At 42.9% G+C, this 144,179-nt stretch overlaps 2 long non-coding RNA genes across 2 annotated transcripts; one reads left to right on the top strand and one right to left on the bottom strand.

Annotated features, from left to right (window-relative positions):
- Positions 1-36,819: 36,819 nt before the first annotated feature.
- LOC132391056 (uncharacterized) lies at positions 36,820-43,792 on the bottom strand. The gene is made up of 3 exons (XR_009511076.1): positions 43,651-43,792; positions 39,439-39,558; positions 36,820-39,310 (listed from the first exon to the last, which is right to left on the bottom strand). It is a non-coding gene; the product is annotated as an uncharacterized LOC132391056 (long non-coding RNA).
- A 6,916-nt stretch (positions 43,793-50,708) lies between these two features.
- LOC132390716 (uncharacterized) lies at positions 50,709-131,086 on the top strand. The gene is made up of 8 exons (XR_009510987.1): positions 50,709-51,123; positions 54,548-54,689; positions 58,999-59,536; positions 116,016-116,181; positions 117,653-117,830; positions 118,756-118,853; positions 130,643-130,741; positions 130,845-131,086. It is a non-coding gene; the product is annotated as an uncharacterized LOC132390716 (long non-coding RNA).
- The last annotated feature ends 13,093 nt before the right edge of the window (positions 131,087-144,179 follow it).

The raw sequence follows: 144,179 nt of genomic DNA, 5'->3' as shown, positions 1-144,179 counted from the left end.
CCTAGCACATATTTACATTGTGTTGGTTGTTAACACCAGGGCTCTCTAAGGTAGAGAATTTCAAAAATGCTTCCTCCTCTCACCTGTAACTGGAAAACTCCTTATTCACAGACAGATAATTCAAGACTGTTGACAGAAACAAGCCCTCCGCATAAAGTCTATAAAGAGCTTTGTGTTTTAAAAATGTCATCTCATTTCCTTCTAAACACCAAAGTGTTTCAAAGACATACATCTTCTACAAAGACTTTTACAAAGCTCTATTTTGTAGTTGAATTGCTCAGGAACAGCTGTAACGTGGAATGTACAGGACAGGCTAACACCGACGGGGGTTCGATTCCTGCTGCTGTCTGTAATGAGTTTCTACGTTCTCTTTGTCCCGCGTGAGTTTACTCTAAGCATGGTGACATTTGCGGGTTGCCTCAGCTCAATCCTCAGACTATGTTCGACATTGACAATATCTCCTGACATCCCAAGGACCTTCCACCATCTACATAAAATAGGTCAGGTGGCAGGGTGGAGATACATCCCTTCCAAAGGATGTGTAAAGCGCTCCTTCCCTCCGCTATCCTGCAGGTCATCCTCGGGCAAGGTGTAGCACCTGCTTAGCCCCACAAGCAGAGTCACATAAAGCCACGGGAGCAGGTGGTGGATGGTCATATGAGCTTATGACAAGTCTTGGTTATGTGACCACTGTTGTCAGGCAGACAATCTCTGAAGAGTATTGATAATGTCTGGGATCATCTGTCTTGGAAAGATACTGCCCAGGAGAAGGCAATGGCAAGCCACTTCTGCAGAGAAAATTTGCCAAGAACAATCATGGTCGTGGAAGGACCATGATTGCCCATGTTATATGACACAGCACATGACGAACGAACAAACATAAAACAGGAGTGCAATGCAATATGCTCCCTGTGCTGGGATTTACAGTATCAACAGCTCTCAAGAAGTTTGGTAACATCCACTTGAATGCTTCCCATCAAGCACCCCAGATGTCCATTCCTTTCCATCAGTATACAATGGCTTCTCTGTGCACTAAACACTATTATTCACCCAGAATAGTCCAATGGTGTATCAGTTCTTTGAGGTTGTTGTTACTGGGGGTGTTAATAGGGACACGTTCCCACTACCTATTAAATGGTCCCAATGGCATGCATCTCAAATAGCCTCTGACAACCAAGTCCAGCTCTTGACCTACACGTGTGGCTTAGCTACTAGAAGGGGCAAAGGTGGGTTACTGGCACCTTAAAACCAATTGTTTCAGACAGATGGGGCTTGTCAGTCATAGTTGGTAGCTCATCTAGGAGAAGGAAAAGTCTGATCTCAAACTTCATTCCCATTCCCATTCCAACATGTCAGTCCCTGGTCTCCTCTACTGTTGTGATGAGGTCACACTGAGGTTGGAGGAGCAACACCTTATACCCCATCTGGGTAGCCTCCAACCTGATAGCATGAACATCGATTACTTGATCTTCCAGTAATTAACCCCTCACCCCCACTTCACCACTCCCCATTCTTGTGTGCCTCTCTCACCTTACCTCCTTACTTCCCTCTGGTGTCCCCCCCTTCCTTTTCTACCATGGTCTTTTATCCTCACCTATCGGATTTTCCCTTCTCCAGTTCTTTATCTTTCTCACCAATCAACTTCCCAGCACTTTACTTCATCCCTTCCCCCACCCCTGGTTTCACCTATCGCCTCTCATCTTGTACTTCTTCCTCCCTTCCCCTCACCTTGCTCTGACCTCATCTTTTTTATCCAGCCCTGATGAAGGCTCAAAACATTGACTGTTTCCACAGATACTGCCTGGCCTCCTGAGTTCCTCCAGCATTTTATTTGTGTTGCTTTGATTTCCAGCATCTGCAGATGTTCTTGTGTTTCTCAAACATCTGCTGCCTTGCACCTATACCAACTCATGGGGAAGGCTTCAAGAGTAAACCCCAAGGGAAAAATCCAGAGCTGGAGTCCCTAAGGCAGTGCTACACTGAGTTCAATCCTTACTGGCAACTTCTGCAACGCTGTTGGTTCCAAACTATGTCATTCTCTGTTGTTCCTGTGGGTTCATCAAATGCATGGAGAAGGGGAACTTGCTGCTTGGGCAACAGCTTTTTCTCCATATTGTATTGCCCAAGCTTGTACATCTAGACAGCTAGGACGCAACATCTATGGTTGACCCTGACCAACGGAGTCTTCACCATGTCCCTATCCACAACCCGTACCACCATGAAGGTCAAGGGCAGCAGGGCACAAAACAATATCTGCTCCATCATGAGCACAAACCCTTCAACATCAACAACATCTTCAAAAAATAGTACCTCAAGAAGGCCTGATGAAGAGTTTCACCCCAAAAACTCAACTGTTTCTTCCTCTCTATAGATGTTGCTTGACCTGCACAGTTCCTCGAGAATTTTGTGGTGTTACCTCAAGGCATCCATTATTAAGGGCCCTCACCATCTAGGATGTGCTGACTTTTCATTATTATCATCAGGGCACAGGTACAGGAGCCTGAAGGCACACATTGAAAGTTTTACAGACAGCTTCTTTCCCACTGCCATCAGATTTCTATATGGTCCGTGAATTCATGAACGCTACCTCTTTTACACCATTTATTTTTCATTTATGGTAACTTTATAGTACATTTTTAATGAATTGCAATGTACTGCAGCCACAAAATAAACAGCAAATTTCGCAACATATGTCAGTGATAATAAACCTAATTCTGAATCTGATAATCCTCTCTGAGTGACATGATGCCTTCCCATTGCTGAGTCGAAATCCAGGCACACTCTTCCCAGCAGCACTGCGGGAGCACCATCACCACGTGAACCAAAACAGTTGATGACTGTGCGGAGATTGGAGGAGTATGGACGTGTGCAGGCAGAAGGAGCTATCATATCTGCTTCCAGATGCCTACCATTCTGTGCAAATAAAAACCTCAGTTGAAAGGCATTCATTAGCTGCAATCATTTGATACAGGGTGTATGGTGTCTGAGACTAAGGAAGCAGGGCAGCAGATAAATTAGTCATTCGAATCCATTGAGGCTCACTTCATTAGGGTTAGTAAACTGATATCAGTGAGAGTATCAGATGTCTGCAATGGACACAGATACTTGCACACAGTTGAAAGGAGATGTCGAACAAATCAAACAAAATACGCAGCCAATGCCAAGAACAACTCACATATGGAAGAAAATGCCTCAGTATAAAAATATCCAGCCTCAGTAAAACCCCCAACACAATATGAAGAATCATCCTAAAATCAGAAATGGTTGGGTTAACTGAAGGTGAATTCAGTAATTAGCGATAAAATGTAGATTTGTTTGAAAAGATTCTAACGTTCAAAGTAAATTTATTATCAAGGCCCGTATATGTCAGCACATACTACCCTGAGATTCATTTTCTTTTGGGCATTCACAGTAGATGAAGAATCAGAGGGTGAAGGGTGTCTGGAGTGAGTTGCCAGCACACGTGGAGCATATAAGGTTGATTCAATGTTAAGAGAATTTTGGATAGGTACATGGATGGTAAGGGTATGGAGGGCTATGGCTCGCAGTGCAGGTCGATTGGAGTAGGCAGTTTAAATGGTTCAGCACGGACTAGATAGGCTGAATGGCCTGTTTTTGTGATGTACTTCTCCATTACTCTATGACACACAGAAACACAACAAAATCATTGAAATCTACACAACCTGCCATTAAAATTAATCTATTAGCACAAGGTTGCTGCAGTAAATGTTTGGGATATTTATTCTTTTGGATTGGAGTAATTCATAAGCTGGTTTCTCTCTTCTCCCTTTTGCCTTTGGCATTTAGGGCAGCAATGAAGGTCCTCTATTTCTGGTAGTGCCCACTGCTTCCTCCATCAGGTCGGTAGCTCCCTTTTGGTTTTCACTACTGTCAGTCCCAGATGAAGACTCAGGAGTACTGTCACACTCATGATTGTAGACTTCAGGAGAGGGAAGCTACAGAAAGTTGTAAAATTTATCAGCTCCATCTTGGGCACAAGCCTCTGTAGTATCCAAGACAGCTTCAAGGAATGGTGCCTCAGAAAGGCGGCATCCATCACCCATGACATGCCCTCTTCTCGTTGGTACCATCAGGAAGGAGGTACAAAAATCTGAATGCACACACTCCTCCTCCTTCCCCTCTGCCATCTGATTCCTAAATGGACATTGAACCCATGAATGCTACCTCAATTTTTAAATTATTTCTGTTTTTGCAATATTTAATCTATAATATTTAATATACATGTCTACACTTACTGTAATGGATTTACTTATTTTTCTATATTATCATATTTTGCATTGAACTGCTGCTGCTAAGTTAACAAATTTCATGACACATGCCGGTGATAATAAACCTGATTCTGATACTGTAACGCTTGCTCCTTCATTGATTCTGTTTGTATTACTACTATTCTACAGGTTTGCTGATTATGTCTGCAGGTAAAAGAATCTCAGGGTTGTACGTGGTGACATGTATGTGCTCTGGTAATAGATTTAAATTTACTGTATGCTCAAATGTAGGGTTCTTCACTGCTGTTTTCATAACAATTTTGTTTTACCTGTCGGGGTTGTTGGCCCTGAACTGAACCCCTGAACCTGGAGAACTCTTTGACCTATCTGGCATGGATGACCCTACCAAAAATCTAAGCAAAAAGCCCTGACTCCTGTCAACGGTGAGAGAGGGTCTCATTGAACTCCCATCAAAGAGAAGATTTAAATCTCTTCAGAGTAAATATACCTTGAAAGGATTTCACAGCAAAGGAGCAAATCATAATCATAAGAGATTCTGCAGACGCTGGAAATCCGGGGCAGCACGCAAAATGCTGGAGAGAGTCAGGAAGTCAGGCGGCATCGATAGAGGGGAATAAACTGTAGACTTCTCAGGTCACGACTCTGCACACCCACTGACTTTTAAGAAAATAAGGAACTGCGTTGAGAGAGAGGAACAAGTCGGCTGTAATCCTTGCACTTTGAGTGACTTGATATACCATTTCCTCCTTCAGATTTTAAGTGATTGCATTAACAATTTTTCTGATTAAGCAACATAATGTAGTGGTGTGCTACACGCAGCGCTAAAATAACATCACAGAGTTGGTAAACTGCAATTAAAGATGATTTTATTCGAACTTCACAGCCTTGCTTTAAAGCCTCCCTCATCCCGCCCTCCTCGGGTGCGGATGCTCTAAGGGACGCGTACTCACAAACCCCTGCAGGCTTTTCCCCTTTGTTGCGGACCTGGCCTTTGTGCCTGCGCGCTGGCTATTTGTGAGCCGGTTCGAGTGCGCTAGGAAGTGGGTCACCACATAACCCCGCCCCAGAACCGGTGATACACCCCCCAATGTCCACAGTCTGGGCTGGACCCTGTTTGGGAGGTTGGCCTCTGTGCCTAGGTGCCGGAAACTCGACCGGTTGCGCCAGGTCCACATGGGCCGGTTTGAGTCGGTCCACTGTGAAAACCTCCTCTCTCCCCCCAATGTCCAGTACGAACATGGACCCGTTGTTCCTGAGCACCATAAACGGCCCCTCGTAGGGCCGTTGCAGCAGTGGCCGATGCCCGCCCCTTCGTACAAACACAAACTTACAGTTCTGCAGGTCTTTGGGTACGCAGGTCAGGTTCTGCCCATGCTGCGAAGTGGGTATGGGGGCCAGGTTGCCGAGCCTCTCGCGTAGTCTGCCCAGAACTGCTGCGGGTTCTTCGTCGTGCCCCCTTGGGGCTGGTATGAACTCCCCCGGGATGACCAGGGGTGTGCTGTACACCAACTCGGCCGATGAGGTGTGCAGATCGTCTTTAGATGCCGTGCGGACGCCGAGTAGGACCCAGGGAAGCTCGTCCGCCCAGTTGGCTTCTCGCAGGCTGACTTCATGAGAGCTGACTTCAGGTGACGGTGGAAACGCTCCACTAGGCCGTTCGATTGTGGGTGGTAGGCAGTAGTGTGGTGCAGCTGTGTCCCCAAAAGGCTGGCCATAGCTGACCACAGGCTGGAGGTGAACTGGGCGCCTCTGTCGGAGGTAACGTGGGCCGGTACACCAAAGCGGGACACCCATGTGGTGATCAGTGCCCGGGCGCAAGATTCGGAGGTGGTGTCGGTGAGCGGGATTGCCACTGGCCATCTTGTGAACCGGTCCACGATAGTCAGGAGGTGCCGTGCTCTGCGCGACACTGGCAGGGGGCCCACGATATCCACATGAATGTGGTCGAAATGCCGGTGGGTGGGGTGGAACTGTTGCGGCAGAGCTTTGGTGTGCTGCTGCACCTTGGCCGTCTGGCAGTGCATGCATGTTTTGGCCCATTCACTGACCTGCTTGCGGAGTCCGTGCCAAACAAACCTGCTAGAGACAATCCGGATGGTTGTCCAGATGGACGGGTGCACCAAGTTATGAATGGAGACGAAAACACGTCGCCGCCACGGTGCCGGGACGATGGGACGGGGCTGGCCGGTGGTGACGTCACAGAGTAGGGTCCTCTCACCTGGGCCTACAGGGAGGTCCTGGAGCTGCAAACCAGAGACTGAGGTACTGTAACTAGGGATCTCCTCGTCTGCCTGCTGCGCCTCTGCCAGCGCCTCAAAGTCTACCCCTTGGGAAAGAGCATGAATGTTAGGGCGAGAGAGCGCGTCCGCCACGACATTTTCCTTACCCGAGACGTGCCGGACATCCGTCGTGTATTCAGAGATGTAGGACAGATGGCGTTGCTGGCGGGACAACCAGGGATCGGACACCTTCGTGAACGTAAAGGTAAGCGGTTTGTGGTCCGTGAACGCGGTGAAGGGCCTACCTTCTAAGAAGTACCTGAAATGCCGGATTGCCAGGTATAGCACCAACAGTTCCTGGTCGAAAGCACTGTATTTGAGCTCGGGTGGCCGCAGGTGTTTGCTAAAAAACGCCAGGGGTTGCCAGCAACCCGCGATGAGTTGCTCCAGTACCCCACCGACTGCCGTGTTGGATGCATTCCACCTTCTTAGCATTCCACAGCAAGTCCGCCCGGGCTGCCACCTTCCGGGGGTCGCTGAAATCCGCGTCAGACAGCAGCAGGTGTATGTCCTCGGGCAGCTGCTCCAGGAATGCCTGCTCAAACATGAGGCAGGGTGTGTGTCCACCGGCCAGAGACACCATCTCATTCATTAAAGTGGATGGAGGTCTGTCTCCCAAGCCATCCAGGTGCAGTAAACGGGCAGCTTGCTCGCGCCATGAGAGTCCGACAGTCCTTATGAGCAGGGCTTTGAATTCTGTGTACTTGCCATCCACTGGGGGAGACTGTACGAACTCCTCAACCTGGGCTGCTGTGTCCTGGTCGAGGGAGCTCACCATGTAGTAGAAACATGTGTCCTCTGAGGTTATCTGCCGAACGTGGAATTGGGCTTCTGCTTGCTGGAACCATAGGTGAGGTCGCAGCGTCCAGAAGCTTGGCAGCTTCAACGAAACCGCATGAACAGATGTGGCGTCGGTCATCTCCGGTCCAAAAATCATTTGGACCGTCGGGGTCACCAATTGTAGCGGTGTGCTACACGCAGCGCTAAAATAATGACACGGAGTCAGTAAATTGCAATTAAAGATGATTTTATTCGAACTTCACAGCCTTGCTTTAAAGCCTCCCTCATCCCGCCCTCCCCGGGCGCGGATGCTGTAAGGGACACATACTCACAAACCCCCGCAGGTTTTTTCCATTTGTTGCGGACCTGGCCTTTGTGCCTGCGCGCTGGCTATTTGTGAGCCGGTTCGAGTGCGCTAGGAAGTGGGTCGCCACAATAATATATATCCATTTTATTTTTATTTTGAAGGAGACTTTGCAAACAATAACCTTTAAGTTAACAGGGATACATCCAGTAATGAACATGGTCATTTAATTTGACTCCGCCTCCTTGTCATGAACATAAGACCGTAAAATCATAAGACATAGGAGCAGAATAAGGCCACTTAGCCCATCGAATCTGGTCTGCCATTCAAGCTTTCCTTCCAAGTGCAATAAGCACATACAGCAGTTCATCTCTGTGTGACAGGAGAACACAATCATTGTACAATAGTCTCTGTTTTATTATTTTGTACTGTATTATTGCATATATTATTATTCTGTACTTTATTATTAGTTAAGTCTGCACCCTGCTAAGTGTGTCTTTAAATGTTGCTGCTGTGATGAAAGAATTTCCCACTCGAGAGCAATAAAGTACTTATTATTATTTTATTATTATTAGTACTTACTTTCATTCTCCACCCCATTCTCCTGCCTTCTGCGCATAATCTTTGACACTCTTACTGATCAATAACCTAAGCAACCTCTGCTTTAAATATACCCAATGTCCTGGACTCCACAGCATTTGTGGCAAAGAATTCCACAGATTCACCATCCTCTGGCTAAAGAAATTCCTTCACATCGCTGTACAAAAGGGACATCCTTCTATTCTGAGGCTGTGCCCTCTGATCCTAGACTTCCCTGCTATAGGAAACATCTTCCCCACATCCACTTTATCTAGGCCTTTCAATATTCGGTAGGTCACAGTGAGATCTGTGTCACCTGTTGCACCCATCCAAGAGCGGTGATGCTGGAGGTTGTGTGGAATGTTTTCCAAACTGGATTGGAAGCTGAAATCTCCCACAGGTGTCACTCTGCAGTGTTCACTCAGTTGAAAACAAGCTGAACTGCATTTGTCTTGCTCTTGCTGAAAATATCCATGGACTCAGGGATTGGGCGATATAATTTTTTTGTGTGACCGTATATTTACCGTTATCTTATATATGTCATATATCCCCTGTGCTGTTTATGTTGGCACTGTATTTTGCACCTTGACCCCAGAGGAATGCTGTTTTGGTTGGCTATATTCATGGTATCACCTATGGTTAAACTTAAACTTGAAGCTTGATTTGGGATCATTCCTGCCACTGCCTGCAAGGAGTCTGTACGTTTTCCTCGTGACTATGTGGATATCCTCCGGGTGCTCCAGTTTTCTCCCACAGTCCAAAGACGTACCAGTTGGTTGGTTTATAGGCCATTGTAAACTGTTCCGTGATTAGGCTAGGATTAAGTCAGGGGACTGCTGAGTGGCATGCTCGAAGGCCCGGAAGTGCATGTTCCATGCTGTATGTCAATAAGTAAATCATTCTTGGCATGGTATTAAGAACCTAGCAATTTTTGAGCAACACACACAAAATGTTGGCAGAACCGAGATCAGGTGGCATCTATAGAAATAGATAAACAGCCAACGTTTTGGGTCAAGGCCCTTCATCAGGATTTTTGAGAATATTGATATTGTCTTACACATTATTTAAAATGAAAACCTTTGGAGATGCTGGAACTACACAGCACTTCAATCAGTGTGTGTTGTGTAAAACAAGCTGTGTGTTTTCGTCAGTTTTGCACTCGTTGTCATCTGGACCTCTGACAATCTAGATAGAGTGGACAGCTAGTGCTTTTATCCCAGGGTGGCAATAACCAATACCAGGGACACCAATTTAAGGTGAGTGCAGGAAAGCTTATACATCTCAATAATAAAGACATTGATTGAATTATTGTAAAGACTTACTGGAATTATGAGCTATATGTAGGAGGGAATGCAATGTGGCAACAGAAGGTGTTTCTGCTGCACAAAAACATGTACCTGGATTTGATCCTAGCCTCGAGTGCCGGCTGTGTAGGGTTTACAATGTCCTCCCTGCAACTGCATAGGTTCTCTGGTTGCTCTGGTTTCCTTCTACGTTCCAAAGAGGTGTTGTTTGATTGGTTAGAACTGGTCATAGTGAATTATCCTCAGTTTACACAAAGTGCACTGCAAATACTGTGGTCAAATCAAGACGCACAAAAAAGCTGGATGAACTCAGCAGGTCGGGAGCATCCCCAGTTTAGTTGGGAGCAGTTGGCAGACATGTTAGAGAGGTTTCAGGGAAGTAGCTGGCAGAATGCTCAACGAGCTGGCATAGACTTGACAGGATGAATGGCCTTGGTTGCTCGAAAATTAAAATATAAATAGCTAACGTTGCACAACAATGGTTCACTGATGACACAACTCAAGATGGCAATGAGGGGACTTACAGCGGTGAGAAAGATCAGCTGGTTGAGTGCTGTGCAACAACAACCTCACACAGTGTCAGCAAGACCAGGGAATTGATTGTGGAGTTCAGGAAGAGGAAGCTGAGGGAACACACACCAGTCCTCTTTGAGAGGTTGGCAGTGGAGAGGATGAACAGTTTCATGTCACTGGTCATCAGTATTTCAGAGAATATATCCTGGGAACAAGATATTGAAGCAATCGTGACTATAATTCATCAGTAGTTTGAGGAGATTTATTATATCGCCAAAGACTGGCAAATTTCTACAGATGTACTGTGGAGAGCATTTTGACTGGTCGCAACACCTTCTGGTTTGGAGGCTCCAATGTACACAATCAGAATGAGCTGTGCAGGGTGTAAATTCACCCAGCTCCATCATGGGCACTAACCTCCGCACCACTGAGGACATTTTTCACAGGCAGTACCTCAGGAAACGCATGCAAAATGCTGCAGGAACTCAACAGGCCAGGCAGCGTCTACGGAGGAGAGTACAGTTGACGTTTCGGGGCTGAAACCCTTCATTAGAACTGGAGAAAAAATGCTGAGGAATCAGAGTAAGGAGGTGGACAGAGGGGAGGAAGAAATTGGGAGGGGGGAGGGGATAGGTGAAACTGGGAGGGGGGAGGGGTGAAGTAAACAGCTGGGAAGTTGGTTGGTGAATGAGATACAGGGCTGGAGAAGGGGGAATCTGATGGCGAGGACAGAAGGCCGTGGAAGAAGGAAAAGGAGGGAGGAGAACCAAAGGGAGGTGACGAACAGGTAAGGAGATAAGGTGAGAGAGGGGAATGGGGAATGGTGAAGTGGGGGGCAGGGGACATTACCGAAAGTCCGTGTTCCTGCCATCAGGTTGGAGGCTACCCTGACAGAATATAAAATGTCACTGCTCCAACCTGAGTGTGGCCTCATCACAACAGTAGAGGAGGCCATGGACTGACATATCGGAATCAGAATGGGAATGCTTTCTGTCCTCACCTATCAAAAGTCTTCTGTCTGTTTCCTCCAGGTGTTCTGGTTTACTCCCATATTCCCAAGGTGCATAAATTAGGACAGGGGTTCCCAGCCTAGGGTCCACGGACCCCTCGGTTAATGGTAATGCTCCAAGACATAGAAAAGTTGGGATCTCCTGTATTAGCAGGTCAATTGGTTACATGGATATAACTGGGTGGTGTGGGTACATTAGGCTGGAAGGGCTTGTTAGCTTACCATATTTCTGAATAAAAAACTTTTAAAAAATTGCTTTTTAATGTATTGTCTTGTAATGCTACTGAAAACAACAAATTCCATGATATACTGTACGAAAGTGATATGAAACCTGCTTCTCAACTGGATGATGGTATTTCGACGCTGCAGAAATTTTGTGGGAACTCAGTGCACACTTTATGCTATTTGGCTCAAATCTGGGATAAAATGTAATAGTTTGTCTTTCACAGAACAAGGTTCCTGCTGGTGCAGAACGCTGTGGTGCATAGTTCTGCTTTCTGGGCAAAGTTCTTGGAATTCTGTACTGCATTGTTATCCAAGCTCCAGAGAAACATGAGCTCACAAAGAGCTGGGAGAGTAATTTTAGAAAAAAATCATGCTTTCCCGTCAGCCTCCAACTGAAACTATTAACTCAAGTCTTTCTGGGAAACTTTTTGGCTGTATTCTCCTATTAACAGTATCTACATTGTATTTAAAAGTTCAAAATCTGAAGTACAATTATTATCAAAGTGTGGGCACATACAGCTTCGAGATTCATCTCCTTACTGGCAGCCAGAAAACAAGAAATCCAAAAAGAAACCCTAAAAAAAATGACAAACAACAAACATCTTTTCAAATTCACAAGTGTTTTGAATCATAATTAATGTTTGTAGCTATTTGAGGCATGTGTAATCAGACTTAACTCTGTGCCTGTTGGAGCAAAGACCAATTAGTAACTGTTTCACCATGCCTTTGTCAAAGCTTTTCCAACTAAATTCCACATGGATGTATCACACACAGTTCACTATTACTGCTGATACTATTCATTATTCAACACCGTTACACAAATCTTTGTTTCAAAGCAAACACGTTTAGTAAAACTGGATAACGGGTGTTATCTGTCATGCGAATATTTGACCTTTATTTCAATGGGGGAGAAAAAGGTTATCATTAAAGTAATAAACACAAGAAATTCTGCAGATGCTAGAAATCCAGAGTAATACAAAATGCCAGGATAAGGGAGAATGTCACTCCTATTGTATCTGCTCTGTATTGGCTTTCTCTATCTTTTAGAATTGATTTTAAAGTTCACTTACTTGTTTTTAAAGCTCCCAGTGGTCTGGGAACTGAGTACATCACAGAGTCACTTTTGTTTTATAATCCTGCTCGAGCTCTCAGCAGGCCCATTAAATTTAAACAATCTCCCTCAAAAGAAAATTGACATGTCAGTTTTTTCTAACTGTGCTCCTAAACTGTGGAACTTAATACCTTAAACTATAAGGGATACAGATTCAGTTGGCATTTTAAAAGGCCAGCTCAAAACTTATTTATTTCACTTTTAACTAACTTTTTTTTGTCTTTTAATTTAATGTCTGTTCTTTATCTCATTGTAAAGCATTTTGACTTATATTGCTTGTATGAAAAGTGCCCTATGTAAAAGTTATTATTATCATTTATAGAGAGGAATAATTAGTTATCATTTCTGGCCAAGACCCTTCATCAAGGTGGTGAAATGCTTTTAGTTGTTAGAAAGTACTGGATAAGAAGCTTTGTGGATATCAGTTGGTGTAAGTAAGAATGACATTAGTAAACTCAGAATCAGAATCATATTTATTATTACTAACATATGTCATGAAATTTGTGGCTTTGTGGCAGTGCAATACACAAAATATTACTATAAGTTGCAATTAAAAAAATAAAATAAATAAATCTCACAATAGAGGAACGGCGAGCGTTCATGGACCATTCAGAAATCTGATGGTGGAGGGGAAGAAGCTGTTCCTAAAACTTTGACTATGCATCTTCGGGCTCCTGTACCTCCTCCTTGATTGTAGTGACGAGAAGAAAGCATGCTGTAGATGATAAGAGACCTTAATAATGGATGCCACCTTCTTGAAGAACCAACTTAGAACTTCCCAGTGGTCAAACATTTTAATTCTAATAGCCAATCCTGTTCTTACATGTCAGTTCATGGCCTCCTCTTGTGCCAAGGTGAGGCCGCCCTTACAGTGGAGGAGCAACTCCTTATAGTCCATTTGGATAGCCATCAACCTGGTGGCATGAAAATTGATTTTTCCTTCTGGCAAAAATAAATTTCCCTCCTCCTCCCCTCTTCTTCTATTCTCCACTCTGACCTCTTCGTTCTTCTCATGTTGGTTCCCTCCTCCTTCCCTTTCTCCTATGGTCCACATTTCTCTCCTATCAGATTCCTCCTTCTCCACCTCTTTACATTTCCCTCTCACCTGGCTTCACCTATCACCTTCTAGCAATCCTCACTCCCCCCCCTCCTTTTTTATTCTGTGTCTTTCCTCTTGCTTTCCAATCCTGATGAAGGCCTTTGGCTAGAAATGTTGAACATTTATTCATTTCCATAGATGCTGCCTGACCTGCTGAGTTCCTCAAACATTTTGTGTGTGTGACCTTTGAAGATGTCTTGATGGTATTGAGGATTGTACCTGTGATGCAGCTGCCTGAGTCTACAGCCTTTTATTTATTTTTTGATCCTGTGCATTGGAGCCTCCATATCAGGCAGTAATGCAACCAGTCAGAATGGTCTCCACAGTACATCTGCAGAAATTTGCATGAGTCATTGGCGACATACCAAATCTCCTCAAGCTCCTAATGAACAGTAGACACTGGTGTGCCTTCTTCATGATTGCATCAATATGTTGGGTCCAGGATAGATCCTCTAAGACGGTGGCACCCAGAAACTTGAAAATGCTCACCCTTTCTGCAGCTTATCCCTCAATGAGCACTGGCCAGAGTTCTCTTGATTTTCCCTTCATGAAGCTCCTCTTCACGTATGAGTGCAAGATCGACACCACTCAACTAGCTGATCTACTTCACTCCTGTGTGTCTTCTTGGTGCTATATGAGATTCTGCCAAATAAATGGTGTTCTTGATGCTTGTTGTACATTTTACATGACCACGGTTTTGTTTACTTTGGGTGTCACTTTAAAATGCCTGGATGAGACGGGACTATGATGAGAGTATGACAAGCTGTGACAGACTGCTGGGACTTTCAGAGAAGAAAGAAAGTGAGAGAGAGAGTTAAGACTCCGGATTGTTACAGTAATGGGTAAAGTCTGATACTTTCCCATGCCCAAAGGATTGAATTGATTAATGGCAGTCAGTGCGGGTTGGATGTGTGACTGTCACTTCATATGATCCATAAGTGGATTTTGTTGGAGTATTCTGTGGTGACCACTTTTGTTAACCCTTACCTGGATCCGGGTATGTTATGCGGTAACCACTTGTGCGAAGGGATATTTCATTACTGTCACCCTTGCGATATTTCTACATGGATTTCGGAACGACTCGACGGATATGATCTTTGGCGACTGTTAGTTCATTTTCCCAGCGTGGAACGTATGAAATTCTTTGTATCGCCTCCTCTCTACATTTTAACATGGATTAACCAATCCCTTCCCTCACTTATTCCATGGATTACTGGACCTTTCTAGTTTGCCATCTTAAGACTTTAAGAACTGTTCCTAAGCTTGACAGTTTGGGAGCCACACACATGCATAACACTGTTAAATTCTCTTTTTTTCATTTAATTTTCTATATTATGAGTAGATACTAATAAAGATAGTGGTTTTAACATTAAAACCTGACTCAATTTGTGATCTATTGCTGCTGGTACGTAACATACAAAAAGAAATCTCAAAGCTTGATTCCCACTTTCACCGTTCAGGTAAAATTATTTAAATTGTTCCTGGAGATAACATTTTGACATTCGTGCTTTTAGTCACCCTCTTCCAAGCTTGCTATTTAAAGATTGACAGAAACTTTCCACAGATAATGCAGCATCAGTAGAGAGAGAAGTCAGTCTTAATGCACCACGTGGATGGTTTTACAACGTAACTGGGAATAACTGAAGATACCACGGGTTTAATCGGTGGGATGGGGAGGTAGAGGTTGTGAATTAAAGGGAACTGTGACAGAAAGGAAAACAACAGAAGTTATTTATTTAAACAGATATTGATGCATTGAATCAGAATTGGAATCAGGGTTATTATCACTAGTATACAGTATATCATGAAATTTGTTGTTTTGCTGCCCCGGAACATTGAAATACATAGTAATAAAAGATATTTAAGAAACTAAGCAGGAAGAGCAAAACAGAGGGAACAATACTGAGGAAGCATTCATGTAGTGAAAGAGGATGGCGAATGGATCTTAAGGAAGCTGAGAAAGGGCTGGGAAGTGTAAACTGGAGCAGCAGAGTGGCATCTGAAATTGTTGAACAATACCGCAATATGCCTTGTCAAAAGATAGAGAGCAGTTAGAAGTTCAACGAAAATTTATTCTTGAAGTAAATATATGCTGCCATATACAACCCTGAGGTTCAGTTTCCTGTTGGCATTCACAGTGGACTACAATAGAATCAATGAGAAACTACAGATATACAAAGACTGACAAACAACTAACGTGAAAAAGAAGAGAAATTGTGCAAATGCAATAATACTGAGAACATGAGTCTGTAGGTTGTGGAATCAATTCAGAGTTGAGGTGAGTAAAATTATCCACGCTGGTTCAGGAGAATGATAGTTGAAGGTTTGAAGACTTCCTCAGAATTTTTACCTCTTTTTTTGCACCAGTTATTTAATTTATTTTTATATATACTTATTATTGTAAATTCTAGCTGTTATTAATACACATTGCAATATTCCTCCCCCGAGAAAGGAAAACAAAATCAATGCTTTAGTTGGTTGACCTTATATCAGAAAAGAGATAAAGTCCTTGAGCTCTCTCCACATTGATCAGACATAGAGATCAGTGAGTGGGCATCAAAGTAATAAATAAATCTATTACTCTCTTACATTAACTATTTGAGGAAGTATTGATTATGACGTTTAAAACATAATCTGTTAGGAAGAAATATTAGAGATAAATAACTTCAATGACCTTTCGGACACTAAGTGAATGAAATAAGAAGCACCTGAAATTCCTTTCAGAACATAGAACAGTGTAGCACAGCACGGACCCTTCAGCCCATGATGTTGTGCCAATCCTTTAACCTGTCCTATCTACATTCTTCCTTTGAGTAGGAGATGACCTGATGTGGAAGATTTAGAGAGGGTGGAGGGGACATTCAGAGGGATGGAGCCTGGATTACAGAGTATATCTTATGAGGCAAGGTTGAGCGAGCTGGGGCTTTTCACTTTGGAATGAAGTAGGATGAGAGGAGACGGGATAGAGGTGTGTAAGATGATAAGAGGCATAGACAGAGTGGATAGCCAGAGACTTTTCCCCAGAGTGGCAGTAGAAAATATGAGAGCCGGGAAGTGGGTGGTGGGGGGGGGGGGGGGAGCAGGGGTAAGTTCTTTACACAGAGAGTGGTGGGTGCATAGAACACCCTGTCAGAGGTGGTGGTAGGTTGGATACATTAGGGATGTTTAAGAAACTCTTGGACGGACAAAAGAAAATGGAGGGCTAAGTGGGAGAGAAGGTTTAGATTGCACTTAGAGTAGGTTATAAGATCGGCATAACATTGCGGACTGAATTTGCCTGTAATGTGCTGTACTGTTCTATGTTCTGTGTTCCATGCTGTATGCTCTGTACTTCTGAACGCTTCCTGATGTTTGTAGTTAGTGTCTATCATTCGCCTCAGCCAACCTCAAACTCTCCCTTTGTCACACCTCCCAGAGATACCTCCTTTCAATTAGGAGTTCAACCCATCAGCTTACGGAAATAAACCAGCAGAAAGCAGCACAGAGCAATTTCATGCCTCATTGATATTCAACAGAGAGAACATAGCATTCTTTTGCCAGCAAGTGAACTCTGATGTAAGTAAGCATCTATCTATCCTCTAATGAGAACCAAGCATTGCCTCGTCAGCCTGATGCGTCAAGCATGGCGACACATTATATAAATAGCCGCTGTGGCTGAAGGATGAAGTGGTGGACTCTTTTAGAAATGTAGCACTTGAAACCAAAGTATAGGACAGTAACCGCCTGTGATCAGAATATCATTTCCCTGCAGTTCTCTTTAGATGCAGGCTCTCAGATTTCACGAAATGTTCCTCAAAGTCCTGTGCTTAATCCATAAAAAGTTAAAATACAGTGACCATAACCATTTATTTCTGTCTAAAAATAATGCATGAATTTCACTCCCTTTTCGGGAATCTGCAGCTTACGTTCTACATATTATTTGCTTTTTTTTTAATCATCTGCGCGACTTGTCCTCTTTTGCACATTGGATGTTTGTCAGCATTTGTTATGGCCTGGTATGGAAATACCAATTCCTTTGAATGAAAAATCCTACAAAAGGTAGTGGATTATGTCCAGTTTATCACAGACTGAAGCCCTCCCAACCACTGAGCACATCTACATGAAAGACTGTAGTGGGAAAGCAGCATATAACCATATAACAATTACAGCACAGAAACAGGCCATCTCGGCCCTTCTAGTCAGTGCCGAACGCTTACTCTCACCTAGTCCCACCGACCTGCACTCAGCCCATAACCCTCCATTCCTTTCCTGCCCATATACCTATCCAATTTATTTTTAAATGACAATATCGAACCTGCCTCTACCACTTCTACTGGAAGCTCATTCCACACAGCTACCACTCTCTGAGTAAAGCAGTTCCCCCTCGTGTTACCCCTAAACTTTTGCCCCTTAACTCTTAACTCATGTCCTCTTGTTTGAACATCCCCTGCTCTCAATGGAAAAAGCTTATCCATGTCAACTCTATCTATCCCCCTCACAATTTTAAATGTGCTCTTTTCACACTGCTGTCAACAAGTAGAAAGTACAAGAACCTTAGGACTCACACGATCAGGTTCAAGAACAACTTCTACCCCTCAACCGTCAGGTTCTTGAACAAAAGGAGATAACTGCACTCACTTGACACATCATTGAAATGTCCGACAACCAATGATCTCTCTTCAAGGACTCTTATCTCATTGTCTTATGTTATTTATTGCTATTTATTTATATTTGCACAATTTTTTGGAGAAGACGAATACCGGTTGTATTGTACATACATACCTTGACAATCAAATGAACCTTTGAACCTTTGAATGTTTGAAACTTCCGCACTCTAGTTGATCTTTCATTAATCCTGCTATAGTTATTATATACCAGATTTATAACAGATTTGCCGAGTGTCCCCGCAGGAAAATGATTCTCAGGGTTGTACAAATACGTGCTTTACAATGTGTCTTTTCTCGTGGATTTCATTGTATTTCTCTGTTTTCCTGTGGGTGCTTGTAAGAAAATTAATCTCAAGGATGTGTACGGTATACATACTTCTGATGATAATTTACTTTGAAGTTTGAATTTGCTCATATCTGGAAGGGTAAAATCAGAATCAGTTTTATCATCATGAGTTCCTCTTGTCCTTACCTACCACCCCATGAGCCTTCACATCCAATGCATCATCCTCCGCAAATTCCACCATCTCCAAAGGGATCCTACCACCAAACATATTTTTACCTTTCCCTTCTATCTACTTTCCTCTGGGATCAATCTCTCCAAGATTCCCTTGTCCATTCATCCCTCCTTTCTAATCTCCTTCCCAGCACATATGCCTGCCAAAGAACTACACCTGCCCATTCACCTCCTCCCTTACCTCCATTCAGGGCCCCAGACAGTCCTTCAGGTGAGACAACACTTCCTCTGTGAATCTGCTGAGGTCCTTTATTGTGCCTTGTGCTCTTGAATCTGCCTCCTTTACATTGGTGAGATCTGTTGTAAATTGGTGGGCCACTTCGTTGAGCACCTCCACTCCATCTGTCAAAAGCAGAATTTCCTGGTCGCCAAACATTTTAATTTCGATTCCTGTTCCCATTCTAACATGTCGGTCCATGATCCCCTCTTGTGCCAAGTTGAGGTCACCCTCAGGATGGAGGACCAATGTCTTATATTCTGTTTGGGTAGCTTCCAACCTGATGGCATAAATATTGATTTCTCCTTCCAGCAAAAAAAAAATCCTTCCCTCTCCCCTGATATTCTATTCCCCACTCTGGCTTCTTCTCTTTTCCCCTGCCCATCTTCTCCTGCTGGATCCTCTCCTCCCTCCCTTTCCCCTATGGTCTACTCTCCTCTCCTATCAGATTCTTCCTCTCCAGCCCTTTGTCTTTCCTACCCAACTAGCTTCAACTATCACCTTCTAACTGTCCTCTTTCCCCTCTCCCCCCCTTTCTATTCCGTCATCTTCCCCCTTCCTTTCTGGTCCTGAAGAAGGGTCTCGGCCCAAACATAAACTGTCCTCCAGCATTTTGTGTGTGTTACTTTATCATAAATTGTTGTTTTTTGGTGTAGTTTAGAGCAAGACATTAAAAATTACTATAGATTCCAAATAGGCAAAATATGAATAATGAGATAGTATTCATTGGTTTTCTTGTCCCTTTAGAACAGAAATTAGGAGGAATTTCTTTAGCCAGAGGATAGAGATGGCAATGGGAAACAAGTCATCAAGTCATTGGGAATATTTAAAGTTGATGAGTAAGTGCATGGGAGGGATAGTAAATCAGCCATGATGGAATGGTGCAGCGGACTTGACGGGCCAAATAGTCTAATTCAGCTCCTATGTCTTATGGTCCTTTGAGCTGATAGACCGTGCAAGCGGGTGACAGCAATACTGACGAAATACCACTTTTGGTTCCTTATAACTTCATCCAAACTTACAACTTCATTGCCAGTCTGACTTCATTGTTGCCATTGTCTCTGTATAATTTTTCATAAATTTCTATTCTACTACTTTATTTTTATGTGAATGGCTGTAAGAAAATGAAGGAAGTACGTGGTAACATGTATGTACTTCAATAATAAAGTTTACTTTGATGTTGAGTATTTAAATTGGACAAAGAAGTTCCAAAGTCAAATTTTGCAGTGGAGGACAGCGACAAAGTTGAATAGAGAAGGCGAGAGAGAGAAGGGGTTTCTCATGAAAGGTGAATAACCTGAACCAGGGAACCAGATAAGGCCATGGTGAAACACCTGATGACTGCAGCATGTTCAGAGCTTCTCAGCACTGCAGCACAAGCCCACTACTGAACCCATTCCACTACTGCACTCACTAGCAAGCTGCTAAACTCTGGTTAGTTTGGTTTACCACACTCTGCTATCGCGGACGCCCTGTACAATTATACCATCACTTCTGATCTGGACGGTGTGAATCTGCCCCCAGTACTGTACAATATTATGGTAATTCTTGCACTACCACCTTATCCGTGTGAACTTGGGAATCTTGTCATCTTTGATTTGTAAATCTTGTACATCTTATTTTTAAGGTAACTTATTTTTTGATGTCACATGGAAGAGATGTTTGGACAGGTACGTAGATGAGAGAGGTATAGGATATAGTCCAGGTGCAGGTAGATGAGACTAGGCATAAAACTAGGCTGACATGGACTGGATGGGCTTCCCCAGATGTAGGTTGACTCATTATAGGCTGAGGGGAACAATGATCTCATATTACGCTCTTTGGAGCAGCGCAGTTGTCTTAGCCTATTATTGAAAGTGCTGCTCTGTCCAGCCGAGCTTGCACGCAGAGGGTGAGAAACATCGTCTAGAAAATCCAGGATTTTCCAAAGGGTCCTTTTTTCCAGCACAGCCTCCAGAGTGTCCAGATTGACTCCTATAACAGAGCCAAATTTCTAATTAGTTTACTGAGCCTGTTGGCATCACCCATGTTGATGCCATTGCCCCAGCACACCACCACATAGAAGATTGTACTGGCGACAACAGACTGGTAGAACATGTGAAGGGGAGGCCTGGGTACTCCAAAGGACCTCAGTCTCCTCAGGAAGTAGAGGCGACTCTGGCCCTTCTTGTGTTGGTGCTCCATTCAAGTCTGTCATCCAGGTGCACCCCCGGTACTTGTAGGTCCTCACCACATCCACATCTTCTCCATCAATAGTAAAAGGAGCGGTGTAGGATTAATCTTCCTTAAGTCCTTCACCATCTCTTTTGTCTTACTGATGTTGAGCTGCAGATGATTCAGCATGCAGCATTTGACAAAGTCCTGTACTAGGACCCTGTATTCATCCTCTTAACCTCCCTTTATACACCAAATATTGCTGAATCATCAGAGAGTTTCTGCAGATGACATGACTCAGTGATGTATCTAAAGTCTGAGGCATACAGGGTAAACAGGAAGGGAGCGAATACAGTCTCCTATGCTGCTTATAGCCATGTCTGACACACAGCTCCAAAGCCTCATAAACTGAGGTAATGGTCAGGCAGTCCATTATCCAGGATGCAATGGAAGTGCCAGCCTGGGCTGAATGGAGCTTTTTCCCTCAGTAAGGTATTGAAGGCACTTGAGAAATAAAAAAAAACACAATCCTCACTGTGCTGCGCTGCTTATCCAAATGGGAGTAGGATCTGTTCAGCAGATAAATGACAGCATCGTTGACTCCAGTGTGCCCCTGGTTGGAAAACTGCAGGGGATCGAGGGCTGATCTGACAAGGGGTTGGAGAAGAGCCAACACCAGCCTCTCTTGGGTCTTCATGATGTTTGAAGTTAGGGTCACTGGACGGTCGTCATTCAGGATTTTTGGTCGGCTATTCTTAGGTACTGAAACCACTCATGATGTTTTCCACCCAGCTGGGACCCAGAACATAGATGAGAAGAAATCTCTGTGAAATCTGTGGAATTCATTGTCACAGATGGCTGTGAATGCCAAGCCATTGGGGATATATAAAGGTGAGGTTGACAGCTACTTGATTAGTAAGGGTGTCAAAGGTTACAGGGAGACGACAGAAAAATGGGGTTGAGAGGGATAAAAAAATCAGTCATGATGGAATGGCAGAACAGACTCGTTGGGCCAAATGGCCTAATTCTGCTCCTATATTTCATGTTGTCCAGTGAAATCCCATCATGGCAGCTGTCAAAATTCAGACAACTAAATAAATATGTAATTCAAAACAAAATTATTGAGAACAATAGAGTCATTGAGAAGTACAAAATAGAAACAGGCATTTTAGTTCATCGAGTCATGGTCAAAACCATTTAAACTGCCTACTCCCATCGACCTGCACTGGGACCACAGCACTCCATACCCGTAATACCCATGTACGTGGCCAAACTTTTCTTAAACATTGAAATCGAGCTCGTATGCACCACTTCTGCTCTCCATGCTCTCATGACACGCTGAGTGAGGAAGCTTCCCTTTATATTCCCCTTAAACATTTCACCTTTCACTCTTATCCTATGATCTCTGCTTGTAGTCCCACCCAACCTCAGTGGAAAAGCCTCCTTGCATTTACCCAATTTATACCCCTCAAAATTTTTCATACCACTATCAAGTCTCCTCTCAGTCTTCTACATTCTAAAGAAAACAGTTCTAACCTATTTAATCTTTCCTTATAGCTTAGGTCCTCCAGACCTGGCAACATCCTCGAAAGCTTCCCCTGTATTCTTTAAACCTTGTTTCCAGCCTTCTTGTAGGTCGTTGGCCAAAACAGAGCACAATACTCCAAATTAGGCCCCACCAATGTCTTATACGACTTCAACATAACATCCTATCTCCTGTACTCAACGCATTGATTTATGAAGGCCAATGTGCCAAAGGCTTTCTTTATGACCCTCTTCACCTATGACGCAACTTTATGAACCTGTATTCCCGGATCCCTTGTTCTACTACACTCCCTAGTGCCCCACACTTCACTGTGCAAGATCTACCCTGGTTGGTCCTACAGAATTGCAAAACCTCACACCTATCTGCATTAAATTCCATCTGCCATTTTTCCAGCTGATGCAGGGCCCTGTGCAAGCCTTGATAGCCGTCCTCATCATCTACTGCACCCTTTATCTTGGTTATCCACAAACTTGCTGATTCAGTTAACCACATTATCATCCAGATCATTGGCATTGATAACAAACAGCAAAGGACACACCACCAATCCCTGCGGCACACCAGTATTCACAGACTCCAGTCAGAGAGGAAACCCTCTACAGCCAATCTCTGGCTTCTCCCGCAAAGTCAATGCGTAATCCAGTTTAATACCTCATACTGAATGCCAAGTGACTGAACCTTCCATGTGGGACCTTGTCAAATGCCTTAATAAAGTCATCTACTGCCTTGCCTTCATCCACTTTTTTGGTAACTTCCTTGAAGAGCTCTGTAAAATTGGTTAGACATGACCTACCATCCAAAAAGGCATGCTGACAATCTTCATTCAGTCCATGTCTATCCAAACACTTATATATATATATATATATATATATATATATATATATACATATATCCAGTCCCTCAGAATACCTTCTAATAACTGATTTCAGATATACTGGCCAATAATTTCCTGGTTTATGTTTAGAGCCTTTTTTAAACAGCGGAAGAACATTGGCTATTCTCCAATCCTCAGGTACCTCCCCTGTCCCTAAGTATGATTTAAATATCTCAGCTAGGGCCCCAGGATTTTTTGAACTTGCCTCTTGTAGAGTCTGAGGGAACACCCAGTCAGGCCCTATGGATTTATCTACCCTGATTTGCCTCAGGGTAGCAAACACCTCCTCCTCTGTAATCTGTACAGGTCCATGATATTGATCCCTCTTTGCCTCACTTCTATAGACTCTGTGTCCATCCCCTGTGTAAAATACACATGCAAGGTAATCATTTAAGATTTCCCTCAACTCTTTTGGCTCCATTCTGGTCTTCCAGAGGACCAATTTTGTCCCTTGCAATACTTTATCTCTTAGCATATCTGTAGAGTCCCTTAGGATTCTCTTTCACCTTGTCTGCTAGAGCAACTTCATGGCTTCTTTTAGCCCTCCTGATTTCTTTCTTAAGTGTTCTCTTGGATTTCTTATACTCCATAAGCACTCCAGTTCTTCTTGCCTGACTATACCTGCTCTGCATCTCCTTTTTTTCTCTGAGCCAGGGCTTTAATATCACTTGAAAACCTAGGCTCCCTACACTTGTTAACTTTACCTTTTATTCTTACAGACACATACAAGCTTTGCACTCTCAAACTTTCAATTTTGAAGGCCTACTACTTACCAAATACACCTTTGCCAGAAAACAGCCTGTCTCAATCAACAATTGCCAGATCATTTCTGATACCATTAAAATTGGCCTTTCTCAACCCACAGATCAGTTTTGTATACATACTTTAAAACTAATGGCGTCGTGGTCACTGGATGCAAGCTGTTCACCCACACAAACTTCAGTCGCTTGCTCTGTCTCATTCCCCTGATAGCAGATCCAGTATCAGACACTATCTCATAGGACTGCTATGTACTGATGAAGGAAACTTTCCTGAACACTTAGACAAACTCTACCCCATCTAGTCATTTTACAGTAGGGGATTCCCAGTCAATATTGGAAAGTTAAAAGCACCTACTATAACAAATTTATATTTCGTGTAACAGTCTGCAATCTCCCTAGAAATTTTTCCTCTAATTCCCAAGGACTGCTTGGTGGTCTGTAATATAGACCCATTAATATGGTCATACCTTTCTTATTTCTCAGATCCACCATAACTTGTCGAGTTCTCCAGTCTGCTCTGATAGAGCGTTACCATGATATCTTCCTTGACTAGTAACATCACCCCTCCTCCTTTAATCCTTCCCCCTCTGTCACGTCTGAAACAACAGAACCCAGAATAATGAGCTGCCAGTCCTGCCCCTCCTGCAGCCAAGTCTCACTAATGGCTAGAACTTCATAATTCCAGGTGCTGATCCATGCCCTGAGCTCATGCACCTTTCCTGCAAACCTCTTGCATTGAAATGTACGCAGCTCAGGACTGCAGTCGCACCATGCTCAATCTTTTGATTCCTGATTATTGGATGAATGTCAGCTGGAAACTGTAGATCTCAGAATCCGCAGCAACAAACAGTCTGCTGGAGGAGCTCAGCAGGTTGTGCAGCATCTGTAGGAGGAAAGGAATTGGCAACGATTCAGGGCAAAACCCCACAGCGGGTCAGGCAAAGAAAAGTCCTGATGCAGCATGTGTGGCTGTAGTAGTGAAACTTGCTGAGAATGTGGTCAAGGAGGCAGAGAATAGCAGGATCAGGATCAAGGATTATGTATCAAGGATCAATTTTATTCACCCCATACATTTACATGTATTAGGAATTTGCTGTGGTGAGTTGGTGTCTCTTGCAAAACACCTTTCAACATTTCTAAAGAACAAAGGATTATTTGAAATAAAGTTAGAAGTACAGATATGGAAAAATATGTACAAAGATGTATATAAATACCAGCATGTATTGACAATGTAAACAGCATTATGAAAAGTGTAAACACGAGTGATTCTGCAGACACTGGAAATTCAAAGTAACACACATGAAATGCTGGAGGAACTCAGCAGGTCAGGCAGCATCTATGGAAATGAATAAACAGTTGACGTTTCTTGCCACGACCGTTATTAAGAGTCCTGAAGAAGGGGTCTCAGCCTGAAACATCGAATGGCCAGTCCTGAAGAAGGGTCTTCGGCTGTTTCTTCATTTCCGTAGATGATGCCTGACCTGCTGAGTTCCTCCATCATTTTGTGCATGTTATTATAAACAGTGGTACAGTGCAGTGTACTGACTGAGGTAATTGACAGGGGGGAGTCGGGAGGTTTCAAACTAGAATGGATGATCAGATTAATTTCTAAGATAGTTTGAAGTTTTTGTTTTTAATAGACTTGTAGCACTTTCCAGAAGGGAGCTTTTGGAAAAGACTGTTTGCAGGGTGGGTGGTTTTTGCAATGGTATTTCCGGCCTGCTTCTTTGTCCTGGACATGTACAAGTCTGGCAGTGATGGTAGACTGCAGCCAGTGACCTTTTCTGCTGACTTGACAGCTCTCTGTAGTTTTCATACATTGTGAGAGGGAGTTGCACCACATCAGACAGTTATGACAGTGAGAGAACTCCCATCAGGAGAGAAGGAAAGCTTTGAGGAGACTTTGCAATGGACTTTAAATGGAGACACGAGACAGAACATAGAACAGTAGAGCACAGGAATGGGCCCTTTAGTTCCACAAGGTTGTGCCAAACCAATTAAATTAGTAATCAAATGGTTAACTAACTACATATTGCTCATATCCTTCCATTTTATTCACATTCATCTGCCTATCTAAACATCTCTTAAAAGTCTCCAATATTTCTGCCTCTAACACATCCCAGGCACCCACAGATCTCTGTGTAAAAAAATTGCCCCTTACATCTCCTTTGAAATTACCCTTTCTCACCTTAAATGCATGCCCTTTGGTTTTAGATATTTCAACTCCTGGAAAAAGATATTCTCTTTCTATTCTACCTTTGCTTCTCAGAACCTTCTAAAACTTCTGTCTGATCTACCCCCAGCCTCCGCTGCTCTAAAGAAGACAATCCAAGTTTTCCCAGCCTCTCCTGATAGCACACACCCTCTAATCCAGGCAACATCCTGGTAAACCTCCTCTGCACCTTTCCAAAGCCTTAACATTTTTCCTATAATGGGGTGACCAGAACTGTATGCAATACTCCGGATGTAGCCTGACTAGAGATCTAGAAAGATGCAACATATCTTCCTGACTTTTGATCTTGATGCCTTGACTAATAAAGACAAGCATGCCATACACCTTCTTAACCACCTTATCAACCTGTGTAGCCACTTTCCGGGAGCTATGAACTTGGACCCCAAGATCCCTCTTCTCATCAACACTATTAAGGATCCTGCACTTAACAGTGTACTGTGTTTTTGTATTTGATGTAACCAAGGTAGAACTCTTCACATTTGGCCAGGTAAAGTCCATCTGCCATTTCTCCTCCCATATCCACAACTAATCTATATCCCGTTGTATTCTTTTCCAATCTACTCTGCTATCCACAACACAACCAATCTTCATATCATCCGCAAACTTACTAACCCACTCATCTACATTTTTATCCAGTTCTTTTATATACATTACCAACAGCAGAGGTCCCAGCACAGATACCTACTGAACACCACTAATTATAGACCTCCAGAAAAATGAGTTCCTTTGACCACTACCCTCTGTCTTCTATGGGCAAGCCAGTTCTGAATCAAAAGGCTAATTCAGCATGGATCCCATGCATCTTAATCCTCTGGATAAGCCTCCCACGGGGGACCTTGACAAACGCCTTACTAAAATCCAGGCAAACAACATCCCCAACTCTAACTTCATCAGTCACCCTCATCACCTTGTCTAAAATCTCAATCAAATTAGTAAGACATGACTTGCCTCACACAGTTTTTCATTTGCACATAAATCCTATTCCTAAGAATTCTCTCCAGAAACTTCCCTACCACTGACCTGAGATTCATCAGTCTATAGTTTCTAGGATCATCCTTGGTTCCCTTTTTGAATAATGGAACAACATTACCTACTCACCAGTCCTCCAGGACCTCAGCTGTGGCTAGAGAGGACATGATGATATTGGACAAGGTCCTGGCAATTTCTTCTCTTTCCTCTCTCAATAACCTGGGGTATTTTCCATCAGTCTCTGGGGTCTTATCCACCTTAATGCTCTTTAATATTACCTCCTGCTTTACCTTAAAATGCCCCAGCATATCAATATGCTCTGCAATGATCTCCCTATCTTCCACATCCTTGTCCTTGGTAAATACTGACATGACATACACTTTAATGACTTCACCAACATCCAAGCAAATGTTCCTCCCTTTATCCTTGACTGATCCTACCCTCACCTCCAGTTATCCTCATGCTCTTAATAAAATGCCTTGGGATTCTCTTTAATCCTGCTTACCAAGGACTTTTCATGCTTTCTAGCTTTCTCAAATCTCTTCTTGAATTCTTTTCTGGCTTCTTCATAATCCCTCTGCTTGATCCTAGCTTCTTTAGCTTTACATACTTCTCCTTTTTTTCTTCTTGCTGAAATTCATCACATCTCATAAAATCCAAGGTTCTCTTACCTTGCCATCCTTGTTCTTCCTTCTGACTAGAACATACCTGTCCTGTACCCTGCGCAGTTGGTCTTTCAACAACCTCCATGTCAGATGCACAGAACAGCACAGAAGCATGCCTTTTGGCCCATCTAGTCCATGCTGATCTGATCTTATGTCTAGTCCTATCTACCCTCACCCAGACCATGTCGCTCCAAACTCCCCTCATCTATGTACCCATCCAAACTTCTTTTAAGTGTTATAATTGAACCTGCATATGCCCCTTCCACTGGCAGCTTGTTTAGATTTCCTATAAACATTTCAACTTTCACTCCACAAGGTCTGTACAATCAGAGAATAAAGTGCTAATATATTTAAACTTTCCCTGTAACTTGGGTCCTCAAATCCCAGTAACATCCTTGTAAATTTTTTCCACTCTCTTTCCGCAAAGGGTTTTGGCCCACAGATGCTGCTAAGTTCTGCCAGCAGACTGTTTGCTGTTGCGTCATATTTATGAAGAAAATCCGCTTCAAAAACAAATAATATTGGAAGCACAGAGAATCAGAATCAAAGTTCAAATTTCAAAATAAATTTATTATCAAAGTACATATATGGCACCATATGCAACATCTGATTCATTTGCTTGCAGACATAACCAATAAATTTGTAGAGTATAACTATAACTATAAAAGAATCAATGAACGACCGCACCAACTTGGGCGTTCAACCAGAGAGCAGAAGACAACAAACTGTGCAAATACAAAAAGAAGAAATAATAATAATAAATAAATAATCTATAAATATCGAGAACATGAGACGAAGAGACCTTGAAAGTGAGTCCATAGGTTGTGGGAACAGTTCAGTGATGGGGCAAGTGAAGTTGAGTGAAGTTATCCCCTTTGGTTCAAGAGCCTGATGGTTGAGGGGTAGTGACTGCTCCTGAACCTAGTGATGTGAGTCCTGAGGCCCCAGTACCTTCTACCTTCAGCAGTGAGAAGAGAGCATGTCCTGGGATGATGGTGAATCAAATATATGCTAATATTACTGATATATACTGTGAAATTTGTCGTTTGGCAGCAGTGCTACTGTGCAATACATAAAAATGCTATAAATTACAATAAGAAATACATACAGTATTTAAAAAAAAATTAAACTGATTAAGTGCTGCAAAAAGAGGGCAAAAACAGTGAGGTAGTGTTCATGGATTCACCATCTGCTCAGAAATCTGACGGCGAAGGGAAAGAAGCTATACCTAAAATGTGTCTTCAGGCTTCTGTACCTCATCCCAGATGGTAGTATTGAGAAGACAGCAGGTCCTGAAAGATGGATGCTGCCCTTTCTGAGGCACCAACTTTTGAAGGTGCCCACGATGGAGATGGCAGAGTTTGCAACTTCCTGCAGCCTTTTCCGATTCTGTGCGGTGGCCTCTCAAACCAGATGTTAATGCATCCTGTTAGAATGCTCTCCACCGAACAGCTGTAGGCAGCAGGTCAGGCTACATCCGAGGAATGACCGAGCTAACGTTTCAGGTCATCGTATCTTGGGTCTGGAAAATCAGGCTTTCTCACCTTGTCTGGCTTTACTATAACTCCCCAGATCCTTTCAAATTGGGCTAAGCCACAGTTCAGCTGAAGGGGTGATGAGGCATTAAATAATACGGCCCACAGGAATTCTGTGGAGTTCTCTGCCACAGAAAACAGTTGAGGCCAGTTCATTGGCTATATTTAAGAGGGAGTTAGATATGGCCCTTGTGGCTAAAGGGATCAGGGGTGTGGAGATAAAGCAGGTACAGGGTTCTGAGTTGGATGATCAGCCATGATCATACTGAATGGTGGTGCAGGCTTGAGGGGCTGAATGGCCTACTCCTGCACCTATTTTCTATGTTTCTATGTTTCTACATCCTGAGACCAAATTGAAAGGAAACATATGGAAAAATATACTAGTTAGCACCCAAGTGGAAGACTTTCTTCATTTGTTTGGGGCGAAAGCAAAAAAAGTAAATATTAGTGCCTGGTTAACACTCTCAGCTTTTATTATCTCTCTCGTTCTACTGCCCGTTACACCACTGACACTTAGGGTGGCAACGAAGGTCCTCCATCTCTGGCGGTGATCAGGGCTTCCTTCATCGTGTCAGTAGCTGAGTTTTCACTACTGTCAGTCGTGCAAGTTCCAGGTGGAGACTCAGGAATACAGTCGCACTCGGATGTAGAAGTATTCTTCATTGCTGTTTTCTTAAAAGTTTTTTGTTTTACCAGTCAGCCCTGAGCCATGGATGAGAGGTGGACCATTCTTAGTCTGGACTCTACCCTTTGACCTGTTTGGCTTGGGTCACCCTATCAAAAGCCAAAGCATAAAGGCCCAACTCCAGCCAACGTAGCTCTCTGGGTCATTAAGACATGCAAGCTTTGCTTTGCTTGAGTTATTTAAATAATTAACATGAGGTTCACTATTCAACCCCTGCTTTCATACTAGAAAGCAAGTGCCCTTCATTTGTCCTTCTTCACCTCATTAGATTTGAACTGCAAGCACAATAAAACTTGCCTTTGGCAACACCCATTGTGAACTCATTGACTTCCGCAAACAAAAGAAAATCAGCAGGTCATGCAATATCTATGGAAAGAAGTTAACAGTTGACATTTCAGTCTGAGACCCTCCTTCAGGTTCAGCCCAAAACTCTTTTCCATAAATGCTGCCTGGTCTGAGTTCCTCCAGCATTCTACGGGTGTTGCTTGGATTTCCAGCATCTGCAGATTTTCTGTTTGTTTGTGGAAGTCAATGAGTTCACAATGTGTGTTGCCAAAGGCCAGTTTTATTGTGCTTGCTGTTCAAATCCAATGAGGTGAAGAATGACAGATGAAGGGCAGTTGCTTTCTAGTATGAGCTAATTTGTTATTTTCCGAGCTGCAATAATCAAGTGTGAGTTGAGTTAGACCGCAAATGTTACCCACCAAATAGTACGGCTTTTCACTTCTATACAGTGGTACAGCTGGATTTGTTTTGCTCATAGGTTGTGAGTGTCACTGGTAAGACCGGCATTTCTTGCCCTTCCCCGAGTGCTCCTAAATTCAGGTTCAAGTTTAATTATTATTCAACTATGCATTAATACAGCCAAGTGAAACAGCATTCCCCCAGTGACAAGGTGCAAATCAAACACTGCACGAGGCACATACATACCTCATTCAAGAGAGCAAGCAAACATACAGACAAGCAAGCTGCTGAGAAGATGGCAGGGTGACAATTCTTTGATGAGCAGCTTTCTTGATGGAATAGTGATGGCAATGAGCCATGTTCTTGAATGGCTTCACTTGGTTGTATGGCAGCTTCATTGGAGTGCCTCTTATAAAAAAGATCAAACGCTGTGGTGGTCCTGCAGCTCTGAATGGTCAGATGTGCAAGAATCTCACCATAACTGTTCAAGTTTCAAAGTTCGACGTTCAAAGTGAATTTGTTCTCAGTGTATGTGCATGGCACCATGTACTCCCATGAGATTCATTTTCTTGTGTGCACTCACAGTAGACACAAAGAAACACAACAGAAGTTCTGCACTCAGGCAAAGGCAGGAAAATGACCAATGTGCAAACATTCCAAACTGTACAAATACAAAAAGAAAAACAAATAATGCTAGCATATAAATAGGTTGTGGAATCAGTGTTGGGCTGAATGAAGTACTGATAAATAAATCTTTTCCACTGTAAAATTTTGTAGTCTTGCAGCATTTAAATAATGATTTGTTTTTCTATTCTTCCTTCCAAACTCCATAACCTCACACATAAGGGCTACACAAAGCACTGTGGAGGCTAAGTCATTGGGTATACTTAAAGCAGGGGTTGATAGGTTCTTGATTTGCAAGGGGAGAAGCCAAGAGAATGGGGTTAAAAGCGATAATAAATCAGCCATGATAGAATGGCGAGGCAGACTCAATGGGCTGAATGGCCTGATTCTGCTCCTAGGTCTTATGGTGTTAGATTCTAAGGTGTTTTACCACCACCTTTCCAAACAGAAAGGTGTGAAATTATGCAGTATCAATAAATAATAAATATGAACAAAAACTGAAAACAATCATTGAAAATTGTGTTACAGCACCATATCAGAACAATCAGTGTCAGGATGTTTAACCAACTTTATGATCAAAAACATAATCAATAACAACATGGGTGACATGGTAGCATAGTGGCTAGTATAATGCTTTACAATACCAGCGATCCAGGCTCAATTCCCACTGCTTGTCTGTAAGGAATTTTTGCTTTCTCCCCGTGACTGTGTGGGTGCACTTTGGATCCCTTGGTTTCCTCGCACGGTCCTAAGACATACCGGTTGGTAGGTTAATTGTTCATCGTAAATTGAGCTAGGTTCAAATCGGGGGTTGCGGGGTAGCGCGGCTCAAAAGCCAAAAGGCCTATTCCATACTGTTTCTCAATAAATGATAATCACTGAACATTAGACCTTCCCTGTTCAGCTCAACAATATTGACTTTGAGCAGCTTGAAGTTAAAAATAGCACACTACTGGTAACAAATCCTGTTCATTCATTGCTCCTGGGCTCCCTGACCTGCATTGGCTCCATTTCAGCAAAGCCGCACCTTAAAGATTTACATCTTTATAGTAAGATTGCTCGGTCCTTACTTCTTGATTTTCAGTACTTTGAGAACTCTATGTTCTTCATAGTTTCAGTACGCCGGATTTTAATCATTCTGTCTTTGGCAGCTATCCCTGCCTCTAACGTTTTCTGCCACCCTCTCGCTCTAAGGCATTTATTCAGTTTTATCTTTTTAGCCACCTATTTTCAGATTTCATAGGCACACAGAAAATGCTGGCCACTCAGTTGCCACTTTATTAGGTACACCTGTACACCCGCTCGTTAGTGCAAATATCTAATCAGTCAATCACGTGGCAGCAACTCAATGCATAAAAGTATGCAGACGTGGTCAAGAGGTTCAATTGGTGTTTAGACCAAATATTAGAATGGGGAAGAACTGTGATTGAAGTGACTTTGCCCGCGACATGATTGTTGATGCTATATGGGGTGGTTTGAGTATCTCAGAAACTGCTGATCTTCTGGAGTTTACAGAGAATTGTATGAAAAAAAAATCAAAAAAAAAATCAGATGAGCAGCAGTTCTATGGGGGAAAATGCCCTGTTAATGAGAGAGGTCAGCGGTGAATCTCCAGACTGGTTCAAGCTGACAACAAGGCCACAGTGACTCAAATTCACTTTTGATTTTGACTGTTGTGTAGATAAGCAGGCATTTTTGTTTGTTAAGGTGCTGAATAGTGATTATCGTGTTAATTATTTAAATAACTCAAGCAAAGCAGTGCATTAAAGCTCATTAATAGAATCTTAAAAACTCCATATCAGAATAAATGCCTGTACTGCTTGGACAGTTGTTCTATCGTTCTAGCAGCCACACTAGTGGGCTAATCATTCAAGTAATTGTGATAAATCCAATGTGGTGAACTACATATACCTATCTGGACAAGCCCCCTGCTGACTGCTACTGTGGCTCCTCCCACAGACCCCGGTATAAAGGCGATCAAGGCCTGAGCCCGACCTCTCAGTCTCCAGGATGTAGTATGGTGGTCAACCACTGCTTGTTCCTTCTTCCAGTCAATAAAAGCCGATATCTCGCCTTTAAGTCTTAGAGTGAGTTATTGATGGTGCATCATCCAATTAAATATATACACTCAGTGGCCAGTTTAGTAGGTAAACCCATTTACCTGTTTGTTTATGCAAATATCTAATCAGCCAATCATGTGGCAGTAACAATGCATGAAGACATGGTTAAGAGATTCAGATGTTGCTCAGATCAAACATCAGAAAATGGAAGAAATGTGATCGAAGCGACTTTGACTGTGGAATGATTGTTGGGTCCAGACTGAGTAGTTTGAGTATCTCAGAGACTGCTGATCTCCTGTGATTTTCATAAACAACAGTCTAGAGTTACAGAGAATTGTGTTAAAAACAAAAAAAAAATACAGTGAGTGGCAGTTCTGTGGATGAAAATGCCTTGTACAGGAGGTGCTTAATAAAGTGGCCACTGAGTGTGGTTCCAACATAGTTAACATTAAAAGCTATAATTCACTTGTTCCACTTCCAGTTTGGGAACATCATTTGGTGCTGGCAATGTTCGGTGATCACTGTACAGAATCTCTCTGTTCAGGCTGGCTTGAGCTTCCAATTGCCTGTCACTCTAATTCTTTTATTCTCTCATGAGGTCACTCGGCTTTTTGAATCTATGCTGTTTCTGAGACCAATTCCATGAGTCCCGTTCCTCACAGGGGTATAAGATGATGAAAGGTATTGATCGTGTGGATAGGCAGAGGCTTTTTCCCAGGGCTGAAATGGCTAACATGAGAGGGCATAGTTTTAAGTTGCTTGGAAGTAGGCACAGAGGAGATGTCAGGGGTAAATTTTTTATACAGAGAATGTTGAGTACGTGGAATGGACTGCTGGCATTGGTGGTGGAGGTGGTTACAATAGGGTCTTCGAAGAGACTCCTGGATATGTACATTGAGCTTAGAAAAATAGATGGCTACGGGTAACCCTGTAATTTCTAAAGCAAGTACATGTTCAGCAGAGCCTTGTGGCTGAAGGGCCTGTATTGTGCAGTAGGCCTCCTATGTGTCCCATATTTCCTTGTTATGTAATATTTCACGATTCCCATCAACTATCCCTGATCTGATGATCCTGAACAACAACTGAGCATCTTGACCATGGCTGCATTCTTTAACACACTGAGTTGCTGTCACACGATTGGCTGATTAGGTGAATTCCTATGTTATGCAAAAATTCTATTTAATGCCTCCTTAAACGCGTTCAGTGGCTGCTTTATTAGGCACCTTCTGTACCTGTTATAGTGGCCACTGTGTGTACGTTCACTATCTTCTGCTGCTGTGGCCCATCCACTTCAAGGTTCAACGTGTTGTATATTCAGAGATGCTCTTCTGCACCCCACTGCTGTAGCGCATGACTGTTGGAGTTACTATCACCTTCCTGTCAGCATGAACGGGTCTGGCCATTCTCCTCTGACATCCCTCACTAAAAGGCATTTTTGCCTACAGGCCACTCACTAGATTTTTTTTTTACCATTCTCTGTAAACTCTGCTGAATATGTGCAGTTTCTGAGATAATCAAACCACCCCATCTGGCACCAACGATCATTCTGTGGTCACAGTCACTTAGAACACATTCCTTCTCCATCCTGATGTTCGCTCTGAACAACAACTACAGCTAAACCACTTAAAGATTCAACCTGCTGTGCGTTCAGAGATGCTCATCTGCACACCACTGTTGTAACGTGTGACTATTTGAGTTGCTGTCACCTTTCTGTCAGCTTAAACTGATACAGCCATCTTTGCACGTGCGTGTACCCTTAACACCTGGTGGAGCCAGGGCGCCAATCTTTTTGGTGATAGGCATCGTACAGCGTGTCTTGGGCATCTGAAACCTGGCGGAGCCCATCCTGCTCCAGATATTGTTTTTTATGAGATCGAGTTGCTAGCTCGACACTCAAACCAAGCATGAATGGGGAGCGTGCAAGGGATTCAAACTTGGGACCTCTCGCCCCAAAGTCCAGCGCTGATGCCACTATGCCACCAGTCAGTTTCCTTTGACCACCATCAGCAACAAGGCAATTTACTCAATGAACTGCTGCTTACTGATACTTTATTTTTGTTTTTTGATCCATTCTCTATAAATTCTAGAGACTGCTGTGCATTAAAATCCCAATTTTAAGAGATCCAATTTTCTGAGACAGTCTATCCACCCCACCTGGCACCAACAGTCATTCCATTGTCAAAGCCACTTAGATCACATTTCTTCCCCATTCTGATGTTTGAACAAAAACTGAACCTCTCAACCATGTCTTTCAGAGTTGCTGACACTTAATTGGCTGATTAGATACTTGCATTAACAAGCAGGTGAATAGGTGTAGCTCATAAAGTGGCCATTGAGTGTCTATGAACAATTTGGATGTGTATTTTGGAACCATGATCAACAAGTTCTCAGATGAAACAAAGATTGGCGGAATCATTGATAGAGGGTAGAGTAGTTGAACTGGGTGACTTTGATGCATGGATGAAATAGGCAGGACATTTACAGCACCAATGATTGTAGGTTTGGGGTTCAATTCCTCCCGCTGTCTATAAGGAGTTTGTACGTTCTCTCCGTGACTGCATGGGTTTCATATGGGTGCTCCAGTTTCCACCACATTTCAAAGATGTATAGGTTAGGGTTAGTAAGTTGTGGGCATGTAAGCATGCCAACACTTGTGGGCTGTTTCCAGCACACCCTTAGGTAGTGTTGATTGTTAACACAAACAACACATTTCACTGTATGTTTCGATGAGCATGTGATACATAAACTAATCTGAATGGCATGCTTGCCTTTATAACAAGAGGAATTGAGTATAGGAGTAAAGAGGCCCTTCTGCAGCTGTACAGGGCCCTGGTGAGACCCCACCTGGAGTATTGTGTGCAGTTTTGGTCTCCAAATTTGAGGAAGGACATTCTTACTATTGAGGGAGTTCAGCATAGGTTTACAGGTTAATTCCCGAAATGGCGGGGCTGTCATACGTTGAAAGATTGGAGCGACTGGGCTTGATACACTGGAATTTAGAAGGATGAGAGGGGATCTGATTGAAACGTATAAGATTATTAAAGGATTGAACACGCTGGAGGCAGGAAGCATATTCCTGCTGATGGGTGAGTCCAGAACTAGAGGCCACAGTTTAAGAATAAGTTTAAGAATCATTTTGAACAGAAATGCAGAAAAACCTTTTCTGCATATGTGGATATGTGGAATGCTCTGCCCCAGAAGGCAGTGGAGGCCAAGTCTCTGGATGCATTCAAGAGAGAGTTAGATAGAGCTCTTATAGATAATGGGGTCAAGGAATATGGGGAGAGGGCAGGAATGGAGTACTGATTGTGTATGATCAGCCACGATCACAGTGAATGGCGATGCTGGTTAGAAGGGCCGAATGGCCTACTCCTGCACCTGCTGTCTATTGTCTACTGAATCTGAATTGGTATTTGAAAGTGCTGAAACATGTGATCAATACCAAGGGTTACATTCTAGTCTGTGTGGATTTGGTGGGATGAATAGCTTGTTTCAAAGATTCAAAGTACATTAATTATCAAAGTATGTATACAGAATACAGCTCTGAATTGAACTGACTTTTTATTACTTACATCCTTCATATACACAGGGAGTAATAACTTTGTTACCTCTCTGTCGAAATGTGCAATGTGCAATATGCAATTTATAGTAATCTATAATAAATCGTATGTACAACCGGACAGTCAATATAACAAAGAAATACAGTTGTGTCAGTGTGAATTAATCAGTCTGACGGCCTGGTGGAAGAAGCTGTCCTGGAGCCTGTTGGTCTTGGCTTTTATGCTGCCGTACCATTTCCCGGATGGTAGCATTTGGACGAGTTTGTGGTTGGGGTGACTCGGGTCCCCAATAATCCTTTGGGGCTCTTTTTACACACTTGTGTTTGTAAATGTCCGGATTAGTGGGAAGTTCACATCTACAGATGCGCTGGGCTGTCCGCACTGCTCTCTGCAGAGTCCTGTGATTGAGGGAAGTACAGTTCCCATACCAGGCAGTGATGCAGCCAGTCAGAATGCTCTCAGTTGTGTCCCTGTAGAAAGTTTTTAGAATTTGGGGTCCATACAAAACTTCTTCAACTTTTCTGAGATGAAAGAGGTGCCGTTGTGCCTTTTTCACCACACAGCCAGTGTGTACAGACCACCTGAGGTCCTCGGTGACATTTATGCTGAGGAACTTAAAGCTGTTCACCCTCTCAACCTCAGATCCGTTAATGTCAATAGGGGTTAGTCTGTCTCCATTCCTCCTGTAATCCACAACCAGCCCCTTTGTTTTTGTGACATTGAGGGAGAGGTTGTTTTCTTGACACCACTGTGTCAGGGTGATGATTTCCTCTCTGTAGGCAGCCTCATTATTTGAGATTAGGCCAATTAGTATAATGTCATCAGCAAATTTAATTAGCAGATTGGAGCTGTGGGTGGCGACACAGTCATGGGTATACAGAGAATAAAGGAGGGGGTTTAGGACACAGCCCCGAGGGGCACCTGTGTTGAGGGTCAGAGGGGCATGGGTGAGGGAGCCCACTCTTACACCTGCCGGTGATCTGACAGGAAGTCCAGGATCCAGCTATTCAGGGCAGGGTGAAGGCCGAGGTCTCTGAGCTTCTTGTTGAGCCTGGAGGGAATTATGGTGTTGAATGCTGAACTGTAGTCCAAGAACAGCATTCTCACATAAGCATCCACCTTCTCCAGATGTGTAAGGACAGTGTGTAGAGCTGTGGCTATTGCGTCATCTGTCGATCTGTTGTGTCAGTAGGCAAATTACAGGTGGTCCAGTGTGCATGGTAGCACACTGCAGACGTAGTCCTTGTCCAGCCTCACAAAGCATTTGCTCATTATTGAGGTGAATGCAACAGGACACAAGTTATACAGACATACTATCTTGGTCTTTTTGAGTACAGGAACAAAGGTGGATGATTTGAAACAAGAGGGCACACTACACTGGGAGAGGGAGAGATTAAAAAGCTCTATAAACATACCTGCCAGTTGTGCTGTGCACATCCTGAGTACTCACCCTGGGATGCCGTCTGGACCTGCAGCCTTGTGACTGTCCACTCATTGGAAACACCTGCGTACTTCGGCCTCAGAGATAACCGTCTTTTCAGGAGCTCAGTATTGGCAAAATTGAATTGAGTGTAAAAAGATTTAGCTCATCTGGGAGAGAAGCAGCGATGTTGGAGACTCCATTGCTTTTAGCTTTGAAGTCTGTGATGGTGTGCAGACCTTGCCATAAGCGATGTGTGTTGTTGGTGTAGAGTTGTGTCTGAATCTTGTCCCTGTATTGTTGCCTTGATGGCTTTGCACAGATCGTAGCTGCATTTCTTGAGCTCCTGCTGGTCACTGGCAATGTAAGCTCTGTGTTGCGCAGTAAGTGCTGCTCGCACGGAACTGTTGGTCCAGGGTTTCTGGTTTGGATAGACCCTGACCGATTTCTGCGGGACAACATCCTTGATGCACTTCCAGATGAAACTCGTGACCCCATCTGTGAACTCGAGACATCCTCATCGTGGAAGACACTCCAGTTGATGTCATCAAAGACCGATTGGTTGGATCAGCAGTGGAATTTTAAATTGTGGCTGCCTCTTGTTTCAGCTGCTGCCGGTACCTCGGCAGCAGCAAGAGGGAGGAGTGGCCCGATTTTCCAAATGGTGGGTGAAGGAGCGCTTTGCAAGTGTTCTGTTTTCGAAAATTCATCTTCGGAAAAGAAACACAATGGAATCATTCAAGAAAACCTCAAACACCCAACTTGCAAAAAAAAAGAACAAATTGTGCAAGTGTCAAAAAAACTGAGTGAACAACACATAAAATATCAAACATCAAACCTGGGGTCCAGTAGTGTTCAGTTTAGTTCAGCTCAGTACTACGCTGCTAGTGCAGTGCAGGCTGCAGGACCACTCTTCACTGAAGTGCCTCAGACCACGTCAACCACGTTGATCAAACTGCTAAATATAGCAAAAAAAATTGTAACCAGAATCCAGGAAAACAAACAACATGAACCTCAAAGTCCTTCAGAATGAGTCCACAGCTTCGCTGCTCAGTCCTGACAACATGGATCCCAAGACTCTGCATTTTTCTCCAACAGCAGCCTAGTGATAGGGAAGGGAAGACCGGCCAAGCACGGGCAGATGGTGCTGACTTCAACTTCGCTCATGCCTCAATCGGAGAGGAGCACACTCCACTCCAAACCTTAACAAACTCCCACAGAGACAACAAAGCAGCAGATCGCTCAACCAGCCGGAAAACACACCATCAAAATGAAAATCACAGTTTCCAATCATATGCAGCTTAGTAGTAGACAGATTTAAACTAGAGTTGCAGGGGGATGGAAATCAGAGTACCAGAACAGATATTGGAGAGGTTGTGGAGACAGACGTTGGGAGATCACAGACAAAGTCAGGAATCAAAAGATTGAGCATGGTGCAACTAATGTTTTGATTGTATATTTCATTGCAAGAACTATCGTAGGAAAGATGGATGATATCAGGACATGGATCAACATCTGGATTTATGACATTGTAACAATTAGTAAGACTTGGTTGCACGAGAGGCAAGACTGGCAGCACAGTATATTGGAATTCTATTGTTTCAGTTGTGACAGAGCGGGAAAGACTAAAGGAGGAAGGGTTGAGTTACTAGTCAGGGAGAAAAAAATTGTAGGGAGATTGCAGACTGTTGCAAGAAGCACAAGGTTGTTGTAGTAGGTGATTTTAACTTTCCACGTATTGACTGGGAATCCCATACTGTAAAAGGACTAGATGGAATAGATTTTGTCAAATTGTGAAATAATGGTGGGGAGGGGGCAAGGAGATGGCAGATGAACTAAGTGAGTATTTTACATCAGTCTTCCACTGCTAGTGGAAGACACTAGCAGTGTGCCAGATGTTGAAGGGTGTGAGGGAAGAGAAATGATTTCAGTTACTATTACAAGGAAGAAGATGTTCAAAAAGCAGAAAGACCTAATGGTACTTAAGTCACCCAGATCAGGCAAACTGCAGCTTAGGGTTTTGAAAGAGATAGCAGTAGAGATTGTGGAGGCATTGGTAAGGATCTTTCAAAAATCATTGGACTCTGGCCTGATGCCAGAGGACTGGAAAACCGCAAATGTCACTCCACTCTTTAAGAAAGGAGGGAGTAACAGAAAGGAAATTATAGACCAGTTAGCCTGACCTCAGTGGTTGAGAAGATGTTGGGGTCAATTGTTAAGGATGAGGTTACGGAGTACTTGGTGACACAGAACAAGATAGGACAAAGTCAACATGGTTTCCTTAAGAGAAAATCTTGTCTAATGAACCTGTTGGAATTCTTTGAGGAGATTACAAGTAGGATAGATAACTGGATGCAGTGCATGTTGTATACTTTGACTTTCAGAAGGCCTTTGACAAGGTGCCACACATGAGGCTGCTTACCAAGTTAAGAGCCCATGGTATTACAGGGAAATTACTGGCATGGTTAGAGCATTGGCTGATTGGTAGGAGGCAGTGAGTGGGAATAAAAGGATCCTGTTCTGGTTGGCTGCCAGTGACTAGTGGTGTTCCACAGGGCCGGTGTTGGGACCGCTTTTTTTATGCAGTATATCAAAGATTTAGATGATGGAATAGATGGTTTGATTGCCAAGTTTGCAGATGATACGAAAATTGGTGGAAGAGCAGGTAGTGTTGAGGAAACAGGTAGGATGCAGAAGGACTTAGAGAGATTAGGAGAATGGGCAAGAAAGTGGCAAATGAAATACAATGTTGGAAATGCATAGTCATTCACTTTGGTAGAATAAATAAATGTGCGGACTATTTTCTAAACAGGGAGAAAGTCCAACTATCTGAGATGGAAAGAGACTTGGGAGTGCTTGTGCAGAACAACCTAACGGTTAACTTGCAGGTTGAGTCAGTAGTGAGGAAGAAAAATGCAATGTTAGCGTTCATTTCAAGAGGTCTAGAATACAAGAGCAAGGATGTGATGCTGAAGCTTTATAAGGCACTGGTGAGGCCTCACCTTGAATATTGGGAACAGTTTTGGGCTCCTCATCTAATAAAAGATGTTCTGGCATTGGAGAGGGTTCAGAGGAGGTTCACAAGGATGATTCCGGGAATGAAAGGTTATCATATGAGGAACATTTGATGGCTCTGGGTCTGTACTCACTGGAATTTAGAAGGATAAGGGGGGATCTCATTGAAACCTTTCGAATGTTGAAAAGCCTAGACGGAGTAGGTGTGAAAAGGATGTTTCCCATGGTGCGTAGTCTAGTACAAAGGGGATAGAGGGGTGTCCATTTAAAATAGAGACGCAGAGAAATTTCTTTAGCCAGATGGTGGTGAATTTGTGAAATTTATTACCACATGCAGCTGTGGAGGCCAGGTCACTGGCTGTATTTAAGGCAGAAATTGATAAGTTCTTGATTGGACATGGCATCAAAGGTTATGAGGAGAAGGCCAGGGAATGAGGTTGAGGAGGGGTGATTGATATGTTCATGGCCTAGGGTAGAAGAAGTCAATTTTAGAAAACCTAGCACATTTATTTTTCAACATAGTCCCCTCTTACATTTACACATTTAGCTCAGTGGTTAGCATACGGATCTTGGACCTCCAGAAAGTGTCCACAGATGGGTGATTGATAAGTTTGTGGCCTAAGGTAGAAGGAGATGAGTTATACAGCTCTAGTTATATGCACATGCAGTTCAACTCTGAGTGATTATGCAGAAAGTTTGAAGTTAATAACATCGCTTTCTACCTTAGGCCACCCCTGATGAGTTATCAACTTCAAACTTTGTGTAATCACTCAAAGAGTTGAACTGCATGTGCATATAAGGAGAGCTGTATAACTCATCTCCTTCTACCTTAGGCAACAAACTTATCACTCACCCCTGCTGTGGACACTTCCTGGAGGTCCAAGATCTGTATGCTCCACGATTGCTGGACTAAGTGTGTAAATGTAGGAGGGGACTATGTTGAAAAATAAATGTGCTAGGTTTTCTAAAATGGACTCCTTCTACCTTAGGCCACAAACTTATCAATCCCCGTCGTAAAAAGGATTAGCCATGATTGAATGGCGGAACAGACTTGATGGGCCAACTGGCCTAATTCTGTTCCTATGTCTTATGGTCTAAACCTTTGGGATATGACTGGAAACCCGGAGCACCTGGAGGAAACTCACACATCTGGAGAGAGAACTCATAGAGAGGACTGGAGGTGAAGACTGAACCTGAGTAACTGAAGATACGAGGCTGAGGCATTGCCTGTGAAGGGTGGCCAGAAGAGCTTTACCAGGATGCTGCCTGGTCCAGAGGGTATCTGCTACCAGGAGAGGTTGGACAAGCCTGGGTTGTTTTCATGGAACATCAGTGCCTGATTAGGGAACTAGATAGAGTTTTGTAAGATTATCAGAGGCATAGACAGAGTAGGCAGCTGGCATCTTCTCCTTTGGGCTAAAATATCTAATACTAGATGACAGGTATTTAAATTGTGGGGATTAAGTTCAAAGACGATATGCAGGGCAAGTTTGTTTTTTTTTATGTAGTGTGATGGGTGTCTGGAATGTGCTGCCGGGCATGGTAGTGGAGGCAAATACAATAAGAGACACATCGATGTGTAGAGAATTGAGAGATGTTGGCATTTTATAGGAAAAAGTGATGTTTAGTTAAATTAGTTCAGCACAGCATTGTGAACTTTTCTCCTTACCTGTCTATCACCATCCTCTGGAGCCCTTCTTCCTTCCCTTTCTCCCACGGTCCACCCTCCTCTCCTATCAGATTCCTTCTTCTCCAGCTGTTTTGCCTTTTCCACCTATCATCGCCCAGCCTCTTTCTTCATTCTCCTTTCCGCACCCGCTTGGCATCATTTATCGCCTGCCAGCTTGTATTCCTTCCCCCCCCCCCCCCCCCACCTTCTTATTCTGGTATCTTCCCCCTTCCTTTCCAGTCCTGAAGAAGGATTGTGGCCCAAAACGTCGAATGTTTATCTCCCACCTGCTGAGTTTCTTCAGTATATTGTGTGTATTATGTTCCAAGTTACACATTATATGTTCTTTGACAGCGTCAGCAATACCTTGCATTTGCTGTAGTATCTGTTGGTCTCTCTAAGTTTGGCACAGGCATCTCTGCAGCATCAAATGTCCATACGTAAACAGGCCAGCCTTTGCGTTTCCATGCAGCCATTGCAATGCCTGTGGTAAGTAATACCGAGTGTGGTCTCAGGTTTCACAGCCTGAGGTAATATCAGCCTGTTTGCTTTAACATTACAACCAGTAAGCTCTGCTCTATGGGGCATGACCAAAGAAAGTCAGCAGGTTCCACACCAGCCAAACCTTGCCTGGCAAAATGACAAGATTCAAAATTGCTTAATGTCATTTCCTCTACGTAAGTGTGAAGGAAAACGAAATAATTATTACTCGGAATCTGATGCAGCACAAGAAAAACACAGTAAGATAATGAGAACTATAATAAAAAATATCACAATAAATCTAAATACATAAGATAGTTCATACACATAGATTGAATATATGTCCATAGGCTCTACATATGGTAGCTGATAGGAATGGTGGTGGAGGGTGTGGAGGGGTGGGATAGTTGGTGGAGGTGTTGATCAGCCTTACTGCTTAGGAAAGGAACTGATTTTGTGTCTGGTTGTCCTAGTGTGGATGATTTGTAGCCTGCTCCCTGATGGGAGTGGGACACACAGTCCATGAGCAGGGACAGTGAGATCCTTCGAGATGGTGGTGGGATTGCTGTACGGTGGGGTTTAAACTAGAGTTGCAGGAGATGGGAATAGTGTGTTTAAAGAGCCAGCATTTGGGGCTGAGTCCTGATGAAGGGTCTCAGGGAAACGTCAGTTCTTTATTCCTCTCCATAGATGCTGCCCAACCTGCTGAGTCCCTCCAGCATTTTCTTAGGAACTTAGCAGGTTACTCTCTTGGCCAGGTTAATATGTAGGCAGCTGAATGAGCAGGAATGAAGCCTGTAATGGTACTGGTATTGGTGAATTATTGTTACATGTAAAAAGATACGGTGAAAAGATTGTATATTGTTTATAACGATCAAATCATTATGCAGTGCATTGAGGTAAGTAAGGTCAAGCAGTTTCAATGCAGAATAAAATGTAATAGCTACTGAAGAAAATACAATGCAAGTAAATAATCATAATGCTTTGAATTGTTCGGCCAAGAGTCTACTTTACTGTTCAGGAGTCTGATAACGATGAGATAGAAGGATAGAAGCTGTCCTTGAACCTGGTTTATGCACTTTTGGACGTGTATGAGAGACAGGAGAAGAGAGAATATCTGTAGTGGGTGGGTCTTGACATCAAATGGAAATTATCTTCGGTCTTTTGATTGGCCAAGATACCTGACATGGAAAGACTGCTGGATGAGGAGGGATTAGGTCAATTAGATTTATTCAAAAATTCTGAGAGGACTGGCCAGACCTGAAGTGAGGAAGAGTTTTCTCCTGGCCAGATGTTTAGAATGGTGGGGGAGAGGGGTGGTCACAACCTTAGGTTATAGGGCAAGAGATATAGGACTGAGATGAGGAGATAGTTCTTCATTTTCTTCTAGCGGAAGCCAGCATTTGAAGTTGGAGTGAGGGGGAAAGAGTACAAGCTGGCAGGTCCCATCGTATAAATGTAATTGCAAAGAAAGTACAACAGTGCCTCTACTTCCCTATGAGTCTGCAGAGATTCAGCATGACATCAAAAACTTTGGCAAACTCCTGAAGATGTGCAGTGGAAAGTGTATTGACTGGCTGCATTATGGACTGGAATGGGAGCACCAATGCTGTTGAACGGAAAATCCTACAAAAGTTAATGGATTCGGCTCAGTACACCACTGGTAAAGTCCTCTCAACCGCTGAGCACATCAACATGAAATACTGTTGTAGGAAAGCAGCACACATCAAAGATATTCACCACCCAGGCCATGCCCTCTTTGCAGTGCTGCCATCAGATAGAAGGTACAGGTGCCTCAGGACTCACATCACCAGGTTCACGAACAGTTACTACCCCTCAACCATCAGGCTCTTGAATAAAAGAGGGTAACTACACTCATTCTATTGAGATGTTCCCACAAGCAATGATCTCACTTTAAGGACTCTTTATCTTGTTATTTCATGCTCTCGCTATTTATTTATTTTTGCATTTGCACAGTTTGTTGTCTTCTATGCTCATTCTTTTATTGATCATGTTTACAGTTACTGTTCTATAGACTAGCTGAGTATGTCCACAGGAAAAATCATCTCTGGGTTGTATGTGGTGACATGTATCTGATAACAAATGATACTTCGAGCTTTGATGGGAGTAGTTTAAATTGGCATCATGGTTGCCATGGGCATCATGGGCTAGTGCGTCATTTCCTTTGTGGTGCTGCTCTGTGATCTAACCTAGGGTAGGACTCATAGAGTCACAGTCATTATAGGACAGAAAGAGGCCCTTCGGTCCATCTGGTCAATGCCATCTTGATTCTCTGCCTAGTCACAGCTACCTGCACCTAGACCATAGCCCTCCATACCACTCTCATCAGTATACTTATCCAAACTTCTCTTAAGTATTACAATTAAATGCCCATCTACCACTTCTGCTGGCAGCTTGTTCCACACTCACACTGTGTTCATTCTGAGTGAAGTGGTCCCCGTTAAATACACTCAATATACCTGTACTCCTGGTCGTTAATGCAAATACCTAATCAGCCAATCGAACAGCTGCAAGCAGCCATGGCTCAACGTGTTCAGCTGTTGTTCAGACCAAACATTCAACTTGGGGAAGAAATGTGATCTAAATGACTTTGACCATGGAATGATTGTTGTTGGTACCAGATGGGTTGGTTTGACTATCTCAGAAACTGCTGATCTCCTCGGTTTTTCACGCTCAACGGTCTCTAGAGTTTATAGAGAATGGTGTGAAAAACAAAATTACTAGTGAGAGGCAGTTTTGTAGGGGAAAACACCTTGTTAGTGTGAGAGGTCAGATGAGAATGGCCCAGAAAGCTTAAACTGACAAGAAGGAGACAATAACTCAAGTCAAGTCACTTCTATTGTCATTTCGACCATAACTGCTGGCACAGTACATAGTAAAAATGAGAAAATGTTTTTCAGGACCATGGTGTTACATGACACAGTACAAAAAATAGACTGAACGACGTTAAAAAAAAACAACACAGAGAAAGCTACACAGGACTGCATAAAGTGCACAAAAACAGTGCAGGCATTACAATAAATAATAAACAGGACAACAGGGCAAGGTGTCAGTCCAGGCTTCAGGTTTTGAAACTCAATAACAACTTGCTACAACAGTGGTGTGCAGAGGAATATCTCTGAACACATAACACGTCAAACCTTGAAGTGGGTGGGCTACCGCAGCAGAAAACCATGGACATACACTCAGAAGCCACTTTTGGTTGACACAGGAGGTTAGCGTGTAGGGTTGTTTGCTGAGCCTGGTGGTTAGATCGCAAACATTTCATCACTAGTCATGATCTCACCTCGACTGGTAACAAAATGTTTGCAACCCAACCCCCAGGTTCAGCGAAAAACCCGACAACCCGAGCTACCAATCTTCCCTTTCATTTCAAGGTAAAGGAGGAACCTGATAAAGTGACATCTGACCAGATGTGCCTATCTTTGGGATCTATTTACACAGAGCTGGACTCACTAGTTTACTGCCGTGCATTGTCATTCATTCTTTCTATGAGCTAGTATTCCGAGTGACATTGTTGTCAAGGAAAGCTGGGTGTGCCAATTTTACCTTTCACTGATTAGGTTCACTTGTAAAAGGTACTTTTGTTAATCTCTGTTTACAGAAGTAGCTAATCTGGGATGCATCCAATATCACCATGAGGTGAAAGATGAGAACTTTCCTGCTTGTTGAACGTTGCGTTTGAATGCTCAGAAGGTCAGGCCGGGACATGGGTTTTATCTTAATCTTGGGTGCTACTTCGTATGAATATGGGGATTTCCATTAGCTGCTCTGATCTTTTACTGCACCTGAACAATATAGTGAATGTTGATTAGCCACTGTAATTCATCCCTTGGAGCAACTTAATTGGAGCAATTTGAAAATAAAGCATTGAAGGTGCTTTGATGGATGTGTTTGAGGAAAAATAAAGTTGTAGGGCTATAGGGAAGTAAGTCAGAAAACGGGGGTGGTGAGCGAGCAGTAAACACAGCCCAATCCATCGCATGAGCCAATTTGCCACCCATCGGCTCCATCTACATTCTGGTGTCTCAGCCTAATCAAGGACTTCTCCCACCCCAGTTACTCTCTCTTTCCCCATTTCCCATCAAACAGAAGATACAAACGTTTGAGAGCAAGTACCACCAGGCTCAAGGACAGCTTCTATCCTGCTGTTATGTAGAATGTAGCACAGTACAGACCTTTTAATCTACTCAAAGGTCAATCAAGTGCTCCACTCCCACATAACTTTCTATTTTTCTTTCATTCATGTACCTATATAAGAGTCTCTTAAATGCCCTGAATGTATCTACCTCTACCATTGCCTCTCTCTCCATTCCACGCACCCACCATTCTCTTTCTAAAAAACCTACCACTGACGTCCACTTCCCGCCCCCCCCCCCCCATAATTTCCTGCATCATCTTAAAATGATGCCTCCTCATTTGGCCATTTCCACCTTGGGATAATGTCTCTGACTGTCCACTCTACCTATGCCCCTTATCACCAAATACCTTTGTACATCACTATCAAGTTACCTCTCAACCTCTTCCGCTTTAAAGAGAAAAGCCTGAGCTTACACAACCTAGACTCATAATGCATGATCTCTAATCCAGGCAGTATCCTGGTAAATCCCTGCACCCTTTCCAAGGCCTCGACATCCTTCCTATTATAAGACAGCTGGATTTGAACACAATAGTGTTAGTATGTCTAACTAGTGTTTACAGAGCTGCAATAACTTTGCCTCCAAGTGGACCACGACCTTGTCATGGGGTTTGGAGGCATGCAAGTATCAATGACCCAGAGAGCTATGTTGGCTGGATTCAGGGCCCTATGCTATGGCTCTTGGTAGGGACACCCATGCCAAACAGGTCAAAGGGTAGAGGCCAGACTAAGAGTGGTCCACCGGTCCTCCAGGTTCAGGGATTTAGCCCTGATTGGTCAAAAATAGATCTCCCAATCTATCTCATTGAGGGCCTTGCAATTTATTTGTTCACCTCTGCTGCACGTTCTCTGTAACTGCATCACTAGATTCTGCATTTTGACTTTCTTTGAACTGCCTTAGTGACTTTATGTCTGGAATGATCTCTCTGGATGGCATACAAGCAAAAGCCTTCTATTTTATTTTGTCACGTGTGACAGTAATGAACTGATGAAGTATGGCCTAGCATATTGTGGGAAGCTGTGAAGAATTTTCAGTGGCTTTGAAAGAGATACTTTCATGAGTGAGGTACCAGAAGACTAAAGGTTGGCTAACAGAACATAGAAGATTACAGCACAGTACAGGCCCTTTGGCCCATACTGTTGTGCCGAACTTTCAACCTACTCTAGGATCCAAGTGCCTATCTAGGACTTTCTTAAAAGGTCCTAATGTTCCTGGATCTACCATCAGACCTGCCAGGGCGTTCCATGAACTCACTACTCTGTGTGTGAAAAAAAACTTACCTTTAACATCCCTCTATACTTTTCTCCAATCTTCTTAAAATTATGCCCTCTTGTATTTCTGCCCTAGAAAAAAGTCTCTGGCTTTCCACTTAATCAATGCCTCTAATCATTTTGTACACCTCTATCCTCTCATCCTCCTTCACTCCAAAGAGAAAAGTCCTAGCTCGCTCGACCTATCCTCAATAAGACATACCCTCTAGTCCAGGCAGTATCCTAGTAAATCTACTCTGTACCCTCCCTAAAGCTTCGATATCCTTCCTATAATGAGACTAAAATTATTAATTAATTAATTGCCCACTTCGCTGCTGGTGTTTAGGGCACCAATGAAGGTCCGCCATCTCTGTCTGTCCTTGGGAACGTAGAAGGAATCTTCATTGCTGTTTCCGTAACAGTTTTTTCTTGACCATCAGGGTTGTTAGCCCTGAGTTGAGCCCTAAACCTGGAAGACTGGTTGACCATTCTTAGTCTGGCCTCTACCCTTTGACTGTTTGGGCATGGGTAACCCTATCAAGAGCCAGCATAGCTCTCCAGGTCATTGAAGCACACGAGCTTTCAAACCCAACAACAAGCTCATTGTTCTCTTGGAGGGAAACTAAAATATTGTGCCTTTATTTGACTGCAAGGGCAAGACATGGAAGTTCAGGCCAAGATGTATTAACTGGTACATCTTTGGCCTGTGGGAGGAAACCCATTCATTCCATAAGGAGGACATACAGACTCCATTCAGAGAACACCAGGATGGAACTCTGAACTCTGATATCCTGAGGTGTAATAGCATCACATTAACTACTGTAGCACAGTAGTTACTACTGCATCACATTACTACTGTAGCATTATTGTAGCATCCATCACTAAGGACATTCACCACTCAGGCCATGCCCTCTTCTCATTGCAAACACCAGGAAAGAGGCACAGGAACCTGACGACACACACTCAACATTTTAGTAACAGCTGCTTCCCCTTTGCCATGTCATTATTCCTCTTTACCACTATTTATTTACATACATATTTTTATTGCAACTTATAATTTTTTTTATGTCTTCCATTGTACTGCTGCTACCTTTCAACAAATTTAACAATGTACTGTTTGTCAATGATAATGGTACTGGTTCTGTTGTAAGAATGAGAAAAAGATAGAGAACAAGGGACAGAGAGGGACAGAACAAATGGCCTAATTCTGAACCTACGTCTTATGGTCTTATGACTGGAAGGTAATGGGTGAAGCCAGGTGCATGGGGTAGGAGAGGTGAAGTGAGAAGCTGGGAGGAGATAGGTGGAAAGATGGATGGCTGAAGAAGAAAGAATCTGATAGGAAATGAGAGTGGACTATGGGGCAAAGAGAAGGAAGTGGAGAACCGGAAGGAGGTGATAGGTAGGTATGAGAAATGAAGGGGTGAGACGGGAGTGTTACGTACCCGTGGGTATCTTGTACCTGTCATGTGACCATAATGCAATTGAGGCTGTACTGGAGATGAGGTAATGGTCTTGTGATGGGGGAGTGACGTCATTTTCCCGCCAGTGAGAGGTCATGTGATAGTTTTTTTCAACAGGGTATAAAAGGAGAACCCCTCCCTGTGACGCAGGGCAGTCAGTGGATGACTTCACAAGTGATTCCACATTGCTGCATATTCCAATGTTATGACTCAGGTTTATTTTAAAGTGGAGCTTTATTTTCTGCCTTAAGTTTCAAAGGTTATTGCCGGCAGTTTTGCTATATTACTGCCAGTAAAGTCAGTGGAGAGTGAAGATTTGTCGGAGTTTGGACACACTGAAGGATTTGGAAAGTTAATGTTGACGGTGAAACAGAGTCGACCTTTGTTTAATCTTCGCATGAGGAAGTAGTAACTTGTGTCCATGATAATTCCTGCTTTGCCAAAAAAAAGAACACTGAGTTGGATATAAAGTTTCGCCAAAGAAAGGTCAGTGCCTTTTAAGCTGTTTATTTCCTTCAATTGTAAATCCTCCTGGAAAAGCATACTGCAGCTGGGATCAGCAGTAATGCGACAAAAGAGAATTTAACACCTTTCAAGAAGTCTCTCCTTTTAACTGACTGTGTAAAACTTTGGACCTTCACATTACTACTTTAAGAACTGTTTTCGCATTACCGCTTTAAGAACTGTTCAAGCTGCTGCACAGCAGCTGACTTCTGGTTAGGTTAGTCATTTGTTTACTTTCGGGTTTTTTTTTTTAGCATGTTTAATAAATATTTATTTGTTATAAAAAACCTGCCTCAATTATATATTCATTGTTGCTGATTTGTGACAAATGGGGGCTTGTCTGGGATGTGAATCCATTTTTGAGTTTAAAGGCTTGTTTAATTTTTGATCGTTGTTTTGGAAAAGGGAAAGACTCGACTTTTTTTGATTGGCTTGTGAGAGGTATTCAGCAACAATGGATATTGATGAATTCCTGGCTTCGCCAAACATACAGTTATTAGCAAAGATGAGAAAGGGTGAGGTATTGGAGATTGCTGGCAGGTTGGAACTTAAAGATATTTTGAAAGGTGCAATAAAGCCTGTAATTCAAAGAAAAATCGTGGAACATTTTGTAGAGTTGGGTGTGTTTGATGTATCAATTTTAGATCAGTTTTCTGTGAGTAAAGCTGCGACTCAGTTACAGTAGGAACGAGTAGCACTAGAAAAGCTGAAAATAGAGGCTGCATTAAAACCGAAGGAATTAGAAGCTCACTTGGAACTAAGTCAATTAGAAGCTGAAAATAAAAAGAGGGAATTTGAACTTAAGATGGCGGAATTAAGATCTGGGAATCAGTCTCCTGGTTCTAGAAACCGTTTGTTGTTAGTCAGGAAATTAAATTGGTCCCTCCATTTAGTGAAACAGAAGTAGAAAAATATTTCCAACATTTTGAAACGATTGCTTTGATTTCAGAGTGGCCGAAAGAGAAATGGTCAGTGTTGTTGCAGAGTGTAATTAAAGGAAAAGCACAACAGGTTTATACAGCTTTAACTGCTGAGCAAGCACTTGATCATGATATTGTGAAGCAGCAGATATTGAGTTGGTCCCAGAAGCTTATAGAGAAAGATTCAGAAAATTTCAGAAATCTGGGGAGAAAACGTATGTGGGATTTGCCTACGATAAAGCTGTGTGTTTTGAGAGATGGGTTTCCTCTAAAAATGTAAATGGGGACTATAATAAATTGAAACAGCTGATTTTAATGGAATTTAAAGGAAACATCCCTGATGAGATAAGGACATACTTAAATGAGAGAGACACTGCTACATTGCAGGACCCTGCTAAATTAGCTGATGAGTATTCAGATTCAGATTCAGTTTATTGTCATTTAGAAACCACAAATGCAATGCAGTTAAAAATGAGACAACGTTCCCCCAGAATGATATCACAAAAGCATATGACAAAACAGACTACACCAGAAAATCCACGTAATGTTTGGCAATTCCCAATCCAGAGTCCGGAGAGGCCGCTGCGTATTAATATTGAACAACCATTTTAGCGCGTTCCCCGGAAAGGAGCTCCAAATCCACCAGACAAAAACAAGACCAAAAACTAAAGCTACAAGACCTGCACAAAACCATATAATTACAACATATAGTTACAACAGTGCAAACAATAGCATAATTGATAAAAAAAAAAGCTATGGGCACAGTGAAAATAGTCCAAGATGTTAAAGGACTATAAGTTCAAAAGAAATCACCACAGTTTCCACAAGTCCCCAGGGTCCCGACAGACTCGCCATCCCATGCCGGCAGCAGAAGGGAATACCCCCGCTATGGACTTCCAAGGCACCGCCTGACTCAACCTCGCAGACGCAGCACACAATGGAAGCTCCATTGAGAATGCTTTAATTCATAAGAATAAATTTTCTCAGGGTAGAATTTTTAAAAGGAAAAATAACATAGTGAATCAAAGTAAATCAGAAATTAAATCAGAAGTTAATGAGAAAGGAAGAAGGTAAACCTGTGAAGAAAAGACAATTTGGTCCCATTTGTAATTATTCTAAGAAACCTGGTCACATAATAGCTAACTGTTTCCGATTGAAAAAGAAAGAGAAGGAAGCAGTCCCAGATGCTTGTGTGCAACTTACTGGAACACCTGTAAAATTACAGGGTTCAATAAACACAAATGAGGTTTTGTTAGAGTCTGACCACGTTAAATAGGGATATGATCTTTTTATAACTGAAGGGTTTGTATCTTTGAAAGAAGGATCTACTCCGGTGTCAATAAAAATTCTTAGGGATACAGGAACTTCTCAACCATGGATGTTAAACAGTGTGTTAAAGTTTAACGAAGAGTCTGATACTGGTGAGGTAAATGATATACAAGGTGTTGGGAGTGCCTTTATGCCTGTACATCTGCATAGAGTAAATTTAACGTCAGGGTCAGTTATAGGACTTGTTAAAGTAGGACTACAGCCTAGCTTACCTGTGAAGGATATTTCTTTATTATTAGGTAATGACTTGGCAGGTGGACAAGTTTTTCCTGAAGTGCATTTGACAGTAGAGTCAGAGGAACCACAAATGTATTCTAACACAGATTCTTCACAGTTGTGACGAGAGCTATAGCTAAAAAGATTGATGCATAGAATGCAGTTGTTACTTATGGCTGTTCAATTCAGGATTCGAGTTTTGAGGATGTGTCAGAGACTTTCTTACCTTCATTGTTTAATCAAGATTCTTGGAGTAAGTCTGACCATAAAGATCTATCTCTGTCTCGGAAGGAGATGATAGCAGAGCAGAGTAGATACCCTGAGATTATAAAATTAAGAGAACAAGCTCTACCAGATAGTGAAATTGATAATGTGCCAGTAGGATATTATTTTGAAAAAGGAGTGTTGATGAGGAAGTGGAGATCGCCTACAATTCCTGCAAGTGATGAATGGAATATTATTTACCAGGAGTTGTCTCTAAAGTTTATCGAAATGAGATTTTAACTTTAGCTCATAATGTGACCTTAGGTGGACATCAAGGGGTAAGGAAAACTGTGGAAAAGATTTTAAAACATTTTTACTGGCCTGGTTTAAGAAAAGATGTGGCGATGTTTTGTAGAATGTGCCATACTTGTCAAATTGTAGGTAAACCAAATCAAGTTACACCAGTGGCTCCATTACAACCTATTCCAGCATTTGGTGAACCGTTTTCTAAAATTATTATAGATTGTGTAGGTCCATTACCAAAGACAAAAACTGGTTATCAGTACTTGTTGACTATCATGTACACTGCGTCTAGGTTTCCAGAGGCAGTACCACTTAGGAATATAACAGCTAAAACTGTAACAAAGGCGCTTATAAAATTCTTCACTTATTTTGGGTTACCTAAGGAAATACAATCTGATCAAGGCAGTAATTTTATGTCTGGATTGTTTCAACAGATAGTTTATAAATTGGGAGCTAAGCAAATCACTTCAGCTGCATACCATCCGGAATCGCAAGGTGCCTTGGAGAGGTTTCATTCTACCCTCAAGAATATGATTTGGACATATTGTGTGGAAAACGAAAGTGATTGGGATGACGGTATAAACTTACTTCTATTTGCAGTAAGGGAATAGGTACAAGAATCCTTAGGTTTCAGTCCATTTGAACTTGTATTTGGGCATAGAGTTAGAGGAACTTCAGCCTTATTAAAAGAACAATGGAATAATAAAGAGGTATTAATTTGTTAGACTATGTTGTGAAATTCAAGGACCGATTATATAAAGCTGTAGCTTAGCCAGGGAAAATTAATAATTGGTTCAGGAGAAAATGAAAGTCTGGTATGATAAAGAAACTGGGATGAGGACATTTAAACCTGGAGATAAGGTGCTGGTTCTTTTCCCAGTGTAAACAAATCCTTTACAAGCTAGATTTCATCGTCCTTACAAAATTGTGTCTAAATGAATGATGTGGATTACGTGATAAGAACTCCAGATCATAGAAGGCCAACACAACTTCACCATATAAATATGATAAAGCCATATTGTGAGAAACAGTCCGCTACTATGACTGTTGTGGTCAATGATAATGAGTTTAATCTCATTAGAGACATAATGGATAATTCATTTGTAACTCATTCTAAACCCTACATTATTTCTGCCAGATTACCAAACTCAACAATTTTGGAAAATATTGATGAGAAATTAGCACATTTACAGTCAGAGCAGAAACAGCAGATGAAACAATTAATTTTCAAATATAAAGATTTGTTTCCAGATGTTCCTAGAAGAACCACAGTAGCTTCACATGGTGTAGGTGTTGGAGATGCCAAGCCCATTAAACAACATTCATATAGGATGAACATGGAAAAATGTGGACTTGCTGAGAAAGAAATTAAATATATGCTAGAGAATAATATTATTTGACCTTCTAACTCAAATTGGAGTTCACCTTGTGTTATGGTGCCAAAATCAGATGGTAGTAATAGGTTTTGTATGGACTATAGGAAGGCGAACGCTGTGACAAAAACAGATGCATATCCAATTCCTAGAGTAGATGATTGTGTAGATAAAGTTGGAAAAGCAAAGTTCCTTACAAAGATTGACTTATTGAAAGGGGATTGGTGTGTTCCATTAACGGAGAGGTAGAGAGATTTCTGCATTTGAACATAGAACATAGAATAGTACAGCACATTACAGGCCCTTCGGCCCACAATGTTGTGCTGACCCTCAAACCCTGCCTCCCATATAACCCCCCACCTTAAATTCCTCCAAATACCTGCCTAGTAGTCTCTTAAACTTCACTAGTATATCTCCTTCCACCACTGACTCAGGCAATGCATTCCACGCACCAACCACTCTCTGAGTGAAAAACCTTCCTCTAATATCCCCCTTGAACTTCCCTCCGCTTACCTTAAAGCCATGTCCCCTGGTACTGAGCAGTGGTGCCCTGGGGACGAGGCACTGGCTGTCCACTCTGTCTATTCCTCTTAATATCTTGTACACCTGTATCATGTCTCCTCTCATCCTCCTTCTCTCCGAAGAGTAAAGCCCTAGCTCCCTTAATCTCTGATCATAATCCATACTCTCTAAACCAGGCAGCATCCTGGTAAATCTCCTCTGTACCCTTTCCAATGCTTCCACATCCTTCCTATAGTGAGGCGACCAGAACTGGACACAGTACTCCAAGTGTGGCCTAACTAGAGTTTTATAGAGCTGCATCATTACATCACATCTCTTAAACTCTATCCCTCGACTTATGAAAGCTAACACCCCATAAGCTTTCTTAACTACCCTATCTACCTGTGAGGCAACTTTCAGGGATCTGTGGACATGTACCCCCAGATCCCTCTGCTCCTCCACACTACCAAGTATTCTGCCATTTACTTAGTACTCTGCCTTGGAGTTTGTCCTTCCAAAGTGTACCACCTCACACTTCTCCGGGTTGAATTCCATCTGCCACTTCTCAGCCCACTTCTGCATCCTATCAAGGTATCTCTGCAATCTTTGACAATCCTCTGCATTATCTACAACACCAATCTTTGTGTCGTCTGCAAACTTGCCAACCCACCCTTCTATACCCCACATCCAAGTCGTTAATAAAAATCACAAAAATTGGAGGTCCCTGAACAGATCCTTGTGGGACATCACTACTCACAACCCTCCAATCCGAATGTATTCCCTCCACCACGACCCTCCGCTTTCTGCAGGCAAGCCAATTCTGAATCCACCTGGCCAAACTTCCCTGGATCCCATGCCTTCTGACTTTTTGAATAAGCCTACCGTGTGGAACCTTGTCAAAAGCCTTACTAAAATCCATGTAGATCACATCTACTGCACTACCCTCATCTATATGCCTGGTCACTTCCTCAAAGAACTCTATCAGGCTTGTTAGGCATGATCTGCCCTTCACAAAGCCATGCTGACTGTCCCTGATCAGACCATGATTCTCTAAATGACCATAGATCCTATCTCTAAGAATCTTTTCCAACAGCTTTCCCACCACATACATAAGGCTCGCTGGCCTATAATTACCTGGACTATTCTTACTACCTTTTTTGAACAAGAGGGCAACATTCACCTCCCTCCAGTCCTCCAGTACCATTCCCGTTGACAACGGGGACATAAAGATCCTAGCCAGAGGTTCAGCAATTTCGTCCCTTGCCTCGAGGAGCAGCCTGGGGAATATTCCATCAGGCTCCGGGGACTTGCAACTCCATCTGGGCTATATGAATATAATGTTCTTCCATTTGGGATGAAGAATGCCCCAGGTACTTTCCAGAGGATGATTAACTCTGTGATTCAGCGATTAAAAGATACTGATGCTTATATTGACGATTTAGTTCCAGGAAATAATACGTGGGAAACACTCATTGCTGCTGTGGAGAAATTGCTTGAAAGGCTTTCAAAAGCTTACTTAACTATTAATTTAGCTAAAAGTGAATTTGGGCATGCCACTGTAACTTACCTTGGTTATGTAATGGGTCACGGTAAGGTAGCTCCTGTTCAGGAAAAAGTTCGGGCAAATTTAGAGATTCCCACTCCAACTGGGAAAAAAAACTCTCAGAAGATTCTTGGGAATGGTAGTGTAACACCTACCCAACAGGCTGGTATATGTCTAGCGGAAAAGGAGATCCAGCCACTCACCAACCCCACCTCCCGTACACGCAGGTGCTGTGAGAATCAAGTTTATGCCGCGCGCACACACACCATATCAAACTCACACCGGATATTGTTATGGAATACACTTTAAAGATTTCACTAAAACTAAAAGAGTACTATGCAATACAATATATATGAAGGAAAAGAAAATAAAGTAAAAGATGCCAACTTACCGAAGTTCAGTCAGTTTCGTGGACATCGTTGGAACTCAACCATCGAACCATTCGACCCCTCATCACTTTCCTCTGACCTCCACGTCCTCGCACCTGGGACCACCATTTTGATTAACATAAACAGTACATAGTACAGTAGGATATTACCAAAAATGTTGTAAGAATTTTGCTAATGTTGCCCTGTGGCGACCCATTTCCTGGCACATCCGAACCGACTCACAATTAGATAGCCTACGGGGGTTTGCGAGCACAGAGCTTTGGAGCCTCTGCGCCATGGGGGGCAGGTTGAGGGAGGCTTAAAAGTGAGGCTGAAGATTTCGAATAAAGTTTTTTTCCTTCGACTGCAGTTACCGACTCCGTGTCGTAATTTTAGCGCTGCGTGTAGCACACCGCTACAGCCCTTCCATTAACTAACCTCTTGAAGAAGAATGAGAAGTTTGTGTGGACAGTGCCTTGTCAAGAAGCATTTGAGAAATTGAAAACTATGATATGTCAACACCCTGTGCTCAAGGCACATGACTTTGAAAAACCTTTTTCATTAGCTGTAGATGCTAGCGATGAGGCTGCAGGAGCAGTATTATGGCAAAGGAATGAGGGTGATGAGGTTGATTATCCTGTAGCTTACTTTTCTAAGAAATTTAATAAGCACCAAAGAAATTATTTGACAATAGAGAAGGAATTGTTATCTCTTGTGTTAGCCTTAGAACATTTTGACGTGTATGTCGGTACAACTCAAAAACCACTTATGGTCTACACTGACCATAATCCGTTAGTGTTTCTGAGTAAGATGAAAAACATAAAAAGAAGGCTATTAAACTGGAATTTAATTTTACAAGAGTACAATATTTTAAGAATTCATATTAAAGGTAAAGATAATGTGATTGCTGATTGTCTATCTTGATGTTGAATGTACTATGTAATTTTTTTTATGGAGTGATATTTTAACATTTGTAACACTCCTGTGTACTAATCTGTAAGTTGATGTATGATAATACTATGTATACTGTGTATGTTGTAAATTTTATACATTTCTTTTTTTTCTCTTGTAAATAATTATTAAAATTTTGTTCTTGGCAGACCAAATTTTTTTTTTTGGAAGGAGGTGTTATGTACCCGTGGATATCTTGTACCTGTCACATGACTGAGATGCAATTGAGGCTGTACTGGAGATGAGGTAATGGTCTTGTGACGGGGGAGTGACGTCATTTTCCCGCCCGTGAGAGGTCATGTGATAGTTTTTTTCAACAGGGTATAAAAGGAGAACCCCTCCCTCTGACACAGGGCAGTCGGATGATTTCACAAGTGATTCCACATTGCTACATATTCCGATGTTATGACCCAGGTTTATTTTAAAATGGAGCTTTATTTTCTTCCTTCAGTCTCAAAGGTTATTGCTGGCAGTTTCACTATATTACTGCCAGTAAAGTCAGTGGAGAGTGAAGATTCGTTGGAGTTCGGACATACTGAAGGATTTGGAAAGTTAATGTCAACGGTGAAACAGATTCGACCTTTGTTTAATCTTTGCACTAGGAAGTAGTAACTTGTGTCCGTGATAATTCCTGCTTTGCCAAAAAAAAGGAGCAGTGAGTTGGATACAAAGTTTCACCAAAGAAAGGTCAGTGCCTTTTAAGCTGTTTATTTCCTTCGATCGTAAATCCTCCTGGAAAAGCATACTGCAGCTGGGATCAGCAGTAATGCGACAAAAAAGAATTTAACACCTTTCAAGAAGTCTCTCCTTTTAACTGACTGTGTAAAACTTTGGACCTTCGCATTACCACTTTAAGAACTGTTTTCGCATTACCACTTTAAGAACTGTTTTCGCATTACCGCTTTAAGAACTGTTCAAGCTGCTGCACAGCAGCTGACTTCTGGTTAGGTTAGTCGTTTGTTTACTTTTGGGTTTTTTTTAGCATGTCTAATAAATATTTATTTGTTATAAAAACCTGCCTCAATTATATATTCATTGTTGCTGATTTGCGACAGGAACCAGAATGTGGAATGGAAAAAGAGAGAAGGTGGAGGGGGATAAATGACCAGAATTTGGAGAAATCAATGTTCATGCTGTCAGGTTGGAGGCTACTCAGACAAAGTACCTGAAACTGGCCTCATCATGAGAATGGAGGAGGCCATGGACTGACATGTTGGAATGGGAATGGGGAGTGGAATTCAAACAGCTGGCCACTGTGAAATCCTCCCCGTTGTAGGTCTAGCAAACGTGCTCAACAAAGCGGTCCCCCAATCTACATTGGGCCTAACCAAAGTAGAGGAGGCTGGGCTGGGAACACTGCATACAGTAGGTGACTCTGACAGACATGCAGGAGAGCGTTGCCTCTCCTGGAAGCGCTGTTGAGGGCCCTGAGCAGTGGTGAGGGAGGAGGTGAAGCGGCAGGTTTTGCAAGCAGGTGTTACTTGTACGCTTGCCAGGATGGTGATCAGTGGACAAATGAATCACAAAGAGAGCGATTTCTGTGGAAAGCAGAGATTGAATCAGAATCAGGTTTAATATCATCGACATATATTGTGAAATGTATTGTCCTTATGCCAGCTGTACACTGCAATACATAATAATGGAAAAAAATGAAGTAAATTACATTTATATGTAATAGTTCAATTAAATAGGTGGTGCAAAACAGATATTAAAAATCCACTGTGGTATTGTTCATGGGTTTGTTGTCCATTCAGAAACTGGATTATAGAGGGGAAGATGCCGTTCTGGAATCAGTGAATGTGTGCCTTCAGGCTTCTGCACCTCCTTCCTGATGGTAGCAATGAGAACGAGGCATGATCTGGGTCATGGGGGTCCTTAATGAAGGATGCTGCCTTTTTGAGGCATCGCTCCTTGCAGATGTGCTGGATGCTAGTGCCCATGATGGAGCTGACTGAGGCTGTGGCTTCTTTGGACCCTGTGCAGTAGCCCCACCCGTGCCAGATGTGATCTTGCCATTTAGTCAGAATGCTCTCCATGGTACATCTGTAGAACTTTGCGAGTGTCTTTGGTGACATACCAAAACTCCTCAAACTCCTAACAAAACTCCAAAATCCCACTGGGGGGATGGGGGAACGTAAAGAAATGTTTACCTTGCAACAGAGTAAAGCTTCATAAGCTTTAGTCATGATGTCTTGAAGTCTGGTAGCATTGAACCAAAATCAGAAGACAGGCACAGATATGTTGCATCTTGTACCATTCAGGCTTGTCATACACACACAGACGCAGCCAGAAATGTTTTGATAGGTAGGTTCCACCCTTTCCCAGACAATGACTAATCTTTTGCAGATGTTCAGTGTTGTCTTTCCTGCTGACTTCCAGTAAATGGCCAACTTCTCTCTGTTTGCATAACTATAGCTTGATCTATTGCTTTAGGCTGCAAGTGTCCTGGGTAACCGGGTTAACACTGTACTGCATGTTGCTGGGAACTCTAACACTATGGATCATTCCAAGTATTACACAAGGGATGGGTGTGCTAGGAACAGATATTCTTCCATAGACCAAACTCTTACTTATTTACTGCCCATTACACCTTTGCTGTTTAGGGCAGCAATGAAGGTCTTCCATCTCTGGTGGTGTTCAGAGCTTCCGTCATCACGTCTGTACCTTCTTGGATTTCACTATAGTCAGCCATACAAGTCCTGGGTGGAGACTCAAGAATATTCAGACTCAGAATCTCAGATAGAGATGAGGGGGCATACAGGAGTGGGTTATGCCAGCTAGTCGAGTGGTGTTGCAGTAACGACCTGGCACTCAGCATCAGTAAGACGAAAGAGCTGATTGTGGAGCTCAGGAAGGGTAAGATGAGGGAACACAAACAAATCCTCACAGAGGAATCAGAAGTGGAGAGAGTGAGCAATTTCAAGTTCCTGGGTGTCAAGATCTCTGAGGATCTAACCTGGTCCCAACATATCGGTGCAGTTAGAAGGCAAGACAGTGGCTTATATTTCATAAGGAGTTGGAAGAGATTTGGTTTTTCAACCAAACACTCAAAAATTTATACAGAACTACAGTGGAAATCATTCTGACAGGCTGCATCATTGTCTGGTATGCTAGGGCTACTGCACAGGACTGAAAGAAACTAGAGAAAGTTGTAAAATTAGTCAGCTCCACCTTGGGTACGAGTCTCCATAGTACCTGAGAGATCTTCAAGGAGCGGTACCTCAGAAAGGCAACATTCACTATTAAGTCGTTGGACCTCTCACATACAGGTGTATTTTTACCACAATCAATTGAAACACCTTGACTGCACACAGGTGATCTCCATTTAACTAGTTAAGTGTCTTCTAAAACCAATTGGCTGCACCAGTGATGATTTAGTGTGTCATATTAAAGGGGGTGAATACCTGCTCCATCAATTATTTTGTGTTTTATGTAAGTAATTTGGATCACTTTGTAGAGATCTTTTTTCACTTTGGCACAAGAGTCTTTTTCTGTTGATTAGTGTCAAAAAAGCCAAATTAAATCCATTGTGATTCAAACACGAGGAAATCTGCAGATGCTGGAAATTCAAACAACACACACAAAATGCCGGTGGAACACAGCAGGTCAGGCAGCATCTATAGGAAGAAGCACTGTCGATATTTTGGGCCGAGACCCTTCGGCAGGACTGGACAGAGGGTCTCGGCCCGAAACGTCGACGGTGCTTCTCCTCATAGATGCTGCCTGACCTGCTGTGTTCCACCACCATTGTGATTCAATGTTGTTAAACAGTAAAACATGAAACTTCTGGGTGGGGGGGGGGGGGGTAATACTTTTTACAGGCAACGTATACTTAAAACTAGCTCAGACTCGACTAAAAAACAAGATATCCAGTGATAAAAAATAACCCATAAAATAAGTATCTTCATTGCTGCAGAGAAAACTGCAGAATTTGCTTTGCTATGATTTTATTGAAAAATTAAATGAGCATGGTGCAGATGTGTGGCTGTTTTTCACTCCATTACCAGAACAATTCCTTTCCAAGCAGCACAGCCCTTTAGAATCACAAATATCAGCACTGTATATGGATGGGCTGTGTTTTCTCTGTAATATCTGTAGCAATTTAATGGTGCTATATAAATGCAAGCTGTTACTTTTGGCAAAAAGAAACTTGTCCGATGAATCCTACTTTTGCAAACGGCCTTTAGAGTCAAAAGGAGGCCAATAAAATTATACACATTGTTTCCAGACTATTAATTGTTAATATCGAGAGCCTAACACTGTGCTGAAAGCCCATGTAATTCACATTTCTTTATGTTGAGAGCAGGCGCGTGTTAGTTTAAAGACCTGTTAGTGCAACATAAAGATTATTCCCCCTTCACTGCAATCTGTACAATAAACAGCAGTTTCAGAACTATTAAAATCCGATGTTTCTGCCTTGTATTCGATGGGTGGAAATACTACAACAGCTCTAAGTTCAAAGCAGTCAACAACAAATCAGTCAAAAAAATCGATGCATGTCAGGCAGAAATGGCTTTTTAATGATTGTGAAGTTGCAAGCTGATAAAAAAAACTGCTTTGCATGCCCGGAACTCATTGAATCGTTTGCATCCATGTAAAGGCAGAGGCATTTATCTCACGCCTCAGCTCGTGGAAAATGGCCTTTAAATTGTCCGAAACACTCACAAACTGCCGGAGGAACTCAGCAGGTTGGGCAGCATTAATCGAGAGGAATAAGTGGTCACTATTTTTGGACGCGACCCCTCATCAGGATTGAAGATAAAGTCCATAAGATCATAAGACATAGGAGCAGAAATAGGTCATTCAGCCCATCAAGCCTGGTCCACCATTTCATCATGGCTGATGCATTGTCCCTCTGAACACAATTCTCCTGGCTTCTCCCCTTTAGCTTTGACTCTCCCACCATAATGAAGCATTTTCTCCAAAACCACTCTACCTACCTTTCAATATTCAATAGGTTTCAATGAGATTCCCTGCCATTTTTCTAAATGCCAGCTAGTACACGCTGAAAGCCATCAAACGCTCCTCATATGTTAACCCTTTCATTCTTGTGAATCTACTCTGGACCGTCTCCAATGCCAGCACATCTTTTTTTAGATAAGGGGCCCAAAACTGCTCTCAATATACCAAATACAGTCTGACTAATACCCTATACAGCATCAGTAATTACATCTTGCTTTTATATTCTAATCCTCTCTAAATAAATGCTAACGTTGCATGCAGAGTTTCTGTGGGATATTTTTGCTGGAGCATTATTATTAGTCATGGGTCTTCCTGGTTTGGGCAACACTGAATCATCTATGGAGCAAATAGACATGAAAGTGCCTGCAGGTGCTGGAAATCCAGAGTAACACACACAAAATGCTGGAGGAGCCCAGCAGGCCAGGTAGAATCTATGAAGAGGAAGAAGCAGTTCACATTTCAGGCTGAGACCCTTCATCAGGACCCACATATAACATTAAAAAAAAAGTTGTCCACATGGTGTGGATGTCACTGCATTCTCTTACTTAATGTATAAACGCAGAGTCAGAGAGTTATAGAAGTAGGCCTTCTGGCCCATCTTGCCCATGCCAACAAAGATGTCTATCCCAGCTATGTCCACTTACCTGCATTTGATCCATATCCCTCTAAGCCTCTGCTATCCATATCTTTGTAATTGCACCCACCTCAAGACTCTTCCTTTGGCACTAAACATGCACCACCCTGCTGGAACATAGAACATAGAACAGTACAGCATGGGAATGGGCCCTTTGGCCCAGGAGGTGATGAATTAATACTGTACTTAATTAAACTAATTCCTTCTGCCTGCACAATGTTATTTTCCTTCCATTTTCTGCACAGTTGTGTACCTGAGAGCCTCTTAAACACTGTTCCATTTGCCTCCACCACCATATCTGGCACACCCACCAACTTCTCTGTATAAAACCCCATATCTCTGAACTTACCCTCCTCACCTTAATTGCATGGCTCTGGTATTAGTGGGAGGAGAGGAAGGAGTACAAGATGCTTCTTTACACTCTTCCCCCCCCCCCAACCGACCTTCTCATTCCTGCTTCTGCCACCATCTTTTCCAGTCCTGGTGAAGAGTTTGTTTGCCCCCGTAGTTGCTGCCTGACTTTCTGAATTCTGCCAACATTCTGTATGTGTTGGTCAAGCTATCCGGCACCTGCAGAATCTCATGTCTATATCATACTATCGACAGGATGCACTGCAGTGACTTAGCAAGACATCTCAGACAGCATTGAATTGAATTGAATTGACTTTATTTCTTACATCCTTCACATTCATGAGGAGTAAAAATCTTTACGTTACATCACCGTCTGAATGTGTAATGTGCAATCATAGAAATAACAGTCAATCTAACATAGAGTACATGCAAATCAGAGTGAGTTCATCAGTCTGATGGCCTGGTGGAAGAAGCTGTCCCGGAGCCTGTTGGTTCTGGCTTTCATGCTGTGGTACTGTTTCCCAGATGGGAGCAGCTGGAATAGATTGTGGTTGAGGTTCCAGAATGAGGGGTAACAGTTTAAGGATAAAGGGGAAGCCTTTTAGGACCGAGATGAAGAAAAACTTCTTCACACAGAGAGTGGTGAATCTGTGGAATTCTCTGCCACAGGAAACAGTTGAGGCCGGTTCATTGGCTATATTTAAGAGGAAGTTAGATATGGCCCTTGTGGCTAAAGGGATCGGGGGTATGGAGAGAAAGCAGGTACAGGGTTCTGAGTTGGATGATCAGCCATGATCATACTGAATGGCGGTGCAGGCTTGAAGGGCCGAATGGCCTACTCCTGAACCTATTTTCTATGTTTCTATGTTCCTATGTGACTCAGGTCCCCAATGATTCTATGGGCCCTTTATACACACCTGTCCTTATAAATGTCCTGAATTGTGGGAAGTTCACAATTACAGATACATCGGGCTGTCTGCACCACTCTCTGCAGAGGCCTGTGATTAAGGGAAGTACAGTTTCATATCAGGCAGTGACGCAACTGGTCAGGATGCTCTCAATTGTGCCAAAAGCCACCATCTCTACCAGCTAGAAGGGCAAGGAAATTAAAACATAGGGCTACCAGCACCTTGAAGAGTCCCTCAAAGCCACACATTATCCCTCCTTCTTCACTGATGGTGTGTCTAAGTCTTTCAGCAGGTCAGGCAGCATCTATGGAGAGGAATAAAAAACTGATATTTCTCTGAGATCCTTCATCAGGACCCAGCCCCAGATGGTGACTCTTTATTCTTCTTCAGAAGATTCTGAACATAGCCACCCACCTTCCTGGTCTCACCTATCACCTGCCAGCTTGTACTTCTTCCCCTCCCCCACCTTCTTATTCTGGCCTCTTCCCCTTCTTTTCCCGTCCTGATGAAAGACCTCGGCCCAAAATGTCGACTGTTCCTCTTTCCCATAGATGCTGCCTGGCCCGCTGGGTTCCTCCGGCATTTTGTGTGCATTGCTTGGATTTCCAGCATCTGCAGATTTTCCCTTTCAGGTTTATTTCCTCCACCTACCACTGTTAGCCTCATCATCACTTGCTGATCACTTTCCTTAGTGGAAGAGCTGCGGCAGTACTTGAGAGAATTCAAGAGTTGAATAGTTCAATAGTTCCATTTAACATTAGAGAACGTATACGACGTACAACCTGGAATTCTTGCCCTTCACAGACATCCGCAAAAACAGAAGTGTGCTCCAAAGAAGGAGTGACGTTAAAAATTGGTAGAACCTCAAAGCCCTCCCACTCCCCCCACTCATGCTCAAGCGACAGTAAAGCAACGACACTCCCCTCCCCAACTTACTTCAGCAAAAAGCATCAGAAACCTCCACCCACCAGCAAGCAACAGCAAAGACCCCAAGAAAGACCTTGACCTGCTGAGCCAAAAAAACTAATTGTTCATCCGACAGTTTGGCATACCTCAGGCTCTTGTGGTTGAGTCTGTAATATTTCGGTAATATTTGACTAATTTTGTAAATATTTTGCTGATTAAGCATAACTTGTTTAAATAATTCACTATAGGTTATGTGTAAAAATAAGTAAACTGCATACGTCATGACGGTACTATGTGGTAAGAGCGTGCCTCGCTTAAAGAATAGAGTTAGATTTGCATTGCCCACTCTCTTGTTTTTCTTCCAATAAGTTTAATGTTTTGGAGTTATAAAACACAACAGTTGTAGATGGTGATTAAGCTGGGGTTAAATAGGTGGGTTGTTGGGTGGTGTGGCTCATTAGGACAGAAAGGCCCTTTCAGTACAGTGTCTCTAAGTAAATAAATAATGGTAGTAATGTGGTTAGCACAATGCTATGCAGTACCAGTAACGCAGGCTCAATCTCCACCGCTGCTGTAAGGGGTTTGTACGTTCTCTCTGTGAAAGCATGGCTTTCCTTTGGATGCTCCAGTTTTCTCCCACAGTCTAAAGACGTACTGGTTGATAGGTTAATTGGGTATTGTACATTGTCCCATGATTAGGCTAGGATTAAATCAGGGGATTGATGGTTGGCCCAGCTCAAAGAGCTAAATAAATAAATAGATAGATAGATAGATAGATAGACAGACAGACAGACAGACAGACTGATAGATAAATAATTAAATAGACAAACTGACAAACAAACATATAAATAAATAGAGTAACACACGCAAATGCTGGAGGAACTCAGCAGGCCAGGCAACATCTATGGAAAAGAGTGCAGTCGACATTTCAGGTCGAGACCCTTCAGCAGGGTCTGGCCTGCTGAGTTTCTCCATCATTTTGTGTGCGTTGCTTGGATTTCCAGCATCTGCAGATTTTCTCTTGTTAATAAATAAATAGATCTGCGTCAGTTCAAGAAGGCAGCTCACCACCACCTTCTCAAGTGCAACTAAATAGTGGTTCAGTCTATGAAGCCCACATTCTTTGAGTGAATATAAAAAAAGGCTGTACTCAGGTAGATTGAATACACTGGGTATGATTAATGGGAATGAGCCTGTTTCTAAGCATCCATAGCTAAGTGCCCAAGGGATCAATTCCCTCAACAGTTACTGATGGTAATAATTACTGCTGTTTTCAGGAAAGGCTCCCTGTAACAATCCAAGTGTCAAAGGGAGTCATAGGGTTGAACAGAAGACAAACAGGCATACATGCTCAAAATTGACCCTACATAGCCATTACACATATCAATACTAGTCCCATTTCAAAGTCAAAATAAATTATGCACTCACTTTCGGGGTCTCTGCAGCTCATGTTCTATGTGTTATCTGTTTACCTTTTTTTTTAACTATTTGCGCGATTTTTTCCTGCTTGGCAGTCTTTATCGTGTGTATTTTTTTGTGAATTCTATAATGTTTCTTCGTTTTGTCAGCGACTGCAAGAAGATGAATCTGATGGTTGTCTTTGATACACATGCTGTAATGAGCTCTTCAGTCCTGTACGGGGTGCTGGACAGTGTTGGGCTCTTGAATTGGTTAATTGTTGTTTAACGAGAGTTGTTAATCGCCTTGCGTTCCTTGTGGTTTTCTCGAGCGACGTGCTCTTCGTAATGCAGTCTCTTGTGCTTTCTGTTGAAGCTTGTTAAGTTTATTTTGATAGGCTTGGGGATTCTGTGTTACTGGCATTATTTAAGTGGACACCTGATGAACGCTAATCACGGGATTCTAGTTTTGAGAATGTTACTTCTTGTGGTGTCACTCAGCTGAGCCACTGATGTTCTGTTGGAATTGTTATGAATAAATTCTTGTTGCTGTGTTTACATTGGAGTCTTGTCGTTCCTCCGCACTTTGGCTCCACAATTACCAATGCACATCATGACACACACATTGATAATAAATTTGAACTTAAACTTTGACCTTTGAAATTTATTATCAAAGTACATACATATATGCTGAGATTCAGTATTCTACCCTGAGATTCATTTTCTTTCAGGAATTCATGAAAAAATTATAAACAAACACTGACAAATAACCAATGTGAAAAGTAGACAATTTATATGAATACAAAATAACAAGTGATAATGAGAACATGAGTTGTAGAGTCCTTGATGGTGAGTCTGTAAATTGTGGAATCAGTTCAGAATTGAGGTGAGTGAAGGTTCAGGAGCCTGATGTTTGTTGGGTAATAATTGTTCCCTAACCTGGTAATAAGAGACCTGAGGCTCCCATACCTCCTACCCAATGGAAGTCATGAGAAAAAAGCATGGTCTAGATGGTCATTTTCCTAGGTGATGCTTTAAGCTGCAAGAAGGAAATATCATGGGAGTGAAGAGGAATGGCAGTGGATTAAAAAGTAATAGGAAAGCAATATGAAGAGCCAATAACATAATGTTTGCTTTTTAACTTGTGTTGTATGTACATCTTATTATTTGTTAATTTATTTGTGGTAATTATTACTTCATAGATGGCAGAGTGAAAATTCCTTCCCTCCACTAACTTGCAGGTCACCCTTGGGCAATGTGTAGCACCTGCTTAGCCCTCAGATCTGGGTTACGTGAAGCCATAGGTGTTGTGATACTCATTTAACCGTGCCAGCTTTCGACGCTCTAACTCTCCAGAATGTGGATAGCTGGTGCAGCCCCTTTAAGGATTCAGGACCGTCCTGCTAATTGGCTACCATGTTTTGGTGCCAGGATTTTAGTATTTAAAGAGCACCTGAACAGAGGTTCAGTGCTCAATCGTAAGTTCCAGTGCTCAATCGTAAGCTCCAGTGCTCAATCGTAAGCTCCAGTGCTCAATCGTAAGCTCCAGTGCTCAATCGTAAGCTCCAGTGCTCAATCGTAAGCTCAACTTGGGTTAACATCTAGTATCTTGTTTAGTGCTGAGTTCTAATTTCACTCTTGTACCATGACTCGACCCTAGCCTCGGATACTCTAGCTCTTGGATCTTAACCAACCTCGTCAAGGACTCTCTTCACAATGGGAACAGGTGGCAAATGGTCCTACGAGCAGCCGGTGCACACCACAAGCCCTGGTTATGTGACCACTGATGCCAGGTAGACAACCTCTGAAGAGTAATGGCTGGGATCACCCGTCTTGTAAAGCCACTCCCAGAAGAAGCCAACGGCAAACTACTTCTGTAGAAAAAATTTCTATTAGTCACAGGACTATGATTGCTCATGTCATATCACATGACACGTAATGATGATGATGAATATTACTTTATGTGTTAGATGTATGAGTTGTATGTGTTGTGCATTTTGGTCCAGAGGAATAATGTTTCTTTTGTTCGTATACATGTATATGGTTGAATATCAGTAAACTGAACTTATAATTTCAACCTTCTGTGAATACTCTTTGGGGTTGTTAGCATCTGTGCAGAGAAAAACAAGGCTTTCATGTCGATGTCCTGTTATCAGAACATTCATGCCAACCACACAACTCAAAATTAGAACTTAATTGGTTGGAGTTACACTAGACCCTTGGACACAAATGAGCGTTACTGTGTTAAATTTGTAGCCCACAGACTATTTTAGAAGTTAACTCAATTTTTATCTCTCATGGATATAAAAAAATTGAAATAAATTCTGCCTGAGTAATGGTGTGGAAATCCACCTCCAGCCTTCTTTCGCATATCACTGAGATAATTTTGAATAAAAATTGCTAGTTAGTAAGGACAGAGTTTCCCTGCTGTAGTTAATTGAATGGTTCTGGGCCATTGCATGCATACTCATAAGCACCAACCAAGCTCAAACCACAGCAGTATAATCACAGCTAAAAATAACTGCTTAGTAAATTTGGCTCTCTGAAATTTTAGCATGTCAAAGCCTATTTTTGGGGGAAGATAAAGCATTTAATTAACAGTTTTAATGAAGGCTCTTTTTATTTTTACTTCAGCGATACAGAGAGGAATAAGCCCTGTGGCCCTTCAGGCAACTCTAAACAACCCTGTTTAACTCTAACCTAATCATGGCACAATTTACAATGACCAAATAGCCTACCTGGTTCTCTTTCAACTGTGGGAGAAAACCGGAGCATCCAGGGAGAGCACACAAATTCCACAGGGAGGACTCGTTACGGATGGTGCTGAAATTGAACTCTGAATTACGGTGCCCCAAGCGGTTATAGTGTTGTGCTAACTGCTACACCATCGTTCAATGCATTCATTGGACTACTTAATTCAAATTATTGTATTGGACAACAAAACTTTTTGGTCATGGAGGTAAAAGAAAAAAAATATATAGTTAATAATGTTTCTGGGAAATTTTTTGGAAGAAATGCAAAAAGAATTATTGATCAGTGTCCAGAGTTACTTGTGCCAGCAGGGGATTAATGGTGAAAATATTTAGGAGGCAGGAAGAGGCAAAGAGGCATAGGCATAATATACATACTGATTAAGAATCCTTAAGATGCTGTAAAGAGATTAGAGACGACAACGAGTTGTGGGTATATAGAGAGGTTTGATTTGCTGTTACAAGCAAGAGACAATATGCAGATGCTGGAAGTCCAAGCAGCATAGACAAAATGCTAGAGGTACTCAGCAGGCCAGGCAGCATCTATCAAAAAAAGTATAGTCAACGTTTCAGGTCGAACCCTTTCCAACTGTACTTTTTTTCCGTAGATGCTGCCTGGCCTGCTGAGTTCCTCTTGCATTTTCTGCTTGTTTTGTTGTTGTTGCTTTGTTTCTCGTTGCATTCTGCATTGTTCTGCTGAGCATTGTGGGAATGCAATGTTGGTGTTGGCATGTGTGGTGATACTTGTTGGCTGCCCCCAGCACAGCCTTGGCTTGTTAATACAAATGGCGCATTTCACTGTGTTTTGATGTACCTGGGATAAACAAATGAATCTGATAAGATCAGTTTTATTTAGGTTTGAGGCAGAGCTTAGGCATTTGGAGAATGAACACATGCTGGGATAGTTCTCACTGGGATCGAGAGGGCTGATGCGAAATGAGGTGCGATATGGAAAATACGACCAGGTTTTCATAATGTCAGCAGGAGGATTTGCTGCCTCAGTTGAGTTAGTAACTAAAGGCCATGGGTGTAAAGAGCTACAGAACTTGGGGCCAAGCAGTTTCCAAGGTATAGGTAAATCTAAACAGGGTGGTGATGCCCACCTACTGGGTCTTTTAGCTTGTTGTATGTGTTCTCTTCACACAAGGCCATGCTCTCTTCTCATGGCTGCCATCAGGAAGAAGCGACAGGAGCTTCAGGACTCACACCACAGGGGTTAGAAACAATTATCACCCCTCAACCATCAGGTTCTTGAGCCAGTGGGGGATAACTTCACTCACCCCATCACTGAACTGTTCCTGCAACCTCTGAACTCACTTTCAATGACTCTTCATCTCATGTGCTTGATATTTATTGCTTATTTATTTCTTCTTAAATTTACTTAGAACTTTGAACTTTTGAAGATATGAGGCAAGTTCCAAAGAATTACAGCATAGATGTAAGCTTTTCAGTCCAGTCATACAGGCCAACCAAGATGCCCATCTTCGCTAGTTCCATTGGCCAAGTTTGGTCCATATCCCTCTTAATCTTTTGTATCCATTTGCCTGCCTAACTTTCTCTTAAATGATGCTATGGTACTGGCTTCATCCACTATCTCTGGCAACTCGATTCTAATATGCCCTTGAATTTCCTTTGAATCTTTCCCCTCTCTCCTCGAACCTATGCCCGCTAGTGATATCTGAGAAGGACTGTTCACTCACCCGATCTTTGTCCCTCATAATTTGATACACCTTTATAAGATTAATAGTTTCATTTGCATCAAAAGACTTGAAAAGAGCATATTGAAAATGTCAGGGTGTCGGGGCTGGAGGAGGGAGACAGGCCATTGTTCATGTCACTGCTCTGTGGCGTTTACGTATCTCCGCACGGGCTGAGGCAGTGACCTGCAATTAATGTGCTCCTGGATCGGCGGCAGTGATGAATGGCTTTGCGTCCGTGACTCAAAGTCTGTGAACTTTAGTCTGTGAACTTTAGTTCTGAATGATGTTTGCAAACGTCTGGCGTTTGCACAATTAACCTACTAACTGGCACATTTTTGGACTGTCTGAGGAAACCCTGGGGAAAACCCGCTTGTTCCAGGGAAGGGCATACAATCTGCTTACAAAACTCACTGGAATTCAACTCCAATCTTCTGGCCTTGATACTTATTGCTTACTTACTTATTACTATTATTTCTTCTTTTTGTATTTGCACAGTTTGTTGTCTTCTGCACTCTGGTTGAACGCCCAAGTTGGACAGCCTTTCATTGATTCTGTTATAGTGATTATTCTGTAGAGTTACTGAGTATGTCCACAGGAATTTGAATCTCAGGGTTGCATATAGTGACATATATTTTGATAATAAAATTTACTTTAAACTTTGAACTTTATCTCTGACAATCCAAAATATAATAGCAGTGTGTCATAAGGGGACAGGAGGCTGGATGCAAGCGCAGGACCCAGGCACCGAAGTACTAGAGGCAGGATGGGAACAACTAAATGATAGACAAGATGTGGTGACCATGATGTGTGTGAGGAATGTGATGTCCAAGGTGATTCTGGAGTTCTGGGAGAGTCTTAGAGCTCAGGCAAGGCAGGATCCCAGTGTTCACTGGGTGGGCCACATAACTCCTAGGCAGGGCCCAGACCTCCGAGGCAGGAACACAGGGGCCTGAGCAGGTCTCAGGGCACCTGGGTAGGTTGCAGGGCACAACCCATCAGCATCAATGGATGGAAAGGGGCAGAGTCCCCCACCAGCAGTCCAGCCAGGCTTGCCCAACAGAGGCAAGGGATAGGAAGGGAACTAGGTCCAGGGTGACTGCCAGACTTACTCAAAGGACTCATCTTTAACAAGGGGAACTCCAAGCCAGGGCAACCAGAGGAACAGGAGAGGCAGGACAAATCCAACTCCACTCAGTCCCAGAGCCCCCTGTATACACCTCCAGCCGAAGGGCATCAGATGCGCCTCCTTGAGCCCCAACAAGCCACGATAATCCACAGGTGTGACTAATTGGGCTCAAGGGTGTAAGGAGGGACGGCTACAAGACCCGGAGTCCGGAGACCGTGGACCAGATCAAGACCTGGAATGCAGGCTGCGGACTGGACCATAACATAGTGTGCTAACTGCTATGCCCTGTTCTATGTTCTATCAGTGGTTAGTGAATTATTTCGTTTTCTGTGTCTGTGTCCTCAATTAACTATGATACTTCCTGAACTCAGCTGTGTTTCAGTTACTGGGGTTACTGTAGTTTTTGACTGAGTATCTTGGCATGACAGAGACTCTGTGTCACTCTTTCTCCGACGTGGCTATTGCACAGATCAATCCTTTTCACCAGAAGAATCTTAAGAATTTATGTTATTGTTGAGAACTGAACATCTGCTGGTGTGAGGGGAATAGATGAATTTATTAAGATTCATATATTCTTTGCAAACAGTTCCAAAATAAATCACGCAAGGCCCCATGAGATCGGTGGAGGCTGCATTCTGCAGAGCGATGCCCAGCTGTGTAAACACGATTCATCTCTGCTGCCCACATTCCCACTCAATAAAATTATTTCGGGTTCCTCAGTACTTCTAGCGCCTTGGGAGGAGCACACAAAATGCTGGAGCAACTCAGCATCGATAGAGAGGAATGGGCAATCCAAGTTTTGGGTTGAGACCCTTTCTTTGGATTGAAAGATAGAGAGGAGGTAGTTGCTGTAAGAAGGAAGGAGTGGATAGTGTAGAAGGTTGTCGTAGGTTACAATGGGACATTGATAGGATGCCGAGCTTGGCTGAGAAATGGCAGATGAGTTCAATCCAGAAAAATGTGAAATGCTTCAGTTTGGAAGGTCAAACTTGTATGCGGAGTACAGAGTGAATGGCAGGATTCTTAGCGGTGTGGACAAACAGTGGGGTTGATTATTGCACTCCTGTCATTCTCTCTTCTCTTCCCCTTCCATTGAGCAGAAGGCACAAAAGCTTCAAAACACATGCCATCAAGCTTAAGGATAGCTTCTATCCTGCTATGCTAAGTCTCTTCAATGGACATCTTCAAAGTTCAAAGTAAACACGTTGTTACCAAAGTACAGATATATCACTACATACAACTTTGAGATTCATTTTCTTTTGGGCATAGTCATCAAATCTATAGAATAGTAACTATAACAGGATCAATCAAGGTGCAGAAGATGACAAACTGCAAATGCAAATACAAATGCAAATAAATAGCAATAAGTCTTAACAACATGAGATAATGAGATAACAAGGCCTTGAAGTGAGATAATTGGTTGTGGGAACATTTCAATGATGGGGCAAGTGAGTGTAGTTATCCCCTTTTATTCAAGAGCCTGATGGTTAAGGATGAGTAACTATTCTTAAACCTGGTGGTGAGAGTCCTAAGGCTCTTGTACCTTCTTCTTGATGGCAGGAGCAAGAAGAGAGTGTGACCTGGGTGGTGGAGATATGCTCAGTGGTTGGGAGGGTTTTACCCATGATGTACTGGGCCAAATCACTACCTTTTGAAGGATTCAAAAGCATTGGTGTTTCCATACCAGGCTGTGATGCAACCAGTCAATGATAAAGATGAACTCTTCATCTCTCATGACCTTTGTACTTTGTGTCTACCTGTAGTGATCTTACTCTAGAATTGTAACACTATATTCTGCATTCAGTTGGTGATTTTCCTTTCTACTGCCTTGATTTGAAAGACTCTGCATAGATTGTTTACAAAACAAAGTTTTTCACTGAACCTCATTACATGTAATAATAATAAACTGATTACCAACATTGTGAGGTAACATTGCAGCTCTATAAAACTCTGGTTAGACTCTTGGACCATTGCATTCAGTTCTAGCCACCTCATTATAAGAAGGACATGGAAGCTTTTTAGAGAGGGTGCAGAGGAGATTTACCAGGATGCTGCCTGGATCAGAGAGCATGTCTTATGAAAGTGGGTTGTGTGAGCTCAGGTTTTTCTCTCTGGAGCAAAGTAGGATGAAAGGTAGCTTGACAGAGGTGTATGAGAGGATAAGATAAGAATAAGCATAGATAGAGTAGACAGTCAGAGACTCCTTCCCAAGGCAGAAATAGCTAATATCATAAGACCATAGGATACATACACAGAATTAGGCTACTTGGCCCATCGCATCGGCTTCGCTGTTTCATCAGGGCAGATACAAGGTGTATAATTTTAAAATAATCAGCGGAAAGAATAGAGGGATGTTAGGGTTAAGTTTTAAACAGAAAGTGGTGGATGAGTGGAATGCACTGCTGGATTGGCGGTAGAGGCAGATACATTAGGGATATTTATGGGACTCTTAGATGAGAACATGGAGTATAGAACATTGGAGGGCTGTGTGAGAGGGAAAAGTTAGATTCATCATAAAACAGGTTAAAATGTTCAGGCGGACGGGACTAGTCAGATGTGGTCAGCAGCTCGTTAAGTGAAGAAAAACTCTGATCCCAGTTGTGAGGAAGGCTTCGGGTGTAAACCCAGTGAAGAAGTCCAGTTGGAGTCCCTAAGGCACTCCCATGTTGAGTTTAATGCTGACTGGCAACTCCTGTGACACTGCTGGTGCTAAACTGTATCGATCTCTGCCGTTCTTTTGGATTCATCAGCTGCGGGGAGAGGGGGAGCTGTGCTACCTTGGCTACAGCTTTCCCTCCATATTTTACTGCACTGGCTTGCGTACTACACGTACAACTGGGACACAACCAACGGAGGGCCTCAGCAGGATAAAAGGTCACTACAATATTATGTGCTGTAGTGTCTAATGTTCTAGTGGAGGGCTATGGTGAACTGACAAAAGAGATAAGTTCAGCCATGATCATATAAAAGGGTGGGCATGCATGATGGGCTGAGTGGCCTACATCTGGCCCTATTTTCTTGTGGAAAGTGGATTTGAAGACACAGGGAGATCAGCAATGATGTGATTGATGATACAGGTTTGAAGGGCTGAGTGGTCTATTTCTGCCTGTCTGTGAGTTATGTGATTTGGCAGCAAGGTTAGGGATAGAACACATACTTGCTTATCATCCAAGTAATTTGGTCAAAGGCAGAATATGAGTGGGATGTCTGTCCTGAGAAAGCTCCCGAATGGCCAAAACAGCTGAGTATGCCTGCCATCAGAATCTCAGAGTCCTGAGTGTTGTTGTTGTGTGTTCCCTTAGGAGAAGAGGCAGGAATGCCTGGGTGGAAATGGAAGGGAGTTAAACTCAGTGTAGCACCAACAGTGAGGAAAGTTGATCTGTGAGTAGCTTCAGAATATCAGAACAGTGACTACGAAACTAATAGAAAATAATTGTCACTGATAGAAAGTGACAGGAATAAAAAAGACAGAGAGAGAGAGAGATCTATGCCTCTTATTACTTTGTACACCTCTAGAAAGTTATTTCTCATGCAGATATCAAAAGGAGGAAGAAATGGAGAGGATGATATATTTGAAGAAAAGAATAGCAGAGGTGAGAAGAGGGAGGGAGGAGACACAAGAGACAGCAGATGCTCGAATCTGGAGCATGAAACGATTCCAGATCTCTGCCGGGTGGACTGCATCTGTGGAGGGAAATGAATAGTTGCTGTTTCGGGTCAGGGCACTTCAACAGGAGTGCAGGGGGAGAGTGTTAATAGACAATAGACAATAGGTGCAGAAGTAGACCATTCAGCCCTTCCAGCCTGCACCGCCATTCTGAGATCATGGCTGATCATCTACTATCAATATCCGGTTCCTGTCTTGTCCCAATATCCCTTGATTCCCCTATCCATAAGATACCTATCTAGCTCCTTCTTGAAAACATCCAGAGAATTGGCCTCCATTGCCTTCTGAGGCAGTGCATTCCAGGCCCCACAACTCTCTGGGAGAAGAAGTTTTTCCTTAACTCTGTCCTAAATGACCTACCCCTTATTCTCAAACCATGTCCTCTGGTATTGGACTCTCCCAGCATCTGGAACATATTTCCTGCCTCTATCTTGTCCAATCCCTTAATAATCTTATACGTTGCAATCAGATCCCCTCTCAATCTCCTTAATTCCAGCGTGTACAAGCCCAGTCTCTCTAACCTCTCTGCGAAAGACAGTCCGGACATCCCAGGAATTAACCTTGTGAATCTATGCTGCACTTCCTCTACAGCCAGGATGTCCTTCCTTAAACCTGGAGACCAAAACTGTACACAATACTCCAGGTGTGGTCTCACCAGGGCCCTGTACAAATGAAAAAGGATTTCCTTGCTCTTGTACTCAATTCCCTTTGTAATAAAAGCCAACATTCTATTAGCCTTCTTCACTGCCTGCTGCACTTGCTCATCCACCTTCAGTGACTGATGAACAAGGACTCATAGATCTCTTTGTATTTCTCCCTTACCTAACTCTGCACCATTCAGATAACAATCTGCCTTCCTGTTCTTACTCCCAAAGTGGATAACCTCACTCTATTCACATTAAACGTCATCTGCCAAGTATCTGCCCACTCACCCAGCCTATCCAAGTCACCCTGAATTCTCCTAACATCCTCATCACATGTCACACTGCCACCCAGCTTAGTATCATCGGCAAACTTGCTGATGTTATTCTCAATGCCTTCATCTAAATCGTTGATGTAAATTGTGAACAGCTGTGGTTCCAATACCGAGCCCTATGGCACCCCACTAGTCACCACCTGCCATTCCGAGAAACACCCATTCACCGCTACCCTTTGCTTTCTATCTGCCAACCAGTTTTCTATCCATGTCAATATCTTCCCCCCGATGCCCTGAGCTTTGATTTTACCCACCAATCTCCTATGTGGGACTTTATCAAACGCCTTCTGAAAATCGAGGTACGCTACATCCACTGGATCTCCCTTGTTTAACTTCCTGGTTACATCCTCGAAAAACTCCAATAGATTAGTCAAGCATGATTTGCCCTTGGTAAATCCATGCTGGCTCAGCCCAATCCTATCACTGCTATCTAGATATGCCACTATTTCATCTTTAATAATGGTCTCTAGCATCTTCCCCACTACTGATGTTAGGCTGACAGGATGATAGTTCTCTGTTTTCTCCCTCCCTCCTTTCTTAAAAAATGGGATAACATTAGCCATTCTCCAATCCTCAGGAACTGATCCTGAATCTAAAGAACATTGGAAAATGATTATCAATGCATCTGCAATTTCCAGAGCCACCTCCTTTAGTACCCTAGGATGCAGACCATCTGGACCTGGGGATTTGTCAGCCTTCAGTCCCATCAGTCTACTCATCACCGTTTCCTTCCTAATGTCAATCTGTTTCATTTCCTCTGTTACCCTATGTCCTTGGCCCATCCGTACATCTGGGAGATTGCATGTGTCTTCCCTAGTGAAGACAGATCTAAAGTACTTATTAAATTCTTCTGCCATTTCTCCGTTTCCCATAACAGTTTCACCCAATTCATTCTTCAAGGGCCCAACATTGTTTTTAACTATCTTCTTTCTCTTCACATACCTAAAAAAAGCTTTTGCTATCTTCCTTTATATTCCTGGCTAGCTTGCATTCGTACCTCATTTTTTTCTCCCCGTATTGCCTATTTAGTTAAGTTTTGTAATTCCTTAAAAATTTCCCAATCATCTGTCCTCCCACTCACCTTAGCTCTGTCATACTTCCTTTTTTTTAATGCTATGAAATCTCTGACTTCCTTTGTCAACCACTGTGGTCCCTTTCCCCCTTTGAATCCTTCCTTCTCCGGGGGATGAACTGATTTTGCACCTTGTGCATTATTCCCAAGAATACCTGCCATTGCTGTTCCACTGTCTTTCTAGGCTATCCATCCAGTTAACTTTGGCCAGCTCCTCCCTCATGGCTCCATAGTCTCCTTTGTTTAACATGCAACACTGACACCTCTGATCTGCCCTTATCCTTCTCAAATTGCAGATAAAAACTTAACATACTATGGTCACTACCTCCTAATGGCTCCTTTACTTCAAGATTGCTTATCAAATCCCGTTCATTACAAAGACTAAATCCAGAATAGCCTTGTCCCTGGTCGGCTCTCGTACAAGCTGTTCCAAGAATGCATCCTGTAGGCACTCTACAAACTCCCTATCCTGGGGTCCAGCACCAACCTGATTCTCCTAGTTCACCTGCATGTTGAAATCCCCCATAACTACTGCGACATTACCTTTGCCACATGCCAATGTTAACTCCCTATTCAACTTGAACCCAATATCCACGCTACTGTTTGGTGGCCTGCAGACAACACTCATTAGGATCTTTTTGCCCTTACTGTTCCTCAGTTCTATCCACACAGACTCTACTTCTCCTGATCCTATGTCCCCCCCTTGCAAAGGACTGAATCTCATTCCTCACCAACAGGGCCACCCCACCCCCTCTGCCCACATCTCTGTTGGAGTAGGAGTGAGAAGGGGTGTGAGAGAATGAGTGAAAGTAGAGGTAGATAAAGCAGAGAGGGAGGTGTAGGAGAGAGAAAAAGCACAAGAGAGTGAAGAAAGGGGGAGGAGAGAGAGGGGAAAGAATGAGAGGGAAGAAAGAGGAGAGAAGGGAAAGAGAAAGGGGGAGGAAAAGAGAGAGAGAGAGGGAGAGAGAGAAGGAAGACTAGAGAGGGAGAGAGAGAAGGAAGACTAGAGAGGGAGAAAAATAGGAGGAAAATGGTGGGAGGAGGAAGAAAATGTTTGGGACCTCCTACGGATTCAGTGGCTTTACCCAGTCCAGAAATGGTTCTGATGGGGAGAGTGTTTCGAATCCAGGTGGGTGAGGTGTTGGGTCTAAGTCTGGTGCCAGTTGATAGCTGATTCCAGTTGTCATTGTTCTTAGTCACAAAAGAAAGCCCTCTCCAGGCACAGGAGAGCCAAATCGCATCACATAAGGCTGGAGTTCAAGGCCTAATATTTGGGGTCCTGTCATTGGTGAGCCCATAAGACATAAGTGCAGAATTAGGCCATTCAGCCCAACAAGTCTATTCCACCATTCCATCATGGCTGATCACAGATCCCACTCAGCCCTGTATACCTGCCTTTTTACTATATTCTTTGATGCCCTGACTGATCAGGAAACCATCTACTTCCAATATACCCACGGATTTGGCCTCCACTGCAGTCTGTGGCAGAGGATTCCATAGTTTCACTACTCTCTGGCTGAAAATTCCTCCTCACCTCTGTTCTAAAAGGTGGCCCCTCAATTTTGAGGCTGTCTCCTCTAGTTCTGGATACCCCCACCATGGGAAACATCCTCTCCACATCCACCTTACATAGTCCTTTTCAACATTCCATAGGTTTCAATGAGATTCTCCCTGCATTCTTCTAAATGCCAGCAAGTACAGGCCCAAAGCTACCAAATGCTCATCATATGTTAACCCTTACATCCCCAGAACCATCTCTCTCCAGTCTGGAGATCAAGGCCTGGAGTTTCGGTGATCCTTGGGTTGATGCCAAGGATTGAAGATCAAGAGCTGAATTGCAGGTCCAGAAGTTGAGGCCCATCAGCCAGCTCCCAAGTCTGTGAAGTGTTATGAGTCCCCTGAAGCTCAGAGTTTGTGTGTGCAGGTCCAATGGAAGCTAGAGACCAAAATTGACCTGTTCAGGGATTCGAGGAATGCACCTGAATGTGGGTGAGTGGGTGGGAGATAGAGAGAAATGGGGCTTATTCTGCTGTTGCTTGTTGTGTTCTGTGTTGTTCTGCTGAGCATTGTGGGAATGCTAATACATGGCGACACTTGTGGGCTGCCCCCAGCACACCCTTGCGTGTGTTGGTCAATAATGTTAATGTCGCATTTCACTGTATGTTTCAATTTACACCTAATATATAAACTTGAATTCTGAATTATATTACACTACACTACAGCAGTACATGAGATAGCTAGTCCAAGTTCCTGAGCAATAATTCTGCCTCTTCGAATGCACCATGGGCTCTGGGCTCTAACCCATTTAAATGCTGAAGTACCTGATATTGCTGAACTGGTGGATGCAAAATCACACAGGGTGCCGGCCCATATGGAGGGGAGGGTGACTGAGACTGGAAGATGGCTCATTGCTAAGAGCTAAAGCTGTGTGCTATAACTTAATTCATTGCCTCTGCCTCTGGCAGGTTTCCCAGTCATAATCACTACTCCATTACCCCTGCTAGACAATAAATGGCCGCAGATGTTGAGGGAGTACGGAATCGCACTTGGCTGCTAGACTCATAGCTTTGAGTTATGCCTTCCACAGGAACTCGAGCAAAGTATCAGAACGTGGTTGGCTGTTGTTAAAGCTTAGATGACGACACAGGCATTTAACTTGGCCATTATGTACAGATTAAACTTCACTGAAATGGGTGATTCCTGCGTTGGCTGGTGAGTCCCAGGTAGGAGTTGGAGTCACGAGTGCCGGTGTTGCAGGTCCGTGCAAGTTCAGAATCAGAATCAGGTTTAATACCACCAGCATATGTCATGAACTTTGTTGTTTTTATGGCAGCAGTACAATATAATATATAATAATAGAAAAAATATGAATTACATTAAGTATATATTTTAAGTAGTTAAATTCAGTAAGTGCAAAAATAGAAATAAAATATAGTGAGGCATGGGTTTAATGTCCATTTTGAAATCAGATAACAGAGGTGAAGAAGCTGTTCCTGAATCATTGAGTGTATGCCTTCAGGCTTCTGTCCCTCCTTCCCAATGGTAACAATGAAAACAGGGTATGATCTGGGTGATGGGGGTCCTTAATGATGTATTCTGCCTTTTTGAGGCATTGCTCCTTGACCCTGTGTAGCAGCTCCCCACCCCGCCCCCATTTCAGATGGTGATGCAGCCAGTCAGAATGCTCTGCACAGTACATCTGTAGAAATTTGCGAGTGTTTTTGGTGACACACTGTGGTGAACTACATGTACCTGTCTGGACACGCCCTCCCTGCTGACTGCTCCTGTGGCTCGTCCCACAGACCCCTGTATAAAGGCGATTGGAGGCACTGCTCCTCCCTCAATCTCCAGGATGTTGTGTGATGGTCTCTTGCTGCTGACGGTGCTTTCTTCCAGCTAATAAAAGCCTATCTTGACTCATGTCTCCGAGAGTTATTGATAGTGCATCACACACCAAATCTGCCCATACTCCTAATGAAAAATAAACACTGTTGTGCCTTCTTTGTAGCTGCATCGGCAAGTTGGGACAAAGTAAATTTATTACTAAAGTACATAGATGTCACCTTATACAACCCTGAGATTTATTTTCTCGCAGGAATACTCAATAGATCAGTAGAATAATAATCATAATAGATTCAACGAAAGACCACACTAACTTCGGTGTTCAACTAGAGTGCAGAAGACAACAAACTGTGCAAGTACAAAAGGAAAGAAATAGTAAGTAACAAGTATCGAGAACATGAGTTGCAGAGTTGTTTAAAGTGAGTCTATAGTTGAGAAGTAGCGGCCCGAAGATCATACCTGGGTGAAGTTCAGCGGGCAAAGCCACAGGTTGGAGCTTGAATGTCAAAGACCAAAAGCAAAGGCCTAAAGGATTCATGAGGGTCCTGGTTACTGGGGTCAGAAGTCCATGTGAGTTTAGAAGTTCAGCCCGAAAGTCAAAATCGTAATTGGCATACTGGGCGAAGTCTGAAGTTTGAGGCCAATGTCTACAAGTCTGAGAATTTGGGCACAAGGCCTGGAGGCCTGGGGTTGGAGGTCTGGGTGTGTGTGTGTGAGTGAATGGGAGTGTAGGAAGGGATGAGAAAGGGGCTTGTTTTGCTGTTGCTGTTGCTCTTGTCACTTGTGGAACATTGAGGACATGGGGCCAGAAAATTTGGTGACACATGCTGACTGCCCCAGCTTATTCTTAGATTGTGCTGGGAGTTTACGGAAGTAATGCTTTTCATTCTGTGTTTTGATATACATGTGATAAGTAAATCTGATTCTGAACTAAATTTAAATATGTATCGCTAAAAATAAATGAACTGTGTTTAAACTACTTCACCAGATGGAAGTTTCTCCTCCTTGATAGGGGGGGGGGGGGGATACACAATTGAAATAGAAGATATTGGCAGCTAAGCTCACTATGGAGGATAAACAGGGAAGTGACCTAGCCTTTGAAGAGTAGGTAGCTACAGTCTAACCAACCTTTAGTTGAGGGTAGCCGTAACTATTGATAGCGGAAAGCGCTGAAGACCTTTATTTGAGCTTAAACTTCGAGGTCAGCAAACCCAACAACGTCACTCAAGGACAATGAATAACTTGTTTGCAGCAGTACCTCATGCATGTAAATACAGTCAATAGACAGTTGTTATAGTCCAGTCCTGAGCCCACATTCCGGGTCTTGAAGCTGTCCCTCCTTTCACCCTTAAGGATCAACTATCGGCTGGCAGGTGTATAAAAGGTGCTCTGGGACTGAGTCTAGTTGGGGGTTGTCCTGTTTTGACCCTGGCTTGGAGTATCTACTGTTAATCATCTAGTTCTGTAAGTCTGTTCTTGTAGCCACCCTGGACTGAGCTCCCTTCTGATCTCTTGCCTCTGTCGGGTAAGCAGGCTGGACTGCTGTTGCCTGGTGGAGGGGGGGGGGGGTCTCTGACCCTTTTCTACCCTTTGCTCCTGATGGGTGGTGACCTGCAACCTGTCCAGGTGCTCTGTGTCTTGCCTAGGCCCCTGTGTTCCTGCCTGGGAGGCTGCCCTGCCCAGAAGTAATGTGGCCTGCCCAGGGGGCTATCCTCCCAGTGTTCCTTGTCCCATAGACCAATCCTTTAGCCTAGCCAGGGCCCTGCCCTTGCCATGAACTCTCTGAATCCCAGGATCACTGTTGCATGCCATGGTCTCCCCATCTTGTTCTATCCTTTTGTTGTTCCTGCCCTGTCCCTAATACTTCAGTGCCTGCATTTGGGTCTAGTCTCCATGTCCCCTGTGTGACAACAGTACTGTGCAAAATCTTTAGGCACATAAATAGCTAGAATGCCTAACAGTTTTGCACAGTACTGCATTTGCATGGAGCGGAGAGCAAGTTGTAAATCTGGTGGGACCAAAGGATGTTGGGAATAACAAGGGTGAAGCACCATGGGAGGAGTGTGGAATTGGTGGTAGAGAAGGAATGCTGGGGCAGGGGGTAGCACAGGTGCAGACCTGCCCTGAGACATCAGGTAAGGTTATTTGATTCCAAATGATTGGTTTATTGATCATTATAGAATGTCTCTCTGGTGCTTCAAGTTCCCTCCCCTTCCCCTTTTCCCAACTGTAATTCCCCTCTCCTTGCCCCCTTCTCACTCTCAGTCCACAATAGAATCAGGTTTATTATTTGGTTTTATTGAGGCAGCAGTGCAATGCATAAAATTACTATGGTACTGTGTAAAAGTCTTAGCTGTGCATATGTGCTTAAGACTTTTGCACAGTACTGTAAGCAAAGTCAACAGACAGAACATAAATTATACCTAAACTAGACAAGAGAAATGACAGAGAAAAATGAGATAGCAGTAAAAAGCAAGTCCATGGTTGTACAAGTGGTGGTTCATAGTGTTCTAGTTCAAGGTTCAAAGTACATTTACTATCAAAGTATTATACAACCTTGTGATTCATCTCCTAACCAGCAGCCACGAAACAGGCCTGTAGACAATAAGACACAAGATCATAACAAGGTAGATTGTGAGGCTGAGATTCCATCTTATCGCACTAGGGAGGCAGTCCATATCCTATAACAATGAGATTGAAGCGGCTCTTGAGTCTGATGATCCATGCTTTCAGTTTTCGTATCTTCTGCCTGATGGGAGGGGAAGTTGAGAGAATGGTAAGATTAGGGTGTGCAGAATAGCTTAAGCACTAGGATTAAGTTTATTGTGGAACTACCATAAGGCATAGGAGCAGAATTGGGTCTTTCAGCCCATCGAGTCTGCTCTGTCATCCATCATGGCTGATCCCGGATCCCACTCAATTCCACACACCTGCCTTCTCGCCAAAACCTTTGATGCCCTGACCGATCAGGAAATGATCTACTTCTGCCTTCAATATACCCAAGGACCTGGCCTCCACCACAGGGCACTTCACAGATTTACTCCTCTCTGGCTAAAAAAAATTCCTCCTTACCACTGTTCTAAAGGGTCACCCCTCAATTTTGATGCTGTGCCCTCTACTTCTGGATACCCCCACCGTAAACATCTTCTCCATGTCCACCCTATCTAGACTTTTCAACATTCTGTAGATTTCAGTGAGGTCCTCTCCACCGCATTCTTCTAAATTCCAGTGAGTACTGGCCTAAAACTGCCAATCCTCCTCAAGCGTTAACTCCTTCATTCCCAGAATCATCCTTGTGAACCTTCTCCTGACTCTCTCCAATGATAACACATCCTTTCTGAGAGATGGGGCCTAAAACTGTTGACAATACTCTAAGTGCGGCCTGACTAGTGTCTTATAAAGGCCCAGCATTATCTCCTTCCTTGTATATTCTATTTATTCCCCTTGAAATAAATGCCAACCTTGTATTTGCCTTCTTTACCATAGACTCAACTTGTAAAGTAATCTTCTGGGAGTCTTGCAGAAGACCTCTTAAGTCCTTCTGCACCTCTGCTGTTTGAACCTCTGGATCCTATCAAGCTCTAGCCCAGCCTTCTTTGACCTGCTGTGTAATGATGATGTTCCTTTTTCTCTCTTGGTCCTGATGAGGGTCTCGACTCAAAGCTGTCTTACAGGTTTTGGCTCCCCCACCTGGTTCCATCTGCCTGTCATCGCCTCCCCTTCTGGTTCCACCCACCACCTACAAGCCTCTACCCCAAAACTCTCCCTCTACATCACTACACTGGCAATCTTTCCTGTTCCACCTCAATCCTGATGCTGAGTCCTGACACAAAGCCTCAACACACACTTTGCATATCTACAAATGATTGATCTGCTGACTTCTACCAGATTTGTTTTTTGTCTTAGATTCCTGATTCTGCAGATCCTCTTGACTTCGCTTACTCACATTTATTTTGTATATGAGCAACTCGGGTGATTGATAATTGGGTTGAATTGTTCTCTGATCTTGGCAATTTACTTGAAAATGTTGCGTCACCATGTGAGGACACATCATCAGTGCATTGTTAATTGTGGTGTGCCTCCAAATGTTTGGCATTTACATACTTATCAGTCAGCTGATTGGCTGTTATGATAGACACTCATTTGTAACGGAGAGAGGAAATCCCGACGTTAATTGGTTGCGCAGTGAACTTTCTGCATTGTGGTCTGGAACTTTGCCAATTTTGGACTGTTTACTTCACAGCTTTATATTCATATATTTGTATATCTTTTCTCTTTCTGACAGTCTCTTAAGATACAATCACTTTACTTCATTGACAACTTATCCCCACATCAGACTTCAGCTCTGTAGACCAAAAAAAAATGCAGAAATATAAAACCAGACATACTGAAAGTGACTAAAAGTTCACAGAAAAACAGGTGACTGTACATACACTGAGTGACTACGTTATCAGGTACACCGTACGCCTGCTCAGTAGTACAAATATCTAATCAGCCAATCAGGTTGCAGCAACTCAATACATAAAAGCACGCAGACATGGTCAAGAGGTTCAGTTGCTGCTTAGAACAAACACTAGAATGGGAAAGCGGAAAAAAAAATAGACTTTGACCAGGAATGATTTTTGGTGTCAGACAGGGTGGTATGAAACTGCCGATCACCTGGGATCTTCATGGACAACACTCTCTAGAGTTTACAGAGAAAGGTGTGAAAAGCAAAACAAAAAAATCACGTGAGTGATTTCCTGATGAAATCCTGACAAAGGGTCTCGGCCCGAAACATCGACAGCGCTTCTCCCTATAGATGCTGCCTGGCCTGCTGTGTTCCACCGGCATTTTGTGTGTGTTGTTTGAATGTCCAGCATCTGCAGATTTCCTCGTGTTTGCTCTTTAAAATCACCTGAGTGGCAGTTGTGTTGGCAAAAATACTCTAAGGGGTGAGGTCAAAGGAGAATGGCTTCCTTGCTCAGGCTGACAGGAAGGCGACCGTAACTCAGATAAGAATGCGGTGTGCAGGAGAGCATCTCTGAATACACTGTGCGTCAAACCTTGAAGCGGATGGGCTACAGTAACAGAAGACCATGCTGCGTTCCACTCCTGTACCTACTAAAGTGGCCACTGAGTGTACTTCCATGGTCCCATTCCATCACTCTCCCATCTTCTCTGTAACGTGACAGTGTGTTAAGTTTAATAGATTGTTGAGAATTCATGGAATGTTAGGACAGGCTCAAGTGGCTAACCTAGAACTTCTTAAATCTGTGCCTTAAACTGTTATTCAATGAGACCATATTTCCTCTGTCTTCAGTATCTAAAGTTCTCATATTATTGTAGACTTCCATTTGCACAGAACTAGCTATTGCCTTTAACCATGGTGTCACCTGAGATCGGGATTCAAATAGCCATCACCAGAGGCAGCCTGGGCTATTATTAACTTGTGCTTATAAAAATAAACAGGATACAAACAGGAAATATCTCTTTCCAAAACCTTGCTCAGCTGGCTGTTGTAACAAGTGATTATAAGCTCTGCACATTATCTTAATTGCAGAGCTCTACGATGCTCAGGGATCTGAGTTTCCTTGTGTATCATTTGCAAAAGGCTAGTTGGCAGGTATAACAAGTAATTCCAGAAGCTAATGACGTGAAATTGTTTATTGTGAATAAAAAATGTATGGGGATTTTGTTGATTTGACAATGGCGAGATCATATCTGGAGTATTGCGTACAGTGTTGGTCTCCTTGTTTAAGGATGTAGCCAAGCTCAAGTTCAAGTCAAGTTTATAGGTAGTAACACACACAGTGCTGGAGGGTCTCAGCAGGCCCGACAGCATCTACTGAGGGGAATAAAGATTCAATGTTTAGGGTCGAGATCTTTCATCAGGATGAGAAAGGAAGGGTGAAGGAGGCAGAATAAGAAGGTTGGGGGTGGAGGGGTAGGGAAGGAGTACAATCTAGCAAGGGATAGGTGAGGCCAGGTAAGAGAGGAGGGTAGGGGAGAGGGGATGAAGGAAGAAGCTGGGAGGTGAAAGGTGGAAGAGGTACAGGGTTGAAAGAGAAGGAATTTGATAGAAGAGGACAATGGACTCTGGGGGAGAGGGATGGAGGAAGAAGGGTTATTGTTGTGTGCACAAGTATGCATCATTGGCATCAACTTAACTGTCATCAAGGACGTACATATGGAAAGGTGGCAGAAAAGGACCAGCGTTATCATAAAGGATCCCTCCTACCCTTATGGACTGTTTGTCCCACTCTGATCAGGGGAGAGGCTCTGTAGCATCCTTGCCAGGACAAACAGACTCAAAAAGAGATACTTTCCCTAAGCCGTCAGGCTGATCACCACTTCCACCCTCAACCCATTCCACCATGCCACTACCACTACACCTACTGCTCTCCATAGCCCCTCAGCAACCATCATGCACTGCACTTTGCTTGTCCATTGTCTTTTAGGGTTTCTTGTATAGTCACGCATACTTACTGTGTTTCTTTTCATCAAATATTGAAAGGCCTGAATAGAGTGGATGCGGAAAGGATATTTCCTAAAGCAGGGAGTCTAGGACCAGAGGGACCTGAACTTTTAAAACAGAGATGAGGAAAAATTTCTTTTGCCAGAGGGTGGTGAATCTGTGGAACTCATCACCACAGGCGGCTGTGCAGGCCTAGGTATATTTTAGGCAGAGGTTGATGGGTTCTTGATTAGTAAGTGTCAAACAGTGCAGGGAGGAGACAGGAGAATGAGGTTGGGAGGGTTAATAAATCAGCCATGATGGAATGGCAGAGCAGACTCGATGGACCAAATGGCCCAATTCTCCTATGTCTTAATGCTGCATTGGATCTGGAGTAACAATCGTTTCGTTCTCCTTTACATTCATGTCTTGAAAATGATAAGAAGCAATCTTCAATCATGAAGTACTGTGCAGTTCAAGTATAATAAAGGACTTGTTTTCAGCAGCCACATAGGTACAAAAAGCACATAGAATATGAATTATGCATAAACTACACAAGATAGTGAAGAGGGAGAACAAAGACTATGAGGAGACGAGCCCTTAGTGGGAAGGGAGAACTAATTGGCTGAGCTTTAGGATGTGGGAAGAGAACTATTCCACCTCCAACATGCCCCCGTGTGAACACCACCACAGACGTCAGGATCAAACCCAAGATGAGGAAGCACTTGCTGCACCACAACGTCACATGAGAGGTGAGAGGACGAGAAGTCCAAAGGTGGGAATGGTGTTTCAAACTGGTCAGCACTTTGAGGAGGGTGTAGGTGGGAAATAGTGCCTCTCGGTTTAAGCCTCCAGATTGGAAGCTGATTGTGCTTCACACAAAATCACTGTGCTGGACAGTCTAATTTTGATATGACTGACTGCTGGATCAGAATTCCCACAATCTCATTCAAATAGTACAAGGCATTTTTAATTGCTACTACCATTTCTTCCATGAGCCCATGAATATTTCCTGATGATTTTGTTCCCTTTTTCACTAGATATTTATTTTTTTATATATCTTGTATCATAATTTATCATAATTTTCTATGTATTGTACAAACATAAAACATAGAATATGATAGTAGAGTACAGGCCCTTCGGCCCACAATGTTGTACTGAACTTTTAACCTACTCTAAGAACAATCTCCTGCAAGAGGACCACAACCTTTGTTATGGTTTGGAGGCTTGCGTGCCTCAATGACCCGGAGAACTTCGTTGGTTGGAGTCAGGGCTTTATGCTTTGGCTCTTGGTTGGGTTGCCCATGCCACACAGGTCAAAGGGTAGAGGATAGACTAAGAGTGGTCCACTAATCCTCCAGGTTCAGGGGTTCAGCTCTGAGCCGATAATCATGACTGGTATAACAAATTTATTTCGGGAACAGCAATGAATAATCCTTTAACATCTGAGTGTGAAGGTATTCCTGAGGCTCCACCCGGAATTTGCATAACTGACAGTAGTGAAAACTGAGAGGAAGCTACTGAGATGATGAAGGAAGTCCTAAACGGCACCAGAGCTGGAGAATTGTCATTGTTGCTCTAGACAGTGTAACAGACAGTAGGTAAGATCAGCCCTTCATTTTTCTAATGTCCATGTGCCTTTTTAAGAGTTTCTTTAATGTCCCTGCTTCTACTCCCACTCTGAACAAGGCATTTCATGCACCCACCACTCTGTGTCAAAAACATACCTCTGGCAATCCTCCCAAAACAGCATAAAATGATTCCGCCCCCATATTAGCCATTTCTACTCTGGGAAAAGTCTTGGATTATCTGATCTATACCCCTTATCATCTTGTGCGCCTTTATTAAATTCCCTCTCATCCTACTTCATGCCAAGAAAAATGTCCTAACTTGCTCAACCTCTTCTCATAGGGCATGCTCGCTGGTCCAGGCAGCAAGCTGGCAAATCTCCTCTACAACCTCTCTGAATCTTTCATATTCTTCCTCTAACGAGGAAAGCAACACACTTCACAACGTGAACCTGATTCTGATTCTAACTTAAATCATCTTAATATGGAACTTCCTTCCGTCAAGCTGACTCAAGGGTGGATGTGCTGCTGACTGATCCACGCTTGACAGCTACAGTGATGGTTTGAACAGAAATTTCGCAATGTATCCATCCCGCTGGGTGCTCCTCCTGTCAAAGGCTTGCTATGAAGCAGATAAAAATACGTCTCGCCCAGATGAATCTCCTTATTGATTGCAAAACAATGGTCCAGTTGTTCCCAGATGAAAACAACAAATGGGCAACACAAGACCTGGTATAAAAATCAAGTCCTGTCTACTTTGTGAAGGGAGGCATCTGTGCTTTGTAACAACACCGGGTAAACAGTCAGTGATGGATTATAAAATTGTCATTGTGGCATGCAGTGTTTTGGAATGTTAAGCAGGTTGTGGAAAGTCTCGATCAAGTACTCCAGTCCCAGTGCACAGAACACTGAAAGTTATGGAAAACTTCAACCTGCTATACTGCAAACAATGGCACGAACTATCAGTCCTCTGTGTTTAATACATTAGCCTCCTGGCACTGGAGGGGTGTTTACTGCACTGGGGCATGATAACTCATGATTGCTGGGAAACATCATCATCCTTCTGTGCCATGGCAAACAACTTGGGTGATCATGGTTTTGACCATGATTGTTCTTGGCAAACTGTTCTGCAGAAGTGGCTTGCCATTGCCTTCGTCTGGGCAGTGTCTTTACAAGATGTGTGACCTCAGTCATTATCAATACTCTTTAGAGTCTTCCTGGATTCAGTGGTTGCATAACTAGGACATGATATTAACCAGCTGCTCATACGACCATCCACCACCTACTCACGTGGCTTCATGTGACCTTGATCGGGGATGCGGGGGACGCTAAGTAGGTACTACATTTTTGCTGAAGGGTGACCTGCAGGTTCGCAGAGGGAATGAATGCCTTACACCTCCTGTGGCAGAGAGGTGTCTCTACCCCACCATCCAACCCTATCTGTAATCCTCATCAGTTTGTATCTACCTACTGCCCATTATGTCGCTGGTACTTGGGACAGAAATGAAGGTCCTCCATCTCTGGTTAGGTTTGGGCTTCCTTCATCATGTCAGTAGCTTCCTTTCAATTTTCACTAGTGTCAGTCATGCAAGTCCCAGGTGGAGAGTCCGGAATACCATCACATTCAGATGTAGAAGGATTCTTCATTGCTGTTTCCATAACAGTTTTGTTAGACCAGTCAGGATTGTTAGCTCTGAGCTGAACTCCTGACCCTAGAGGAACAGTGGACAACTCTTAGTCTGGCTTCTACCCTTTGAATTGTTTAACGTGTGTGACCCTACCAAGAGGCAAAGCATGAACCCCTGACCCTAGCCAAAATAGCTCCTCAGGTCATTGAGGCACACAAGCCTCCAAACACTACAACAAGGCTGTGGTCCTTTGGGGGGATAATTTTGAATACCACTATTAAATTTCCTCCTTTACTGACTTTATTCCAGGCCTATTCAACCTTTCCCTATAACTCAGGTTCTCAAGATCCAGCAACATTGGAGCTTTTGCGTTGGCTGTACTGAGCTTCAGTGCATCTCTCAGCGTGTACTCCTGCAGCCTAGAATGAGCCGGTAGGCAGCATTCCCTTACGGACATCTTGCTGTGCCGGAACACATCTTTGTCAGCATCGAACTTCAGCTTTGCATTTCGAGGTCAGGCACAAGATCGACCCAGGGAGCTGCTGAAGTAAAACTAGGTTCTGCCATGATTGCTGAGCCAGCAATATTCCACAGCAGCCAGATGTATTACCTACAATATCAGACAGATATTCACCCTTCCTCAGGGGCAATGGTAATCAAGCCTTATTATTAGAAGAACTAGAGACTGTGAAAGTAGTCTGAGCAATTTCCGTCTCTTCTGGTAGATAGAGACCATACAGATTGTAGCTCATTGCAATCTCTAGAATATTTGCTTTGAACTATTTTGTTTCTCTCTAAACTGCTGATATAAAATAAGACACTGCATAACAAGTTCTGGAATTCCCTGACTAAACATTTCTGCCTCTTATTTTAAAACGGCAATTTAGAGGTGAGCAATTTTTTTAGTGGTTATTATTTCAGTGCAGCGATCTGCAGTTTCTGACATGAGCTCCTCACTAGGTGATGAGGTATAGTGGTGCTGTTAGTGGGTAACTCCAGGAGGCCTCGAAATTTATCCAAACTGTGGTAGGTTAATGAACGACTATATTGATCTGAACTGAATAAGCCTGGACTGGTTCGTTGATTCGTGGTTTGCTGTTTCATAATCTCTGTTTTTTGCTCTTTGAGTGATTTGTTTTTTTTTAGCATTGGGGGTTTGATGTTTTTCTTTGAATGCTTACCATGGTTTTCTTTCTCTGCTTTCTGGCTGTCTGTGGGAAGATGAATCTCAGGGTTGTATACTGCATATATACTTTGATAATAAATGTACTTTGTATCTTTAATGTGGAAATTAATTGAATAAGTCAGTAACATCTCAAATTAAATTTAGGCTCAATAACCACCATCAAGGACATCTTTAAAAGGCTGGAGCTTCAAGAAGGCTGCATCATAACAACTACTCTCACCATCCAAGACTTCTCCTCATTACTGCGATCAGGGAGGAAGTACAGGAGACTGAAAACTCAATCATCACGATTCAATAATAACTGCCTGTGAGGAGTTTCTACATTCTCCCTGTGACCGCGTGGGTTTCCTCCAGGTTCCTCTGTTTCATCCCACAGCCAAAGATGTACCATTTGGTTAATTGGTCATCGTAATTTGTCCCATAATTAGGCGAGGGTTAAATTGGGGAAGTGGCTTGAAAGGCTCTATGTCAATAAATAGATAACGGCTATCCTGACGAAGGGTCTCGGCCCGAAACGTCGACAGCTCTTCTCCCTATAGATGCTGCCTGGCCTGCTGTGTTCCACCAGCATTTTGTGTGTGATGCTACCGTGGTGTGCATTTGTTATATCTGCACTGTACTGCTGCCACAAAACAAGCTTCACAACTTATGCCGGTGATAATAAGCCTGATTCTGATTCAGAACTTCTTCCTCTCAGCCATCAAGTTGTCCATGAAACCATGAACAGTCCCTTATTATTCATTTCTTTGCAGTGTTTATTTATCTTTTAATTAAGTAATTTTATTTCTTTGCACAGTACGGCTGCTACAAGACTGCAAATTTCATGTCATGCAAGTCAGTGATAATAATTCTGATTCCAACTGTCTGCAGGAAGTGGTGGGATTACCATCAAAACCAATTTTCTCACATGCCATTAGGAAAGTAAACCTGCCCTCCTTATCCATTGTGATCAATAAGGTCAATGTGGTTTCTACAGCGCTTCCATGGACAGTGTTCAGACCCTTTGCATTGCCACCTTATATGGCAGCTCCAATGCACAAGATTGAAAGAGGCTGCAGCAGGTTGTAGACACAGCCAGCTCCATCACAGGCAATAGCCTCCTCACTATCAAGGACATCTTCAAAAGGCACCGCTTCAAGAAGGCAACATCATTATGGACCTTCAGCATCTAGGCTATACCCACCATCAGGGAGGAGGTACAGGAACCTAAAAGCACCCACTCAATGTTTTAGGAAAGGTTGTTATTTCCCCTCCACCTTCAGATTTCTGAACTGTCTATGAACCCATGAACATCGCCTGACCATTCCTCTTCACTGTTTGTTTATATATTTTCATTATGATGCCTTGTAATTTGTCAAGTTTCTGGCTGTACTGCAAACACAAGGCAACACATTTCATGACAGCCCAAGTTCAAATTTTAAAGTAAGTGTATTATCAAAGTACATAAATATACCTGAAATTCATTTTCTTGTGGGCATACTCAATAAATCCAGCAACTGTAACAGAATCAATGAAAGACTGCACCAAAGTACAAATACAAAAAGGAAGAAGAAATAATAATAATAAATTACATTACAACTAATCAATTATTAGATCCATTATAACAGATAGAACAATCCATAATAACCACCCGGATATAATAACACAGGATAAGCAAGCAAGATCAAATTACTTAATAGATATCGCCATTCCAAACACACGTAACATACGGAAATCAATAAGTGAAAAATGAGAGAAGTATGCTGAACTAAAAGAGGAAATTGAAAGTCTATGGAACATGAACAGGGTATCCATTGTCCTGATAGTAATATCTACAAATGGCATCATTCCAAAGTCACTGCAGAATAACGTTAAACAATTCGGCCTAGATAACAATATCTATGTAAATCTTCAGAAAGCCACAATACTAAACACCAGTCGAATAATCCGAAAGTTCCTAGCAATTCAGAAATGAGTGTGCTTGTCTATTCTCGTCCCTCAGGTGTTACCAGCTTGAGCTAAGAAAAAATAAGCATACAATAATAAGAATAAAAAATAAGCAATAAATATCAAGAATATGTCAGAGATAATGAATCTGATTCTTCAGACCAGTCACCATGATAGATTAAAGCACCGGACAGTGTCGGAAGAACTCAGGCAGCATGTCTAGAGGGAAGTGGGCAGTCAAGACCTTTCATCTGAACCCAGTAGACAGTTGCTCCAGATTCCTGTGTCTGCTGTCTCTTATTATTTGAAGGACCTCACGCACCCCTCACACAAACTCTTCTCCCTCCTGCCATCTGGCAAAAGGTACTGAAGCATTCGGGCTCTCATGACCAGACTGTGCAACAGTTTCTTCCCCCAAGCCATCAGACTCCTCAATACTCAGAGTCTGGACTGACATCTACATCATTTATTATTATATTGTAATTTGTCCTCTACTGTGCCTATTGTCTTTTTATATAATGATTATACTGCCCTGCACTGTTTTGTGCACTTTATGTAGTGCTGTGCAGGTCTGTAGTCTAGAGTAGTTTTTATGTTTTACTTAGTCTAGAGTAGCCTTGTGCTGTCTCACATAGTCCAGTGTCGTTTTGTGTTGTTTCATGTAGCACTAGGGTTCTGGAGGAATGCTGTTTCATTTTTACTGTGCACTGTACCAGCAGTTTATGGTCAAAATGACAATAAACTTGACTTGTTTTATTCTTATTCAGAGATACAGCATGGTTATAATTTAAGATGGCACCGGTAACTGGCGACTCTGCACGTGCTCTGCCGAGCAAACTGCCCTCTACACTATCCTATACCCGAGAAACCCTTCTAAACCTCCAATTTGCTACATCTAGTAAGATCAGCAACACCCTGGTGAAGTTACTGACCCAGCTGGAGACCATCGACGTGCCAGAATTGCTTCAGCTCCAGACCGTACCTGGACCCGATTCTCGAGGCCTGGTCCGAGGCCCACCACGTTCACGGCCTGCTACCATGTCGGAGCGCCTGGAGACATGGCCCATTCCGACCAGCACCTCTCCGAAGCAAACGGGCACACAGAAGTGATGTCGGAGACCTCAAGATAGTCCAGATGCTTCCCCGGAACGACCACCGTAGAGCCTCGTTGGTTGCTATCCACAGTTGCCGGAAGAGAGGCCTCCACCGCCGACCTTAGAAATCGAGCCCGGGGCTCGGCTGGAGCGGAGGCCTCTGCAACCGTGACACAGTTCGCAGACTTGTTTCAGCCGTCAGCCCGGCCCTCCGGGATTAAGTGTTGGCTTCGGGGCCTGACCCGATCGACAGCCCAGGCCCCCGACAGTTGGAAGCGGTACTCGGCCCGACCTGGAGCGCATGATGTCGCGACCCGCTGATTGGTCCCCGCGGGACGCGTCCACCAACTTCAGAGCTACCAACAACACACTGCATCGATGGAAATCTGGAAAGATGCACAAATTACTGAGGAAGCGTGGGAAAAGAACTGGGCTGCTGGTCAGATTGAAGCGGAGGGGCTTTAGGATCCCTCTGCCCACCATTTTCTTTTGTACTTCAGGGAGTGCGAAGCGCAGAAACAAATATCACTGTGCTGATTGTACGGTCTAGTACCAATTGTTTGGTGACAATAAAGTATTTGTATATTCAATTGTATATTGTATTATAGGCCCTTCCGGCCCAAAGAGCCTGTGTCATCCAATCACACCCACATGACCAATTAACTTACTAACCCATGCATGTATGGAATGTGGGAGGAAACCGGAGCAGCCAGAGGAAACCCACACAGTCATGTGGAGAATGTATAAGCTCCTTACAGACGCGGCGGGAATTGAACCCAGGTTGCTTGTGCTGTAATCACGTTATGCAAACCACTATGCTACCATACCATGCTTGTGCCTCCACTACGGTAGATTCTTAGCTTCCTTCACAGTTCAGCGACGTGCAGTCAACAATATCATTATGCCTAAAGTTCCCATCCCGGAAATGATCAACAAAGAAAAAGACTTGATTTTGGGTGGGAACAAAAGAGGAAATAAATCTTCTTTATTTTCAAATCTGATAGCAAGTCAGATGATGAATTTCTTACTCAGATTGAGTCAGAGTAGAATGACTCATTCCCTTGATTTTAATCTCTTAAAAGTTTTCCCTGATATGATTTATTACTGGTTTCTTATGTTGAATGCAGGTAATGTGTTTATGGGAATACACTTGTCTTAGTCAGCGTAACCTGCTATTTTTGGAACATATTAGTTTCAGTGAATGAATAAGCAGAGATGGTTTTTTCTTTGGGCTGTTGAAAGGTTTTAAAGGCGAAGATCTTTAAAAGATTAGCTATACTGTCATATGTATGTCGAAATATACACTGAAATGCTTTGTTTTGTGTCAGTGACTAACACAGTCTGAGGAGGTGCTGTGAGCTTACGGCGTCAACATAGTAGATGCACAACTTCCATATCCTAACCTTTACATTTTGGGATGTGGCAAGAAACAGCAGCACTCAGAGGAAACCCACGAGGTCACAGGGAGAACGTACAAGCTCTTTACTGAGAGCGGTAGAATTGAATCCGTGTCACAGGCACCGTAAAGCGTTATGCTAACTGCTACACTAATGTACCACCCTACATGTTATTAAATGTTCACTAGAAAATAACACTTCGAGGGTGTTTGAACATCCCAGTGTAGTCTGGAGAAGGGGACAGACTGTGCTCCACCTAAATATGTACATTGTTGTCATTTGTTAGTTGGAGATAATTTCTCAATGAGGTACAGAACAGTCTGTGCACTCATGTTATCTCATAAATGCTTACAGCACAGAAGGTGCTTTCATTTATTGCTTCTCTTTCATGAAGTTGTTTTGTAGAGTAGGTGCTATTAAGAAAGATGCATTAGATTATTGTTGAAAATTCGCTCAAAAACACCTGAGTGCAATAAATTGCCATTTACTATAAAGTCACCTCTCAAATGTGGAATAATGCTCCCTTAAAAATATAAAATTGGTTCTTGGTTCTTCAAAATATTCCACATGGAATTTAAACTGGAGGTGGTGGAGAGTGGACTTAAGAAGGAGATTTTTGAAGAAGAAGAGCTGTCTTAAATTTAATTGGGTTTGATCGTGTGACAATGGTAGGATGAAGATTATTCCATGCTTTAATTGTGTGGGAGGAGAAAGAATTGTAGTACACATCTGACTTGGCAGTTAGTATTTCAAATTGAAATGAGTGCCCTTGTCTGCTCCTAATAGGTTTGGGTTTGGTGTAGGATTGGTAGTCTATGTCAAGCTGACCATTTAACATTTTGTAAAAACAGGTCAGACGGTGTGCTTCACGTCTATCTTGGAGAGAGTTCCACTTTAATGAATTCAAAAGTTGGTTAACACTTGCTTCTCTCTCATAGGTATGTGTGAAAAAAAATTTTTGAAGTCAATCTCCCCTCCTGGGTCATAGGCCACTGACAGCAGCTCAGACTGTCCTGGGGCAGTCTTTCAAGTTGTCCCCAGGTGTAGTCCTTCTTCGAAGCTCAACAGTGGGTATATCGCTTTGGATACGGTTGGAGGTGATGACCAAGCAGTGGTCGGGTCTCTGGCACTGAGTCTAGCTCTGTGCACCAGAAGGGAAGTGGAGAGAAGAGGCAAGTTGTGGCGATAGGGGATTCATTAGTTAGGGGACCAGAAAAGAAGCTCTGTGGACTAGAGTGAGATTCCCGGATGGTATGTTGGCTCTTGGCTACCAGGGTCTGGGATATCTTGGATCGAGTCCTCAGCATTCTTAAGTGTGAGGGAAAGCCATCAGAGGTCATAGACCATGTAGGTGCCAATGCCATGGGAGGATGAGTGACAAAGTTCTGAAAAGTGAGTTCAGGGAGTTAAGTACTACATTCAAGGACAGGAATTTCAGGGTTCTGACCTCAGGATTGCTACCCATTCCACGTACTAGTGAGGCCAGAACTAGGAAGATTATAGAGGTTATTATGTGGCTGAGGGTGTAGGAGGGAGAGCATCAGATTTTTGGATCATTGAGCTCTCTTCCAGGGAAGATGGCATCTGTGTCGGAGAGATGGTTTGTATTGAACTGGATGGGAGCTAATACATAACCATATAACATATAACAATTACAGCACGGAAACAGGCCATCTCGGCCCTTCTAGTCCGTGCAGAATGCATACTCTCACTGAGTCCCACCGACCTGCACTCAGCCCATAACCCTCCACTCCTTTCCTGTTCGTATACCTATCCAATTTTACTTTAAATGACAAAATTGAACATAGTTGACAATATCCTAGTGGGAAGGTTTGCTAATGCTGCACAGTGGGGTTTAAACTAGAACTGAAGATGGATGGGAATCAGAGTGCCAGAACAGATCATGGAGATGTTGTGGAGACAGATGTTGTTAGACCTCAGACAAAGTCAGGAATCAAAAGGTTGAGCATGGTATGACAAGTGCCCTGAGCTGTATGTACTTCAATGCAAGAAGTATGTTCTATAGATTCAGGAACCGTTCCTGCTGATTGGAGGGTGGCTAATGTTGTCCCACTCTTCAAGAAAGGAGGGAGAGAGAAAACAGGGAATTATAGACCAGTTAGCCTGACGTCAGTGGTGGGAAAGATGCTGGAGTCAATTATAAAAGAGGAAATTACGACACATTTGGATAGCAATAGAAGGATCAGTCCGAGTCAGCATGGATTTATGAAGGGAAAATCACGCTTGACTAATCTTCTGGAGTTTTTTGAGGATATAACTATGAAAATGGACAAGGGAGAGCCAGTGGATGTAGTGTACCTGGACTTCCAGAAAGCTTTTGATAAAGTCCCACATAGGAGATTAGTGGGCAAAATTAGGGCACATGGTATTGGGGGCAGAGTATTGACATGGATTGAAAATTGGCTGGCTGACAGGAAACAAAGAGTAGCGATTAATGGGTCCCTTTCGGAATAGCAGGCTGTGACCAGTGGGGGTACCGTAAGGTTCAGTGCTGCGACTGAGCTGTTTACAATATACATTAATGATTTAGATGAAGGGATTAAAAGTAACATTAGCAAATTTGCGGATGACACAAAGCTGGGTGGCAGTGTGAAATGTCAGGAGGATGTTATGAGAATGCAGGGTGACTTGGACAGGTTGGGTGAGTGGGCAAATGTATGGCAGATGCGGTTTAATGTGGATAAATGTGAGGTTATCCACTTTGGTGGCAAGAACAGGAAGGCAGATTACTATCTAAATGGAGTCAAGTTAGGAAAAGGGGAAGTACAACGAGATCTAGGTGTTCTTGTACATCAGTCAATGAAAGCAAGCATGCAGGTACAGCAGGCAGTGAAGAAAGCTAAAGGCATGCTGGCCTTTATAACAAGAGGAATTGAGTATAGGAGTAAAGAGGTCCTTCTGCAGCTGTACAGGGCCCTGGTGAGACCCCACCTGGAGTATTGTGTGCAGTTTTGGTCTCCAAATTTGAGGAAGGACATTCTTGCTATCGAGGGAGTGCAGTGTAGGTTCACAAGGTTAATTCCCGGAATGGTGGAACTGTCATATGTTGAAAGATTGGAGCGACTGGGCTTGTATACACTGGAATTTAGAACGATGAGAGGGGATCTGATTGAAACATATAAGATTATTAAGGGATTGGACACACTGGAGGCAGGAAGCATGTTCCCACTGATGGATGAGTCCAGAACGAGAGGCCACAGTTTAAGAATAAGGGGTAGACCATTTAGAACAGATGCGGAAAAACTTTTTCACCCAGAGAGTGATGGATATGTGGAATGCTCTGCCCCAGAAGGCAGTGGAGGCCAAGTCTCTGGATGCATTCAAGAGAGAGTTAGTTAGAGCTCTTATAGATAGCGGGATCAAGGGATATGGAGAGAGGGCAGGAACGGGGTACTGATTGTGTATGATCAGCCATGATCACATTGAATGGTGGTGCTGGCTAGAAGGGCTGAATGGCCTACTCCTGCCCCTACTGTCTATTGTCTATTGTAATGTAGGAAGGTCAGAGGAGCTCAGCGCATGGATCAACACCTGGAATTATGATATGGTAGCCATTAGTGAGACTTGGTTGCAGGAAGGGAAGGACTGGCAGCTCAGTATTCTGGGATACTGTTGTTATAGATGTGTCAGAGTGGGAGGGATTAAAAGTGGTGTTACTAATTAGAGAAAATGTCACAGCAATGCTCAGTCAGGACAGACTGGAGAATTCACCTAGTGAGGCGTTATGGTTTAGACATGAGTAATAAGAAATGTATGACCACACGAATGGGACTATATAATAGGCGACCCAACAGTTCCAGGGACTTAGAGGAACAAATTTGCAGAGAGGTAGATAGATTACAGACAGTTGCAAGAAACAAGTTATCATAGTAGGCGATTTTCTCTTTCCACTTATTGATTAGGACTCACATACTGTAGGACCAGAGTCTGTCAAATGTGTTCAGGAAAGTTTCCTTGATTGGTACGTAAAGTCCTAATGAGAGAGTGTGCAGTACTTGATCTGCAATTAGGGAATGAGAGAGGGCAGATGACAGAAGTTTGTGTAGGGGAACACTTTGCATCTAGTGATCATAATGTCATTAGTGTCAAAGTAAATATGGAAAAAGATTGGTTTGGTCTTTGACCGAGATTCTAAATTGGAGAAAGGTCAATTTTAATGGTATAATTAATGATCTGGCAAGTGTGGATTGGGAGGCTATTTTCTGGCAAAGGTGTACTTGATTAATGGGAGTGAAATTGTGAGAGTATAAAGCTTGTATGGGCCTGTCAGAAGAAAAGGTAAAGATAACAGGATTAGGGAGCCTTGGCTTTCAAAGGTTCAAAGGTTCATTTACTATCAATGTATAAAACTCTGAAGTTCTTCTTCTCCAGATAGCCATGAAACAAACAAATAAGAGAATGGCAGCACAATCATCAGCCCCCAAATCCTTCCTCAGGAACAGCTTCTTCCCCTCTGCCATCCAATTTCCAAATGGAGTCTGATCCAATGAACACTACCTCTATGTACTAGGCTGCGATACAACACATCAGGATATTCCCTGCAGAGCACCTGTAGGAGTTTGAGTCAATTCCTGTGGACGACCCAAATCTCCTCAGACACCTACGTAAGTAAATGTGATTTTAGATTCAATGTTGAATTCAACAAAAACAGGGAACTCACTGTCTCTTGCCAGTGGGTCACTTCTGCTGTAACATAATCCATTTGTAATATTAATGGGTTTTTCTCTTTCAAAACACACTACATAATCTATTGGATGTTTCCAATGTTTCTTTGGTTTCAATTCTCTTTAACATTTTTAAATGTCATTTTATTGTTTTCCCTTTCTCTCTCCTACACCTCCCTCTTTGCCTTTTCTATCTCTATCCTCATGCTCTCTCTACTATCACCTCACATTTCTACTCCAACACTCTCCCCCTCCAGTCTTGACCCAAAATAACAAATAAACATTTCCTTCCACAGATGCTGCCTAACCTACTTAGTTCTTCCGGAAATTTGTTTTCTGCTCCATATTCCAGCATCTGCAGTCTCCTATGTTGCTCTTTCTCCCTTTCCCCTCCTCCACCTTTCTCCCCCAAATATATTTCTCTCTCTGTCTCTCCTTCTTTCACTCTCTTCATCTCTCCCTCTACTCTTTCCCATCTCTCTCTCATTCTCTCCCTTACTCTGTAGCTAACCTCATTAATTTATCAATCAGCTAGCTTTTGCAACAAAATATCAGCATGACAACCCTGGTCTCATTCTATCAGAGCCATTCCCTTTGTCTTTTCTAGCTCTCCCTCATTTTCCCTACATTCAATTGCTTTCTTGTCCAGATCTGATGAAAAGTCTTTGACTTGAAATATTCTCCCATTCTCCTTCCACAGATGCTGCCTGATCTGCTATTTCTAGCATTGATCTCGATGAAGGGTCTCAGCCCAAAACGTCAACTCTTCACTCCCCTCCTTAGATGCTGCCTAACCTGCTGATTTCCTCCAGCACTTTTGTGTGTTACTCTGGGCTTCCAGTATCTTCAGAATCTCTTGTGTTTATGCCTAGCATCTTCTGCTTTTAATTTCTCATTGCCCCATTATAGAAAGATGTATAGGAGGTGCAGCAGAGGTTTACAGACTGCTGTCTGGATTAGAGAGCATGTGTTATGAAGAGAGGTTGGACAAACTTGGGTTGTTTTCTCCAGAGTGGTAGAGCCCAAGGGGAGATCTGATAAAGTTTTTTTTTAATTGTGAGAGGCATAGACAGAGCATGCAGCTGCTATTTTTTTTCCCCAGAATTTAAGTGTCTACTACCAGAAGGCATGAGATGGAACGTTGAAAGAGACGTGCAGGAAAAGTTTTTTTTTACAGAGAGAGCAATGCATGCCTAGAATGAGATACCAAAGGGTGATGACACAGGTACAGTAAATAGAGATAAACATAAAAGACTCAGTGTAAAGCATTGGCAGAGACAGACAACCAAGGTGCAAAAGACAATACCCTTCAAATCTACAAAGAAAATAAATAAATAAGCACTGAATATCTAGAATATGAGTTGCAGAGTCCTTAAAAAAATGAGTCCATAGGTCATTCTGGGGTGTTTGGAGTTATAAACTGGTGGATGAGCATGTGCCTCCAAAAACATTGTGCATTCCCAAACCAAAAGCTGTCAAGGTTTGTAGTCTGCTGAGGGATAGATCCATGGCATTTTAGTCTAGCGACCTACGTCTGTATAAGAAAACCAGGTGTGACTTATGGAGGGCTATTTCAAGACCCAAGAAACAATTCTGAGAGAGGTTGGAGGTGACATCAGATCCACGTCAACTCTGGCAGGGTTTGCAGGCCATTGCTTCCTACAAAGCAAGACCCATCATCGTGAATGACAGCGACGCTTCACTACCAAGTGAGCTCAATGTGTTTTATGCTTGCTTTGAAAGGGAGAATAAAACCACTGCTGCGAGGATCTCCACTGTACTCAGTGACTGACATCAGAGGCCGACGTCAGACTGTCTTTCAAGAGGGTGAACCCTCACAAGACGGCAGGGCTCGATCAAATACCTGGTAAGGGTCTGAAAACCTGTGCCAACCAGCTGATGGGGGTATTCAAAGACAATTTCAATCTCTCATTGCTACATTCAGGAGTTCCCACCTGCTTCAAAAGGCAACAATTATACCAATGTCCAAGAAGAGCAGTATGAGCTGCCTCATCAACTATCATCCAGGAGCATTCACGTCTACAATGATTGAATGCTGTGAGAAGTTGTTAACAGCTGGAATCAACTCCTGTCTCAGCAAGGACCTGGACCCACTGCAATTTGCCTACTGCCACAATAGGTCTATAGTAGACACGATCTCAAGGGCTCTCCACGTGGTCTTGGATCATCTGAACAATGCAAATATCTATGTCAGGATGCTATTTATTGACTGTAGCTCAGCATTTAGCATCAGCATTCCTACATTCCTGATCGAAAAGCTACAGAATGTGGGCCTCCATTCCTCATCTCTGCAACTGGATCCTTAACTTCCTAATCAGGAGACCACAATCTGTGTGGATTGGAATAACGTCTCCACCTTGCTGACAATCAACACTGGCACATCACAAGGATGTATGCTTAGCCCACTGCTCTACTCTCTCTACACCCATGATTGTGTGGCTAGGCATAGCTCAAACACCATCTATAAATTTGCTGATGATACAGCCATTGTTGGCAGAATATCACATGAAAGGGTGTAACAGGACTGAGATATACCAACTAGCGGAGTGGTGCCACAGCAACAATCTTGCACTCGGCATCAGTAAGTCCAAAGGGCTGATTGTGGACTTCAGAAAAGGTAAGATGAGGGAAAATAAACCAATCCTCACAGAGGCGTCAGAAGTGGAGGGAGTGCACAATTTCAAATTCCTGGATGTCAATATCTCTGAGGACCTAACCAGAACACAAGATCTTGATGCAACTATAAAGAAGGCAAGGCAGTGGCTATATTTCACTAGGAGTTGGAGGAAATTTGGTTTGTCACCTAAAAGCCCCAAGAACTTCTACAAATGTACCATGGTGCTCGCAGGCTGCATCACCATCTGGTATTGAGGACTACTGCACAAGACTGAAGTAAGTTGCCGAAACTTATATAAATTACTCAGCTCCAACATGGGTACTAGCCTCCACAGTATTTAAGATATCTTCAAGGAGCGGTGCCTTGGGAAGGCAGTATCCATCATTAAGGACTCCCACCAACCAGGACATGTCTTCTTCTCATTGTTCCCATCAGGAAGGAGGTATAGAATCCTGAAAACACACATTCAGCGATTCAGGAACAGCTTCTTCCCCTCTGCCATCCAATTTCTAAATGGGCTGATCCCATGAACACTACCCTACTACTTTTTTATTTGATTTTTTTTTGCACTACTTACTTTAACTCAGCTGGTTGGCATCAGCTCCAGACTTTGAGGTAAATGGTCCCGAGTTTGAATCCGGCCGGCTCCTTTCACGCTTTTCATTTGTGCTGGGTTGAGTGTCAAGTTAGCACCTCGGCCTTGATAAAAGCAGTCAAATGCAAAAATGCCACCCAATGCACCACAAAGCATGCAAAGGAACAATAACTTATTTTAATGTAACTATTTAATAGACATATATACTTACTTTTTTCTCTCTATATTTATTTATCATGTATACTTTTCATTGTAAAGCTAACAAATTTCATGACATACTTTGGTGATTTTAAATCTGATTCTGATTGTTCAAGACCCATGATGAACTGTGTGGTATCCACTATTTTTTTGTAGATTTCCCATTCAAGGTTATTGCTGTTTCCATAACAGACTGTGATGCAACCAGCCAGTGTACTCTCCTTCATGCATATATAGAAGTTTGCCACCATTGTAGATGACATGGTGAACCTGCACAGACTTCTATGAAAGTAGAGGCGTTGCTGTGCCTCCTTTGAAATGGTAGTTTCATGCTGGACACAGGACAGATCCTCTGAAGTAATAACACTGAGGATTTTAATGTCGCTGACTCTTTCCATCTCTGAACCCCTGATGTATTCTGGCTCATGGACTTCTGGTTTCCTCCACATTTAATCAATAATTAGATCTTTGGTTTCACCGACATTAAGTGTCCTAGAGAATGGCTCTACTCTGTGTCTTAAAGGTTCTGATCCTAAACCAAGTGGACAGGGAACAGAGGAATCAATGGGAACATGCACAGAACAGCACAGGAAACGGCCCTTCAACCCAACATGTCTGTGCTGACCATAATGCCAATTTAACTAATCCCAACAGCCTACACATTTTTCCAGTAACATGGCAGCTTGTTTGGACACAGCAGCCTCTCAGATACCAACCAACAGTGTTTTTCTCTTTGTTAAATGTTTTTTTCTGATTGCAAGACTATACTGGAATCCAAGAACTGCAGGTCTACCCCATTGATCAGAACAGGGTGTTGACGGAGCTGGCAGGCAGGTCAAAGGAGGTTGCCAGCATGTTGGAGCAGCTGCACTGGGTTTGTAGCAGCTGGCCAATGTGCAGACTGTGTTGCTACCTGCTCCTTGAAGCCATTGGAGTTGGTGTGCAAAGGTGGTATGCAGTATATCCATAGGTGATTGTCTTGTACATTTCTCGTGCAATCGCAAGACCCTGTTGGACATTGATAAAGTAAGAAGCTGCAGGCCTGTTTCCCTCCTTTGCTGGGGTGACAAGTGGTGGGAAAGCTGTGTGGCCTCAGTTGTAGCAAGAACTAGGGCTCAAGCCGTGGGCTTGCCTGCTGCTGTCCAGGTGAGCAGATGCCGGAGGCGTGCTCTGTTGGGATTTGGCTTCTCGCATCGGTGCTGCCTTCCATTGTTCAATTGTTGCAATGACAGGCTGAATTGCATGTGTCTGCACGCTGACGGTAACTGTACCGTCAATTAGCAAGACATGTCACTAAAGAGTCTTGGGCTAAATATGTGTTTTGCTGCATGACTATGTTTTTTCTTGCTCATATTATGAAAGTGCTGTGTACTTCTTGCACATTGGCTGCAGATGAACACTGTTTAATTTGGCTGTGTTGATGTATGGTTGAATGATAACTAAACTTGAATTTGATGGTGCATATCTCTCTGTTCCAGGTATTCCCAACCTGGGGTCCATGTGCCCCTTGATTAATGGCATAAAATTCCCAATTCCCTGCCTGTTCGTGTGACTGCCTTTTGGATCTATGTACTCACTTCATTTGGAATGCTGTTGCTTTCTTTTAGTTTATTGTTTGCATGGTTTCTGCTTTTTCTCTCTCTAGGCACTGGACATTGGTCTTTTTTTTAATTGGGTTTCTTTGGGTTCCTTGTTTTGTGGTTGCCTGTAAGCAGGCAAATCTCAAGGTTGTTTAACTTATACATACTTTGACAATGTGTACTTAGAACTTTGAAACATTCTATCATATGTGCCTCTATCATCTCTCCTGCTGAAAGACCATAAGATAAGGAGCAGAATTAGGCCTTTCGGCCAATCGAATCTGAACTGGCATTCAATCATGATTGATCAATTGCCCCTCTCAACTCCATGCTCCTGCCTTGTCTCCATAACCTTTGATGCCCTTACTAATCGAGGACATAGCAACCCCACTTTAAATATATACTCAATGACTTGTCATCACAGCTGTCTGTGGCAATGAATTCCACAGATTCACCAGCCTCTGGCCAAAGAAATTCCTCCTCATCTCTTCTAAATGGACATCCTTCTGCTCTGAGGCTGAATCTTCTGTTATGTTCCAAATGTGTCCCAGTGTGTTTCAAGAATAATTCTGTGTCTGTTCCAGGAATACAGAATGATTACCGGAGATGTTCTGAGTCCTTAGAAAGGCACAGACCAAGCACAGGTCAAGCCAAAGACATTCTAAAAATTTATAACCATTGAATTTGTTTTTTCTAAAGTTGTTCAGTTTGCCAATGACAATTTCCCACACTCTTTGATGAAGTCTGCTTAAAATCAATGTTTCTTAGCAACAAACCTCTTCCTACGTTCACGCATCATCGTGTCACACTTCATTGAGCTGACAGAGTTCCACAGCATCTCTGGGCTTGTAGCATCCAGAGCCGATGGTGTAGCTTGACAATATTTGCAACAGATAATCCATTTACAGGTTTGGATTTTCAGAAATACTTCGGATTTTTACTTGACATTCAAGTTTATTGTCACCTGTCTCTACATATATACGTCCAGACAAAATAATGTTCCCCTTGACCACGGGGCACACACAAAACAATATCACATGAGCACATAAAACAAAATATTCCCAGAAGTGTTGTTAAAATAGATTTCTAAGTTCAACGTTCAAAGTAAATTTTATTATCAAAGTACATGCAGTATATGTCACCATATACAATCCTGGGCACAGTCTGCAGATCTATAGAACAGTAACTATAACAGGATCAATGAAAGGTTAACCAGAGTTCAGAAGACAACAAACTTGGCAAATGCAAATATAAATAAATAGCAATAAATAATGAGAGCATGAGATGAAGACTCCTTGAAAGTGAGTCCATTGGTTATGGGAACATTTCAATGATGAGGCAATTGAAGTTGAGTTAAGTTATCCCCTTTGGTTCAAGAGGATATGTTATTGCCAAAGTGTGTATATTGCACAGTGCAGGTAAAGAATACAGTAAACAGCTGGCTGTCAATGACGAGACATTGGAGGAGACAGGATATTCATTAGTTTCACAGCCTGAGTGAAGAAGCTGTTATCCACTCTGGCGGTGTTCATCCAGATGCTCCTGTACCACCTCCCTCCTTCCTGACGGCTCAAAGACATTGTGGGATGGCTGGTTGGGATCCTCAACAACACTTTGAGCCCTTCATATAAAATGCTGCAGGTAACTGTCACAGGTGGTGGGAGGACAGGGGACGGGGAGGAAGAGACTTGGCCTTTCAGGTCAATTAATCAGAAGCAGAATCACGGTTTTATTATCACTGTTGTCCTGAAAATAGTTGCTTTGCAACAGCTGTATAGTTCAATACATTATAAAATACTATAGGCTGCAATAAAAAATATATAAGAAATAAATAAGTTGTGCAAAAAGTGAGCAAAGTAGTGAGCTTGTGTTCATAAGTTTAGGGACTGTTCAGAATTCTTATGCAAAAAGGAAGAAGCTGTTCTTAAACTGTTGAGTGTGCATCTTCAGGCTCCTGTACCTCCTCCCTGATGCTGGTAATGAGGAGAGGGCAGGAGCTGGATGGTGAGGCTCCTTAATGATGAATGCCACCTTCTTGAGACACAACCATCTGAACATATCCTTGATGGTGGGGAGGCTTGTGCCCGTGATGGAGCTGGTTGAGTATATAGACCTATGCGGCCTCTTTTGATATGCTGACTCCATAACAGGCAATGATGCAACCAGTTAGAATGAAAAACTTTGCTAGTTTTTGGGGACATACTAAATCTCCTGAAACTCCCAATGAACTATAGCTGCTGGTGTGCCTTCTTCATGATTGCATCAATGTGTTGGGTCCAGGATAGATCCTCTGAGACTTTGACACCCAGAAACCTGAAGCTGTTCACCCTTTCCGCCACTGGCCATTGGATGAGGACCGGTGTGCGTTCTTCCAACCTCCCCTTCCTGAAGCCTACAATCAATTCCTTGGTTTTACTGACACTGAGTGCAAAGTTGCTGTGACTTTGCCGATCTATCTCACCCCTGCAATGCCACCTTGCCACCATCTGAGATTCTCCCAACAATTGTAGTATCATCAGCAAATTTATCGATGGTGTTTGAACTGTGTCCAGGTACACAGTCAGGAGAACAGTGAGAATAGAGTAGTGGGCCAAGCAGGCATCCTTGCATTGGGCCTGTGTTGATAGTCAGCAAGGAGGAAATGTTATTTCTGATCCACACTGGTGAATATGGACAGAGAGGGGGGTGGGGGGTCGTGTTTAAAGACATAGTACACTGTGTAAAAAGAAAAGTCAAAGAGAAATGAATAGCTTTGCTTGTCACACACAGCACTGTTCATAAGTCTTAGCTAGGGCTCCTAAAACCTTTGCACGGTACTGTAGTAATCTTATGCTTTGCACTGCTGCCATAAATAAACAAATTTCCTGACATATGTGAGTGATGATAAGCCTGATTCTGATATGGGTCTCTATTGTGGACTGAGGGTGGGAAGGGGCAGGGAGAGGGGAAAAGGGGAAAGGAGAGGGGAGGGAGCAGGAAGCACCAGAGAGACATTCTGTAATAATCAATAAACTAGATGCTTGGAATCAGATTACCTTGCGTCATGTCTCAGAGGTGGGTATGTCCTACATGCACGCCACCCTCTCCCTGGCACTCCTTATCTGCCGCCTGTTCCACACCCCTCCGCCAGTGCTTTACCTTCAGCATTTTCGACATACTTTTCTCCAACCAGACTGACAAACTCAATCTCCGTTACACGTTGACAAATACAGTACTATTCAAAAGTCTTAGGCTATATATACGTGCCTAAGACATTTGCACAGTACCATATACATACATTGAACATTGAAACATACAGTAAAATGCTTAACTTCTGTCGAATCAAATCAGCAAGAATTGTGTTCAGTCCAGCCTGTTCAGAATCAGATTTAATATCATCGGCATATTTCGTGAAATTTGTTAACTTTATGGCAGCAGTACAATGAAATACATGATAAATAAATACAGAGGAAAAAACCGAGTTGCATTAAGTATATATGTGTCTATTAAATAGTTATGTTGAAGTAAGTAATGCAAAATAACTGAAATAAATAAATGTTTCTGACACAACATAGCATGCCCACAGGTTACTGAACCTAATCCTAACTTGGAATGTGTGAGGAAACTGGAGCACCTGTAAAAAATGTGCAGAGCAGTTGCCATACCAAGCTGCTATGCATCCAGACAGATCACATTCTACGGTGCATCGATAAAATTTAGTATGCTTCAATGGGAGCACACTGAATTCCTTTAGTATTCCGAGGAAGCAGAGGAATGGGTGAGATTTTGTGGCTGTGACGTCAACGTAATTGGATGAGAATCTATAAATATCTGCCTTAAATATACCCAATGACGTGGCCTCCACAGCTGCCTGTGGTAACAAATTCCATAGATTCACCATTCTCTGGCGAAAAAAATTCCTTTTCATCTCCATTCTAAAAGGACGCCCCTCTGTTCTTAGGATGTGTCCTCTGGTCCTAAATTCCCCCACCATAGGAAACATTCTCTCCACATCCACTCTATTGAGGCCTTCCAACACACAATAGGTTTCAATGAGGTCACCACTCATTCTTCTGACTTCCAATGAGTAGAGGCCCAGAGCCATCAAATGCTCCTCATATGACAAACCATTCAATCCTGGAATCATTTTTGTGAACTTCCTTTGAATCCTCTCTAATGTCAGCACATCCATTCCTAAATAAGTGTCCAAAACTGCTCATAATAATCTAAGTGAGGCCTTACCAGTATCTTATAAAACCTCAGCATTGCATTGAAGTGAAAGAAAGTAAAAGCTGCTTGACAGTGAACTGTGACGTGAGGCATCAATTCTTCAACTCTCATTTTTCATGAGGCAGTTTTTCTCAATAGGAAGCCTCCCGCTGAAGAGTACAGATGCAATGACATAATCACTGTGGAAATATGCCATTTTGATACAGCACATACTAATAATGATGGAACCATTCTACTGTTCCACCACAGTACATAGAACATAGAAGAGTACAGCACAGGAACAGGCTGTTCAGCCCACAATTTTGTGCCAAACCAACTAAAAAACAAATCAAAAACACTCAAACACTAATCCCTCCTACCTACACTATGTCTATGTTCTTCCATCTTCCTTACATCCTATCCAATTGTCTCTTCTAAAATATTCGTGTCTACCATAATACCAGGCAACACGTTCCAGGCATCTGTGGCTCTTGGAGTGATAAATGTACCCCTGGAACCTACCTCATCTCACCTTCAATGCATGCCCTCTGGTATTAGACCTCTCAACTCTGGGAAACAGATCATTTCTGTCCACTCTATCTATCATTCTCATAATACCTCTATCAGATCTCTCCTCAGCCTCACTCCAGAGAAATCAGCCCAAGTTTATCCAGCCTCGTGTGATAGCTCATGCCCACTAAACCAGCCAACATCCTGGTAAACCTCTTCTGTACCCTCTCCAAATCCTTCTTATAGTGCGGTGACTACTATAGTCTCAGAAAATGATTCTGGGATTGAAAGGCTCATCATATGAAGAGCGTTTGATGGCTCTCGGCCTGTGCTCCTCGGAATTCAGAAGAGTTGGGGTGGTGGGGGGGGGGGTGTTGGATCTCATTGAAACCAATCGACTGTTGAACGAACTCACAGAGTGAGTGTGGAGAGGATGTTTCCCATGGTGGGGAAATCTACGACCAGAGGACACAGTTCAGAATAGAGGGACATCTATTTAGAATGGAATGAGGAAGAATTGTTTGAGTCAGAGAGTGGTGAACCTGTGGAATTCATTGCCATAGGTGGCAGTGGAGGCCAAGTAATTAGATATATGAGGTTCATAGTTTTATGATTGTTCAGTGCATGAACAGAAGGTGGGAGATTGGGGCTGAGAGGGAAGTGCATCAGCCATAATTAACGGTGGAACATACATGTTGGGCCAAATATCCTAATTCTTCTCCTATATCTTATGGTCTAAACCATGCCAACTTCAGCCTATTTTATCATGTGCCTTCAAGTACTCTGAAAGCATATCCTTAACAATGAACTCCGACACCTTCCCAACCACTGAGGTCAGAATAACCAGCCTACCTCTCCTTTCTTGAGGAGTGGGGTGGCGTTTGCAATTTTCCGGTCCCCTGGAATCATGCCAAAATCTATTGATTCTTGAAAGATCATTACTAATGCCCCCATAATCTCTTCAGCTACCCCTTTCAGAATCCTGCTGTGTAGACTATCTTGTCCAGGTGATTTATCTACCTTCAGACCTTTCATTTTCCCAAACACCTCCTCCCTAGTAATGGCAACTTCACTCATTTCTGACCCCTGGTGCTCTCCACCTTCCAGCATTCTGCTAAGATCTCCTACAGTGAAGACTGATGCAAAATACCTACTCAGTTCTTCCACCATTTCCTTTTCCCCCATTACTACCTCATTTCTCCCCTGGTCGGATATCTATGCTTGCCTCCCTTTTGCACTTTAATATCTGAATAAATGGTTTCTCTTTAATACTATTGGGGGAGATGATAGGCAGGTGAGGAGAAGAGGTAGGAGGCTAGATTGGAGAATAAAAGAAGGAGGAGGGAAAAAATTGTCAGTTGGAGAAATCGATATTCATTCCATCAGATTAGAGTCTACCTAGATGGAATATGAGGTGTTGCTCCTCCACTCTGACCGTGGCATCATTGTGGCAAAAGAGGAGGCCATGGACCAACATGGCAGAACAGGAATGAGGATAGGAATTGAAATGGTTGGCAACCGCAAAGTTCCTTTTTTGGCAGATGGAGAGAGAGTGCTTGACGAAGCAGTACCCCAATTTACGACACCTGTCAGCAATGTGGAGGAAGCTGCATTGGGGACACAGGACACAGTAAATGACCCAGAAGGTCCACTGGCGGAGTATTGCCTCACCTTAAAGACGGTTTGGGGCCCTGATTGGAAGTCAGAGAGGAGGTGAATGGACAGGTGTATCATTTCAGTCACTTGCAGGGTATGTGCCAGAAGGGAGATTAGTCGGGAGGGATGAATTGACAAGGGAAATACTGACAGAGTGATCCCTGCAGAAAGCAGATTATGGTGGGGGGGTGGGAGGGAGAGGTAAAAATGTGTTTGGTGGTAGGATCCCGTTGAAGATGGTGGAGTTGTGGTGAATGAAGTGTTGAATGTGGAGGCTCATGGTGTGGTAGGTGAGGACAAAATGAACTCTATCCCTGTTAAGGAGGTAGGAAAATGGGATAGGTGCATATTCGGGAAATGCAGGAGGTACTGGGTGAGGAAGGGAAACCCCATTCTTTGAAGAAAGAGGACATCTCTGATATCTGGAAAGGAAAGCTGTATCCTGGGAGCAGATCCAGCAGAGACAAAGGATCTGAGAAAAGGGAATAGCAGTTCTACAGGAGATAGGGAGGGAAGAGGTATACTCGAGATAATGTCAGTAGACAGCTTGTATCCAGAGATGGAGACAGAGAGATCCAGAAGGTGTCAAAAATTTACCAAGTGAATTTAAGAGCAGGGTGGAAGTTGGAGGCAAAGTTGATGAAGTTGACTGGCCTAGCTTGGATGTATGAAGTAGCAGCAATGCAGGTATCAGTGTAGCGCAGGAAGAGCTGGGGAGCATTATCGCAGAAGGTTTGGAACCTGGGCTGTTCTGCGCAGCCAAATATAGCCAAATACCGTGTAGCCATTAGTCTTATAGCAGGGGGAAAGAAGCTGTCCTGAAGCTTGTTCATACATGTTTTTGGGTTTGATGCTCCGAATCAGAATCAGGCTTAATATCAGTGGCATACATTGTGAAATTTCCTGTATGTAGCAGTGTTACGAATGTGCCACAACTCTGAGGGGCCAAAGGGTACAAAGTAGCCCCCTCCTTTGTGAGAATCGCAAGATCGCTATTAATTCGGGTCTGGGACCCAGGAAATGAGAGAGAGACATGCAGAACACACAGGTTTGGAGTGTGTCCTGGCCTCCGAAAGGCGGAACCATTGATAACGGCTATTGTCTCTTGGAGACAGAATTGTGTATTGAGTACTGTACTATTCATTGAAGCCCTCAGGAAATGAACAGAGGGGGCTGGTTGAGGGATTGCATCATCCCAACCTGATTGACGTCTGAGACCCCGTGAGTAAGGATAAAAGAGGGTCTGGGGAACAACCCCTTTAGACGCACCAGGAGAAACGCTAGAAGTCCCTTGACAGCGTTTACTAGCGACAGCCGGTGGGGCTCGCGTGCGTCCTTTTCCTTGGCCTAGGAATTGGCGGGCTTCCACAGAACGGCTTAGCTAAAGGACCGACTACAAAAAACGGAACTCTCGAAGGATCGACATCATAAAAAGGAAAAGCTGGCAAGTTTTAAAAATCTGTCTCTTGACTCCAACCAAAGGCTGCAGCCTGAATGAACTAAGTGACTTTGATATTTCCATCCGACAATACATTATCCCCTAGACAACAATAGAGCTTATTTCTTATTAATTATCATCATACCCGCACTTTTAGAGTTAGTATTGACGACGTATATTATCTGTATGTTTGCCAATGATATTATTTTTGTGTATTTTTACCAATAAATTCTGTTAAAAATAGTACCATCAGACTTCAACGGACCTCTCTATCTTTGCTGGTAAGTGACCCAGTTACGGGGTTCGTAACAGCAGCAATACAATGCAATACATAATAATAAAAAATGTGAATAAAATATGTGTAAAAAATATATAAAATTAAATAAGTAGTGCAAAAAAATAGTGACAGCAACAAGTTATTCTAGCAGCAAGGAAGAGCACATTTCTTTTTTGTTACATTTTGAGAAAACTTAATGCCAAAATGGATTTTTAAATCTCCTATTACTTGATACAGAAGCATTTGCTGACATTTGAAACCCTGCCAAGTATGTGGTAACTACCTGTGACTTTATTATTAGTTCTTGTATGACCAGAATGTAAACATCCCACCAGCATAGCATTCTTAAAATACTGTTTCATTTTCACTTTACAGGATGCGGGTATAGCTGACGTTTGTTGCACTGGACCAGGCTGTGTCCACCTCTTTCTGTAGCATTTCCATTCCTGCCCTTTGATGTTTCCACACCAGGCCGTGATGCAACCGGTCAGGATACTCTCCACTGTGCACTAATGGAGTGGGGCTGTGCAACAGGATAGTGGTGAGCACAACTCTTTTCAGTACCAACGACTTGGGTTCAATTCCCGCCGCCGTCTGTAAGGAGTTTGTTTGTGCGTTCTCCCCACGATCGCATGCGTTTCCTCCAGGTGCTCCGGTTTTCTCCCACAGTCCAAAGACGTGCCGGTTGGAAGGTTAATTGGTCCTTGTCAACTGGGGGTTGCTAGGCGGTGCTGCTGAAAAGATCGGAAAAGCCCATTCCGCACTGCATCTCAATAAATAAAAAAAGTTTGTCAGAGCTTTTGGTGACATGCAAAATCTATGCACACCTGTACGTAGAGGCGCTGTCATGCCTTCTTTGTGATGATGCTTATTGACTAGTCCCAGGACAGATCCTCTGGTATGATAATGTCAGGGAAATTAAACCAACTGACCCTTTCCACTTCCATTCCCTTCATGGAGTTCCAGCTGGAGTTGATGATCAGTACGTCAGTTCTGCTGACGTTAAGTGGGAGTTTGTTGTGGCAAGTCCCAACCAGATTTTCAATCTCCCTGCTACTGTATATGCTGGTTTGTCGTCACCACCTTTGATTCGGCCTGTGACAGCGAACTTAAATATGCTGCTGCTACTTAGGATCACAATGATGTATAAAGTGAGTAGAGCAGGAACTAAGCACACAGCCTTATGGTGGACCTGTACCTGTGAGTGTGAAGGTCATGCACTTGCCAATCCATACTAATTAAGGTTTGCCACTGAGGAAATCAACGGTAGTGTGTTAACTCTCAGTTTCCTCTTACTCATGAGTCCATTTTTAAAACTTAATTAATCCCATCTTCAAATGGTGGGCTCAAGTCCCACTCCTGAGACTTATGCAAAGATCAAGGTTGATGATACAACTGTTGAGAAGTGGTCTTTCCATTGAGGTGTAAAACTAAATGAATATAAAAGGTTACATAGTGCTGGCTTGAAACAGGCCCATGTCAATGCAGATCTTTATTTCTTAACCAGTGTTACCTAAAAATGATTTTCTCATTATTGACTTGCTAGATTTTATTTATCCATCTATCTATCTATTTATTTATATTATGTACATATTTATGTATTTATATATTTATAGAGATAGAGTGTGGAGTAAGCCCAGCCTGTGCTGCCAGCATTCTCCCACCTTAACCCTAGTCTAATCATAGGGCAATTTACAATAACCAACTAACCTACCAACCACTACGTCTTTGGACCCACGGGAGGAAACTGCAGCAACCGTTGGTAATCCACACATTCACAGGGAGGATGTACAGACTCTTTACACTGGAACTGAACTCCAAACTCCAGTGCCCTGAGCTGTCGTAGTGCTGCACTAACCGTTATGCTACCGTGGTGCCCCAATAGCATCCTGCTATGTTAATTATTTTCTATTTAGTGACACAGGCTCTTCCAGCCCATAATGCTACCCTGTGCATCTACACCTATGTGACCAAGTACCATACTAACTCGTACGTCTTTGGATTGTTGGCAGAAACCAGAGTAACCGGAGGAAAGCTGTGCGATTATAGGGAGAACATACAAACCCCTCACAGGCAGTGGGAATTAAACGCAGGTCACCGGCACTAACCACTACAGTACATTGCTGCCCTTTTGGAATCTTACTGTTCACAAACTGGCTAATAATTTCTCCATATTACAATGGTACCCAGGTGAGGATCTGAATATTACTAAATAAGTGTAAGTGGTTTCAGTTTTTACACCCCGAGGCTAATTCTATAGAGTCGTTGAAATTCTGGTGTTACTTAGTAATTTAAGGTTCATGGAATGTGAGAAGATTTGAAGCATTTTTCATGAGTCTTCCAAAACTTCCCAACCAGGAACCCATGAGGGATCCCTAAGTCTTCCACGGACCTGCCTGCACTGGAGTTTCTCCACAGGCTTTCCTTGGATTCAATCTTAACTCTCATTTGCACTTACATCTGTAAATTTCGATCTACTAAGGCAGGGGTTCCCAATCTGGCATCCATGGACCCCTTGATAAGGCTCCATGACATAAAAAGTTTGGGAGTCCCTGCTCTAAGGGTTTGGCATATATATTCCAAAACCTATGGTCTCACTTTCAAGGAATCTACAACTCATACTCTGTATGTAGTTATTTATTTGTTGATTATTTGTACAGTTTATCTACTTGTCAATCTTTGGTTTTTCATTGATTCTGCAGCATTTCTTTGTCTTGCTGTGAATGCCTGCAAGAATATTAATCCGAGGTGGCATTCTCTATACTGTAGGTACCTTGACAACAAATTTACTTTGAACTTGGACTTTTAGATTAATAGTCAGAGATCCAGATAACTGATGTTCTCAACCTTCTAGTGAACAGAAAGCCCAATAGTAAGGTTTGCAGGTCAGGAAGCATCTATGTGGGGAAATGCAGATCAACTCTCTATGTCAAGACACTTCATCTGGAGTTCTGCTGAGTTCCTCCAGCGCTTTGTATCTTGCTCCAGATTCCAGCGTCTGCAGTCTTCAGTATTAAAGTATATTTGATAATCAAGCTTTCAAAGTTCAAAGTACATTTATTATTGAAGTATGAATGGCATACAGCATACTATCTTAAGATTCGTCTTTTTGCAGGCAGCCACAAAGGAAAGGAACAACACAGAACCTGATTAAAGAAACCCCCCACCCCCACACAGAGCAAGACTATCAAATGTGTGAAAAAAAGTTCAAAGGTAAATTTCAAAGTAAATTTATTAGCAAAGTACGTATATGTTACCATATATAACCCTGAGAGTTATCTTCCTGTGGTTATACTGAATAAATCTATAGAATAATAGCCATAACAGAATTGATGAAAGATTGCAGCAACTTGGCCTTCAACTAGAGTGCAGAAGACTATGCAAGTACAAGAAGAAAGAAATAACAATAATAAATAAATAAGTAATACATTTTGAGAACGTGAGATGAAGTGTCCTTGAAAGTGACTCCATAGCTTGTGGGAACATTTCAATGATGGGGCAAGTAAAGTTGAATGAAGTTATCCCCTTTGGTTCAAGAGCCTGATGGATGAGGAGTAATAACTGTTCCTGAACCTGGTGGTGCGAGTCCTGAGGCTGCTGTACCTCCTTCGCGCAGGAAACAAAAAGTGAACAAGTAATACACAGAACACTAATCATCAAACCACGGTCCTCAAAAGTGAATCCCCAGCCACAAGCCACCAAGGTGAGTGAAGCTGGTCCAGGAGCCGATGCTGTGGCCGCAGTCACCAATTCAGCTAGTTCAGGGCCGCAGGCCACGGCCTCTGATCCAGTCCAGTTTTGCGCCGAAGTGCTTCAAACAAATCATGCAAGCAGTAAAGCACATACCGCACCAAGGACGTTTAACATCAAACCACAGCCACGAGGTGCCTAGGCGATCAAGCCTTGCAGTGTGGGACCCAATACTCCTGCACCTCCCACTGGCAGCAGCAAGTGGGAAACCAGGCAGACGGCTCTGAAAAGCCAACCATTTGCTGCTCTTGTCCTTGTCAAGTTTAGACCTGCCCAATGCTTTAATTGGTACAAAGTAACGGAACCACCATGGGTTCGTGGTTCATCGTGAGCAATCAACTCAGCCACTGCCAGAGGCAGCCAGAGCTGCGCTCCACACCAAATCCCCTAGGAGACTGCAGAAGCAACAGATCGTTCCGTCAGTCCAAAAGTACATTATTAAAAGACAAATTTACAGTCTGTAATCTAACACAGTTCAGAGAAAGAGGAGGTATATTTAGAAGAATAGTTTTGTAAGCTGTCTGCAAGATGTCCCTGTTGCTTACTGGTACCATCTTGCCAGAAGTTACCTCGTTCTAATTTACTACATTAAAATAAAGTCATGTTAAAGATGGCTGTTGTTACTCTGTGACCTTAGAAGAGGAACAGGGGAACTGCGAGCACATGTAAGAACCTCCAATATTTTTTGTATTTTGGAGGTCACCACAAGAGGGTGCAGGAGACCGTTCTCCTTGTGATTGTCTAATAAACAGGGGAAAATCGTGGGATAAAAAGATTCAAGTGGTTTACAAAGATTGTTTATTGTCATTCTTCAGTACACAAGTGTAAAGGAGAAGAAAAGTTTTACTCTGGATCAGATACAACATTAAAAAACACAGTGTAAAGAACCAATAAAACAATAAATATAAATATAGAAGTAATCTGATAAAGCACAATGTGCAGATAACTGCTATATACACCGGCGATTGTATGTAGACAACATGACACTGGGTGATGTGTATGTAGTGTTGGTTGGGGGTTTGGAGAGCTGGGTCAGTGGGTGGAGGTGTTGATCAGCCTGATGGCTTGGGGGAAGCCATTGTTCTTGAGTCTGGTGGTCCTGGAGTGGATACTGTGTAGCCTCTCCCAAATGGGAATGGGGCACACAGTCCATATGGTTAATTACTACACAGACAGATAGACACACACCGACACACGCTCACGCACGCACGCGCGCACACACACACACACACACACACACACACACACACACACACACACACACGGAGAAGCACACAAGATACAGCTAGACACAGACTCATAAACATAACAGCCATATCATAAATATAAATATGCTTGTGCACACATTTCCATTTTATTTATTTTGAGATACTGCACAGTAATAGGCTGTACCGGCCAAACGAGCCCACACCACACAAGTGACCAAGTCTCCTATTAACCTGTACCTCTTTGGACTGTGGGAGGAAACCAGAGCACCCGGAGGAAACCCCGCAGTCACAGGGTGAACAAGCACACTCCTTACAGACAATGACAGGAAATGAACCCAGGTTGCTTGCTTGGTAAAAGCATTACGCTAACTGTGACACAATCATGCAACCCTCACACCCCACATAGCACATCAACAAAAAAACATGCTCATACATTTCCGTATCCATCTATTACACCCAGTCAATGACTCGGAAATACATGTATGCATTCAAATGCTGCATACGTAATGCACGTAGACACAGAGATGCACAAGCAGAGACATTCACAGGTACACATATACACACAGAGACACACAAATGCACACACACACACACACTTCAACCTTAGACTGGTACCATGATTCTGGAACGCAGAGGTTTTCTCTGGCTGCTCTGGTGTTCTCCCACATTACAAAGCTGTACAGGTTAGTAAGCTAATTCGTCGCAATCCTGCTGGGCCACAAGGGCTTGTTACAGTGCTGCATTTCTAAATAAAGTAACAAATAAAAGAGTGTCTGAACATTGATCTCCTATCAAAGTTCAAAATAATTTTATTATCAAAGTACACATATGTCACTATATACTGCCATTTCAATAGACAATAGACAATAGGTGCAGAAGTAGACCATTCGGCCCTTTGAGCCTGCACCGCCATTCTGAGATCATGGCTGATCATCTACTATCAATACCCGGTTCCTGCCTTGTCCCCATATCCCTTGACTCCCCTATCCATATGATACCTATCTAGCTCCTTCTTGAAAGCATCCAGAGAATTGGCCTCAACTGCCTTCTGAGGCAGTGCATTCCAGGCCCCCCCAACTCTCTGGGAGAAGAAGCTTTTCCTTAACTCTGTCCTAAATGACCTACCCCTTATTCTCAAAGCATGCCCTCTGGTACTGGATGCTCCCAGCATCTGGAACATATTTCCTGCCTCTATCTTGTCCAATCTCTTAATAATCTTATATGTTGCAATCAGATCCCCTCTCAATCTCCTTAATTCCAGCGTGTACAAGCCCAGTCTCTCTAACCTCTCTGCGTAAGACAGTCCGGACATCCCAGGAATTAACCTTGTGAATCTATGCTGCACTTCCTCTACAGCCAGGATGTCCTTCCTTAACCCTGGAGACCAAAACTGTACACAATACTCCAGGTGTGGTCTCACCAGGGCCCTGTACAAATGCAAAAGGATTTCCTTGCTCTTGTACTCAATTCCCTTTGTAATAAAGGCCAGCATTTCATTAGCCTTCTTCACTGCCTGCTGCACTTGCTCATTCACCTTCAGTGACTGATGAACAAAGACTCCTAGATCTCTTTGTATTTCTCCCTTACCTAACTCTACACCGTTCAGATAATAATCTGCCTTCCTGTTCTTACTCCCAAAGTGGATAACCTCACACTTATTCACATTAAACGCCATCTGCCAAGTACCTGCCCTCTCACCCAGCCTATCCAAGTCACCCTGAATTCTCCTAACATCCTCATCACATGTCACACTGCCACCTAGCTTAGTATCATCAGCAAACTTGCTCATGTTATTCTCAATGCCTTCATCTAAATCATTTATGTAAATCATAAACAGCTGTGGTCCTAATACCGAGCCCTGTGGCACCCCACTAGTCACCACCTGCCATTCTGAGAAACACCCATTCACCGCTACCCTTTGCTTTCTATCTGCCAACCAGTTTTCTATCCATGTCAATATCTTCCCCCCCAATGCCATGAGCTCTGATTTTACCCACCAATCTCCTATGTGGGACCTTATCAAATGCCTTCTGAAAATCGAGGTACACTACATCCACTGGATCTCCCTTGTCTAACTTCCTGGTTACATCCTCGAAAAACTCCAATAGATTAGTTAAGCATGATTTGCCCTTTCCTATCACTGCTATTTAGATATGCCACTATTTCATCTTTAATAATGGACTCTAGCATCTTCCCCACTACTGATGTTAGGCTGAAAGGATGATTGTTCTCTGTTTTCTCCCTCCCTCCTTTCTTAAAGAGTGGGATAACAATAGCCATTCTCCAATCCTCAGGAACTGATCCTGAATCTAAGGAACATTGGAAAATGATTACCAATGCATCCACAATTTCCAAAGCCACCTCCTTTAGTACCCTGGGATGCAGACCATCTGGACCTGGGGATTTGTCAGCCTTCAGTCCCATCAGTCTACTCATCACTGCTTCCTTCCTAATGTCAATCTGTTTCATTTCCTCTGTTACCCTATGTCCTTGGCCCATCCGTACATCTGGGAGATTGCATGTGTCTTCCCTAGTGAAGACAGATCTAAAGTACTTATTAAATTCTTCTGCCATTTCTCTGTTTCCCATAACAATTTCACCCAATTCATTCTTCAAGGGCCCAACATTGTTCTTAACTATCTTCTTTCTCTTCACATACCTACAAAAACTTTTGCTATCTTCCTTTATATTCCTGGCTAGTTTGCATTCGTACCTAATTTTTTCTCCCCGTATTGTCTTTTTAGTTAAGTTCTGTTGTTCCTTAAAAATTTCCCAATCATCTGTTTTCCCACTCACCTTAGCTCTGTCATACTTCTTTTTTTTTAATGCTATGCAATCTCAGACTTCCTTTGTCAACCACTGTGGCCCCTTTTTCCCCTTTGAATCCTTCCTTCTCCGGGGGATGAACTGATTTTGCACCTTGTGCATTATTCCCAAGAATACCTGCCATTACTGTTCCACTGTCTTTTCTGCTAAGATATCCGTCCAGTCAACTTTGGCCAGCTCCTCCCTCATGGCTCCATAGTCTCCTTTGTTCAACTGCAACAACTGACATCTCCGATCTACCCTTATCCTTCTCAAATTGCAGATAAAAACTTATCATATTATGGTCACTACCTCTTAATGGTTCCTTTACTTCAAGATCGCTTATCAAATCCTGTTCATTACACAAGACTAAATCCAGAATAGCCTTGTCCCTGGTCGGCTCTCGTACAAGCTGTTCCAAGAATGCATCCCGTAGGCACTCTACAAACTCCCTATCCTGTGGTCCAGCACCAACCTGATTCTCCCAGTTCACCTGCATGTTGAAATCCCCCATAACTCCTGCGACATTACCTTTGCCACATGCCAATGTTAATTCCCTATTCAACTTGCACCCAATATCCATGCTACTGTTTGGTGGCCTGTAGACAACACTCATTAGGGTCTTTTTGCCCTTACTGTTCCTCAGTTCTATCCACACAGATTCTACTTCTCCGGATCCTATGTGCCCCCTTGCAAAGGACTGAATCTCATTCCTCACGAACAGGGCCACCCCACCCCCTCTGCCCACATTTCTGTCCCTCCGATAGCACGTATACCCTTGTACATTCATTTACAAGGTCTGATCTCCCTGCAGCCATGTCTCCGTTGTCCCAACAACATCATAGTTACTCATTTGCACCTGAGCTTCAAGCTCATCCGCCTTATTTCTGACATTTCGTGCATTCAGATATAGAATTTTTAGCCCATTTCTCCTCTCTCTGTTTAAATCGCTGCCTATTGTGCTTAACCCAGCTCCCCGAACTCCCATCGGGCTATACACCCCTTGAATTTTGTTGTCCTTCCTAAATTTACTTATTCTTTCTGCACATTTAACTCCATGTTCCGTCAGACCATCCCTCTGTACATGTGTCCTCCTTATCACTTGTTCCGCCTCACCTTTCTCTGCTACACACTTAATATTCCGGAATGGTGTAGTCCCCACCTGTCCTTTATTCTTCATCTCACTATCCTCTCTCACATTCTGGATCCCTGCCCCCTGCAAATTTAGTTTAAACCCCCCCCCCCCCCCGAGCAGAGCACTAGCAAACTTTCCTGCAAGAATGTTAGTACCGCTCCAGTTCAGGTGTAAACCGTCCCGTCGGAACAGATCCCACCTTCCCTGGAACAAAGTCCGATTATCTAAAAACCTGATGCCCTCCCTCCTGCACCATCCTCTCAGCCACGTATTAATCTGTATAATTCTTCTGTTCCTTGCCACACTCACACGTGGCACAGGAAGCAATCCTGAGATTGTTACCCTGGAGGTCCTGCCCTTCAGCTTCGCACCTAACTCTCTGAACTCACTACGCAGGACCCCCTCACTCATCCTACCCACATCGTTGGTCCCTACATGGACCACAACATCTGTGTTCTTGCCCTCCCTCTCGAAAATAACCTGCACCCGATCTGAGATGTCCCGGACCCCGGCACCAGGGAGGCAACATACCATCTGGGACTCCCGATCTTCCCCACAAAATCTCCTATCCGTCCCCCTGACTATAGAATCCCCTATCACTACCGCTCTCTTCTCTTCCCTCCTCCCCTTCCTAGTCGTGGGTTCAACCTCAGTGACAGAGACAGGACCACTGCAACTTGTTCCTGGTAGGTCATTCCCACCAACAGTATCCAAAATGGTATACTTATTGTTGATGGGAACGGCCACAGGGGTGCTCTGCTCTCTCTGTCTGCTCCCCCTGCCTCTCTTGACTGTCACCCATTTGCCAACCTGCTGACTTTTCGGTGCAACTACCTCCCGATAACTCTTATCTATCTCTGCAGCATTTCCTTGCAGCATACACAGTAAGTCCAGGAAACACAACAGAATCAGTGAAAGATTGCGCCCTACAGGATGGACAAACAATGTACAAAAGACTACAAATGGTACAAATATACAAATAAATAAATACGCAATAAATATCGAGAATGTGAGATGAAGAGTCCTTGAAAGTCAGTCCATATGTTACAGGGACAGTCCAGTAATGGGGCAAGTGAAGTTATCACCTCTGGTTCAAAAGCCTGATGGTTGAGGTGTGTTTTCTGTTCCCAGAACTGGTGGTGTAGGCCCTGAGGCTCCTATACCTTCTTCTTGATGGCAGTAGTGAAAAGAGATCATGGCCTGGGTGTTAGGGCTCCTTGCTGCTTTCCTGCGATGGTGCTCTGTGTAATTGTGCTAAGTGGTGGGGAGGGCTTTACTTGTGAGGGGCTGTATCATTTCCACTACTTTTTGTAGGATTTTCCATTTAAGGACATTGGCATTTCCATGCCGGGCCAGGATGCAACCTGTCAATGTACGCTCCACCTTCTCCACTGCACATCTATAGAAGTTTGTCAGTGTGAGATGTCATGCAGATCTTTGCAACCTTCTACAGAGGCATTGCACATTGGGAGGACCAACCAAGGTAGGTGTTACACAGTGATCAGCAGGGCACAGAGGAGTGTGGTGGAACAGAGGGATCTGGGAATACAGATCCGTAATTCCTTGATAGTGGCATCAGTGGTAGCTAGGTTCGTAAAGAAATCTTTTAGTACATTGGCCTTCATAAATCAATGTATTGAGTACAGGAAGTGGGATGTTATGTTGAATTTGTATAAGACAAAGATTTTGCTGGGACTTGAGGACCTGAGTTATGGGGAAAGGCTGAATAGGTTAGGACTTTATTGCATAGAATGGAGAAGATAGAGAGGAGATTTGATAGTGGTGTACACAATAGTGAGGGGTATAGATAAGGTAAGTGCAAGCAGGCTTTATCCATTGAGGTTAGCTGAGAATAGAACTAGAGGTCATGGGTTAAGGGTGAAAAATGAAATGTTAAAGTGGAACATGAGGTAGGAAAGGGGAAACCTCTTCACTCAGAGGGTGGTGAGAGTTTGGAATGAGCTGCCAGTGCAAGTGGTGAATACGGACTTGATTTCAATGCTTAGGAGACACATGAATAGATACTATGGTCTGGGTTCAGGTCAATTAAACGTTTGCACAGACTAGTTGGGCCGAAGGGCCTGGTTTCTTTGCTGTAGTGTACTATGACTCTATGCTGTGCTCTCTTTGTAACGGCAGTTATGTGCTGGGCCCAGGAAAGATCCTTTGAAATGATAACACCAAGGAACTTAAAGTTGTTTAATTTCTCCATGTCTGATCCCCCGATGAGGACTGGCTCATGCATCGACCTGCAATTTACTCCTCCTGAAATCAATAATCAGATCCTTAGTCTTTCTGGCATTGAGTGAGAAGTTGTTGCTGTGGCACCACTCAGACAGATTTTCAATCTCCCTCCTATGGCTGACTCATCATCACCTTTGATTCAGCTTCTGCCAGTGGTGTCATCAGCAAATTCCATCTCACAGTTCAAGCAATTTGCGTTTAAATGAAGAACTCAGCAGGTTGGGCAGCATCCATGGAAACGAACAGTCAATGTTTCAGGCCGAGACCCTTCGTCAGGACTTGACGAAGGGTCTTGGCCGGATATGTTGATGGTTCATTTCCACAGATGCTGCCCGACCTGCTGAGTTCCTCCAGCTTGTTGTACAGTACATGTTGCTTTGACCCCAGCATCTGCAGTGTACTTTGTGTTTGCATTTAAATGACACCCTTAAAAACGTAAATTATCTCAAGGTGGAGTATTAACAAACAAAAGTGATAATGCAAACACTGACATGGTTTACATTTTGCACAGGCCTGTATTTCTGCTATATCAGGAGAAATACACCCAGTGGCTGCTTCATTAGGTACACTTGTACATCTGTTTATTAAAGCAAATATCTGATTGGCCAATCATGTGGCAGCAACCCAACGCATTAAAGCATGTAGGCATGGTCAAGAGATTCAGTTGTTGTTCATAATAATCATCAGAATGAGAACAAAATGTGATCTAAGTGGCTTTGTTGGTGCCAGATGGGGTGGTTTGAGTATCTCAGAAACTGCTGACATCCTGGGAATTATAAGCACAAGAGTCTCTAGAGTTTACAATGGATGTTGCTTCTCTGAACACACAACACATTGAACCTTAAAGTGGAAGGGCTACAGCAGCAGAAGATCATAAATGTACACCCAGTGGTCTCTTTAATGGTATAAAGTGGCCAATGAGTGTATATTCTGCATTCTGCTTTATCCTTGTACTGCCTCAATATACTGATGTGATGATATGATTTGTAAGGACAGTATGCAAAGCAGTTTTTCATTTTACCTTGGTACATGTGACAATAATAAACCAAATTACCAGTGGAATTACTGTCCATTAGTGAATGACACAGATTATTAACCAAGATATAATGATATAAAGTGAGAAGAGATGTCAGTTAATGGTAGCATATTTGATGTCGGCATGATAATACTTCCTCTCTTGAGATGGAATTAGTAGCATTGAACAAAACTGTTTTAACCTTTTATCAACGAATGTAAGGTTCACGGAGATGTAACAGAACAGTTTCCCTGAGGATATTACCAAAACTGGAAGGCTCGAGCTATAAGGAGAGGCTGAAGTAGGCTGGGACTTTTTTGCCTGGAACGTAGGAGGTTGAGTTTTATAAAATCATAGCAACCATAGGTAAAATAGGTCACTGTCTTTTGCCTAGGGTAGGGGAGTCTAATGTGACAGGTGAAGGGGAAGATTGCTGAGCCTCTGGTAATGATCTTTGCATCATCAATGGGGACAGGAGAGGTTCCGGAGGATTGGAGGGTTGTTCCTTTATTCAAGAAAGGGAGTAGAGATGGCCCAGGAAATTATAGACCAGTGAGTTTTACCTCAGTGGTTGGTAAGTTGATGGAGAAGATCCTGAGAGGCAAGATTTATGAACATTTGCAGAGGTATAATAAGATTAAGAATTGTCAGCATGGCTTTGTCAAGGGCAGGTCGTGCCTTACGAGCCCGATTGAATTTTTTGAGGATGCAACTAAACACATTGATGAAGGAAGAGCAGTAGATGTAGTGTATATGGATTTCAGCTAGGCATTTTATAAGGTACCCCATGCAAGGCTTATTGAGAAAGTAAGGAGGCATGGGATCCAAGAGGACATTGCTTTGTGGATCCAGAACTGGCTTGCCCACAGAAGGCAAAGAGTGGTTGTAGACAGGTCATATTCTGCATGGAAGTTGGTGACCAGTGGTAGTGCCTCAGGGATCTGTTCTGGAACCCCAACTCCTTGTGATTTTTATAAATGACCTGGATGAGGAAGTGGAGGGATGGGTTAGTAAATTTGCTCCTGACACAAAGAGCTTTAAGGTGCTGGGGAGTAGGTTTTTTTACACAGAGGTGGTTAGTGTGAGGAATAGGCTGCTGGCAACGGTGGTGGAGGCGGGTACGATGGGGTCTTTTAAGAGTCTTTTGGATAGGTCCATGGAGTTTAGAAAAACAGAAGGCTATGGGTAAGCCTAGTAATTTCTAAGGTAGGGACATGTTCAATACAAATTTGTGGGTCGAAAGGCCTGTATTGTGCTGTAGGTTTTCTATGTTTCTATGTAATATCAGTCAGTGCATGCTTAAAGTGAGAGAAGAAAAATTTACAAAGGATCTAAATGGCAAATTCTTCCATGCCAAAGGTGGTGAACGTATGGAACAAGCTGTCAGAGAAGTGGTGGTAATGGGTACAATGACATTAAAAGATACGGTTTAATTTATTTTTATTTATTTATTTTTCTTTATTCTCTTTGGGGAAAATCCTTATCCAAGAATGTTCAGAGATGACTCGAAGGATGTTGACTGCCAAATCTTCCTTTTTCTTTCTTTTTTTCTTTCTCTTTTTTTTGTTTCAGTTTAATTAGTGGGTTTTTGTTCCTTTATCAATAAAATTTCCAATCTTTTTTTTAAGATTGCTATGAGGAGTTGTAGCTTTTTTTGACCATTGTATATATAACAGCATAATATTTTACCTATTTGATTTTGACATTATATATTTTCTGTTTTTATTACTGTTTTTATTAATTATTTTATTATGTCTTTTATATTATCTGTTTGCTAAACTCCTCCTCTGATTTGTATATTCTTTATTTGAAAATCAATAAAAAGATTGAAAAATGAAAATGAAAAGACATTTATCTATGCTCATTGAGTCTATCCACCCTTCTCACTACTTCTGTAAAGCAGCCAGTGGAATCAAAGACTGTACCTACCCTAGACAATCTCTGTTGCCCCTCCCCCATAGGGCAGAGTGTACAAAAGCCTGAAACCACCAGGGTCAAGGACAACTTCAATCCCTTTGTTATCAGACTCTTATGCAAAACGATGGACTCTTGACCTCACAATCTACCTCATTATGATCTTGCATCTCATCAGTTGCATGTTTTCAGTAGCCTTTACACTTTTTTCTACATTGTTATTGTTTTACTTGGTTCTACCTCAGTGCACTGTTGTGGAGGTAACACATGCCAATCTAATGTAGGTAACTCAGAAAATTCATGGGACCAATAGTAGCAGACTCTTTACAAGGATCTCAGCTCCTTGATCAGGGACATGGTCAGCCAAAAATGAAACAAAAGAGAAGTGTGAGTAATTATTTAAATGAAGGGCGTCACTGATAGATTGTTCACAATCGGCTGTCATACCAGGGGAGACACAGGATTTGAAGATCCAATGAAAGATTTATAAGAAAAGCAATATGAGATCAAAGGGGATTCATAACAATGACTCCTTATTTTTGGTCCATTCTGTTGATGGGAGCATCTGGTATGGGAACACCAATGCAATTGAATGGAAAATCCTACAAAAAGTAATGGATACAGCCCAGTTCATCAAGGGTAAATCCCTTCCCACCATTGAGCAAGAAAGCAGCATCAAGGACCTCCACCACCCAGGTCATGCTCTCTTCAGGAAGAAGGTACCCGGGCCTTCAAACCCACACCTCCAGGTTTAGGGACAGTTATTACCCCTCAGCCATCAGGCTTTTGAAGCTGAGGTGATGACTTCATTCCATCACTGAAATATTCTCACAACCTATGCACTCACTTTCAAGGACCAATCATCTCATGTTCTAGATATTTATTGCTTATTTCTTTATTATTATTTTTTTTCTCTTTTGTATTTGCACAGTTCCCTTGGTACATCGGTTGGCCATCCCGTTGGGTGATTTCTTGGATCTACTAAATATGTCTGCAAGAAAATGTATTTCAGAATATTATATGGTGACATGTATGTACTTTGATAACATATTTACTTTGACCTTTGATGCACTTTGATGATAAATTTACTTTGTACTATCTACACATTTTGTCATTTTATGTTTGGCCTGAAGAAATTCAAAACCTGTGCTACAAGTATCTGGAAGATGTCAAAGACTGTGAATGAGAGGACCAAACTAATGTCTTAGTTCTCACCAGATGGCGGAAGAAGAAGAGGCTGTCATTTCCTGAACTCCTTCTGCATTGAAGCACTTGGAAGTGGTCATAGCAAAGACCCCACAGACAGTCTGCTAATCAGAGTTCATTTCCAAATAAGGAGCTACTCATGGGATGCTCTTTGATACAGCAAAATAAAATGGGCAAAATAAAAGCGATGTAGTTTCTGTCTGTGAACTGGAGTAAGCTTAGCCCAGTGACTGACTTGAACAGACTGTGATAAGTGTGGAAATGTCCTGATACAGCGCAGATAATGAAGAAATTACCTCAGAGGTGTGTGGAGAGGTGGGGGTGCCACCTGTAGCCTTGAGCCAGAGCCAAAGAGAAGCAGGCACAGGATGGCCCAATGAATAAAAGCCAGCAGAATCAGAGAAAATGGTGAGAAACTGAGAAGGAAAAAAGCAGAATAATGAAGTGGCCAATGGGAGACCCTCTATGGTGGTGTAAATGTAAGAACAGAAGAAATAGGAGCAGGGGTAGGCCATCTAGCCCATCGAGCCAGTTTTGCCATTCAGTTTGATTCATGGCTTATCTGACCATGAACTCACCTCCACCCACCTGCCTTTCCCCATAACCCTTATTTCCCCTACTATGCAAAAATCCATCCAAACTTGCCTTAAATATATTTACTGAGGTAGCCTCTACTGCTTCACAGATTCACCACTCTCTGGGAAAAGCAGCTCCTGCTCATCTCTGTCCTAAATGTCCACTTTTTCTTTATTCTTCAATTACAGTTTTCCACAATGATTCAGAAACCACTTGTTTGCCTCCACCATCAGATTTCTGAGCACCCATGACCATTACCTCATTTTTGAACTATTATTTATTTTTGTTATTCATAATATTCATAATATTTCAAAGTCTCTCCACTGTACTGCTGCCATGAAACTACAAACTTCACTTCATATGTCAGTAATAATAAATCTGATTCAGATTCTGGATCTGAAAATTACTCTGCCTGCCTTTCTTCGACGTCACAGCTTTCAAATCCTAACTTTGCAAATCTTCTCAGAGTGTAAATACAGTTTACTCAAAGACGTTCGTTCATTCACTATCTGCTGTATTGAACGTCCATATTCTTGGCAAATTTTTCTACTGAAGTGGTTTGCCATTGCCTTCATCTGGGCAGTGACTTTACAAAATGGATGACCCTAGCCATTATCAATACTCTTCAGTGGTCACATAAACAGGACTTGTGATATGCATCAGCTCCTCGTACAACCATCCACCATCTACTCCTATGGATTTATGTGACACTGATTGGGGAGCTAGGGAGATGCTACACCATAAGACCATAAGACCATTTGGCCTATTGAGTCTGCTCCACCATTCAATCATGGCTGATCCTTTTTCACTCCTCCTCAACCCCATTTCCTGGCCTTCTCCCGGTAGCCTTTGATGCCATGTCCAATCAAGAACTTATCAATCTCTGCCTTAAATACACCCGATGACTTGGCCTCCATGGCTGCACGTGGCAACAAATTCCACAAATTCACCACCCTCTGGCTAGAGGTTTCTTCACATCTCTGTTTTGAATGGACACCCCTCTATCCTGAGGCTGTGCCCTCTTGTTCTAGACTCTCCCACCATGGGAAACATCCTTTCCACGTTTACCCAGTCTCGGCCTTTCAACAATCAAAAGGTTTCAATGAGATTCCCACTCTGCCATCCTTCAAAATCCAAGCGAGTACAGACCTAGAGCCATCAAATGTTCCTCGTATGATACCCTTTTGTGTACCTCCTCTGGACCTTCTCCAATGCCAGTACATCACTTCTAAGGTGAGGAGCATAAAACTGTTCACAATATCCAAGGTAAGGCCTCACCAGCACCACATCTTTGCTCTTGTATTCTAAACCTCTTGAAATGAATGCTAACATTTCATTTGCCTTCCTCACCACCAACTATACCTGCAGGTTAACCTTTAGGGTGTTCTGCATAAGGACTCGCAAGTCTCTGTGCATCTCAGAATTCTGGGTTTTCTCCCTGTTTAGACAATCGTCTGCACATTTATTTCTACTACCAAAATGTATGACCACGCATTTTTCAGCATTGCATTTCAGTTGCCACACTCTTGTTCATTCTCCTAATCCGTAGCCTATCAGTTTTCTCAACACTACTTGTTCCTCTATCAATCTTCATATCATTTGCAAATGTGGCAACCAAGATATCTACTCCATCATCTAAATCATTGATATACTGCTTAAAAAATATGGTCCCAACACCAACCCCTGAAAAACACCACTAGTCAATGGCTGCCAACCAGACAAGGATCCTTTTATTCCCATTTACTGCCTTCTTCCAATCAGTCAATACTCTAACCATGTTAGTAACTTTGCTATAATACCACAGATGCTTAACTTGGTAAACAGCCTCATGTGTGACACCTTGTGAAAGGCCTTCTGAAAATCCAAATATACAACATCCACTGCATCTCCTTTATCTATCCTACTTGTAATCTCCTCAAAGAATTCCAACAGGTTCATCAGGCAGGATTTTCCATTAGGAAACCATGCTGACTTTGTCCCATCTTGTCCTGTGTCACCAAGTACTCCATCACCTCATCCTTAACAATTGACTCTAACATCTTCCTAACTACCGAAGTCAGGCTAGCTGGTCTGTAATTTCCTCTCTGCTGCCTTCCTCCTTTCTTAATGAGTGGAGTGACATTTGCAATTTTCCAGCCTTCTGGCCCCATGCCAGAGTCCAATGATGTTTGAAATATCATTTCTAATGCTGTCACAATCTCTAATGCTTCCTTCTTTAGAACCCCAGAGCACAGTTCATCTGGTCCGGGTGACTTTTGTACCTTTAGGTCTTTCAGCTTTTTTAGCACCTTCTAATAGCAACTGTAATAGCAACTGCAGCCACTTCTCTTCCTTCACACACTACAACATCTGGCACATTGCTATTGTCTTCCACAGTAAGTTCATCTGCTATCTCCATATCCCCGTTAATATTTCTCCTGTCTCATTTTCTAGCAGTTCTATATCAACTTCCATTGCTCTTTTACTTTTTACATATTTGAAAAAGCTTTTACTATCCACTTTGATAATATTTGCGAGCTTGCTTTCATATTTCAAGTCTTCAGTTCTTATAGTTGCTCTCTGTAGGTTTTTTAAAAAATTTCCAATTCACTATCTTCCCATTAATTTTTGCTTTGCTATATGCCTTCTCTTTTGTTTTTACATTAGCTTTGACTTCCCTTGTCAGTCGCAGTTGAACTATTTTGCCATTTGAGTATTTCTTCATTTTTGAAATGCATATGTCCTGCATCTTCCTCATTTTACCCATAAACGCATGCCAATATGGCTCTGCTGACATCCCTGTCAGCAACTCCTTTCAATTTACTTTGGTCAACTCCTCTCTCATACCACTGTAATTTCCCTTGCTCCACTGAAATACTGCCACGTCAGACTTTACTTTCTCCCTATCATATTTCAAGTTGTGATCACATTGTGATCACTGGTTCCTAAGGGTTCTTCTACCTTAAGCTCCCTAATCGCCTCCAGTTAGTTATATGACCCAATCCAGTATAGCTGATCCCCTAGTAGGCTCTATGAAAAACTGCTCTAAAAAGTCATCACTTAGGAATTCAACAAACTCACTCTCTTGAGATCCATTACCAACCTGATTTTCTCATTTGACCTGCATGTTAATATCTCCCATGACTATCATAACATTTCCTTTTTGACACACCTATTCTATTTCTTGCTGTAATCTGTGGTCCAGCTACCAATCATTGTTGGGAGGTCCATATATAATTGCCATCAGGGTCCTTTTACCATTGCAGTTCCTTAACTCAATCCACAAAGATTCAAAATCTTCTGATCTCTTGTCACACCTTTCTACTGATTTGATGCCTTTCTTTACTAGAGGAGCTATGCCTTCCCCTGCCTACCTTCCTATCCTTCTGAAACAACGCGTAACCTTGGATATTCAGCTCCCAACTATAACCATCCTTCAGCCATGATTCAGTGATGACCACAGCATCATACCTGGCAATCTATAATGGTGCAACAGTAGAGGTGTAATAGTACACCTTGCCCAAGGGTGTCCTGCGGACTAGTAGAGCGAAGGACAGCCTTACACCTCCTTTGATAGAGATATATCCCACCCTACCAACCAGGTTTAAAGGCAAGCTATCTAAATATCGAACATAGAACATAAAACAGCAGAGAACAACCCCTTCGGCTCATGATGTTGTGCTGAACTTCTAGTCTACTCTAAAATCAATCTAAGCCTTCTGTCCCACAAAACCCTCCATTTTTCTTTCGTCCATGTGCCCGTCTAAGAATCCCATAAATACTCCTAATGTATCCGCCCCTAACATCACCTCGGGCAGCACGTTCCACAGATTTACTACTCTCGATGTAAAACTACCTCTGACATCCTCCCTCGACCTCTCTCCAATCATCTCAAAATTATGCCCACTTGTATGAGCCATTTCTGTCTTCAGAAAAAGGCTGTCTGTCCACCATATCGATTCTTCTTGACATTTATACATCTCTGTCGGCTCACCTCTCATCCCCCTTTGCTCAAAAAAGAAATGCCCTAGCCCGCTGAAGCATTCCTCGTAAGACATGCTGTCTAGTCCAGCCAGCATCCTAGTAAATCTCCTCTGCACCTTCTCTAAAGCTTCCATATCCTTTTCATAATAAAGAAGACAATTTTCATGACAAGCAGTACTGTGTAAAATTCTTAGGCACTTATTGATAGCTTGGGTGCCAAAGACTTTTGTACAGTACTACATTTGTCAATGTGCTGTGTAGAACGAGTTTGTAAACCTGGCGGGAACAAAAGATGTTGGGAATAGTGAGGGTGCAGAGTCGCAGGCGGGGTGTGGGACGTGGCAGAGAACGAGTGTCAGAGGCAAACCTTGGCATGGGTGCAGACACACCCTGCCTGATAGAAACATAGAAAACCTACAGCACAAAACAGGCCCTTCAGCCCACAAAGTTGTACCGAACATGTCCCTACCTTAGAAATTACTAGGTTTACCCATTGCCCTCTATTTTTCTAAGCTCCATGTACCTATTTAAAAGTCTTGTAAAAGACCCTTTTGTATCTGCCTCCACCACCGTTGCTGGCAGCCCATTCTACTCACTCACCACTCTCTGAGTAAAAAACTTACCTCTGATATCTTCTCTGTATCTACTCCCCAGCACCTTAAACCTGTGTCCTCTTGATATACCAGACAAGGTCTTTTGATTCCAAACAATTGGTTTATCGATCATCACAGAATGTTTCTCCCGTGTTTCTCACTCCCTCCCTTCTCCTGATGAAGGGTCTTGGCCCGAAACATCGACAGTGCTTCTCCCTATAGATGCTGCCTGGCCTGCTGTGTTCCACCATCATTTTGTGTGTGTCCCTCCCTTCTCCGTTCCACTTTTCCCAAACATGATTCCCTTCTCCCTGCCCCCTTCCCACTCCCAGTCTACAATAGAGACCCATATCAGAATCAGGTTTATCATCACTCACAAATATCATGAGATTTGTTTTTTTTTGTGACAGCAGTACAATGCAATACATGAAATTACTACCATACTGTGCAAAAGTGTTAGGCACCTTGGCTATATGTATATGTGCCTAAGACGTTTTTACAGTACTGTATGTCAGTGATAATAAACCTGACTCTGATTCTAACTTCAGTCTATTTAATATGTAATGTGCTTCAGTCCAGCTGACTCAAAGGTGGGTGTGCTGCTGACTGATCCACACTTGCTGCCTGTCCACTATGTCTCATTATATTAAACACCTTAAAGGTGGAAGCATTCAAATTATCGCCTGGATTTAACAGTACACAATGTTAAACACTTTGTCTTCACACTAGACAATCTGGAGGTGATGCTCTGGAGATCTAGGAAACCTTTTTTATACAACACCAAAACCTTTCATTAGGGGGAGCTCTTGGACTATTCAGAGTACCATTCACTGCCTGCTTTCTTGAAAAGGCTGTTTCACTAAGATTAACAAATGCTTTTGCTGTCTGGATGCTAATCTCAAAGAAAGATGAATAATCTCTGATAGGCTGACAATTTCAGACCGTTTAGTATTCATATATGGTTTAGTGATTGTTGGTTGGCTTGCAATTATGTGGACAAGTTAATTAGCTTAATTAACTTTTTACAATCAATAGACATTGATGATTTTTGTCAATAATCAGGAGTATTACTCGTTGCTTCTTTCTCTGTAGTCCCTTCCAATCCTACAATAGAATTTCTGTTCTTTTCTATCTCCACACTTGATTTTCATTTGATTTGTGAGTGAGCATTTTCAAGTTTTTGGATGCCAGCATCTCTGAAGATCTATCTGAACCTAACATATTGATGCAATTACAAAGAAGGTATGTCAATTGCTATACTTCAGTTGGAGTTTGAGGGGATTTGGTACGATACCAGAGCCTCCAGTAAATTTCTAAGGTTGGATCTTAGACAGCGTTCTTACCAGTTGCATCACAGTCAGGTGCGCAGGGACTACTGCACGGGTTCTGGCAAAGCTGTAGAGGGCTGCAAACCAGGCCCCAGCTTCCCCAACATCAAGGATATTTTCAAAATGCGATGCCTCAAAAGGGCTGTATCCATCATTAAGGAGCGCCATCACCCAGGCCATGATCACTTTTCATTGTTGCCATCAGGGAGGAGATACAGGAGCCTGAAGGCACACACTCAACATTTTAGGAACAGTTTCTTCCCCTCCACCATCAGATTTCTGAATGGACATTGAACCAATCCACGATCAATAACTCTATTTTTAGCTCTTTATGCACTAATTAGTTAATTTAATAATATACATTTCTTATTGTAATTATATTTTTATGCATTGCACAATATACTATCACAAAACAACAAATTTTACAATATATGTCAGTGATAATAAACCTCATTCTGATTCTGATTCCTCACATTCAATGACTAAATTATTCCTTTTCTAAAGCCCTAAACTCTGGAATTTCCTCCTTCAAATTCTGACTAATTAATTCACCCAGGAATTCAGAAAACACATCTTTAGTTTAGGTGAATTAAGTCCATGGTGTAAGATGCAATTAAGTGTGAGGAAGATTGCGTGCTGAGTAAACCGCTGTGCTGCCAAATTCTATGATGTTGCCTGTGACAGTCATCAGAGTATGATGCCTTCTCTTAGTGGCCTTTCCTACGATTCTCCTCCAGTGGTTTTCATGTATTGTGAAGCAATGTGTGTGGTTGTCCTGGCTTGGCCAAGCAGGCACACTATGGTCTGAAGAACACAAAAAATAGCGGCTGTTCATCAGACTCCCTAACAACTGCATCAGGGACGAGAGTGGATACGTCATTCAACACACTCACTCCTCACTGTTGGTTGCAGCTATTGTGAGCCATTGTCCGATCATTATCTGTGCACAGGAAAACACATCGTGTAGAACATTGGGGGTGGCAGTTAGTGTAATGCTATTGCAGAGATAGTGACCCACTTTCAATTCTGCTGCGATCTGAAAGTTTTTGTGCGTTCTCCTGATTACTGTGTGGATTTCCTCTTGCTGTTCCGGTTTCCTCTCACAGTCCAAAGCTGAGTGGCACAGAATATATGTACATAGATGTAAAGATAGGGTGCTGAAGGTATTGCACTGTACTGCTGTTCCAAAGAAAAAACAAATTTCATAACATATGTGAGTGATGATAAACCTGGTTCTGATATGGGTCTCTATATTGAGGACTGCGAGTGGGAAGGGGGAAAGGAGAGGGGGAGGAAGTGGGAAGCACCAGAGAGACATTCTGTAATAGTCAATTCACTAATTATTGAGGCTGAGTGAAAAATTGGATCGTCGTCCATGATGAAATAGCGGAGCACACTTGATGGGTCAAATGACCTAATTTTGCTCCCATATCTTATGGTCTAATTGTTAGGAATCAAATGAGCCTGCCTGGCGTTTCAGGGTTGGGTGTGTCTGTAGCTGTGCCAATCCCTGCCCTGGGCACCCCTTCTCTGCCACCTGTCCCATACTCTTCCCGCAGTGCTGCATCCTCGCCATTCCTAGCATCCATTGCTCTGGTCAGATTTACAAACTTACTCTCCGCTCCACATTGACAAACACAGTACTGTGTAAAAGTCGTAGGCACCCTAGCTATAGATTTATATGTGCCTAAGACTGTAGACACATACACAGACATGCACAGACAAAATTGCACTTAGACACACATACTGTATACACATACACATATCAATGCAGAAATCTACACTAAAAGATAGACACACATACTCACTTGTGCATGTGTACACACACACATTCACACAACCATAAATTACACAAGAAATTTAAAACATATACTTACAAATGTCAATGCAATTATCAATTCATGTACAAACATGCAGTCACACAGATACACAGATTGATAGATAAGTGAGCTCGCACACATTTATTGATGCACGTCATCATTGATGCATACAAATATAAATTAACATAAGAACATAAGAAATAGGAGCAGGAGTAGGACATTTGGCCCATCGAGCCTGCTCCGTCATTCAATAAGATCGTGTCTGAACTGACCATTGACTCACCTCCACCTACCTGCATTTTCTCCATGACCCTTAATTCCCTACAATCCAAAAATCTATCCAAACTTGTCTTAAATATATTTACTGAGGTAGCCTCCACTGCTTTATTGGGCAGAGAATTCCGCAGATTTACCTCTCTCTGGGAAAGGCAGTTGCTCTTCATCTCCGTTCTAAATCTACTCCCCCGAATCTTGAGGCTGTCCCTTAGTTCTAGTCTCACCTATCAGTGGAAACAACTTTTCTGCCTCTATCTTACCTATCCCTTTTATAATTTTATAGATTTCTGTAAGATCTCCTCTCATTCTTCTGAATTCCAGCAAGTACAGTTCCCGGTGACTCAACCCCTCCTCATGGTCTAACCCCCTCGTCTCTGGAATCAACCTGGTGAAGCTCCTCATTTATGCATATTGAACATAGAAATGCATACATAATATAAACACAAGAGATTGTACAAATGCTGGAAAACCAGAGCAACACACACACAAAGTGATGGAGGAACTCAGCAGATCAGGCAGCATCTATGGAGCAGAATAACAAGGTGCCAGAATTAGACGGTAGGGGGAGGGGAAGGAGTACAAGCTGGCACGAGGTAGGTGAGACCAGGTGAGGGAGAAAGTAGGGGCATAGATCATGGGAGAAAGCGGATGAGGAAGGGCACCAGAAGGAGGTGAGGGGCAGGTGAAGAGAAGAGAAGGGGTAATGGAATAACTAGAATGGGGAATGGAAAAAGAAAGAGGGTGGGGGGAATTACCAGAAGTTACAGAAATCAATGTGTCACAAGTGCAGAGCACGGGTGGACCCAAATGCAGAACACAAACACATTTTGCAGAATTAACAAAATAGAGTTTATTAATAATTACAAGGAAAGCCAGAAAACAATGATTGTTCAGAGGGAAATCAAGGAGTGAGCAAAGCAGAAGCGGGAATAAGCTGGAGTCAGACTCAGGCCCTGGACTTAGACTGGGACTCAGGGCCTGGGCTTAGACTGGGACTCAGGGCCTGAGCTTAGACTGGGACTCAGGGCCTGAGCTTAGACTGGGACTCAGGGCCTGGGCTTAGACTGGGACTCAGGGCCTGGGTTTAGACTGGGACTCAGGGTCTGGGCTTAGATTGGGACAGGGTCTGAGCTTAGACTGGGACTCAGGGTCTGGGCTTAGACTGGGACTCAGGGCCTGGGCTTGGACTTGGAACTTGGAACTTGGAACTCTGAGCTGGGACTCTTCCTTGGACACAAGACACAGAGAGACAAAATTCCCCAACTCAGAGTAGTGGCAAAACAGCCAGATCTACTCAACAGAGACAAGAACACAAGGAGACAGTTCCCAACTCAGGGTAGTGGCAAAATGGCTGGACCTACTCAGTGGAGACGAGAACATGAAGAGACAAAACCACACAACGATGGACAGTTCTTTATCTTGACACGAAATGGCTCCAAGTAGTGGCGAGCTCTCAACGTAGCTCAGGAACTACAGACAGCGGCTCTTGTCTCACTCTGGTGGGTTAACTTGATGGACCTGCTCCGGCGAGGTAGATTCGCAGCTCGCACAGGTGAGGTAACTTAATGGGCTGGCTCCGGCAAGGAGAGGCGACTTACTGGTACTAGCTTTGGGGAAAAGACTTGACTTGCTTCGGCAATGTGATTTGGCTTGCTCCGGCAAGGTAACTTGCTCGCACTTGCTTTGGTGACGTAAGGTGACATCCGGTGATGTTCTAGCCCCGAGTAGCTGTAAGCCGGATACTAAATACTGCCGGTTCAGCTGAGACTCAAGAGCCTTTAATTAAAGAGCCCGAGAAACACAGGGAAACAAGGAATAAAGGAAAACAAGGAGTCAATGGTCCCGATTGTGATGCAAACAAAGAAAATTTAGAGGAACCAGGGAATCACCGATCAGGACCGTGACACAATGTTCATGTTGTCAGGTAGGAGGCTACCCAAACGGATATCAGGTGTTGCTCCTCCAAACAGAGGGTGGCCTCATCATGACCATAGAGGAGACTATGGATTGATGTGCTGGAATGGGAATAGGGAGCAGAGTTAAAGTGGGTGGGCTCTGGGAAATCCCACCTATTGCGACAAACAATGTAGGAACATTGACTCATACACACACACACACACACACACACACACACAGAGTGACAGCACTGTTACTGACAGAGTAATTCAAATATCAGCACATCTGAGCCAGCTTGGAATGAGGAACTAGCTCGTATAGCTAATTAATTTTACAGTGCTCAGCGGGATATCCTTGAGGTTGCTGCATCAATTCTGAGGTTAAAACATGACACACCACACAGTAGCTTGTGGATGTGAAAAGTCTCCGGAGGGAGATCAGGACAAGACAATAAAAGATCAAATGCAGAACAGCATTTTCTGCTAGATATCGTTCATTTTTAATTGAACAGTACTTTCATCTGTTGCAATTTATTATTAAAACTGCTTTGCAGTGTAGCCATCTTCCATTTGATTCACTCTATTGAAATACTGAGTTGCAGTAGGAATTGGGAAGTTGAAATTAGATGAAATGCAAACACAGCTATTTAATGATGGCTCAGTGTTGATAGCATTCTGTGGTGAACACCTTTGAAATGATTGAGTTCTTGGAATAAAACAGAGCGATTGAGGAATCTGGGATACTTCCCCCTTGGAGACCAAAGGGAGTTGTTCAACATTATGAAGGGTTTGATGACGAGAAGAAAGAAGGAAGAGATGCCACAAAGAATATGAGAGATTCCTAAACCTGACGAAGGTTCTCAGCTTGAAATGCTGACTGATTATTCATTTCCATTAAGTGCTGCCTGACCTGCTGAGTTCCTCCAGAATTTTGTGTGAAGATGCAGGTTCAAAAGAAACTGGCTACAAAACTGTCATAGAATCATAGAAAACCACAGCACAGAGACAGGTCCTTTGGCCCATCTAGTCTGCGCTGAATCATTTAAGCTGCCTACTCCCATTGATCTGTACCAGGACTACCAGGACTATCGCCCTCCATACCTTTACCATCCATGTACCTATCCAAACTTCTCTTAAACGTTGAAATCGAGCTTGTATGCACCACTTGTGCTGGCAGCTGATTACATACCCTCACAACATCCTGAGTGAAGAAGCTTCCCTTCATGTTCTCCTTAAACTTTTCACCTTTCACTCTTAACTCATGATCTTATTGGAAAAATTGGAGTAGTGGCAGTTACTACTCTGCTTGTATTAACCCTATCTATAGTCCTCATATGTTTGTATACCTCTATCAAATCTCCTCTCAATCTTTTACATTCCAAGGAATAAAGTCTTAACCTATTCAGTCTTTCCTTATTACAACTGGAGGGCAGATGATGAGATTTTCCATTTTAAAGCAAGTCATGAATTGGAATTATATAGTAATTTTGCCGGAGGAGCACAACGGAGTGAGCAACACCTGTAGAGAGATGGAATTTGTCAACGTGCCCACCCCAGGTAAAGCCCTCCCACCATTAAGCATATCTACTAGAAACGCAGTCACAGGAAAGTGGCATCCATCTTCAAGGACCCCTACCAAATAGGCCTCACTATCTCAAACCACCAAGTTCAGGAATCACGAGGATATCTGCAGATGCTGGAAATTCAAGCAACACACACAAAATGCTGTTGGAACGCAGCAGGCCAGGCATCTTCTTCCTATAAGTTCAGGAATAGTTATTACCCTTCAATTATCAGGCTCCTAGACCAGCTTGGATACCTTCACTCACTTCTACACTGAACTGATTCCACAACCAACTGACTCACTTTCAAGGACCCTACAACTCATGAACTCTGTATCTATTTATTTGTATTTGCTCAGCTTGACTCTGATCGCTTGTCAGTCTTTGTTTATGTGTACTTTTTCATTGATTCTGTTGTCTTTGTCCCACTGTGAATGCCTGCAAGAAAATGTGGACATTGAAGAAGATCAATAGAACTTGCAGTAGGACCTGAACCAGCTGGAAAAATGGGCCTCAAGACAATGCTGACCCCTCTGCTTTCCTGCCTATCCTTTCAATATAATGTGTATCCTTTGACATTAAGTTCCCCGCTATGATCTTTCAGCCGTGACTCAGTGATGCCAAAAATATTTTTCTTGCCATTCTGCAACTGGTCTGAAAGTTCACCACTTTATTCCATATACTGTGCCCATTCAGATACAACACCTTCAGTCCCGTATTCACCCTCTGCCACTTACATTGCAGCTCATCCTTTTGACTGCAATTTTGCCCTATCAATAGCTTTTCCTCACTACACATTGCCTCTGTATTGTAAATCAGCTACCTCATCTTCAGCATTATTATCCACCCTTCGGTACTTAATGTATCGAAATAAAGGTAGCTCAGGACGCAAGTCGCACCATGCTCAACTTCTTGATTTCTAATTTGGTCTGAGGTCTTACTGACATCTACCTTCACAGACTCTCCACAAGCTGTTCTAACATTCTGGTTCCCAACCTCCTGCAACTCTAGTTTAAACCCCACCGTGCAGCATTAACAAACTTTCCTGCTAGGATATTAGTCCCCCTCTGGTTTAGGTACAAAGCATGTTTGGAGTTTTGGTCATCTCACTATAGGAAAGATATAAGTGAGACTGCAAGAGACAATTACAAAGGAGTTGCCAGGCCTTGAGGATCTGAATTATAAGCAAAGATTGAATAGGCTAGAAATTTATTCTCCATAACTGAGAAGATTGAGGGGAGATTTGATA

The sequence above is a fragment of the Hypanus sabinus genome, chromosome 3, assembly GCF_030144855.1.
Source record: "Hypanus sabinus isolate sHypSab1 chromosome 3, sHypSab1.hap1, whole genome shotgun sequence".
Taxonomy (NCBI): domain Eukaryota; kingdom Metazoa; phylum Chordata; class Chondrichthyes; order Myliobatiformes; family Dasyatidae; genus Hypanus; species Hypanus sabinus.
The sequence above is the reverse complement of the archived record's forward strand: the minus strand, read 5'-3'. Positions and strand labels throughout refer to the sequence as shown.